The sequence below is a fragment of the Oryctolagus cuniculus genome, chromosome 1, assembly GCF_051225735.1.
Source record: "Oryctolagus cuniculus isolate XC-2025 breed Fujian yellow rabbit chromosome 1, ASM5122573v1, whole genome shotgun sequence".
Lineage (NCBI taxonomy): Eukaryota > Metazoa > Chordata > Mammalia > Lagomorpha > Leporidae > Oryctolagus > Oryctolagus cuniculus.
The window spans coordinates 112231890-112371613 of NC_142867.1; the positions used below are offsets into that span (position 1 = coordinate 112231890).

The 139724-nt window shown below is 59.2% G+C and overlaps 1 protein-coding gene across 1 annotated transcript; it reads right to left on the reverse strand.

Annotated features, from left to right (window-relative positions):
• Positions 1 to 40187: 40187 nt before the first annotated feature.
• On the reverse strand, positions 40188 to 101588 carry NECTIN1 (nectin cell adhesion molecule 1). The gene is made up of 6 exons (XM_051848688.3): positions 100627 to 101588; positions 54447 to 54797; positions 53730 to 54032; positions 53364 to 53481; positions 51846 to 51997; positions 40188 to 44058 (listed from the first exon to the last, which is right to left on the reverse strand). The coding sequence occupies exons 1-6, from the start codon at positions 100703 to 100705 to the stop codon at positions 43514 to 43516; spliced, it is 1548 nt and encodes a 515-aa protein (XP_051704648.1). The 5' UTR covers positions 100706 to 101588; the 3' UTR covers positions 40188 to 43513.
• Positions 101589 to 139724: the final 38136 nt, after the last annotated feature.

Consider the following 139724-nt stretch of genomic DNA (forward strand, 5'->3'; position numbering starts at 1 on the left):
CCACCCTCTGCTTCTAGCCTCAGTGATGCGGGGTGGGGGTGGGGTGGGGGTGGGGTGGGGGCAACATGGACGCTGCTCCCAGAAGCCCACCCTCCTGATGTCTGACCCGAGCCCTCCTTGGCGCCTTGGACCTGGCTGGCGTCTCTCAACTCCCTCCCAGGGCCGGCAGCTCCGCTGCGGGGGCCCGGGCTCCTCTCCCTCTGCACGTTCCCCCCGCGTGAGCTCATCCCGCCCATGGCTGTAATTCCGGCGGATGGGCCGCGGCTGCCTCTCCAGTGCGGGCTTGTCTCCGAGCTGCTCCACTCGTGGACACCTCTGCCTGGATTCCCGCCCCCCTCCCCCCGCGCTCCACCTCCACATGTGTGAACTTGAATGCAGTCTGAACCTGGCCTCCTCCCTTCTTATCTCAGCGAGCAGCTCCTCAGGTGCCTGTCAGGAACCTGGGCGGGATTCCTGCCTCCTTCTTGCTCACCCCCCACCCTCGGGTCAGCCCCTGCTGCCCTTTCCTGCACCCCCACACTAGCGCGGGAGGCGGCGGCTGTCACAGTGGTCGGTGGTCGGTGGGCTCCCCTTCCTCCAAGCTGCCCTCCACCCCGCCTCTGAGGATGAGGGTGAGTGAAACGGGTGCTCTGCCGCCCCCAGACCTAGTCAGATGCAGAGGTCACGGCTCCCCGGCTTGGGGACTGTGGCGCACTTCTTTCGAGCACCCGTGTTCTCCCGTGTAAGGGGTGGGCCGGTGCCTGAGCTTGCTGGGAGCCAGGTGTGTGTGGCTGGCTGCTTACGCACCCCCAGAGAAAGGCTCTCAGCCTACCAGCGAGACAGGTTCCTTTGCCTTGGACTTGGCCCACGGAGGGTGACAGATGAAGCTCCCCCCCCCCGGAGTGGGGGATGTGGGAAGAAAGGGGCTGAGCTGCCCTAATCTGGGAGCCGGGAGGGGCGAGGCCTGGGGCGGGGTCGGGGGGGAGGCTGAAGACAGAAGCAGGAGAGGTGACTGGCACAGCAGGGGCTTGCAACACAGCTCGGACTTTTGAAACTTTGAGCCCCATGCTGGACTTAAAAAAGTCCCACCTCAGTTACTCCTGAGTTTGGCTAAAATTCTCGTACCAGTTCTGCCTCCGGGCAGTCATGTTTGGGGGAAATTACGGAAAAGGAAGAGGCACGCCACGCCACCCGCCACTTCCTACAGGGAGCTCTCCTGGGCCTCCCTGTCCTGAGTGTGGTTCAGGTGACCCCTGCTGTAGGTCACTGAGGAGACAAAAAGGCACAAACTGAGTCAGAACAGGACTTGGGGAGAAGAAATCAAAATGAGAGAGAATCGTGCAGAGGCCGGGTCCTCTCCATACTCAGGAACCTTGGAGAACACTGGGGATGGGGGTGGGGCGATTGTAGAGGTGGGGTGGGGAGGTAAGGAGGTGGGACAGGGATGGGACCATTGTTTCTCTTTTTTCTCTTTTTTAATATTTATTATTTATTTGAAAGGAAGAGTTACAGAGAGGCAGAGGCAGAGGCAGAGAGAGAGCAAACGAGCGAGCGAGAGGTCTTCCATCTGCTGGTTCACTCCCCAGAAGGCCGCAATGGCCAGAGCTGGACCAGGTGGAAGCCAGGAGCCAGGAGCTTCTTCTGGGACTTCCACGTGGGTGCAGGGGCCCAAGGACTTGGGCCATCTTCTACTTCTTTCCCAGGCCATAGCAGAGAGCTGGATTGGAAGTGGAGTAGCCGGGACTCGAACCGGCGTCCATATGGGATGCCGATACAGCAGGTGGCATCTTTGCCCACTATGGCACAGTGCTGGTCCTGGGACCATTGTTTCTGAACACTAGACATTAAGAGAGCACTTGGATTGTTGTTGAATTAGGTGCAGTACCTAAAGCTCCTGGCCCCAGGCCCAACATACAGGAGACCCTCAGAGATTCAGGCGTCACTACCTTAAACACGCATTACCCACTCCACAGCTAGCAAGGCTGCAGGTTTCTCATCAGGCACGAAGTGCCACATCAGTTCGTCCATCCGTCCGTCCGTCTCCTCGTCGGCTCGCTGGACACCCGGTCTCCCTGATGGGACACGCCGTCCCAGCAAGCACCACTGATCGGATCCTGGACACTAACTTTTTCCGGCTGTGGCTGTCACCTGCCCTGATTTTTAATAACCTCGGTCTTCCTGTGTGTCCCCAGGGCACCTTCTGTCCATCTCCGCTCACCTGTCACTGCCGGCTGTCGAGGGCCACTGTTCTCCGTGTGAACGGATAGAGCTGGCTGATTTCACACGTGAGTTTCGGAAACAGAATCTACCACTTTTCAGTCCCGCCCTGTGTTCTGTCTTCCTTCCTCCCATCACCACAAGCTTTCTGAGTCGGGAATCAAATGGGCGGTCCTCCTTGGGTTCCCCTGTCTCACATCACTGGCCCCACCCTGCCAGCCGCTGCCGTGGGGGCTGGGAGAACAGCACCCCGAGTGCGGCTCTGTCACACGCGCTGAGTACTTGGAACAGCACCCTGAGTGTGGCTCTGTCACACACGCTGAGTACTTGGAACTGATAAAAAGCAGCCTTGTAGCTGAGGTCTCTCTGGCCTCTCCCCCACCCCAGCACAGGTAGGGGCTCCCTCTGCAGTGTCCCAGAGGATGGACCCCCCGAAGCTGAACGCGTGGGAAGGAAGACTTTGTCCAAGGCTGCTGGCTGTTCTTTGGGCCCATCCTACTCCCCTAAAATCGTGTACCCTTGCTCCACACTGCCCACACCCCTGTTTCCCTGGGTGCACGCGCCTCTGCGTCTCACTGGGCTACTGCGACACCGCCACGCACGTGGTGAGCTCACTGCCTGTCTCCCGCTATCTGTGTGTTGCGGTTGATGCCAGCGGACGCAGGGATACTCCTTCCGGGGCAGGGGGAGAGGAAGCTCCTTTGCTTACAACTGTGCTCCTGGATGGGGCCGGGCAGAAGGAGGCTGAGGCCAGCTCCACAGCCCCTGGTCTGGTTCCCCCTGTGTCTTCCCTCCAGCGTGCTGGGGCCGTGTGAGCTGCCCCGACACCATAGGGGTGGAGAGGGGACCAGGAAGGGGTCTTTGAGAGAGAGGCGGGTGAGCAGTGTGACGCTGAGGGATACCCCTGGGCTGTGGGGAGCGGTCAGTCAGTCACAAAGCCTCCTCCCGGAGGTCTCATCAGCAGATGGGGTCTCCATCAAGGAAAGGTGCAGATGTGTGAGCCACAGAGAATTGGTGATACACAGATCAATACCTTCTGGACTACAAAGGACCTCAAGCTCATCTCCTTCAACCCTGACCCACGGCAAGAATCTCCTCTTCCATCTCTGGTGGGTTTTATTTTGTCTTCACTTGTATGCCTCCAGTGACGGGGAGCTCACCACCACCACAGCAGGAACTTTTAGGCACCTGATCATACCTGTTCTCCCCACCAGCCTCTTCTCTCCTTCCTAATCCAGAATCTGATTTGAATCAAGTAGCCACCTCTCCACATGCCAAGGAGAGAATCATAACCGACCTAAGGGGTCGTGGGGAGCCCATCTGCTGCACCCCCAAGTGAATGATTTAGGCAAAGCCTTGGACATGGGACACAATTCTAGCTAATGAGGTGCAAGGAAAGCCTGCTCGGAGCTTCTGCAAAAGGTGTCAGAAAGACACACGAGAAGAGCTGGGCCCGTATGTGATGCCTGGAACTGGGGCAGCTCTCTTGTGACCATGGAGATAGCCAACTGAAGACAAAGTGGACAGGCCGAGGGGAACAGAGAAGACATGCACAAAACCAAAACAGACACGAGAACAAACACAAATGGGGGTGCTGACGTAGTCGCTGAACGGCTGAGTTAGCCAGTCCTGGAGCTGCAGCTACATTTTAAGCAAACCCAAAAAGATATGAACTCATTAAGCAGGCATCCAACGAAACGGTTTACGCAAACTGCAACTAACCCAGGAATCTCTAATCCTAACCGTGTGCGATTGAGTTTTGAACCTTAACACCCCTCTGTTTTATTTTGCTTTTTCAGTTTTGCCCCACCGTCCGTCTCCCCTGGATCTGTGGATTAGCATATTAGAATATTCTCCCCACTGGGAGGAACAGGGCTGAGGAGGGAGCGCCCCAACACCAGCGCAAGCCGGGGTCCCCTCGTCGTGGGCTCTGTCTTCCTGTGGACCAACGCCTGGCTGATGGGTTCACGGCGCCTCTGATGCACGGGCTGTCCTTGCTCATAAGGATGGACCGACGTCAGCTGACCTGCATGTTCCTTGCTCAGGTCTAGGGGGTGCGGGGTGGGGGCGGTCATGGTGTGGCCTTCCCCAGCCCCTTTGCTGCTGGGCAGGCAGGGCCAGAGGTGGAGATGATTACCTGGGGCCCACCAGAGGGCGCTCCTTTCCCAGTGGCCGCCCCACACTCACTCCTGAGGCCCTGGCCTTCCCCAGGCCTCTCTCCCACTCACCCTCCTGACCCTCAGTCAGAGTAGGGCTCCACCTCCTACAGATCCCAAAACAGATCTTAGGGGATCAGCACTGTGGTGTAGCCGGTAAACCCGCTACCTGCAGGGCCGGCAACCCATAGGAGCATTGGTTCAAGTCCCGGCTGCTCCTCTTCTGATCCAGCTCCCTGCTAATGCACCTGGGAGAGCAGTAGAAGATGGCCCCAGTCCTTGGGCCCCTGCACCCATGTGAAGAGACCTGGAAGAAGCTCCTGGCTCCTGGCTTCAGATTGGCCCTGTCGCTCCCCCTCTTCGTGGAGGAACGACACAGGACCCTGCGCTGTTCTTTCTGTCTGCTCGGCCCTCCCCGGGTTTGCTGCTGGTTCTTCCCGGGTTGGCTACTGTCCCTTCCACCTCCGTGGAAGGGCAGTTCCCCCTGGCCACATTCCCCACTTCCGCAGGGGAGCGGCACACCGCCGGCCGGTTCTCTCGGGGGCTGCACGGGTTCCCTTAGATGTTCCCCATAGATGTTCCTGGTGCATGCCGTCTCTCTCCTCCTTTATAGTCCTCCTCCGCCAATCCTAACTCGGCTGCCCACACGCCGAGTACGCTGCTCTCCTCCAATCAGGAGCAAGTCCTACAGTTTATTAGTTGAACTGGAGGCAGCTGTGCGGAAGCTGTTTACTTCTCTCCCAGCGCCATATTGTGGGAGAGCAGATGCATAGAATAAGTCTTAATTCCAGTAACTTAGTCCAGTCCGGATTGCTCCCCACAGATCCCCCTTTCTTTTTATTTTTGGCGTTGATACGCGCCTGTCTTCGGTGTCCCGCGGCACACACTCTGCTCTACTTGCTAGAGTTGCCACAGGCTCTTACAAGTCCTATCAATCAGGCAAACCGAATCCGGGTCCTCTCTTCGCCATGTTGTGAGGAGGTTTTTAGGCGCTGATGCGTGCCTGTGTTCGGTGCCCTGCAGCGCATGCTCTGCTCTGCCCGCAGGGGCTTACAAAACCTATCAGGCAAACCGAATCCAAGCCTTCTCATTGCCTTATTGTGGGGGAGACTTATTAGTGTTGGTTTGTGCCTATCTTCAGTGACCTGCAGCTCATGCTTTGGTCGAGCTGCTTGCTGGTGCTTACCGCCTTAATTAGGCAGACCGAATCCAAGCTTTCTCATTGTTGTATTGTGGGGAAGCCTTACTGATGTTAATTCGTGCCTGTCTTCGGTGACCTGCGGCGCATAAGCTGCTAGCTGCCCGCAGGTGCTCATTGTGCTCATCGCCTCACTTAATCAGGCAGACCGAATCCAAACTTTCTCGTTGCCATGTTGAGGGGAGGCCTTTCTATTTCTCTATTTCTCTATCTCCGGGCATTCCTATTTCTCCCATTTTACTTCTATCTCCCAGCATTCTTATTTCTCTCATTTTATTTCTAAACTTCTATTTCTCTTATCCCTGCAGCTTCCCGGCTCTGCGCCGCTTCAGCCAGCGCCTCTTTCATCTGCGCAGCTTCCCGGCTTTGCGCGGCTTGGCTTCGCACGCTCCGCGGTCTCCACGCCCTTCGCGTCTGCACCACGGCCTCGCGCCAGCCCCGTTCCCTATCTATTCACGCCCCGTGCTCTCTCTGCACGCGGCGGCTTCCGCGAGTAACACAGCGTAGCTTACGTGTCTGCCACTAGCATTCAATCTAAGTTCCCCGGGCTAGCCTGGCGAATTCAACCCAGCATACGTCTCCGCCCCACGGTTTGGCTTCCCGTCCTTTGCTCCCTGGGCTAATCAGACGGATCCCAACCAGGCTCACGTTTCAGCTTCTGGTTTCAACTTTTCGCCCCCTATTCCTGGGCTAACTTGAGAACCCCAAAGTGGCTTTCGTGTCCGCCTTGGCCTGCCCCCCACGGCTTCAATTTCCCTAACATTTTTCTCTACCCGGTATGTTTCCCTAAGTTTTCTTCCAACAATATTCCTCCTTCATTTCTCCTGGCCTCTCCCCACAGTCCGCATCCGAGTCTGTTTGTTCTAGCTTTCACTTTCGCTTTCGACCTTAGAGATTTCTCCCAGCTACCCCCCGTAGTCCGTATCTGAGTCTATGCCTAGGCTTTCAATAGCTTCTTCCGGCACCCTTTTCGTCCGGCTTTTCCCTAGGCTGTTTGCTAGTCTCTCTCTCCGATATTTTCCTGCTTCTTCCCGTTTCTTCCCTCCTAAGTTTCCTATCCGTCCTAGGTTTCCTATCCGAGTCACTTCTTCCCTCCTAAGTTTCATATCCGTCCTAGGTTTCCTATCCGAGTCACGGCACCATTATGTCGCTCCCCCTCTTCGTGGAGGAACGACACAGGACCCTGCGCTGTTCTTTCTGTCTGCTCGGCCCTCCCCGGGTTTGCTGCTGGTTCTTCCCGGGTTGGCTACTGTCCCTTCCACCTCCGTGGAAGGGCAGTTCCCCCTGGCCACATTCCCCACTTCCGCAGGGGAGCGGCACACCGCCGGCCGGTTCTCTCGGGGGCTGCACGGGTTCCCTTAGATGTTCCCCATAGATGTTCCTGGTGCATGCCGTCTCTCTCCTCCTTTATAGTCCTCCTCCGCCAATCCTAACTCGGCTGCCCACACGCCGAGTACGCTGCTCTCCTCCAATCAGGAGCAAGTCCTACAGTTTATTAGTTGAACTGGAGGCAGCTGTGCGGAAGCTGTTTACTTCTCTCCCAGCGCCATATTGTGGGAGAGCAGATGCATAGAATAAGTCTTAATTCCAGTAACTTAGTCCAGTCCGGATTGCTCCCCACAGGCCCAGCTCTGGTAGTTGCAGCCATTTGGGGGAATGAACCAGTGGATGGAAGATCTCTCTCTATCTCTGTGTCTCCTCTCTGTGTAACTCTGTCAAATAAATATTACAAAAAATAAATAAATAAAAAGGCCCCGACCTCAGAGAGCTCCTGAGAAGTGTGTGGGGTGGGTGTCTGGCCAGCAAGGACAGCTGCATCCGGTACTTGGGTGCTGAGTGAGAGTCCAGGCTCCACCCCTGCTGGCCTCAGTTGCTTGGCCCTTCCAGGGGACCTGTCCACGGCGTCGGAGGTGGTGGGGAGTAGGAAGATGGACCTGGCCTGGGTGTTTGGGTTTGGAGGTGATTTTGGGGTGCTGGGTAGCCAGGGGAGCTGCCTCACGGGGACCACTGCCTCTTCCTAATGGCCCAGCATAGGAGGAAAGGCAGGAGTCTGGGGCCAGGAGCCTGGCCTGCTGCTGGCCCGTGCGTGGGGGCGGGGGCGGTGTACACCCGCACACACTCAGGCACACCTACCTCCCCCTCCCAGGCTGCAGGTGTGCCCCCAGCTGTCAGTCCACACCACACGCCGCCTGTGGGGCTGGGGGCTGAGGGCTCTGCGGGTCTGGGCAGGAGCAGAGCACCCGGGATGGAGGAGGAGCTCCTGCCCCGGCCTGGTTGGCCGACACCGGAATGTGCAGGGAGTGGGTCCGGCTGGCAGTGTCTCCATGCACACGGCTGGAGGGAGGGGCAGAGCCCGGCAGCCCTTTAAAGAGGGAGGGGGCGACTGGGCGCGCCAGGGTGGGGGGCTTCCCGGAAGTCAGCTCTGGAGGCCCTGGGGGTGGGGGCTCCCGCGCTCAAGTTCCAGGGAAAGAGGAGAGGGGAGAAGGCAGGGCACGAGAGCCGGGAAGCACCAGTGCCCCCGCCAAGTACTGCCCACTGCGCATCCTCGCGGGGCGCCCCTCTCCTCCCGCGGACTCAGGGACCTTAAGGAGCAAGTGGCGGCGCAGGGTCTGCACAAGGCCTGTCTGACCCGTCTCGCCCCTTACCCAGCGTCCAGGGGAACAGGGTAGAAGGCAAGAAGGATGCTGTCTCCGGAGAGGAGCGTGGGGCAACGGGGAGGGGTTTGTTCCTGGGGTCACTTGACACCCCACCACCCTGAGCCCTGGTTGAGGAGGTCTCGGGGTGCCGCGGGTCGCTGCAGCGGGGCTCCCACCCCCACTGGCAGTCCCAGGTGTCTTCCCTGGGGCAGCTCACCCGGTGGAGGGCGGAGAGGCGCTTGGTGTGCAAAGGCTGCGGCGCGCTTCCGGGGCCGCCCAGCAGGGGGAGCTCCGGCCCCCCACTCACCAATTCAGAGGGTCTGAGAAATAGGAGGGCCGTGGTACGGCGCTCTATCCACGGCTGAGGCCGGAGTTCTTCCGTTTGGCGGCCTGCTGGGGGGGTTGCCTCCCAGCCCTCTGTCCCTGGCCCCCCCTGGTCTGTGTGACTCCCGTGTTGTGGGACCTAACACTCCGGAGGGGTCCCAAGGCCATGCTCAGAAAGGCAAGGAAACTCATGGAAGTTTAGGGAGGGGGCGCCCGCGGGCACAGCAGGAGCCAGGCATTCACTGGGCAGGGGGCTTCAGGAAGCACTCCCAGCCTGACTGTTCTGGCCACCTCTGGGTCCTGGGCCATTTGAGGAAATTCGGGAGGCAGCACTTTCCCTTGCCCTTCTATCCTATCCTATCCTATCCTCTATATGAAAGCTGCACTCCATGGCGCTGCTTCAGGGGTCTCCAGGATGAAGGCGCCTGTGCGGCGGGGGTGCCTCTGTACCGCCCAGGACGGAAGCTCTAGCCAGGCGTGTCTGCTTCACTTGAAATGAACATGGACATGACAATGCCATCCCTTCCCGGTGTTGAAGAGCTGCACAGGGCGCACGGCTGTGTGGGGGAGAGCACGGACTGGGGGTATCCCTTCCCGGGTCTGCCTTGGGGCGGGGCCCAGATGCGCAGCAGGGGCAGGTGTGTGGGAGGCGCTAAGGAGTCGGGCGGGAGGAGCCTGGGAGAGGCTGGATCAGCCTCCTGGCTCCGCCTGTACAAATCGCGTGGTCTTAGGCAGTTCCTTCACCGCCCTGAGCCCGTCACCTGGCCAGCAGAGCGGGACTGCAGACGCCACCTCTGGGGCTGCGGGAGCCTTGGGAGAGATGCGGGGAGCACGCACACATGCACGCCTGTCCGGGCGGGAAGTGGCGCAGACGGCAGATCAGCCCCTCAGAGATCCTTGAGTTCTGTCTCCCCAGTCCTTTAAAATTATAATGTGCACGCAGTCTGCTTCCTAAGGAGGATTTGAGGCTGCTAACCCCTTATTTTACAAATGAGCAAATGGGCTTCGGGAGGTTTACTCAAGTCACGTCGTCCCCAAAGTTCCCTGAAGTTGGGAGCCAAGAAGCCTTGCATAAATGCAACCCTGGCCTCCCATCCGCCATCATCCGCTTCAGCAATGTGTGCAGCTGGGCTCACCGTGCCACCAAGGCTGAGAGAGACGGCTGCCTGGACTGGGGTCCCATCTGGGGACCGGAGCACGGGGTTCAGGGGAGCCTCTGTGTGGCATCTGCTCACACATTCCCACGCTGGAGGACTTGCAACAGTTCACGCAGTCAGCACTGTAGGACAGCCACCGAGCAGGTCGTGTCCACCTGCCTTCTCTCCCGCGCTTCCTCCACAAGCATGTAGATTCCATAGCAGCCCTGCTTGGAACGGAACTCTGGACCCGAGAGGTGCGCCCCTTGCTCAAGGACACACAGCCAGCAAGGGGCGGCCGTATCCGTGTTCCAGCAGCCCTCTGCGTGCCAGGTGCTGCAGCCTCCCCACCAGCTCCAGGGTCCTGGCTGCCAGTGCCTTCCCGGGGTGCCGGGCTGCTTGGCGCTGGGCTGTCAGGGAGAGTTACAGGCTGATGGGAGGGCGCCAGGGCTGCTCGTGGCAGAGCCGGGGCTTTGATGGGGGGAGCCCAGCTTTGATCTCCTTTTGAAGTTCCGGCCACTTTAGCCGGGTGAGAGCAGGGAGGGGTGTGGGGGAGAGAGAAACAGATGTGTGACAGCAGAGAGCTGCCGGGGAACGGCAGTGCTGTGGGCAGAGAGGGCCAGGCCTGGGCACCAGCAAAAGGTGGGGAAAGGGCTGAGTGTGTGCTCTGGGAGCCGGCTCAGCAGGGCTGTGCGGCCCCAGCTTCCAGCCTCTTCCGTCCAGGGCTCTGGGCGGCAGGGGGGGCTGCACAGTGGTGCCGCCAGCCCCCAGCCTCACGTTCCTCCTGGCCTTCCTAGCACTCTCTTATGGCTGCCTCCCCCCTCCCCCGCCCCAGGCTGACTGTCGGTGTCCAAGAACCCAGGAGTTCTGACAAGCTCCTGGACACATGGAAGGCATGAACTGGCCCAGGGATGAGGCAGGCCGGGGCGGGGGAGGGGCGGCTGCCGGTCCAGCCAGGCACCTGCTCCTGTCTCACAGGCTCGGTCCCCCTGTGGGGCTGCCATGGGCAGGCAAGGGCAAGCACGCCGTGTGCAGAGTCTTCCTGGCTTGGCAGCCCCTGCCTCCCTCTCCCCTCCCCACTCCCACCCGGCCCCAGCACTCTCCGGGGCCCGTTCCCCAGTGGTTCCATCAGCTTTCCCCCTGTCCTGGGTACACTGATCCTGTACCTTTCCAATTCTGGACCCAAACAGGGGGCCTCTCTGGGGCTAGGACGCACCCCTTAGCTCCACGGAGCCGGTGACAGCCAGCGAGTAGGCAGCAGAACCCCACCCTTCCCTGGGTCTGTGCCAGGAGCACCCAGGATTATACCCGCCCGGCCCCGTGTACTTCAGAGAGGCCGGGAGGGCGTCCAAATTAGGATTTATGAGATTAATGGCTCTTTTCTGGGCCCCCAGTCTGTCTCCCCACTCTGAGCCTCTCCCTGGGGGCCCGGACCTCACAAGAAGCTGTGCCGTGGAGCCTGCTTCTCTGGGGCGCGAGGAGCCTGTGCCTGGCGCCCAGCCCCTTCCTCAGGCCCACGGTGCCCCTTCCTTGAGAGGAGGGACACAGCCAGCTTCCAACACCAGCCCACCGGGAGCGGCTGTGCAGATAACCCCCAGGGAGGTCCCCACACCCGCTGGCCTGTCACTCCTGCAAACCTAACAGCGGGGCTGGGGGCTTCATCTGCAGAGGACGTTGGCAATGGCGTGTGGGGTGCTGGGGGCAAAGCCCTGGCTGGTCACGGGTCCTGGGACCCTAACTAGCTCTTGGGAGGTGTGGGACACTTGCAGGGGCCACCAGAGAGGCTGTGCCAGGGCCCATCCTGCTTTGCCAGCCCTAGGACTGCTCGGGAAGGGCGGCAGGGTGGTGGGCAGGGTGTACCTGGAGTCCGGAGGCAGGGCTGGGCGGCGCGACGTTGTGTGCTAGGCCGGGCTCAGCTGGATGGTGGCATATTCCACGGCCTCTCCGGGCCCCGGCACGGCGGGCCGCGGCCCTGGCACCTGTCCTAGGGCGGAGGTGTCCAGCTCTGCGTAGTAGACGTCGGGGTCCTCTGGGTCAGAGCCCTAGGAATGAGACAGCGGGGAGAGACGGCAGGAAGCGAGAAGCGGGGAGGACCAGGAGGAAGCAGCCCGGAGGTGTGGGCGTGCGGGGGGGGGGGGACGGGGTGGGGGTGGGGAGAGAAGCCGACGCCGAGGATCAGTGCCCACAGAGAAAACCAGGGTCTGGAAGCGTGCTCACAAAGCTGTCACAAAGTGTCCCCAGGCCTTGCTGAGCTGCGTCCCCTTAGCCCCGGGAGGGGTGCCTCGCTCTCCCGGCCCAGGGTTCTCAAGGCCCTTCTCATTTTGCAGAGTGGGGAGGCCAGCCCAGAGAGCAGGGGTCACGGAGGCGGTTTCAGCAGAGCGGTGGTGGCACCAGTGGGACGCGGAGTCGGTGGCCTGGCTTTGAATTCAGCTGGGTTCCCTTACTATGGCATGTCTGGCCCCCTGCTCATCCACCAACCATCCTAGGTTTTCAGTTTTAGAAAAGATCATTTAGTTATTTATTTCAAAGGCAGAGAAGACAGAGAGAGAGTAAGAGGGAGGGAGGGAGAGAGAGAGAGAGAGGCCTCCCATCCATTGGTTGGTTCACTAGCAGATGCCCGTGGCAACTGAGGCTGGATCAAGTGGAAGCTGAGAGCCAGGAGCTCCATCTGGGTCCCCTGTGTGGGCGGCAGGGGCCCAAGCACTTGGCCATTACCTGCTGCCTCCTGGAATGCACATTAGCAGGGAGCTGGACCCCGGAGCAGAGCCAGCACTTGAACCCAGGTCCTCCAGCTGTGAATGCCGGCATCCTAGACACCCCGTTAACCATGGTGCCACGTGCTGGCCCCTGAGCCTGGGATGTGCTTGCACAATAGGGAAACCAAATGCATGTAAGCAATATCACTACCCATGGACCCCAGGGCTCCCCCTCCTACGCCAGGTCCCGACTGCCCCCCCCCAGTACCAATCTCATGCCCCGCAGTGGCCATGGTCAGGGACACAATGCGGGGCTAAGGTGAGTGTGTGAGCCCCGGAGTCCTCTCAAAGGAAAGTTCTACCCTGCCTCCTTCTCCTCCCCAGGCCCTCTGAGCTTTCTAGAGCCAGCCTGGCTTGCTCACTGCCTGCTGGCAAGGAGGCCCTCATCCTGAGTGGAAAGTGGCACCCAGAGAGGCCGTGGCCCAGTCACGTGCGACCTGGGAGAGCGTGCTGGTGGGGAAGACTTCCAGCCCCCATGACACAGGCATCTGAGAAGCAGGGCACAAGGCCTGCGGGGGGCGGAGGTGGTGTCCAGCCCTGCTTATGCCGAAGTCATGCGGACATCTGCTGAGAACAGCAGGGACGGAGGGCCTTCAGCAGTTAAAGCCACAGACCCTCTGGCAGCCTCCTGCGGAGATGTGGCAGAGCGGACGCAGCAGAGGAGCAGCCCCAGGGTGTGCAAGAAGGATCACAGCCCCAGGTGTGCTTAGCCACTGCAGGTTTGCTGGGCCAGGAAGGGCCGGGCTTGGGAAAGACCAAGGCTGGGACGGAGGGAAGAAGTCCTCCGAGGATGAGTCCCTAAGAGCAGACAGACGAGGCCCACCCTGCCCTGGTCAGAGCTCCTACTGCCCCATGCTGGGGTCAAGTGCAGAGGCAACAGGAGCTGCCCACCGCTGTTCCTGGAGGCAGGCTGAGAGCAGGGTCAAGTTCTCCCACGGCCCAGCTCATGATCAAGAAGGGAGAGACCACATGCTGTGGAGCACAGTGGCAGGAACCGGCTAGCAGGTGCCAGCCAAAGCCAGGAGGGCACTCCTGGGTTGGGTTTGGAGGGTTCTTGATCAAGGAGCCAAAGACTGGATAAGCAGGAATTCGTGCACTCGGCATTTTCCAAGGATATGGGATTCAGTTCTCCAGCCAGGACCACACGGCGATGTATGGGGCAAGCTCACTGCTGGGAGCACAGCACAAGTGTGGGACTGGGGCTGACACACTAACCCCCACCGAGTTCTTGGCCTGTGAGGTAAGAGCCGAGTGGAGATCCCCGAAACTGCCCTCATCAGCTGAGAGAGGAAATCAGAAATGGGGGTGCAGGCATGCGCTGTGGGCCACAGATGCCCACATCCCATACCGGGGCGTTGGCTCAAGTGCCAGCTGCTCCACTTCCCATCCAGCTCCCTGCAGGTGGCCTGGGAAGCAGAGGAGGATGGCCCAAGTGCTTGAGCCTCTGCCACCCAGGAGGGAGACCTGGAAGAAGCTCCTGGCTCCTGGCTTTGGCCTGGCCTGGCTCCACCTGTTGTGGATGCTTGGGGAGTGAGCCAGTGGGTTTGAAGATCTCACCTTCCTTCTTCCTCTATCTCTGTCACTTTGCACTTTAATAAATGAATACATCAATCTTTTCAGAAAAAAAAAAAAGGCAGAGGTGGTTGGTCATCTGCTGAATTCATCAGTCTTGGCCTTTAGAAGCCAGATGGTGTTTAGAGAATGGTGGTCCAGGCTCGGGCCTGAACGCAGGGCTCCACCCCCAGAGTGCTGCACTGGAATCCTGACTCCCCAGGTGGTGGTGAACGGGGTTGGTGTGCTTATAAAAGAGGCCCAGATGGCCAGCGCCGCGGCTCACTAGGCTAATCCTCCACCTTGCGGCGCCGGCACACCTGGTTCCAGTCCCGGTCGGGGCGCCGGATTCTGTCCCGGTTGCCCTTCTTCCAGGCCAGCTCTCTGCTGTGGCCCGGGAGTGCAGTGGAGGATGGCCCGAGTACCTGGGCCCTGCACCCCATGGGAGACCAGGATAAGTACCTGGCTCCTGCCATCGGATCAGCGCGGTGCACCGGCTGCAGCGCGCGCTGGCCGCGGTGGCCATTGGAGGGTGAACCAACAGCAAAGGAAGACCTTTCTCTCTGTCTCTCTCTCTCACTGTCCACTCTGCCTGTCAAAAAAAAAAAAAAAAAAAAAAGAAAAGAAAAGAAAAGAAAAGGAAAGGAAAAAAAGAAAAGAAAAGAGGCCCGGAGAGCTCACTTGCCTTCCTATCATCTGAGGACGTGGAGAGAATACACCATCTATGCACCAGGAAGTGGCACCTTAGCCAGACGCTGAACGGCCAGCACCTTGACCGTGGACTTGTCAGCCTCGGAACTGTGAGACAGACACTCCTGATGTTTACCCGCTATTTCCCTACAGCAGGCTGGACGGGCTGAGACAGTCCACCACCGCTGGAGCAGTTTCCTGACCGCCAGCTGAAGTGCCCGCTCATGGCCGCACCCGCAAGGGTCGTTAAGTGGTCGGAGTGCCCAACAGGAAGAGCACCAGGGGCTGGGAGCCAAGGAGGGGCCTTCTTTCCCCGGCTCCTGTGTCCCAGTGGGAGATTCGGAGCTTGCATCTCTGTCCCAGGGGGCTCTGCCTGGAGGGTCCCCTTGCACTGCTCCCAAGCCGCTGCCTGGGCATTGGGGTGCCACGTGTTGGCAGGGTTTAGTGACCCCCCTCCCCCGCAGGTCAGGCTGCTGCTGTCAGTGGGGGTAGGGAGGTGGCTGTATTGGCCTTCCGGGACCTGTGTACTGGGGTGCCTCTTCTGTCGTCCCACTGAACGGCCTCATGCAATCCCCGGGCCTGGGAAGGGTCTGCCCTCAGGGCGGAAGCTTGGGTGAGCCACAGAGATCCGCTGGGCGCAGCTGAGAGAGGGGTTTTCGGGCAGACATGGGAAGGGGAGCGTGAGGTCTGGGTCGCAACAGGAGCCACCGGGCGCTGAACCTGGGTGGACGAGTGGCCCTGTGTGGACTGTGGCAGCTGAGGACGTGGGCAGCTCGGCTCTCCGGCAGCAGGGCTGTGGTTGGCTACAGGCCCATCTGCCGCCCTGCCCGACCCCCCAGAGGGTTTGCACTGAGCCCACAAGTACCCAGACGGCACCCACCAGTGACTGATCTGGATGGGGCCCCGGGGGCTCTCGCTGCCGTTCTGAGACTTCTAATCAAGCCCTCCTTGCCCTCTCCTCGCAGGGACAGCAGCGCAGCCTCACGCCGGCAGGCTCCGCCTCCTCCTGGACCCCTCGCAGGTGGCCCCATGATTCTCACACATCCCACCTCACCTTAGGGTCTGCGGCTGGGGACACACGGCAGCTTCGACCCCATCCCCTGCAGGCCGTGGCGTGCAGTCTTCTGCCTCTCACCTGCGCTGCCCGGGCTCACAGGACCGAGGAGGCGGGAACCCCTGTCCCTAAGCAGAGCAGTGTCTCCCCTCCCAGACCCTGGCTTTGGGGCCTGTGGAAGTCCTCCCTGAGATCTAGCCTAGAGTCACTGAGCTGTCCAAATGCAACCAAATGCAGACACGGAGGGGAGGGCTGTGGCCTCAGTGAGCACCTGTGGATGGGTGTGCAGCGTGCGCCTGGTCCACACTGACAGGGGCCTGGGCCCACCCAGGCTGGGGCCACGGAGCTTGGAGGAGCCTCCAGTTGTGGGGCCCCAGCCTTCCCGCCGGCTCCCGGGAGCCTGGCCTCGGTGAACAGTGCCTGCTCTCCGCCTGGCTCCCTCTCACTGCTTGTTGGGAGGGAGAATTGATGACAACATCAATAATGTGCCTTGTATACATGCTGCACCGGCAACAAACCCGAGGACTGGGGATAAATCCTTCCCAGGCTGTGTAATCGCCGGGCGAGCTAACAGGAATTACGCTTCTCTTGTTGACAACAAGGGGGCCTCCCGGGATGCCAGGGCTTGCCTTCCCCTGGGCACCTCCATACGCCACCCCTGGGCCGAGGCACGGGGCATTGCCCTTGAGCCAGAGCCGCCAGCCACGGCGTGGCTCCTCCTGTGCCCCCGGGGAGGGCCATGCATGCCAGGCTGCGGGGGCAGCAGTCAGAGAGCGAGACGGAGGCGTCGTCGGAGCGGATTAGGGCCAGCTGCAGCTGTCCTCCTACATCACAGCGATTTCATGCCGTGCCCGGGCCCCAGGGGATCCCATCGGAGTTTTCCGTGGTCTCCAAATTGCTGACTTCCATCATCTCGCTTCTCCCCGCTTCTCCCTCCCTGACGAGGAAGGCTGTGGACTGGGGACTAGGGTGGGGGGCAGGCCAGTGTGCTCTGTTCTGGAATCAGCGGGGCTCCCCACTCCGTCCTACCTCTCCCGCTTTCAGGCTTGGGATAAGGTTCTTTCTGACGGCCTTGAGGCAGGCTTGGGGGTGCCGTGCTGCTTCTATGGCCCAGAGTGACAACCTGGCCCCCAGCTCTGCTCTGCACCCAAGCTCTCAGGGCTACCTGGCCTCCTCTTTGGGCTCCTGGGGCTGAGGGGCAGCCAGGCCACAGGTGGCACACAGGAGGCCGGGGTCCGCAGGAGGCTCTGTGTTTCCTGAGCCGTTCGCCTGAGGCTCTTCAAGCCCTCCTTTGTCTTCGGGCACACCTGCTGCCTGCTTAGGGCCTAGACTCGAGAGCAGAGGACCTGGGCTTTAAGTTACGCTTTCTCCAATCACCGACTGGCGGATCTTGGGCAAGTCTCTTGTCCTAGTCTGTTTCCTGTGGCTATAATTAAATTCCTGAGGCTGGGTACTGTGGGAAGAAAGGTTTATTTCGCTCACGGTTCTGGAAGTTCAAGAGCACGGTGCTGACCTCTGTTTGGCTGGCTGTGTTGCATCGTGGCTAATGGCATCGGGGCAGGAGTGTGTGAGTGAGAGCAGGTGGCAAGACAGATGGGGGCTGGGCATGGTTGTCACAGCCACCCTCTCGTGGGAACTGACGGAGTCCCGTGAGCACTGCATTAATCCCTTCTGAAGGCAGCACCCCAGTGACCTTCCCACGTCCCACCAGGCCACCTCCTAACAGCACCACACTGGGGACCAAGCCCCCACTACACGAACCCTTAGGGGATGCATGCATTCAAGGCCCAGCACCCAGTCCCTGAGCCTCAGTGTCATCATCCACACAATGGAGACAAGCACAGGCTCACCACACCGACCGCTCTGAGGCTCAGCGAGGTGCCTAGGACGCAGTGGGTGCTCCACCCTGCTGCTGGGGTGCCTCTGATGGACAGGCAGGCCGCACCCTCCGTGGGGAAGAAGCGTGGGACAGGGGTTGCCCGGCTGCCGCCTGAGGACTGCCCTTTGGTCCAGTCAGTTCCGGCTCCTTCTGAGTCTCTAGGGCTCCCGCCCCCTGTCTGACCAGGAGGTGGGGGCTGGGTTGGTCCTCTGGGCTCAGCACCCAGGGAAGGAAATGCAGGATCTGGCACCCAGATGGGCCCACGTTGGCACTGCCAGCCAAGGAGGAGGCAGGCTGTATGTGGAGACAAAGACCTGGCTCGCCCACCGTGCCAGGAGACTGTGTGTTATCTTTGGGCCCAGGTGGGCTGGCCTGGGTCTCTGGGCTGGCACCACAGGGAAAGGGCCCCCAGCCCCCATGTCTGCTGAAAGGAATGGGCTGTGGGCAGGGATGGCAGCCATTCAAGTGGACGCTGGCCCTTTCAGTGGCTGGGAGTGGGGCCAGGGGGAGGGGCTGCGGCTGGCATTCTGGTGCTCATTGGCAGGACTGGGGTGCAGGGTACGAGTGGGGGGCGGGGCCTGGGGGAGGGAAAGCTGGGAGGGACTGGGCTCAGCCTCAGTGGGAAGCCCATTCTCCCACTGGTCTGTCTTGTGTCTGGCCCTGGACACCTGCAGTGGTACAGCCAGGAAGGGCTCCTAGGCCTGCCCTTCCCCCGCCTCTCAGCCTCCAGTATCCTCGTTCCCTCTCCGGCTCTCAGCCCGGCCTGGGGCCCTGTCCTTGGGGTTCGGTGGTCCTTACCAGGGGGTGGTGGGCAGGGGAGAAGCCCAGGTCATAGTAGGGGGGCTGCAGGGACAGCTTCTGCAGAGCCTCTCCCTCGTCCTCCTCCTCCTGCTGCTGCTGCCGCCGCCTCCCGGACTCCAGGTGGAGCACCTGGAAAAGAAGGAGGCACTTTTCCCCGCCCTCGCGCCGGGCGCCCTTCGTGCGCTCCCGGTGTGACGGGGGCTCTCCTCTGGTCCCCACATCCCCCTTGCTGGCGTCCACCACACTGACCCTGGGAGGACCGATGCACCTGGGCCTTGGCTTGGCTGCCTCCAGGGATGACTTTGTTTTAATGGATGAATGAACCGGAAGGGAGAGATGTTCTTCCTGGGTGGGAGGGTCCTACCTTGTCCTCTCTCAGGATGGGGGCTGGGGCACAGCCTGGCCCCCGAGAACAGGCCCCGCAGAGGGGCAAAGGCTCTGCCTCCATGTGGGCCCCCTCCCTGGGGCCACCTGCCCGTTTTTCTTGCCATCCCTGCAGTGTAGTCTTTCTCCCTGCTGCCCCAGGCCCACCTGGCTGCCGTCCGGTGCATGGCCGCTCTGCCTGTCCGGGGAAGGCTCCAGCTTCTGGGAGGGAGGCAGATCGGTCCTGGGGGTACAGAATGAGGGGCACCTCTGTCCCAGTCTGGTCCCTGAGCCCCACTCGCAGCCACAGGCCCAGGGTTCTGCTCCAGGCGTCGGCTGTGAGGCTGGGGTTCAGGAGTTGGCTGAGGGGGCGCCACCCACCCCCCTTCCCAGCCTGGCCATACAGGATCCACCAGGGTCTCAGGCCTCCTGGGCCAAAGGTCAGGTGGGCATTCAGGGGTCTTCACCAGGCCCAGGGGCATGGAACCTCGAGTACAAATTATGGGAGGCCTGAGATGTCCGTCACCACGATGCAGAATACCCAGTGCCGTGTTTCTAAAAGGAAAATTAGTCCCAAATCCATGATGAACAAAATCTCGACATCCCAAGTGGAATTGGTAAGAGCGGCAGGCTGAGCCGTGTTGGAGCCCGAGGCAACGCCGGCTTGATGGAAGCTGTTGGGGTTTCGTCCATCGTGGATTTTTGGCAGGAGTTTAGATTTTGAAATATCGCACCACAACGTTGGCGGCGCTGGCGAGGTCTTCAGTGCCCCCTCCCCTCTCGGGCCCTGGCTCTGTCCTCACCCCTTGTCAGGTAAACCTTGTGAGCGGTGGGCCCCCCTTGCCTCAGTTCCCTGCCCGCATGGCAGCTGCTTAGGAGGTTGAGAGGGTGGGGGGCACCTTCAGGACTCATCCTGTGCCCTTGGGGGTCAGTGCCCACCCCCCCCACCCCTGCTTCCCTGGTGGGGTGGGGAAGCCCTCAGAGTCCAGGGGCAGGCGACGCGGCCATCGGCACTCACTGGTCACCGAGCGTCCCCAGCCGGCTCTTCTGCCGGCGGCACACGAAGAGGACAGCGAGAGCCACGCCAAGGATGAGCACCACGGCCACGGTGCCCCCCAGGAGCCTGCTGGCCCTTCCTGGGCCCCCCCGGGGGAGGGGCTTTGCTGGAAGCAAGAGACAAGAAAGAGAATCAGTGAAAGAGGGAGGGGGAGGGGAAGGGGGAGGGGCACTGGAGTGAGGCAGGGAGGGTCTGAGTGGTGGCAGCAATGTGCTGGGGTCAGCGGCCGTGGCTGAGCTCAGCTTCCCTGGCCCCCTGGGCCAGGACTCCATCCCCAGGTGTCCTGGGATCTGGGGCACAGGGCTGGGGATGGGGTACCCAGGGCAGCAGAGGGTACTGAGAGGGGGTCCCCGCCCTCATTCCACGGCTGGCCCTGCAGGGAAGAACCCTGTAGAGGAGTTAATTTCCTTCCCTCCCTACGCAATTAAACAAGCAAATGAACTAATTGGTGCTTTGCCCTCCCAGTTCCAAAGGGAGAGTGGGGGATCATGAAGGGAAGACAGGAGCTGTGAGACTGGATGGGGAGGGGGCGCCTGGGGGTCCTGGGGGAAACCAAGTCTCTTCTGTAAGGAAAGGCTGCAAGAGCAGAGGCTGCTGTCCCGGATGAGGGGGCTGAGCCCACCTTCTGTTCGGCTCCCCTGGTTGCTCCCCATAGAACTGGGGTCCTGGGCAGCCGGTGGGGTGCCCACTCAGCCTCTCTGGGCCTTGCAAGAGAACAGTCCCCAGAGGTTGGCTGGGGTTTTCTTGAGTGACGTCTCGGTCTGAGCTGAAGCCACTTATCCGTGGGTGGCCTGGGGACAAGCCACATTCCGGCTGTCCAGGCTTCGTGTATGAAGTCACAGAGGGTGCTAGGCCCTTTGTGCCCACCCCTCCCCCCACACTGGGCTCCAGCTTTCACCTCTGACCTTTCCAACCCCGAGGAGGAAAGGGACCGAGAGGAAAATCGTACACACACTGCTCTCTCTCCCGCCTCTCCACCGCCATAGCCCATGTAATTAATCACGGAGAGCACCTGAATGGGATGCTAAATTGCAGTTTGCAATAAACATCATGGAGCCAATTTTCCTAAAGTGGGACTGACGAGCACCTGCCTCTCTCTCCCTCTCCTCTCCTCCACCTCGGCACCCTGCAGGCAGGGGCGGCTGATGGAGACCTGCGCTCCCGCCCCTCTCTTGTCCTAGCTCCTGGTAGCCGGAGGGGGCGCCTCTGCACACTTGCTTCGCCCCTGCAACCCCCACGTCCTTCCCTGGCCAGGAGTCCTGGGCTCTTTGTGTGTCTATCCAGGGGACTCAGACTCCCCAGACCCCTCCTCCTCGGCCCCTCCGCCAGCACCAACCGTCAGAGCATTGGGGATGCTACTACCGCTTAAATGCAACCTGTCCGCTTTCCTCTAAGCCATGACACCTTAGCACCCCTGCCACTTCATCCCCAAGGCTCCCTGCTCTGCTTCCCTCCTTGGTTAACAGACAGCCCCGGGGCCTCTGAACTCCTCTGGGGTGCATGCGGCTTCTACCTCCCGGACAGCTTCCAGGTAGGCTGCTTCCTCCCGGTCCCCAGCGCCACCTGGCCGTCTGCCGGGCCTCCCTAGCCTCTGTCTCCAGTCTTGTCCTCTGCAAGTCATTCCCAGCCTTGGGGCCGCGCGATCTTTCTAAACTACAGTCTGGTGTGCACCTGCCTGCCTCCAGTCCTCCTGGGGTTCCCAGCCCTCAGCACGGTGCTCAAGGGCTCCTCACTGCCCCCGACACACAGCTACCGGTCAGGGCCCACTTGCAGCTCCCCAAGGCACGGCCCTGCCTCCTACCATCTCAGATGTTAGTAGGAGTTTCTCTGTCTCTAAGAGTCTCAGTCTCTCTCTCTCTCTCTCTCTCTCTCTCTCTCTCTGCGCTGCCCTGGCCAGGACAACCCCTCCTCCAGGTTTAACCTGCATCTGCCTCCTCCTTTCAGCCCTCCCAATGCCCTCCCCGGGCGGCTGTCCTCCTCTAGACAACCCTAACACCCGCTTTCAGTGCCTTTCCTGCAGGTTGTGATTTACTTGCCCAGCGCACAGGAAGCGCTCGGTGCCAGCGGTGGGCGCGAGCTGAAGTTTGGCTGAGCCCAGGGCAGAGCCCCCCGCCCGCGTCCATGTCTGCAATCGCACCTTCCACCAGAGGGAGCTCTCTCCCTGAGTCCCAGCTGCCTCACTGTGTCTCGCTGGACACAACCCAAGCTGGTACTGGGGTTCCAGTGGGCACAGCAGAGGCAGCCTAGTGTTCTCAGAGGGCCGGGCTGGGGGAGCTGCAGGGAAATGGACGTGAACCCCCTCTGGCTCGTGGAGTTCAGGTTTCTCTCCCGTGAGAGCCAGCCGAGCTTGGCGGGCCGGCCCTGTGTGAGATCCGGGCAGGAGGGAGCGAGGTTTCGGGGCTCGCTGCTTTGGAGGACCCCTCCTCTGGGCCTCACCCCCTCACCCCCACAGGGCCTCGGGGCTGCTTTGCAAGAGAGGTGGGGGGCACCTGTCTTTACAAAAGGCCTCCTACCATGGTGCATCGTCTCACCTCACTCTTCCAGGGAAAACAAAGCACACGGCACGTGAGTCTGTGTGCGCACTAACACGGGTATTAACAAAGCCAAGGGCCCCAAAGCGTGGGCTGCTGTGGGCTGGGCTCACGCAGGCTGGGGCCACGCTGGGTAGCTCCGACTCTCCTGCTACAAACTGCGCTCTCTCCATGTCTCACGCCCCTCAGAATCTAAGTGCAGCCTCCCTGGGGGCCCTGGCCCTGCAGGGGGAGAGGGGTCCCACCCTCGTGGAGAGAACATGAGGGCAGAAGAACCCACCAGCTTCAAGCGTGGTGTGCTAGGCCCCGTGCCGATTCGGGGTGTTTCTCCTGTTTCGCAAGATGAAGTGCAGAGGGCTTTAGTGATCTGCCCCAGGTCACCCCGCTCCTCAGGGGCAGAGTGGGCTCTGGCACCCACCCAGGAGTGTGAGGCTCCTGGTTTGGACCACAGCCTACCTGGTTGTCCTGGGTCCTCCCTCAGCACAGACCTCCCTCCCACCCTCCTCTGTCGCTGGGCACGGCCCTCTCCACCCCTGCCCCGTGGGGCCTCCCTGTGACAGCTGCCAGGAGGGGGCTGGCGCTGGCCCCAGCTGGAGCCCTGGCATCACGCCCCAGACGCTCTCTGGTTACACCGAGACGAATCCGCTGCCCCCCTAACGTTGCCGCGGGCTCCAGGGCAGGCCCAGGCACCTGCAGGCAGCCGGGCCTGATTGTGAGAAGACTGGGCTGGGGCTAGAGTGTGGGGCTTCGGGAAGCGGGGGGCAGTGTGTGAGGGAGGGGACAGAGGGCCTCCCGGGCGCCTGCTGTGCTCCAGGCTCCGTGCCGGGCCCAGTTCTTGTAACAGCACTGTGTGGCCAACCATGTGCCTTACTCTGCGGAGTTGCATGGCCGGGGTGGACAGCTGCACTGCCATAGGTGGACAGGGATGCAGGGGGCCCAGGTTGAAGTCTCTTTTTGCCCTGAAACGTCAGTAGGCTGTCGCCTCTCAGCTCCCCTCTACAGGCAGAGCCTGCACCTGCTCTTGGGGCCTTCTGGCCAAGGCCCTCATGGCTCTGTCTGTCTCTGGGGTCACCAGTGACCCCTTTGAGCCTCGGTTCTCTTGTCCATTGCATGGCAGCATCACACCCAGCCTTCTGGTCCATCAGACTGCACAAGTGAAAGCCATCATTAGGAGATTATCATAGGCCTGGATTCCAACCCGTGGGGAGGGGGGCTGCAGACCAGGGACCGCCAGGGGCTTGCTGGCTCTTCTAGGGTCCAGAGCACCAAGGCCACGGTCAGGGAGTGTGAGGAGCTTTGGGTCACAGCATGCAGCCAACCATCTTAGTCTGCTGCTCCCTGCCTCCCCCACCCTCTGAACCCCGACTGAGCTTGGTGTGAGGAGGGAAACAGGACACCTAGCTTCCTGCCTCGCTCCTTGCCTGCCTGGTGCTGGGGTCTGGCCCCATGTCTGGGCGGGGGGGAGTGGACAGACACGTACACAAACACATGCCCTATTTTGAGATTCAGGCCTGCGGAGGTCTAGCCCAGGCTCTGGATTGGTGTAGGAAGAGAGCAGTGGGCTCGGGTTCATGGCTTCCCAGGGAGCGGGGCTCCTGGGCAGGGTTTTGAAAGCCCTGTAGGAGTTCACTGGGACAACAAAGGGAGGAGAACACCGTGGGCAGGATGAGGAGGGCTGTGGATGCACAGGAGGAAAATTCCAGGTATTGGATATGGCTGGGAAGTAGGGTGCAAGGGGAGACACAGGCCAGAGGTCTGGGGTGGGGCTGAGAGGTTAGGATTTTATCACAGCAGCCAGTCACGCCCCCTCTCCGCTGCCTGCGGCTAGCGGCGCTGCTCTTCTCGGGGCGTCCTGGGGCCTTGTGCCCCTCTGTGCAGGTCCCGTGATGCAGGCCAAGCAGGCAGAGCAGGCTGGGGGCTTGAACTTGGTGCCTGGAGGGAGGGTTGGCTGGAAGAGGGGTGGTTTTACCATGCAGGGCCCGTCCAGGGATCAGAGTCCACCTGGCTGTTTCTTAAGCCCCCACGTGCCAGGCTGGCCTCCCTCGTGTGGGCCAGAGGCAAGGGCTGGAGGGAGGGTGGTCTGGGCCAACTCTTCTCTGCTGAGATGGACTGAGATGCCCCCCCCCCCCCCCCCCGCCGCTGCTGGCACCATGTGCCCAACCTCCCCAAGCACCAGGTGGAGCACTCGCTTTCATCTTGCTCCTCCACTGGACCCCACCTGTGAGAACTCAGCTCCAACCACACGGCTAGGATGATTCCCACTGCGCTAACGGAAGCCAGCGGTGTTGTAGGCCTCCGGCCTTGTGGCTAGGGACCAGCAGTGACCCTGCCTGCAGCCCATGGCCTCGGCATCCACCCCAGGGGCCTTGGCCTGTCCCCAGCCCTGCACTCCTTCCGCAGCCGGCCCTTACCCCTTCCTCTCCATCACAGGCCTTGCCGCATGTGCTGCTCAGTCCTGTTCTCCATGTCTCCCTCCCTCATGGCAGCTCTGTCCTCGCCCAGGAGTGGACACACCCGGCTCCTCCACACCTCAGCCCCTGCAGGTGCTCCCCTCGGAATCAGGGGGAGAAGCACTGAGAGCCTGGGTCTGAGCCCCTCCTTGGCCGGCACAGCCAGTGACTGCGGGCTCATACTCAGGCAGCCTCGGCCCTGTCCTCCTCCTCCTAAGCTCTGCCCTGCCCTCTGTCCAGCCTGGGACTGCTGGGAGCCTTCCTCATCCCTCGTCCCTTGTCCCTCATCCGTAGGGTGAGCTCCGGCCCGGGCTGCCCGCCCATCAGCCTGGGAGCACCCTGGCGGGCTGCTCAGCACAAAAGCCTTTGCTTTGGGCTGCAGAGTTTGCTCTGGTCCTGAACTCAGCTGGAGGCCACTTGGTGGTCACCTTCTTCAGACCTTCTGGGTGGAGGCTGAGGGCTCAGACCCCGTTTCCCCCTGCCCCTGACTACCACCGCACTTGCCTGGAGCAGACATAAATTACGGAAAGGGCTTAGCACACAGCCTGGCACGCAGTCGATGTACAATAAATGATTGCTATTTTTGTCATTAGCTCTTCAATAAATGGAAATTGATGGTGCTGGCGATGAAGTTGATGATGGTGACTGTGGTGAAGATAACGGTGATGATGATGGTGATGATGGTGATGGGGTGATGATGGTGATGGTGGTGATGATGGTGATGGTGATGATGATGGTGATGGTGACGATGATGATGATGACAGTGATGGGGTGATGATGGTGATGGTGAAGGTGGTGATGATGATGGTGATGGGGTGATGGTGATGAAGATGATGATGGCACTTCTCCCCTCCCTGGAAGCTTGGCTTCTTCACCTAAGCAGGCACTCTGGGCCACGTTATCCCACTATCGATGATCTCTTACATGTGCTTTGATGTAAGCCGTCATATTTGATGGCCCCTCCACTTTGCCTGTTGGCAGGTGGGTAACTGGAGGTTCAGAGTGGTTAGTGAGGTGCTTGGGGTCACACAGCTCACTGTGAAGGAGGCGAGGTCACAACCCAGGGGTCCTGATTCTCAGTGTGCTGAGGTGAGGACCCCACTTGTCTATTTCCAGGCCCAGGGCTGCCTCCATTTCAGTCCATGTGCAAGTCCATGTGAGCCTGTGATCTTGGGCGAGCCAGCCAAGCCCCGGAGCCGCGGTGTCCTCTCTGCAGAGGGCAGTGACAGCGGGACGGCAGTCAGGCCTGAGGGAGGTGACGCGGTGTGTGGCCCGGGCACAGCAGCACGGCGGTCAGGCCTGGGGGAGGTGACGCGGTGTGTGGCCCCGGGCACAGTGGGACGGTGGTCAGGCCTGGGGGAGGTGACACAGTGCGCGGCCCTGAGCACGTGCCTGCCTTGTCCGGGCACAGTGCGCGTTGCTTCTCATAGGCAGGCACGCGGCTGCTCCTAGGGAGAGCTGCCAGGCGGCCAGGGCTCGGGTGCCTGCACTGAGTCTGCCCGAGGCTTCTGTCACCCTCCCCTCAGCCTTGCTTGGCCCCTTCCCTGTCTTGATCCACGAGTCCTGCCTTGTTAGGGCTGTGAGGGCATCAGGACGAGGGGCATGCGTGTGTGTATGTGTGTGTATGAGGTGTATATGTGTATGTGTGTGTATGTGTGTGTATGTGTGTGTGAGGTGTATGCGTGTCTGTGTCTGTATATATGTGTGTATGTGTGTATATGTGTATATGTGTGTATGAGGTGTGTGTTTATGTGTATGAGGCATTTGTGTGTTTGTGTATATGTGTGTATGTGGGTATATGTATGTATGAAGTATATGTGTCTGTGTGTATTATATGTGTGTATATGTGTGTATGAAGTATATGTGTATCTGTGTGTGTCTGTGTGTGTGTCTGTGTACATGAGGTGTATGAGTTGTTTGTGTGTATGTGTGTGAAGTGTATGTGTGTCTGTGTGTGTGTATATGTGTATACGCGTGTTTATATGTGTCTACGTGTGTTTGTATATATGCGTCTGTGTGTGTGTGAAGTGTATGCGTTGCCAGGGCCCCCGTAGGGAAGGCTGGGACAGTCCTCCTCCCTCGGCCTGCGCTGTCCCCTCTCTGGAAGCCAGCGCCCTCGCCTGCACCCTTCGCACTTCCATTAGGAGGAAGAGGAGCCATGTCCCAAGGTGAGGCCCAGCTGGACGCAGTTACAGGGATTTCACGCACATTCCTTGGGGGAGGGGGGCTGTCTCTCACTGGGGGACCCTGCCCTGCGGGCACCTGACCCCCAGCCCCCCTGGAGGGAGGGGGACGAGCAAGGGCACCACCCAGCCGGGGGGCAGCCATTTATCTGTCACACACTCATCCCTCCCTCTCCTCCGGCCCCCCCTCACACTTTCCTCCCCATTTCCTCTCACAAAGGCCTCCTCCCAGAGTGGGGAAAGACGCCCCAAATCTGAAAAGGCGCCTGGAACTGTGGGAAGCATGGTGGTTGGGTTCTCCGCTTCCTAGCAGTGGTGTAGGGCATCAGTTTTCCCCTCTGTAAAGTGGGAAGCCACAGAAAGATATAAGGGAATGCACATGGAGGGCCTGGCATGGAGTGGCCTCTGTAGGTCACAGGAATGGGAGCGGGGGCTGGATCCTAGTATTCCTAGCATTTCAACAGGAACTCCAGTCTGCTGGGGGGCAGGGGGCAGGCTGGGGCTGCAGACTCTCCCAACAGCAGTAGGATTTTCCTTCACTACCGCCCTGCCTCCTGGGCAGAGCTGTGCCCACAGAAATCAGCCTCCCTGGCCTGGGGTTGTTGTGACCCAGGGAGCTCTGTCCACAGCCAGGCTGCAGGGCCCAGCCCAGACCCCTGCCCCACCCTGTGAAAAGCACTGGGGCGGGGCCCAGGAAGTGCCGCCAGGCTGGGAGAGTCTGGGGTCTTTGCCAGGTCTCTCCAGGCGTCTCCCCACTCGGGCAGCTCCCCTGTTCCCTCGGGTGAGGACGCCCTGATTGGGGGGGGGGAGCCTGGGCGAGCTCTTGTCTTCTAGCCTAACGCTGGGGGTAAGAAGACCTGAGTGACGACAGCCCTGGGACGGCCAAATCTGGCTCCCACTCCCAGTGGCCCTGCACGCAGAGTCAGGAAGGTGGAACTTCAGGGCCAGCTGAGACCAGCCCTGGGCACCGGCAGTTGGGCTGAAGACAACAATAGCAAGTGCATTCAAAGGAGGCTCCACCCACAGGGCTTGCACTGGAGCTGGGTGGGTGGGTGGGGGAGGAAGAGGGTGACACTGGGGAGAAGGAGCAGCCTATCGGCCTCTATGCGCAGTGCTTTGGGGCTCAGAAGCAGCCCTGAGCCCTCCCCTCTGCTGCCCGTTTTGAGGGGGGTCCGCCACTCCCTCCTGTCCTGCTGGAGACTCAGGGAGACCTTCACCCACCACACCACAGGACTGCCCTGGGTGGTGTGAGGGGTGCACTGGGCCGGGGCTGTGCCTCCAGCTCCTTCCAGCTCTTCCCTGGACCCCCTGGATCTGGCTTCAGGGGTCCTCAAACCCCACCCCTCACAGCCGAGGGTGACAGGTTGTTCTCCTCCTTTATTTTGTTGGAGCTCAGAAACGAGGTCTCGAAGCCTGGTGCTTGGAGACTCTGAGTTCTGTGAACCACAGAAGCGGCCCTAGAGCCAGGTCGCTCTGACCTTCTCCTTCCCCGAAGCACACGTGGGGTCTGTCCCGGGGTTCTCTCATGTAAGGCGAGCCCTGCTAGAGGACTGCAATTGTCCTGCGTCCACCCCTCTCCAGTGGCATTCAGCAGGGAAGAGGAGCTCCTAGCCTGAGCCCAGACCCCTGCTGTCCCGGGCAGCTGGGGGTTCTCGGGACCTATCCACCTACTCTGCCAGTTGTCCACTCCGCTCTGAAATAGCCGGCAGCCCTCCTCCCTGTCCACCTGTAGACCGTCTGGGGGCGTTCACCTCCCTCTGGCTGCTGGGTGCTCACTTGTCCCCTGTGATGCCCTACGCGCATGCCCGTCCCCTGTCCCCTGTCCACTGTTGGCTTCTTCTGGCAAACTCTGAGGGTGGAGCAGACGTCCCCATCACCCCTACAGTTGCATCCTGGACAAGATGAGGACTTTTCCAAAGGAGCAGTGCCAGGCACGCAAGGAAACAGGAAGTACACAAACTCAGAACGGCCAAGTTCATGGAGAACCTGCTTCCTCTGCTGATGAAATTTACCATCGTGGGGCTGGTGCTGCAGCCTAGCAGGTAAAGCCTCCACCTGTGGAGCTGATTCTAAATGGGCAGGTTTGTGTCCTGGCCGCTCCACTTCCGATTCAGCTCCCTGCTAACACACCTAGGAAAGCAGCAGAAGACGGCCCAAGTGCTTGGACCCCTGCATCGACGTGGGAGACCTGGAAGAAGCTCCAGGCTCCTGGCTTCAGCCTGGCCCAGTGCTGGCCATGGTGGCCATGTGGGGAGTGAACCAGAGGATGGAAAATCTGTGTGTGTGTGTGTGTGTGTGTGTCCCAACCGCCACAGGCTGACTAAGAGTCTGATGGTCAGTGCCACACACAGCCCTGGGAGGACACCTGCAGGTGTGGCTGGCAGGGCCTCGACATCCCCTTGGAGGGGTAGGAACGTTAGGGTCACCGCATGATGATGATCCTTTACATGGGCACAGAGCTTCACTCGCTACAAAAGGCTTCCACTTGCGATGTTGTGTCTTTGCTAGAATCTCAGGGAACAGGCCGCGCTTGGACTACATCCCCATTACACAGATGAGAAAACTGGGGCACAAGAGAGAAACGGCTGTCCCAAAGCCATCTGGGGGTAGCGACCAAGCTACACTGGATTCTGAGCTCCCTGGGCCAGACCTGCTCCACCTTCAGGGCGCTCAGTCTGGTGCAGGGGCCCAGCCCTACCATGCTGCTGTCTGGCGGCTCCTTGCAAGCAGGTCCACCTTGGCCAGGTACTTAGGAGGTGCACCGAGGTGACTCAGGAGCTAGTGGACCGCACAGACCTGGGCACTCGGGGGGATGAGCGGCAGAGAGGTCTCGAAAGGCCTAGAATTCCCAAGGCAAAGAGCTGGAGGCTGGGCAGCTGCCTGCCTGCCTGCCCACTAGTGACGTGTTGATGGCTTAGCTGTCGTCCATCTGAGCGAGGGGCCCTCTGTCATCTCAAGGCCCTGCTCTGGCCTCAAACCCTGGGTGGAAAATCTTTCACATCAAGAATACTTTGAGGGGCTGGTGCTGTGGCATCTCGGTTAAGGCCACCACCTCCAGTGCCGACATCCCATAGGGACACCGGTTCGAGTCCTGGCTGCTCCATTTCCAATCCAGCTCTCTGCTATGGCCTGGGGAAGCAGTAAAGATGGCCCCAGTGCTTGGGCCCCTGCACCTGCATGAGAGACCAGGTAGAAGCTCCTGGCTCCTGGCTTCAGATGGGCGCAGCTCTGGCCATGGAGGCCATCTGGGGAATGAACCAGGGGATGATGGGAGACTTCTCTCTCTGCCTCTGCCTCTCTGTAACTCTGCCTTTCAAATAAATAAATAAATAAATCTTTAAAAAAAAAAAAGAATACTTTGAGGGTAACCTCAGCATGGCCTGATTAATTGCAGTGAGAGGGGATTAGCTATGTACGTGCGCGTGTTAAGATGCAGTTTAATTCAGAGGCAGCGTTTCACAGGCCGCCCTCCTCAGGGGGAACTCTGCTTCCAAGAGTGCGTGTTTGGGGGGAGGGGAAGGGCTGGAGACCCAAGAAACCTGGGGAACTTCAGGGCCTGAACACACCTGGGGAGCCCTGGAAGGAGGCATGGCTGCCTCCACTTCGCACTCCTCGCCCTCCATCTCCCCTGTGGGACCCCCAAATTGGGCTCATGTGACAGCGGTTGTGTGCGTCGAGACCTCGAGCCGCATTTGTTCAGGGCAGTGGGAAAACCACCAGCCAGTGGGAATCTGTGAGCCAGGGGTGTTTTGTTCCCTGTTGGAGGGAGGTTCAGTACAGCGCAAAGAGCACTTGGCTCGGCCTCAGAGGGCCTGGGTCCAGGTTCTGTGTCTGTCAATCACTACCTGTGTGACCTTGGGCAAGACACTGGACATCCTTCAGCCCCGGGTTAATCAGTAGCCCCGCGGAGCTGGGCGGAGCTGCCTCTTGCTTGCTTCCACATTGGGCTATGAGAGTCACAGAGTGTCAAGGTCCCCTTCCCCAGCCCAGGAGCCTGGCCAGCCCGTGCTGGCAAACACTCACCCAGCATGCCTTGCTCCTCCCCACGTGTGTTCTGTAACTTCCCTAGCTACTTCCCTTCTACAGAGTCGTCTCTGATGCCACCTTCTCCAGGAAGTCTCTCCTCAGGAGCCCTGCCTGCCCCTGCTGACTCACTTTGATATTAGACAGGGTTCCCACAAGCACGGCTTGGGCACCGCCTGGGGCCCTTGCTGCTTTGTGGGTGTACTGCAACTTGTTCCAGGCCCAGCGTCCCTCCTGGAGCAAGGCGGGCATGGTCCCCCGCTCCTGGGCCGCCTCCCGCTCCACACCAGGCTTGCTGTGTCCTGAAGGGGCTCTATGGCAGCAGGCAGGAGGCAGGGCGGTGCAGTAGTTAGAGGCACGGCCTCTGGGGCCGGACCGCCTTGGTTTGAAGCTCAGCTCTGTCTTGCAGATCACTGTAATACTACTACTACTAACAACAACAACAATAATAATAACAACAACAGCAACCATAGCGCCGGCCTCCTGGGCCTGGACCAGGGGTTTTACTATTGTAAAGCACTTTGAACAGTGCCTGGTACTTAGTGAGTGATTGTAAGTCTTCAGTTACGACTTGAGCCACTTTGTAATTTCCAAACATTACATAAATGTAAGGAAGTGGTCGGCTCCTGGGATTTAATTTCGCCATTCGAAGATTTAGGGCGAGTGATCTTTGAGGTTCCATGTGGTTCTAACGGTCTGAACAGTCGGCCTTCTACGAATTCGGACTCAACGCACTGCAGGTCAAAAATCTTTGCAAAAAAAAAAAAAGGTGTACTGAACATGTGCAGACATTTTTTAACTGTCTTTATTCCTGAAACAATGCAGTATAACAGCTAATTACATGGCATTCACATCGTATGAGGTGCTACAAGGAACCCAGGGATGAGGGCAAGCCCACGGGATGTCTGGACAGGCGCTAGGCAAATGCTACGCTCTTCCGCGTGATGGACCGGAGCATCTGCAGATTTTGGTACCCGGGTGTGGGGGCTGGAACCCATCCCCCACAGCTCTTGCTTGCTTGGCATTTGCATGTGTTGAGCTGTCGGGGCAGAAGGATGGAGCACAGGGCAGGCCGTCCGCCCACGGGGCCATGCTGCTGCAGGGGCCCTGGCTTTTGCGAGGTGGTGATAGGAATCACCCCAGGGCGGGAGCAGGTGCTGGAGGGCCGTCGGGGGATGGATCAGCTGGGAGCTCCTGCTCCCACCAGAGCCTGGCGGATGTCTTTTGACAGAGTCTCACTTCTAGGTCCCTACACTTCTCACGGATCAAAACCCCAAATCTTTCTAGGGTGAATGGCTGCTTCTCTAGGGGAAACTCTGGAGAGAGCCAGCAGCCGTTATCTTACCGGGGGTCTGCCTTCTCCCACCTTCTCCTTAAGTGGGCAGCCAGAGGAGACATAAGAGCCCACGCCCACCGTGATTCTGCCTGGGGGAGCCCCTTACTCCTCTGCACCCCTCTCATATGGGCTCAGACCACTTGCTGTCAGCAGAGCAGATCCCCCCACTTGTCTGAAGGGAGAGGAAGAGCAGGGGCCTCTCACCAGTGATGGGGGCAATCAGCCTGGCCCCTCCCCCACGCTCCCACGGCTGCTGCCATGAGCCACACTCACCTGGAAGCTGCCGCTGGCCACCCTCACCCCAGCCCCTGGTCTCAGCGTCAGCTGCAGGAAACATGGCGGTGGAGTGGGGTGATACATCACGGTCAGGGTTGTTGAGGGCAGGCCAGGAGCACCGGCCGGCTCACATCTCCCCGGCTCCTGGTTCTATGGGCACAGTCTCCTGCGTCATGGGACAGGGGACCAAGAGCCTTGCTCTCTGGTGAAGAGTCCAGTCTCTGGACTCCCAGGCCCGGCCTCTTTCCAGCACGTTCCTGACCACTGCTTGTGGTCCAGACCTGCCTGCCTGCGCTCCTCCTTCAACCCCTCTGGTCACCAGGGGAGACCCCTTGGATGGGGCGCACTGTCTCTTGCCTACCCCCAAGAAACCCACCTTGCCTGGGAGTCAGTTGTGGGGACCAAAGGAAGGTTTCCCATCGAACCACACCTGAGGCAGTCACTGTGACATCTCAAGGCCACCTGCCAGCCACTCTGTCTCCTGACCATTGGTCTGTCCTTGCTGCTCCACGGGGGTCCCTCACACCACTCAGCATCCCTCACCTCCTCTGGCTCTCCGCATCCTATCCCAGCCTCTCCAGTGCCTCCTGGGCCCCCAGAATGGAGACTCGTCCCAGGAAGATCCCAGTGGGGCCAGAAGGGCATGCCCCATCCTCCCGACAATGTTTTGTGAAAATCCAGGACCCTATCAAAACCCCGACTCTCTGCTAGTCATCTGAAAAAGAGCTCGGCCTCGTTAGTCATCAGGGAATTGCAAATTAAAATCACAACAAGACACCAGCATGCCGCTGCCAGCTGAAACTGAAAGAACAGATGACACCGGGTGTGGGCAGGGAAGCAGCGCCCCTGGAAGTCACACACACTGCTGGGTGCTGGGCGGGGGGTAGGAGGGTGCGCATTGGCACCGCCACTTTGCTAGCCCTCCTTCCGCTCCCCGGTACAGCCTCGAGTTACACACAGGGATGTCTGCTTTGGTCACGGTTGTCCCACACTGGAGACAATTCACTCATCTACCCATGGATGACAGGATAGGGGGACACGCTGTGGCCACCCAGCAATGGGAAACCAGCCTCGCAGGAGCATCTCACAGACACCCTGCTGAGTGGCAGGAGCCAGAGCTGCACAGAAGCAGTGACCTTGCACTTGCCAGCCCCCAGGACCATCAGCAATAAACCTCTGATCTTTATAAGTGGCCCAGTCTCAGGTTTGCTAAGACTTGGATTGTCATGTGACACGACGCAAAGCAAGTCAGGGGGTGGCTGCCACACGGCCCGGGAGGCACAGAGCTGTGGGTCCGCGAGGCCTCGGCAAGTGTCCTGACTCCCGAGGTTTGCACGTCCCGTTCCATTTCCCTTCTTTTTATATATATTTTTTTTTTTTTGACAGGCAGAGTGGACAGTGAGAGATAGAGAGACAGAGAGAGAAAGGTCTTCCTTTGCCGTTGGTTCACCCTCCAATGGCCGCCGCTGCAGCCGGCGCACCGCGCTGATCCGATGGCAGGAGCCAGGATCCAGGTGCTTTTCCTGGTCTCCCATGGGGTGCAGGGCCCAAGCACCTGGGCCATCCTCCACTGCACTCCCTGGCCATAGCAGAGAGCTGGCCTGGAAGAGGGGCAACCGGGACAGAATCCGGCGCCCCAACCGGGACTAGAACCCGGTGTGCCGGCGCCGCATGGTGGAGGATTAGCCTATTGAGCCACGGCGCCGGTTCCATTTCCCTTCTTAGGCTAGACACACAGCAGTGGAAGGAGACTAAAACAGAGCACTGTGCTGACACCCCGAGCTCCCAGCCTGCTCAGTCCTGCTGGGGAGCTGCCTCCCCTGCCGCCGTGGCAGCGGCCGGCTGAGGCAGGCACTGCGGCTGCCCGCTGCACAAGGGACCCACTCTGCGTGCAAGCCCTCTCCAGTCACCCAGCAGCTTGTGCCCATAGGCTCAGGGATCAAGCACGGGCAAGGCACGTGACTCACCTGAGGGCCACACAGTGGTGCATCCAGGTCAGGTGGGCCCTAAATCCCTGTCTCCTTCCTTCTAGCAGGTTCTGAATAAACACCCACTGGGGACCGAACCCACGACCAAACAGTGCCCAGGAGGATGCTGGTCCTGATGTTCAAGGTAAACATGGCAGAGATTCCCAGGAGCATCGAAATTTGCAGAAAAAAGGGAGTTGTGAAATCCATGCATCGCTTTTTCATGATTTGTATTTTCTGTGAGTTTTCTGAAGACCCCCTATACATGAAAATCATCACATTTGAGGTGGAAATGGGCAGCCCACGGATGAGATGAGAGAGATCTGCTTGGAGCTGGCACAGGTGAACTGGCCCAGAGGAGACTTGTCCACCCAAACGTCCAGCCCTCCGTCCACCTGCCCAGGACGTCACCACCAGGACGCCCACTGTGCTCCTTGCCCACCTTGTGAGGTCAGCTGGGCTGTCTGCCACCATGCAAGAGGGGGAGTGCCAGGGCCGGGGGCACACATGGGGACAAGCAGGGACACACACTGGCCAGCCCCGTTCCAGGGAGCAGCCGTTGGTCCCCGGCCCTCAGAGTGGAGGGAGATGCTAATGTGTCTCTTTCGGAAACACCTCGAGTAACCGGGAGGTAAAGAAAACTAAGGAACGTAGACTAAGGGGCTGCACTGTAGCTCAGCAGGTTACGGTGCCACCTGCGACACTGGCACAGGTTCAAGTCGCAGCTGCTCCACTTCTAATCCAGCTCCTTGCTAATGTGCCTGGGAAAGCAGTGGAAGACGGCCCAAGTGCTTGGGCCCCTGCATTCACATGGGTGACCCAGAAGAAGCTCCTGGCTGCTGGCCTTTGGCCTGGCCCAGCCCTGGCTGTTGTGACCATCTGGGGAGTGAACCCAAAGATAGAAGACGTCTTTCTATCTCTGTCACTCTGCCTTTCAAATAGATAAATAAAATCGTTTTAAAAAATAGACTTTACTTTTAGAGCAGTTTTAGGTTCTGAGGAAGGTAGAGCAGAAGGTACGGCGATGTCTGGGGGTCCCTGACCCCACAGACATAGCTTCTCCCACTGCCAACATGCACCATCCCAGGGACGGGGGTCTGGCTCAGTAGAGAAGATGCGCATCCCACATCCGAGCACCCGGGCCTGGGTGCCAGCTCTGCTTCTGATTCCATGCACCCTGGGGGCAGCAGGTGGTGGTGCAGGTGGCTGGGTCCCTGCCACCCACGTAGGAAACCTGGATTGAATTCCAGGCCCTGACTTCAGTCTGGCTTAGCCCTGGACCTCTGCGGGCCTTTGGAGAGTGAGCCTGTAGATGGGAGCTCTCCATATCTCCCTCTCTCTCCCTCTCTCTGTCCCTCCCTCCCTCCCTCTCCCTTTCCCTCTCCCTTTTTCTCCCCCACCATGTCAAATATGTAAAAATTTTTAAAAAGTACCATACCGACATGGCACGCTTGTTGCCACTGGTGCACCTGCAGGGACCCCCGTCATCATCCGCACCCCATAGGCAACTGGATCATCTGACATCGGTTGGGTGCTTTCTGTGCTGGCCTCTGTGCTGCTGACCGAGTTCCAGTGGGAACTCAGGTGAGCCTGACTCCAAAGCGCAGGCTGCTAACCGCTGTGCAGCTGTGTGGCCTGCTGACTGCGCCGTGGTGAGTGGTACGGCGATGAGGAACCCTCCCCCAGGATCTCAATGACAGTCCTAGGAAAGCCAGGGGGTGACACTCAGGGGAGGGAAGCTTCACACAGAGCAGCAGCCCTGGGGACACCTGGGAGGCTCGGGGGAGGGTGGGTGACACCGCCTGCAAGGCCCCTTCTCTCACTTTGATAAACTCAGTTTGGTTCAACCTCCACTGAGCACCTGCTGTGTGCCAGCTCCGGGCTGGGTGAAGGGAACCAATGTGACATGGTCCCCGGGGACCCCTGCCCTAAGTGCCCGTAGTGCCGACGGCCCCTGGCTGGGCTCCGTGACTTGCTGCCCTGGTTGCTCTGGAGGTCCTGGTGGCTGTCTCAGGGCTGGGGATCCCAGGAGCACTGCAAAACGAGAAGGGGTGGGCACGAGGGGGCAGTCAGGCTGGGGACCCCTGCTAGCTGGTCGCTGATGCAGTTACCCCAAAAATGTCTTTGCTCAGTTGGGACCTCCGGGGACAGTCGTCAGGCGGGGAGTGAAGGCTTCAAGGGCACAGGTCCTCCCTCCAGGGCTCTGAGCGAGCTGTCACTCTCCCTGCAGGAACCCAGTCACTTCTCCCAGGTTGGTAAAACCGTGAGCACCCGCATGCCCAGGGGCCTGAGGGACTCCTGCCTGGGCTTTAACCTCAGAATCCCGCTTTCTCATGTGGCAGGTGCCCAGACACCAAGGACCCACAAAGGACCCCAGACTAGCAACCCTGCTTCATGAGGACCACAGGTGTGGCTCTGCCCAGGTACTCTATTTGCCTCCATATGGGGGTCTCCACTGCATTCCAGGTGATGACCTTGACAGTGAAGATAATTGACAGCTGGCACCCAAGTCCTAAGAGCATGAACCCAGCCAGTCGCCCAGCTACTCACCTCCTCAGCCCCCCATGCCTGTCTCAGGGCCTTGCCTCTTTCTCATGATTGACCCCTGAGATGGCCCCGCCTCCACACCAGGTTCTGAATCTGACTGTTCCTTAGCAAGGGCCCAGAGGCTCTGCCAGGTGGCTTGGGGTGGGGCCTGGTCATTTAACTCCTCAGGGACTCTGCTGTGTTGGACGGAGCCTGCGATGTATGTTGAGGATGGCCTGGGACCGGTTCTCAAGCCAAGCATGGCTGTCCTGGCTATCCCAGGACACAGCCTAAGGGGCCAGCTTGGCATGAGATGTGTGTCCTGGGGGACTTTGGTTGGCAGAGGGGAAGGCGGGACAAGGCCAGTGCCTCCAGCTGCTATCTGGGAGTTGATGAACTAGACGGGAGTGGGACAGCAGCCCCAGAGAAACACCTGGCCTGGTTCTGCCACTAAGCCTGTAAACCAAGAGAGAAAACAGGGGGTAGGGGCCAGAGCAGCCAGCACCAAGGACGGTCCCAGGGCTGCGTTCAGCTGTGGGGTGGTGCCCAGGGGGTCCCAGGAGTGGGGGCTGCCTGGTACTCCCCCCAAGCTCTCAGAGGACTTCCTGCCAACTTTCCCACCAACCCATTACCCTCCCACTCTTCCAAACCATCTCAGCTACTTCCTTTTCCAGGAAGTCTTCCTGGATGAGCCCTACCTGACCCCGGGGACTCCACTGAGCATCAGCGTGGCCCCTGCAAGCCCAGTTTATCCCACTGGGCATTATCACTGCTGCGGTGGACAGACCTGGGCCAGTTGGAGCACCCACTAAGGGCAGTGCCCTGGCACTGCTCCCTCCACTGCTCTCAGGATATGGCCCCACCCGGAGCAGCTCAGCTCATGCTGTCTGAGCTGTGGTTGGGCTAAGCCTGGGTTTCCCCTGAGGACTTCAGTTCTCCGTGTGCAGAGGGTGTTAGACTAGGCTGGTCTCTTGAAGAATAATTAACGGAGGATGTTCAATTCTGTTTTTTTTTTTTTTTAATTTACTGATTTATTTAAAAGTCAGAGAGAGGGGGAGAGAGAGATCTCCCAGCCACTGGGTCACTGCCCAGATGGGCGTAAAGGCCAAGGCTGAGCAAAGCTCAGCTGAGCCAGAAGCCAGGAACTTCTTCCGGGTCTCCCACATGGGTGCAGGGGCCCAAGCCCTTGGGTCATCCTCTACTGCTTTCCCAGGCCATAGCAGAGAGCTGGATCGGAGATGGAGCAGCCGGGACTTGAACTGGTGCCCTATGGGATGCGGGTGCTGCAGGCGGTGGCTTTACTTGTTGTGCCACAGCGCCGGCCCCGGGATGTTGACTTCTTAAGTCTGCCTGGGATACCCGTTGCACACCTGTGTTTGGGGAACTCTGACACAGCCTTCCAAGGGCCAGGTGAAACATCAGCTCAGAGCCTCCCAAACAACACCAGCTAGCTCAGCCCTGTGCTACACAAAGCTCCGATGGCAACAGCACTGGCGGTTTGGCATCGGGGATCCCTGGGCTCTGACTCCAGGTGTGAATATCTGAGTAGTGCTCATTTGGGCCCCCAAGGACCAAAACGTGACCTAAGTGAATGAATGCATGCATGAAAAAGTCCTTCAGTTTATCAAGTTCTTTTGTTTACCCATGCGCACCTACACACAGCAGGGTGAGGGGATGCAGAGAAAGGCCTCCAGGATCTTCTGCGAGGAGCCACCTGTCCAGGTATCTGAGTCTTGGGCCCATTAGCAATAGCGGGCTCAGGCCAGGTGGTCTCCGAGCGAGCCAGGCAGCTGCTGCCTCTCAGCCACCTGGCTTTGGGGCTTCTGCTCTGAAGAGGGCAGTGGTCAGGGACGGGGCGGTAGGAGCCCCGTGTCTAACTCGGCGGGAGAGCTGAGTGTGCCCTGGACTGCTGGAAGCTCCAGCGTCTTGCAAGGGAGCCAGGCCCCGTGGCCCCAGAGCCTGGGGAAGGGGCGGGGTCTGGCTTCTCCAGCATGGTGCTCCACCCTGGGAGACGGTGTCTGGGCCTAATTGGCTTGCCCTCCTTCCGCTGCCGGAGAAAGTCTTGGCTAATTTGCCGGAACGCTCTAGTTAAATGCCAATTAGAACGTTCTGTCCGCTGTTCTCTTGCAATATATTAATAACGTAATTAAGCATATATTGCCTGCACACATGAAAAATGAACGTAAATGGACAGCCTGGAAAACCGAGGAAGTGACCATCTAAACAACCAATTTGCATCTCATTCGATTATCACTAACTCAACACAGCCCTTCGCAGGGTGCAGGGAGCTGGCCTTCCAGCGAGAGGCCTAGCCAGCTGCCAACAGCTGCCGGCTTTCTCCACGCCCGCCCAAGCCCGAGCCTACCCACCCCCGCCTGTCCGTCCTGCCCAATCCTGGCGTGGAGTACGTGCCTGGCCCCTAACTCGGCAGGAGGGCTTTGACCACCCCTCCCCTCCTTCCAGGGGCTGGCGGTGTGGATTTCAGTGAAAAAAGATGCTACCGGGGGTGGGGGAGATGGGACAACCCCTGAAGCCGCTGCCACTCCACCCCAGGATCGATTTGTCCTGCATTCCAGCCCGGGAGATGGGAAGCAGATGGCGCTGGACTGGGGAGGAGGAGGGAGGCGACCCAGGAACCAGGAAACCTGCCTCCAACCTGTCCTCATGCCCTGAGGAGAAGGGGGCTCCCCTCTGGCCCCTGTCCCCCAGGATGTGTCCCCAACAGGACGGGTGTGACACTGCTGGCTTGCTTTCTGACTCAGATGGGGCATGGCAGGGAGGACAACAGGGAGTGGGGGAACACGGCGGGACAGGCTGCAGCCAGCATGAGCCCCCAGCCACGTCAGGCCTCCTGAAAGGGCCCTCCTGTGCCTGCAGACCCCAACCCTCCCTATTGGACCCTTGTTCCATGGTAGCCTGAGCTCAGCCTCCGTGGGAGGCGCTCCTGCAAGACAGGGGGCGCGCGATGCCCACGTGGGGCCTGCATCCCAGCTGCAGAACCCAGAATCCAGACACAAGGGTGGGGGGCTCCCCATCAGCCGCTGCCCCATGGAGAAGGACCACAGCAGGGCAACCGGAGAGACACACGGCCAATGGGCTTGTTTTAAACACTTTATTTATAAAAAAGTACATTTTTTTCCTCAGTACATTTTTCAACCCATCTTTTTTTTTATACAAGTAAAAGGGGGTGAGGCAAGCACCCCCTGGGAGGGAACCAGGAGAATCTGCTGGGCTGTCCCCAGGACCAAAGACGAAAACGGTGACAGAGGAACCGAAGCAAAGGGGGCGACTCGCACGTGAGGGGAGGGGGCAGCTTCTCCTGGATTTTGTTGCATTTATACAAAAAAGGAATTATCAACTTTTTTTAACCAAGAATCCCATTCCTCACAGCAGGGGTCAGGAGAGCAGCAGCAGCACCGGGTGGGGCAGTGGCAGCGAGGCCCCAGGCGCCATGCCTGGGCCACCCCTGGCCCAGGGAGGGCTGTGAGCCCATCTATGGCCAGAGCAGGTTTCCCTGTGGGTGTGGGGGCCGCACGCCCCTCACCAGGAGAGGGTTTCTGTTGGCAGTCAGGTTTCGGGGGCCTCTGTCTGGACCCCCGGAGGTCTGAAGGCACCCCCTCCTCCCAGGGGAGAGGCCACCAGTGTTTGCGGGGCTACCCACAACCACCTAGCTTAAGTCCTGGTTTTTCTGCTTTGAGGACGGCAGAAAAGCTACCGCACCAGCGCAGTGGGCACACGGGGTGTGGTGGCAGAGGGGGCGCACGCCCAGGCCACAGGGCCTCGGGGCCCGCTCACAGCCTGAGCGCTGGGACACAGATTCTCCTTGGGATCAGCCCACTCCCCTGCCGGGTCTCTACCTGTGCTCAGTGCCCATGCAGCCGTGCGCGCGTGTGTGCGTGTGCGTGTGCGCGCACACGCCTGTGCTCGGCTCTGTCGGGGGTGTCTGTGCGTGCTCGCATGCACGAGTGCTGGGCCCGGGGCGGCCGCCCGTGCATGCCTGTGCTCACCAACTCGGTGCTGCTACTTCCAGCTCCTCCTGATAGAGGGAACCCAGACGGTTCGATGACACCTTAGGACAAGATCAAAATCTGCAAGGGGAGGGGAGGGCAGAGAGGCAGGATGACAGGCGGGGAGGCCTTGGCACAATGAACACCGGGCTTGTTTCAGTTCCTGCAAAGCAGCAGCTCAGCTCCTGCTGGGCCATGAAGAAGCAAGCGTCCTCTGTCTGGCGGGCCGGCCAGGCTCCCTTTGCCAGCGGGCTGCCCACGGCCCCAGCAGGACCATTGGTCCAGAAAACCCAGTTGCTCTAAGCCCAAGTGCTGACCCCTGCCTGTGCCCTCCCATCCCAGGGCAGCAGCCGCCCCAGTGGGTTGGGCTGGAGCAAGGCAGGAGCCTCCCATGAGCCTTTGCTGCCCAGACCCCATCACTTGTGCTTTGCTTGGGCAGTGGGGGGAGGGGAGGGAGGTGTGGGGGGTCTTAAGGAGGCCTCAGTGCTTTGGGGGGGCCCTGGCCTCCTAAGTCCATCCAGGAGGAGGAACAGAGAGTGGCAGTGCAGGACAAGGGAGACACGGGAGGAGGAGTCATTTCGGTCTCGTGCTTTCAAGGGGACAGGGAAAACGCCTCTGTCAGGCGGGCCCCTGGGGTTACCCCTTGCCTGGGTACAAAGGGACCAAGCGGAGGAGCGAGAATGGCATGAGGAGGGGTGGGGTCGTGATGTAACATGACGAGGTCCCCTGCCCTAAGGGGACACTAACACTGCTGGGAGAAGCAGTGCCGCTCCTCCACCTCCCCCTGCCCCATGGCTAGAAAGGCCCCGAAATATTCTCCCCCAGCTCCACCCTGCGCACTGCCCACAATGCCAAGAGGAGAGAACCGCCCGGGGCTGGCATGGCTTCAGACTTCTGCTACGTGGCTACTGGGCAGCCTGGGCTGGGGCTGGGGCAGTGAGGGCCAGGCCGGGCGGCCTCGCTGGGGGCCAGGGTCACACAGGTGGAGATGGAGCTCGGGTGGCGTTCAATAGCAGCACCAGGCGGTGGGGTGTGTGTGTGTGTGTGTGTGTGTGGCTCCCATAGGAAGCCTGAGGCTGGGCGGACAGTGCCTGTGGGGCACTGGTGTCTGCCTCCTGTCCCCTAACACTTGCTGTCCCCCGGAGCTCGCGTTGGCCTGGCCTGAGCTGACAGGCCCCTAATGGGCAGGCACAAGGGGCCTTGGAGCCAGCCTGTCCCACCCCCGGGTCTTTCCCATGTGTGAGCTTGTCTATAGAGTGCCGGGGAACCTGGGTGGCAGAGGGAAGAACTGAGGCACTTTGAGCTGGGGGACGGAGAGAGAGCTGGGAGGGGCCTTCCTCCATTGCATCCAAGGGAAGACCCAGGCAGGCCTAGGGTTGCCAGGTGCCCAGAGGCCCACACCAGCAGGAGGGCTTCTCAAGGCTGTCCCTCGCCCCAGGGAACGGAGAGGGGGTGAGCAGGTGGTTCCCTGGTTGTGCCACCCCATCACACTTCTGCCAGCCCCGGGATCTCGAGTGGGCATCCCCATGTACCCTCAGACTGTGTCCGTGGCTCTTCTCTGCGCTTCTCAGCCCTGGCATCTCGCTCCTGGAGGAAATCCCCTGCTGGGACCCCAGCCCCGACTTTCCAAGAGAATCGAGCACTTATGGGTAAGGGAGAGGTCCAAGAAACATTGGTGCTTAAGGAAGAGAGGGAGCAGACAGGCCGGGCCTTGGGCAGCGTCTGTGGGCCCAGGCACAGTGAGTGGGTGTGTGCGCGTGCATGTGAGCGTGAGCTGGCAGGGGGTGTGAACAGAGTCTTTAACAGAGTCTGCCAGGAGCCCCCCGCGCTGGGGTCAGACAAGGGGAGAGTGAGACACATCAGAGTTGGTCCAGCAGGACTCCCCACAGGCCAATGAAGAAATTATGTGAAATCAACGTCACCAGGTAAACACACTGCCCCAGGTCCCAGGTAGGGACCTCAACTGGATTCCTGGAACAAACAAGATCTCTCCCCTTGGGTGCATTGGACGAGCCACCCCCACCCCTCACCCGTTGGGTGTACCTGCTGTCTAGGGGGGTGGGTTCCTTCTCCCAGGGAGAAGCAGCATCTGGGGTAGGGGTGGGGCTCTTCCTCCTGAGCCCCCTCAGCCCTCCACCCCCAGTGAAGAGAACACAAATTCCAGTGTTGGGGGGTGGGGGAAGGAGATACAGCAACACCAAAGCCACGGTCAACACAACACCATGGGGAGGGGGCAGGAACAAAAACAAAGCCGAGTCCTCTACCCTGGGCTGCCCTGCTCCCTGGGAGCTGGGGGCTGGCTCTAGGCAGTGGAGCGAGTCTCTGCGGAGCTCCAGGAGGGGTGCGGGTGGGGGGGCGTGCGGCGTGCGGGGCGGAGTTGGGGAGGGGCGGGCGCAGACAGACGCTCCAGAAGCGGGCTACACGTACCACTCCTTCTTGGAAATGAAAGACCCGTCGTTCTGAGAAACCATGTTCTCAGCCAAGTCCAGTTGTTCAGGGTCGTACTGGTAGCCCAGAGTCCGGTCCCCGTAGCCGTCCTGCCGGGCCTCGGCCTCATCCACCGTGAAGTAGGGCCGCTTGGCGTCCTCGTCGTATTTGGGGTGGGGGCCGCCCACCTTGCGCTCGCCCCCTCCGCCCTCCTCCTCCTCCTCCTCCTCGTAGCTGCTCCCGCCCAGCGGGCCGGCCTTCTTGTCATCGTCGGAGTCATCGGGGTACTGCAGGTTCTGCGCCATGGGCGGGTGGTGCTGGGGGATGCCCGCCTTGCTGTAGCCGTTGCCGTACACGTGCTTCTTGGTGCTGTAGTCGCCCTTGAAGGTGTGCCGGCGCCGGCGCAGGGCCACCACGATGCCGCCGACCACAATCAGCACCAGCAGGACGCTCCCCGCCACGCCCCCAATGATGGCCGTGGGCACCGGCCCGGCGCGCCGCCCATGCTCGGGAGGAGACGGGGTGTAGGGAAATTCTGGGAAAGGAAAAGAGAGGGAGGGGACAGAGTCAGAGTCTGCTCCTGGGGCGGCACCAGGGGTGGGAGGAAGGGGGGAAAGCGATGGGGAAAAAAAGCAGGGTGGGAAACGGGGGCGGGGGCAGGCAAGGTTTGAGCAGCTCCCGTTCCAGAGGCTCCTGGGCACCTGCCGGGAGACCCACTGTGCAGCAGCACTGGTGGCCAGAGCAGAGAGAGGCAGGAGACAGCACCCGTAGCACCAAGGCCTTCCATCCTGTCCCGGGAGTGGGTGCAGGCCCAGCTCTGCCCCTGGCCGTGGTGCAGAGGTCCTCACGCACAGCACCCACAAGCCACCATGTGCTGTCACCACCCTGGGAAGCAGGGGTGTGGTTCATTTCTTCTGCGCACGAGGAGGCCAGGCACAGGGAGGTTCGCAAGGGGCCGCAGGCCGCCGAGCCTGTGACGCAATGCTGCTTCTCTTGCATATGGAGCCTGTGCAAACGTCTCGCGAGTCCCTCAGCATGACACCATTGCCCGGCTTCAGGGGCCCAGAGTCCAGGGCTAACGCCCAGAAGACGGCCTGTACGTGCCCACCAGTGGCCAGGGTTGTGGCTCTTGGCTGCAGTCTGGCCCTGCAGGGCAAGGTGGGGGACCCAGCAGTGCTGCCAGCCTGGGCTACAAGCACAGTCACCCAGGAGGGCAGGGTGCAGGCACAGAGCAGGGCTTTGTACACACACAGCAAAGATGCTGAGGACATGGCGCCTGCCATGGCAGGTGCGTCCACACAGCTGGGGGCTCACAGGACGGAGTTGAGTGCTGAACATGGATGCACCGACACACGCACACTGTGGACAGAGTGGACACGAGGAGGCAGGAAAGGCGAGGAGAGGATGGAAGTGGGTGGGAGGGGACAGGAAGCTGACTTGAGTGACTTTCTGAGCCAAGGGGGTGGGGGTGGGGGCAGGCCTCACTATTCTGCTCTGGGCCAGGCCTGGGGCCAGAGGTCCTACAGTGAGGCTACGGGAGGCGGTTCCCAGCACTACCACAGGGTGGCACCGGAGACCATGGCTGGCCTGGTCCAGAGGCACTGGGGTAGGACCAGAGGGCTGACCTCCACTGCTCTCTCCGGGCCAAGTTCAGGCCAAGGTAACAGCACCGGGTCTGGATTTCTGTCCGGGCCCCTGGGAGCCTACTGCTGCCAGCTCAGTCCTCGATTCAGCATCACTCACAGCATCGGAATCGGGCTGCTCCCGAGAGCCTGTTCCGCCTGGGTGGGGCCGGCCCTGTGGGGTGTGTAGGGTGCTGTCTGCGGCAGGCAGCAGCAGGGTGGAGATTCTAGGAAAGAGGAAAGGCTTTCCTGGAGTTCAGGCTGGCAGGGCTCCTGAGAACACAGGGGCCTGGAGAGTGGGAGGCCGTTTGGCCCAGGTCACGTGGCTGAGCCGGGCCCGGCCCTGGGCTCCTGTGCCCGGGCCTGCGCATGCAGGAGCTGGCAGCCGGAAGCGCTCCCCACTTGTCACCACCCTCAGGTCACTGTTTACTGAATCTCTGCTTATCTGCTGAAGAGTCTCCTGGGGGCCTGAAGCTTCTGCAGGCTCCCCAGGTCCCCGTTTGTTTACTGCCTTAAAGGGGCCTGCACCTGCTCCCCAGGAGGTGGGAGGAGGAGCCCCGCCCTGCTGCACTGTTAACCTGCCTGCTCCCTCTTCAGGTCTCCCGGATGTGAACCATCTCTCCCTCTGCACCTGCCTTCTGCTCCACCCCTCCCACACCCCCCGCTGACCCCTGCACCCAAGGGATCGGCACACGCGTACTGAGCATCTGTCTGGCTAGTCACAGGATACAAGCATCTCACAGCCTAGCTGGGAACCGAATGCCACTCTGAGGCACAGAGCCGTGGGAGATGTCAAGGGAAAAAGCAGAGAAACGCTCGGGAGTGCAGCAGAACGAGAGCTCCGGGGCTTGGAGTTAGGAACTCTCCTTGGAGGAGGCTGGACTTGGCCCAGCCTTGAGGGATGCTAGGGACCTGCAGAGGCCAAGGGGATAAGGACGGCACCAGGGTGGGAGCTGCCTCTTCTCCTGACACAGGGTTCCTGGGTCCCCGGCTGCCCTCGCCCAGGGCTCTGTCTCTGGCTGCCTCGCTGGGCTCTCTCTCTGCTCCATCGGGCTCCCTGGAGGCTCCACCCGTGGATCTTCCACCCTGACTCTGCTTCCTTTCCTGGTGGCAGACTGATCTGCTTCATTTATTACCTTTATCCTGATGGCTGTCGCCCAGCTCTGGGACTTTAACTCCAAAGGCCTCTCGGATGCCATCTCCCCAACTGTGGCCCACAGAACCTCCAACCACTTGCTCAGAGGGTTAGCAAAAGCACTGGGCTCAAGCACTCGGGGAAACGGCTTGGGCAAAGCATGAGTGCCCCAGCTTCTCCTGCATGTGGGATGCAGTGTTTCTCCACTTACCAGAGCAGGAGCCCTGCCCTTCACCCCTGCCCGCCAGGGCCGTCTGGCAGGGACACACACGTTTGAAAGAGAGCCCTCTAGTACATCCTCATGTGGATTTCTCACCTCCAACCCAAAACCCGTCTCTCCCACCTGGTTCGCCATCTTCCCTCCCACACTTCTCCCTTCAGCCTAAGCCCCCGAGTTCTCCAGTGCCACCACCACTGGGGACTCCCAGCTCAGAATCTCATTCATCTTTGACGCCTCCTCCTTCCCCTCCTGGGCCAAAGTCTGCGGTCACGGTCACATCTCACTGACTCTCCCCCATTCTGCATCTACCTCGTGATGCCGGGGTTGACTGCAGGTCCCTGGACCTGTCACCTTCCTGGTCACCCCACCCACAGCCCCCAGGTTAATTTTCTTTTCTCAAAGACCAGCAAGGAATGCCCGACTGCGTGCCGGGCAGGACAGCCTGGCCTGCAAAGCTTCTGCCAGGCAGCTTCGCCTTGGGTCTGGCCAGCACGCCTTCTGTGCTGTGCTCCTTGCCCAAATCCGTTTCTCGGTGCAAACCTTTGCTCACGGCACTCGCGCCAGGCCCGCGTTCTGCTGGCTTCTCGTGCAGGCGTCTCCTGCCCTTTCCTCTTGTATTTTCATGTCCTAGTGGTCTGCACCTCTCATTCTGGTTTGAACAATGGCTGATTCCACTCCATTAATCACACACTGATTTTGCCGGTCTAAATGGCAACTAAATGCAAATTAGGATTTAGCACGATGGGCTCTGGTCCTTCGGCCAGTTTTCAAACAAACAGCTTGAGTTCTTCTCTCCTGTAGGCATGAGGCCAGGGGTTGGGGGATGGCAGCCTCACGCAGATCTTGGGCTGACACGTTGCTGAGGGGGGCAGGTGTGCACCACGTAAGTCCCACTGTAGCTACTTCCGTACTGTTTCCAACAGCAGGGACCCAAAGGAAGATGCCACTCTCCTGCACCCTACTTGCCTGGGTGGCCTGCTGTGACCCCCCACAGGCATCTGGGCGGGGTTTATTGTTTCACGAGAGCGGCTGGGGTCCCAGACTAGTTTGTGAATCAGAATTAGGGAGCAGCACCCTTCCCTGCTTGGAACCCTGCAGTGCTCCTGTTCACACACAGTGAACGCCCAGAGTGCTCTGCGGGCCCTGCACTCGGTCCCCACTGCCGATGTCACCTCTCCCTGGCGGCCCTCTTCTCCGAGGTGTTCCTGTGGCTCACTCCCTTGCCTGCTTCAGGGCCTGGCTCCCACACTCGCACCGTCACAAGCTCCTGTGTCCCTGGGATGCTGTTGCCTCTGTCGCTTTCTCCACCTCCCCTTCGCCGTGACTACGCAAGCCCTGCAAGGACGGGTACGAGGGCTGCTCCGCGCACCGACGCATCCCAAGCACCCAGCTTGCCCCGCGTGTGGCCGTGGAAGAATAAACTCTCCAGTAGCCAGCTGTGCTTCAGGGGTGAGCCTTGCCCCAGGCAGGGCCGTCGTGCAGCAGACACGCAACCGGGGACCTCACTGCACTGCTGTGCGGGACAGGAGCACAACAGCGGCTTGGGGCGGGGCTTATACTGGGTTTCTTTCACCTCAGGCCCTCTGGTGATTCCCCACCCCCCAAGTCCCAAGGAGGGTTACTCTTCTCTGGGCATCTTTTGGCTACTCGGGCAGCAGAAGACTTTGGCATGGAGATGCTGAGCAGGAGGCCGAAGAAGCAGGTGCAGGAACCCAGCTCACTCGCAGGCACAGGGGCTGTGGTGTGGAGTGGAGCATCCTCCCCTCTGTCTCCAGCTGTCAGGGTCAGCCAGTAGCCCCTGTCTGTGCCAGCAGCGCAGCCGCAGCTGGGGGCCCTAAGGGCTCCCTCACGCCCTCGGAGAGGGGGCGGCCACACCCCTTTCCTGAAGGCTCCCTTCTGGGGTCTCAGCCTGGCTGGCGTGGTAGAGCTGCAGGGACTCCGCATTCCTTTGGGGCCCTGAATGACCTGGGTGGCTGGTGGGGATGAGGAGGCTGGATGGCTCTCAGGTGGCGTGAGGGGTGAGGGTTTACAGCCTGGATCTAGGCTCTGGGAGGTCTGGGGTCAGAGACAATAGGGACCGGGCTGGCTTCCAAAGCCCTTGCCTGGCGCTTCCTCGGGCCGGAAGATCAGGGCGGGAAGCCGTGTGAGAACTACACCTCCCAGCACGCAGTGCGGCCGGCCGCAGGGCGGGTGGCGCTCCTGTCCCCTGCAGCTGCAGCAGCTGTGCCTCTTGTCAGGCCAGCAGGCAGGGCCTGGGTGAGCTGGAGGAGGACGGGTCCTCCCGGAGGCCGGGCCACAGCTGCGCTCTCGCGCTCTTAGCCGCGCGGCCATTTGTCAGCCTGCGGGAGGGCACGTCTGGCTCCGGCTCAGCCCTGAGGACTCCTGTGTGCACGCTCGGCAAGCAGGCAGACAGCAGCTCCTGGGAACGCACACGGAGGTGCATACCCACACTCAGGCCTGGGCATGCACGCTCGCAGGCTCACACCCCCTGCCCTTCTGCGTGGACACCCACCTGGAAAGCCCACCACCTGTGGTCTGAACACCTTCCCGCCCCACAGGCAAACTGCTGCCATCACCCCCCTGGGATAGGCCTGGATCTCAGTGGAAACGCTAGTGTCTCCTTCCCTGCCCTGCCCGTGGGAGTGGCAACAGGCTAGGTCCCTGCCAGAGGCTTGGCCACTCTCTTTCTGACACCCCAGGGGTAGATGCTGCCTCATTTGGTCTCCTATAGTCTGTAAGCACCACAGCCTGGGTCCCTTCCCCACCCTCGGGGTTCCCTCCCGAGGGAGAAGGGAGAGGTGCTTGGCTGGACCCCCCATGGCCGACAGAGAGATGGCCCAGCCCCTTCCATACCTGCCCACTGTGCTACCCCTGGAACGAGCCCCCTGCCTGGCTGCCCTGACCCCCACCACTGCTATCCATGAGTCTTTGCAGGAACCCGGCACACACACACACACACATACACACACACACTTGTCCCTATGGCGCGCCCCCAAGGGCTGGCTGCTCCTGCCCCACCCCAGCTGCTCTTCATTTCCCTGTCCAGATGTGCCCAGGGCAAAGCTATTACCCAAGTGGATGGCCAGAATGAAAAATTAAATTTCCACTTATCCCTCTCGCTCATGCATTCCCTGCAGAGCGGCAGGGCTGGGAGCCCAGGGCAGGGTGGGCACGGGCTGACGTGGGATGAAGGGTAGAGAGGTCAGCGGCTGCAAGGAAATGACTTGGAAGCACAGACAGCCTTGAAAAGGCTCAGGCCCCTGCTGAGTCCTCCGGAGCGGGGGCGGCCCCCAGAGACCCTCCCCCGGGGAGGGCCAGCCACACAGCCCCTGTGCCCGTCAAGGACTCAGTGTGTGTCATGCTTTCCTGGCTCCTGCTTAACTGCGCTGTCACCAATGCAGTCATGTTGCGTCCCTCTTCCAGCTGGAGCCCTGGGTGGCCCCAGCCCATCTGTCCTCCAGGCCACACTGCTAGTGTGATGATGGCTGTGGGCAGGGTGGCACATGCTGCCACCTGGGCCTGACCACAGATCCCACGGAAGGTGCCACAACAGCCGTGTCTCCTCCCTGCTCCCTGCACTTGAAGTCACCTGCCACCCCCTCCTCCGCCACTGCTGGGGGGGCTTTGGGAGAAGAAAGACCACTCCCCTCCTGCCCTGGCCCTGCCTCTGGCTGGGCATGGCACACCGCCTGGCCTGGAAGGGCCTCTGGTCGGCCCTCTCATGCTGGGGAGCAGGGCAGGTTGCTCCTGGTTTTCTTTCTGCAGACAGCCTGAGTGGTGGAGGGGAGGCCGTGGGGGCGGTCAGTGGTCCTCCATGGGGGCGGGGGAGGGGGACGCTGGCCTGCAAGACTGCGAGAAGCCTTCAAGGAGAGGCACTTGTGGGCTGCAGACTCGGAGGCTGTGGCTCAGAGGAGTAAAGACACTTCCCAGGGGCCCGGAGCCAGGAGGAGCCAGCAGGTGGTGGACGCCCCCAGCCTGCGTCTGTGCTACCCCTGGAACGAGGCTGCCTCCCTGCGGGCGCTCAGGCACCTGTGAGGCTCCCACTGCACTTTGCTCAAACTCCAGGTGACGGAAGTGTGGTTCTGGCCCCTGTCTTCTACTTGCCAATCTGTGGGAACCCTGAAGCCTGAGCCCGAGAGGGAGGGGCTGCCTTGATTTCCCCAGGCTCCAACCCTGATACTTGTACACCCCTCCCCCCACATGCCCAACCACTCCTAGCGCCAAGGGCAAGAAGCTGAAGGAGGCAGCAAGGGACTCAGCTCTGCCTAGACAAGAGGGGTGACAGAAGGCCCAGGACAGCTCGGGGCTGCTTTTTCTGCAGCTGGGCCTTAAATGTACCCAAACATGATGAGGTCCCTCAGTCCTGGGACATAGGCTCCAAGCTAAGGGCTTGCCCAGTAATAGCCAGCAGTTCCTGGTGTCCCTGAGGTCACGTCCTGGGCATGTTACTTCCTGTTCATCACTGCAGTAGATGGAGGGCACTTCCTGTTCTAGGAGGTTCTTCCTGTTACAGGCTCAGGTGCAGTGTCAGAGGCACGCCTCCCAGGGACACTGTGGGTAGTTTCACCCTCCACCGGCCTGTTCCAACATCTCTGCTCACAATAATGCTGATGACGCAGGTCACAGTGGCAATCGTGGCGCACTGGCCGTCTGCTGGCCGACTGCTGGCCAACCGACCTGTGCTAGGGTGCTTCGCCTGTATTACATATGTACCCTTCTGACAATGGCCCTCTAAGGGTTGTCCCGGTTTTCCAGGGACAAGGCGGGCAGCCATCAAGCCCATACTCCTTCCATGTCCCATGCAAACTTCCTCCCAGAACACCCCGGCCCCTGCTCTCCTTTTGTCCTGAGGGGTCAGGCGGTTCAGCACCCCCATCTGCACTGAGAGGGACACAGCTGCGGGGCACGGAAGCACTGTGGCCCCAGGCTGCATCCTTACCTTCTCTCTGGTCTCCCTGCTTGGGGTGAGCCTCATCCTGCAGCCCACGCAGGATGCAGGGCTTGAAGGAGGCGAGCTGCACCTGCACACCTGCCCCCACCCTGCCAGCCTCCCAGCAGTACCACCAGCAGGCTCTGGCCGCCGCCCCTCCCCAAACCAACAAGGCTGTCCGTAGCACATCTGCCCCTCTCTGTCTGGGTACCACCCTGACCATCTTACATACAACATTAAGTGTAGCAAAGAGAAAAGAAAGCAAGACCAACAGCCAAAGCGCAAGAGCAAACCAGAGAGGAAGAGAGAGGGTAGAGAAGCTGGCTTCCCACCATAACGTCACCCAAAGGTGGGGGATATGGGTAGTGGAGGAGTCGTGGGTGGGGAGAGGCAGGAGGGGGAGGTAGCGTCCTACCTGTGATATTGACCTCCACCTGGCCAGAGCGAGTGCCGATGGGGTTGGTGGCCTCACAGACATAGGTCCCGGCCAGGCTGTAGCTGATGGGACCCCTGAAGAAGAGGGTTCTGTTCTGGGCCTCCACGCCCTTGGGGAGGGAGCCGTTCAGCCTGCGGGGATTGGGAGACATGGCCGAGGGTTACGAGTGTCGGTCCCAGGAAGCTGCCCCGGGGTCACCCCCCAGGCTCCAAGCCTATCAGTCCTACGCTGAGTTCACGCTGAGTTCACATGGCAGGCTGTGTCTCAGAAGGAGAGAGACCAGCAGCAGGAATCTACTGCACTAGGCACCTCTATAGCATTCAGGGTTTCACATGTGATCATCCTGACACTGAAGTGTAGGCAGCGCAGGTGGGGACAGGTCCCACGTCACAGAAGCAGCATGAGGTTCAAGGCCAGGGAAGCAAGGCTGGCTCTCTGGACTCCGAGGGAGTGCTCTTGCTACTACTTGTGGTCCCTGGTTGCAGGTCCTTGGTCTCTTGGGTAACTGGGTACTGGTCCAGATGCCTTGGTCCTAGCCCCCCATCTCCTGAAACAGAACCACTGGCAGGAAGGCCTGGGAAGCCACTCAGGTCTGAGATGGGAACTGTTGTGTTCCGTTTCCCCGTTGTCTTTTTGCACGGCACGTCACCAGACTTTCCCACGTGGGTTTGCCACGGATAGGGGACGACCTGCCTTCCTCCTGGCTACAAAGCCATCATTTTGATGAGCCTGGCAGATCCTGGGTTGCAAAGCTGAAACCAGCACGCAGGCTCGGGCCACTCCCACCCTCAGAAGCATTTTGTGTTTCAGGAAGCGGAGGCTAACAGGTGAAACCCGCCAGTGCCCTCCCCTTCCTGGAGGGAGGGTTCAGACTCCCTCGGGGTGCCGTCTCCTGCCACCCAGCTCCACTTGGCTTCCCCCATGCCCTGTCTTTCTGTGTGCTGCATGCAGCCTCCCTGGGAGGAAGCTCAGCCCAGCCATCAGAGCTGGCTGGAGGAGGGACAGGCCCCTCTCAGGACCAAAGACAGCCCCAAAAGGGGATGATGGGACCCCACTTCTAGAAGGCTGATGTCTGCTCCTCCCCGAGCAGCCCGGGGCTGGGGGACGCTGGGAACAAAGAAAGATCTGGGCTGCTCCAGAACACCAGCCTCCCCAGGGATACCTCGATAAAAATAAATACTGGGGGTTGGGGTGGGAGTGACTCAGGCTGAATCACCAAAGGAAAATGGCAAAATCCTTTATCAGGGAGCAGGAGGGAGGCGGGTCACGAGGGAAGCCCCCCCTGGCACAAGGGTTTGTCCCGCTGACCCTGACACTCAAACATGCAAGTGTCCATGTGACTGTATGAGTGGGGGGTCCTCTCACAGCCGCGCCCCTTCTCCCTGAGAAGCCTGAGCTCAGACCCCAATGTCTTTCCTGCTTGCGGCTCCTGCAGGTAGGCCCCTGTGACCCAGTAAGGTATCTTCCCGAGCGGCCAGCTGGCCCTGCCGCACTCACGTGGTCCAGTGGTACTCGGTGGCGGGGGGGTTGGCGTCGGCTTTGCACGTGAGCTTCACGTCCATCCGCTGCAGGTACCAGTTGCCGTCAAACCCCTCGATGGTCACCTCGGGCTCATCTGTGGGGCGAGGGATGATGTTGGAAGAGGGTTGGGGAAGGGAGCAGAGTTTAAGGCGAGGGAGTCCTAGATGGGAAGGGATGGAAGTGATGTGGGAACAGCTGGAGGAGAGGGCGGGGCGAGTGGGAGCAGACCCAGCAGGGGAGGAGAGGGGGGAGGAGGAGGAGGGGGGAGGAGTGAAGGCAAGGAGGGTGGCTTCGAGGACAGCCCCGGGCCCCGCCCCAGCTCCCGGCCCCCGCCCTGCTCACACTGCACATTGAGGGTGAGGCTCTCCTTGAAGCGGTCCATGTGGTAGTTGACGATGCAGGCCAGGGTCTGCCGGTGGGCCTCCCTGCTGGGCACCAGGCGGTACCGGCTGATGACGGTCACTGTGCCGTTGGGGTTCCGGATCTCCTGGTACTCTGCCTCACCCTTTAGCCGCGTCTCCCAGGACACCACGCTGGGGGGCTTCCCGTTGGCCGAGGTGCAGGTGGCCACCAGGACCTTGTCGTCCTGCCCCTTCCTGGCTCGGAGCACTGCGTGGGTGCCCTCGATCCAGTTGGTGGGCTTGGCTGCGGGAACCAGAGAGTGCCATGGGACCAGGTGCACGGCCTGGAGCCCTGCCTCTCAGCCTGCTTCACTGGAGCCCCTTCACTGGAGGTCTCGCCTTTCTCCTCCCTGCTCGCTTTTGTTAGGCTTGCACCTTCCTGGAGCCTTAGCAGGTGCAACCAGACTGCATGGACAGCTGGTTCCCCCATCGTGGTGCCCAGTGCTGTTGCTGTGTCCTGACAAAGGACTCCAGAGTGGGGATCCAGCCCGAGCCCTGACCTCACCTCCATGCAGAGCTAGGGTTCCCACCCCTGATCCCCAGGGAACTGGAGGCACCAGGCCCACCCTAGGAGCCTGTCTGGGGCCACGGAGGCAGGCAGTGAGGATGGCCCAGCTCCCAGGACTCTGGCTGAGGGTGGGGGGAGGGGGCGGCTTACCCATCACAGTGAGATTGAGCTGGCTCTCGCGATTGCCCGTGGGGAAGGTGGCAAACTCGCAGATGTAGACACCCTCGTCCTCCAGCTCCAGGCGGGACAGGCGGATGGTGCCATCCGTGAAGGAGGGCCGCAGGAACTCCACGCGCTCGCGGTAGGGTGCCAGCACCGACACCCCCATGGCCGGGTTGTAGATGGCCACGTTCTGCTTGGAGCCATTGGTCGCCTTCTGCCACGTGACCTGGGTGATCTTCACGCTGGGCAGCGGGTTGGCAAAGCTACAGTGCAGCACCACGTCTGTGCCGATGAAGCCATACATGGAGTCGTTCACCTGCACCACCTGCGTATGGGCGCCTGGCCCAAGGAGACGGCAGAAGTGGTCAGTCCAGGCCCGCACTCTCCCACCCCTCTCATTCCCAGTGCGCTTGTCTTTTCATTTATAGCAGTCATTATTCTCTTTATACTAGTTATAAAAACATTAATTACTTGTTATAATACTCTGGGCCATACTGAAAATAAAGAGAGGAGGAAAAGGCAACACCCTGTGATCCAGGTGCTTAGAAAGATCACTGATCATCCTGTTGTACCTGTCTTCTCACTCCCTCTCTCTTCATCCATCCATCCTCCACCCATCCAGCATGCATCCATCCATCCGTCATGCATCCAGCTATCTAGCCATCTCTGTTTTTTGAACAAATCAGACTCATATTGGACAGACTGCTCTGTAAGCTGATTTTCCACCCAGGGATGTATTGTCAATAGGACTCTATGCTAGTGAATACATATGTCCACTCCCCCATTTATGATGAAGGCTCAAAGCACTGCTTTCCAAGTAGAGCCCCAGTTTAGAAGCCACGAGCTGCCTGAGCTCCCTGGGTCACATTTCCCTCACTGATAGGTGGGGCAGAAAATCTAGTTCTGTCTGTACCTCAGAGCGTTGCTGGGGAACCCATTGGAATGATTGACGGAGAAGTGCGTGGGGGCAGGAAGCTGTGGGTGACCATGAGGGTACGCAGCGGCTGACACTGTGGCCGCCCTTGCTGTCTGTCCTCCATGGCCGACTCCCCCACTCCCTGGGATGCACTGGCTGGGCCCCCTTCCCCGGCCAGGCAGAGGAAAGCAGGTGTTGCCCAAGGCCGGGCCTCCACTGGCTCCCTGTCACCTTCAGTTAAGTCTTAATGTCTGCGCTTTTAACATCTGCGTCCGCCGGCTTCGGTCCACGTCCATCTCTAAGCTGTGCTTTCCAATGCTATCAGACTGGGCCTGGCCTCAGAACACAGCACGTTTCCGCGTTTCCTTCCCGCCCTCCTCCCACGTATTCAACCACTACTTGCTGAGGGACTCTACTCCAGGATCGATTCTCAGCACTTCGGTCCTATCAACGAGCAATTCAGTCCTGGCTGCCACGGAGCACCGAGCACCCACACAGCATCTGCAATGCTCACGCAGGTCCCTCAGCCCAGAGGCCTTTCCCTGCTCTGCCATGGACCGCTGCTGAGGCCACCTCCTTGGGCAGCTTCCCTGACCCTCACGGCCAGAGCCAATCTAGCCCCGCCAAGTGTGGTCGTTTTCTCCCTTGCAATATGGATGTGAGCCCCTCCAGGCAGGGCCTGTGTCTTTCCCATCTATGCATCCCCAGTGCCCAGCCAAGCATCTGGCCTATAGTAGGTGCCAGTAACAATTTGCTGCTAGACAAATTGCAATGGAAGCCGAGAGTAGAGATTTGCAGGAGGGAGTGATTGGTGGCACCAAATGAATGAATGGATAGATTCCCTCCGGTCTCCCCACTGGCTGGTTTATCCCATCCCCAACGCCCTGTTTGAGCTTCCTCACCCCTGACCACGATGCAGCTCCCTTCACTTGGGGCAGCCATTCCAGCAGAAGGCTCCGCCTCCAGCTGTCCCCCAGCCCCTGCTCATACCCGAGCCCTGGCGAGCCTCAGAGCAGGGTCACTGCCACACACTGGCTCACTTCCCCTCCTTTTACCCTGACTTCACTCAGTCTACTAAGCACCATCAGGAACACTGGCGACACCAAGCCCTGCACTGACCCAGGTGCAGAAGGATGGCCTGCATGGCCCCTAGGGACTCTGGGACCCAAGACCCGGGGGCAGGGAGGGAACTAGGGCTTCCATTTGCCTCATCTACATGATAGAGACCTGGGTGTAACTGCAGGTTCCTCTGTGGGCACCACAGCCTGTGGTCAGTACTGGAAGCTGCCCTCCACTCTTCCCCTTGACTGGGAGCAGGTGGCCCTGAGTCCCCAGTGCCCAGCACACACTCAAGAAATGCCTGCTAAAGAAATCTATCCTCAGCCCCTGCCTTGCTCTGAGTTCCCCTGATGTTCCCCCTTCTCTGTGCCTGTTCACATCCCCCTCCCCAAGCCCACTGGGTACCCCACCTGCATCCCTCTAGCTGTCCCCTTGGCCAGCGTGTGGGTGCTCCAGATCTGATACTACACCCAGCGCCTCCCCTGGCACAGGCAGTGTGCGCTGGGAGTAGCAAGAGAGGAGCACCTGCCTTTTGCTTGCTGTTGGAACTTGGCCAATCTCTTTCCCTTCTCCGAGCCCCATTCCCCTCCTCTGTAAGGGAGCAGGCTGGACTCCTTAGTCTCAGTGGTTCCTTCTGGCCCTAACTGTCTGGTGGCAGCCCAGCCCACGGCCCCACCCTAGGAGCAGTCTCAGAGTGAGGTCAGTGGGCCAGACGGCCCAGCACTCTTGCTGACTGGCCGGCTGGCAAGCAGCTAAGCCCGTGGCCCTCCCTGGCAGGATAACTGGTGCTCCCTGCCCCCTCCCCGGGCCTCCACTCCCCAAGCTTGCTGGAGGCTGCCCAGCACTGAGATAATGTGCTCATAATTGGGGAACTTGCGCCATACAGAGCTAGGAACAGGAAAAGCCAGTTGGGAGGACTTGGGCTACAGGTGAGGGTGCGGGGAGGGGTGTGGGAAGTGTGAGGCACCTTGGGATTGGTGCCAGGCATGGTGGGCCTGCAAGGGGGCACAGCCCACTGAGCTCGCAGGATCCTGTCCCCTCGTGTCCTGAAGACGTGGGGGTCAGCGGGTGCGTCCCTGGTGCATAGGCCAGCATTTGTTTGCTTTGCCTTCAGAGCAGCGTCAGTGCCAGGAGGGGAGCTCGCTGACAGTGCCTGGCTGGGGGCTGGGGAGGATGCTACAAGGAGGTCAGGCGCCCCAGGGACCTCCCTGCATCCATCCATCTCACAGGCAGGGCGGCCCTTCCCTACCCCTGTGTCTTTTTTTTTTTTTTTTTTAAAGGGGTAGTGGTGGTGGTAGGGTTCTCTCCTCTCCAAAAGCAATCACAGGGCAGGCCAGGGGGCAGTTCCCAGTGTGCCCAGCACTGTGTGCATGAGGCAGATGCCCCTGCTCCCGCCCTCTGTCCCAGTGATGGGCAGGGTGGGGAGGTCCCCTAAGGAGCTGGCAGACTCACCTGTGCCCTTTGCCTCTGGTCCCAGCCGACTGCTAGCAGGGCCAGGGGAGTGCCCCTGGGGGTGGACATCCTGGACTTCTGGAGGTGGGAGGGGCTGAGGACTTCGCCTGCCCACCCTTCCTCCTGCTCACCCTACTCCTGATGACTTCTCTCCAGGCTCAGGGATTTGGAAGCCAAGCTTGTGGCTTGGTCCCAGGACGCAGGGTAGGGGGTGAATATTCCTAGTCCCTGCACTGGACAGACCCTGGGTGGCTGTGACGGGCCGGGCCACAGTGTGGAGTCCATGAGGAGTGCAGTTCACTCCTGAAAAAGGAGAGAAGGAGCTGAGGGCAGGCCTCCCAGAACAGGTGGGCCCTGGGCCTCACCTGCAAGGCCTGAGGCACAGGCTCGGGTTGAGGGAAGCCTGCTCCACGGTGGGCAGGAGCGGAGCGCCCCGGGGACTGCACAGCCCATCTCCTTGCTGGGCCAAGCTTCTCCAAACCCTCCAGCCCCAGTGACCTGAAAACTGATGCCGGCAGCTCCCAGCCTCAGACGGGCTGTTCTGCGGCCCCCGCTGCAGGTGCAGGAGCCGGGCAGTGCGCGTTTGCATCCCACCTCTGCCATCCACCAGCTGTCTAACCTCGGGCAGACGACAACCTCTGTGGCTCGGGTTGCACGGAGGCTGTGCTGCTCATGTGCAAAATGGGGGTTTTCTGCTAGTGAATACCTGCTCTACAAAGCCGCAGCAGGATCAGATGAAAGCTGCCCTTAGCACACATCACATGCTCAGGAGCCGTCAGTGACTGTCACCACCGCCACAGTCGTCCCTGGCGCCATCATCTACGAAGCAGCAACCCCCACCAGCACCCATCCCAGGGTGAGTGCTGACCTGGGTGCTACCAGGCACCCCTCTTCCAGGACGCTCTGCAGGTGCTCACCCCTTCTCCCCTCATCCGCTGCTTACACACACACCCCAAGAGCACACAGCATGCAGCTGCACTCCTTTATTTTCTGCCTCTTGACATGTATGTCATCTATCTCCTGTCTCCCAACAGATCGTGAGCCGCTGGTGGAGGGAAAAGGAACAGGCTTAGCCACGGGCCGTGCTGACCAAGTCACGCCTGGTGCTGGCAGGGCCAGGGCTTGGAGAATCAACCCCCTGCTGACTCTCCTGAGTGCCCTGGGCTGGCAGCGCTGACCACAGCTCTCTCTCTCTCTCCTTCCTGCAGGTGCCCCCACCCAGAGCTGAGAACACTAACATGGGACAGGCCGGAGCTCGCCAGCCTATGTCATCCACCACTCTCAAAGTCTGCAGGGGCAAGGCCACTTGCTCAGGGACACAGGACAGCAGCCCCAGCCCAGGGCACTTCCCACCTGGCCACTAACATGGACTCGGGTTCAACCTCCATGGAACTGGGGTCTGGCTCTGGGTCTCTCCCAGCCTCCATCAGCACGGGGGTGAAATGAGGAGGACACCAGTCACAGCAGTGCAGCCACAGCACCAGCAGGGGACACCCAAGTGGAGGGTGCCTGCAGGGGACTGCTCCATGCACAGCAGGAAGAGACAGAGAGGTAGGAGAAGAGGGGTGGAGACACCCACGGGAACCTATGCCCTCCGCAGAGGGGCTCTTTCATCCCAGGGATATCAAAAGAGTAAGTCTATGTTCTCCACGGCCCCACCACGGGCCCCAGGGCTTATGCCCAGGTGCCTCAGTTTCCCCACTCGAGCTCAAGTCGGGCCATTCTGGTGGCCTGGCTTCCCAGAAGTGCCGAGCCAGCAAGGCCGGTGGCAGGCCGGCCCCCTGCGACGTCACAGACCTGCAGAAGCCTGAGCTCAGCAACAACACACAAAGCCTCCTCAGTTGTGGCAGACAAACCTGCTCCCCAAGGCCCGGCCGACCCGGCCGCCCTGCCCGCCACCAAGCTAATCCACAGGCGGGGCCCGGGTTCCCACGCGCCGGGCGCGGCGGCGTGCTCTGCCCCTCGTGCCCACCCCGAGCGGCTCCTCTCCCCGCCCCTTCAAACCACAGACCCCGTCTTCCACGCCAAGCAGGCTGGCACTGGGCCCGGGGTGGGGGTGGGTGGAAGGAGGAGCCTAGGTGAGGCGAAGGGGATTCGGGGCTTTCTGGCCTAGGTGGGCAGTGCTCCCCGGCCTGGGTGGGCACTTTAGAGGCAGTCTGTGTATGCACTGGGGGGAGGGGGCACTGGGCTCCTCCTCAAAGGCTTCCATGAAACCAGCACCCTATGGGACCAGCTCCAGAGCCTTCCAGGGGAGCTCCCTCCTGGCCCTCCAGGAACTGGCAGAGAGGAGCAGGACTCTGGGTGAGAAAACAGCAAAGTCCAAGAGGGGATGAGTCACCCGCCGGAACCCTGCTGAGTCAGCACCGACCTAAAGGTGACAGCCCCCCCTTCCCGGCACGGTCACTTCCCCAAAAGTTAGTTCCCACGTTGGCCAATTCCTTGCTTTCTCAAGCCCAGGGAGACTCAGCTGGGAGACAGCTAGGGAGGAAGAGGGTGGGATCAAGTGGGAACCCCCTTCCTGGGTCCTCTCCTCCCCCAGAGCAAGCCCAGCAGTGTCACCTGGACCTGACCATTCTGCCAGCCAGAACCCATGGGGGCTGGGTGGTCACTGCAGGCCTCTGAACTTGTCCCGTCCTGTAGCTGTGCCCTGGGCACACTTCCCCATCAGCTCGGAGCTCCCCGAGTGCCTGGGCTGCATCTCCTGCCTCCAGACTCCCTTCTCCACCCAAACTGGGGTCTGGAGGGAGCTCACAGGGCTCAGTGAGCAAACAAGCGCAGTGGCCGGCACAGTCCTTGCCCCAGCACCCAGCCTCCCTGCCTGGGGGCTGGGACTGGATCTGGGCCAGAGTTAGCCCAGCGTCTATCCGCTCCCCGATTCCTGCAGGGCAGACGTGGGCTGGGTGAGGCTGGGCTCTGGGGGACAATGGGGGACTCTCTCCAGGGAAGTACTGCACCAGCCTTTGCAGTGTCTCCACACCCACCTGGCCCGCAGCAGCGATAACAGTCCCTGATGGTATGGGAGAGGCTAATTGCTACTGTCCCAGCCCGGGCGCCTCTCCCCCCTGCTTTGAGGTCACACAAATGGCCCATGTTTTCCTTTGGGCCGGGCTCCCCCAATCCCCAACTCCCCACACAGAGCTGGTTAATGATGGGCTGTGGGGCTGGCGCCTGGCGCAGTGGGCGGGGAGCACAGTGCGTGGGGGAAGTGGGGGCGCGGCAGCCTGGGAAAAGACCCGAGAAGGAGTCAGAGTCATGGATCTTCCAGAAGGGCCTGGCTGGCCCTGTGCCCTGGCCGTGTGGAGGCCCCAGGGGGTGACGCGGGGATGGGGGTGCTCCGGCAGGTCCTCTCCCTCTCTGAACCTGGCAGGACAGGTTGGGGGACAGGGATGATTCAGGGAGCTGGGGTTTTGCCTTCTCCCATTAACAGCGAGTGGCCGAGAACCGGGGCTGCTCTTCTGCAGGCCTGCCTCCTTCCTGGAGCCACGGCCGCGCAGTTCTGAGCCAGCTTCGGACTCCGCTGCAGGCCCGTGGAGCTTCTCCCAGCTCCACCCTCTCCGTCTCCAGCCTTCAGGGCAGCACCTCTTAGTCCACTCTGCATTTCTCAGGCCTTACCACACGCCGCCTTTCCTCTGGGCAGCTGGTGGAGGGGATGGGATGGACTGGGGATTGGGAGAGGCGGGCTCTGGTCCCTGCCACCTGGGGGCCACTGTCCTTTGGACCTGGCCGGTCCAGCTCTCTCTCTGGCCTGGTTCTGTAGCTTCACTGCACCAACCTCTGGGAATCTGCCTGCTAAGTGGCTGCTCTGCCTTCCTAGGCCACCCAGTTCCTCAGGGAAGGCCTCCCCGACCCAGTGGAACTCCAGGCAAATCCAGGCGGCACTGTGGCCACACTGAGGTCCTTCCACAGCCCAGCTATCTCCAAGTCCGCCTGATGCCAGCTCCTGATTCCCCTTTGTCCTCCACCCCCACTAGCCCCAACTCAAACTCCTCCTAAAACTCCTCCCCCCGCAGTCTCACTTTCTTATTTTCTCAGCATTCCTGGGCTGGGACTCTGCACTCAACCCCTTTCCTCTCAACCTTAGCACCCACCTTCTTGTGCCTTCCTCCTTCTCCCTGGGCCTTGGCCCTTGTGCAGGCCTAAACTGTTCCCTACCCAGTCCACTGGAGGACAATGCTAAGTCTACACTCCCCCTGCTCTCGCTCCCTCCCACGCAGTCTCCACTCAGCAGCCAGAGTAAGCTCTCTCCACTGAAAACCGCGACTTTATCCAATCTTCCTGAGGCTTCCTAGAGTCCTCAAGATCAAGTCCAAAGACTTTCTGGACTCTGGTTCTCCTCTTCCTACTCTCTCTCTCTCCTGCCTGTCACGCCATGCCCTCTGCTACAAACGCACACCTTAGTACCTGTCCAAGTCCTCTTCATCTCTGAAGGGGGCGGGTGGTTTCCTGGAGCCATTCCCCACCGCCAGCATCACGGCTGGGTGTGCCTGCACCCTGAGCACCCCAGGACCTGGCAGTGCCTCTGTCAGCCCTCCTCCAGCCAAAGGCACGGGGTAACCACAAGGGGCCCCAAGTGGCTGGGGCCAGGGCGGGGGCTACTCATGTCTTGGGTCTGACCTCAGCTGCCTGACAATCACACATGAGCCAAGGGGCAGAGACGGAAGTGACACAGGTCAGGCCTGAGTCTCCTCCTCCCTTGGTTGCAAGCTGGCCCGGCCTCTCCCCACCCTCCAACCCCATACCCTCTGCTTGCTTCCCAGCCGCCACTTCTTCATTTCTTTCCTCTCTCCTCTGCCCGAGTTCCTAGCACCCAGCCCCTCTTCCTTCCTCACGCCACAGCACGAGGTGAGAAATCTTTTTCTCACCCAAGTAGGCCATGCCCCTGAGGCCCTGCTCCCACGTCTCAGCCCTGGTTAGTCTGCATGGTCCCTGGCTCCACATCCTCCCACCACTGCCAGCATTTCTCCAGTCCTGCCCTTTCACGGCCTCAGAGGCCAGGGAGCCCCTGGCTCCACACCCCAGACTCGGGCAGGCCCCACTGCCAGCCACCAATGCCCGCCCTCTCGCTGCCAGCTGCAGCTAACGACAGCAGCCTGGATTTCCTTCTGCAAGTGTGCATCTATAATGGCATATTTTGGGAAGTGTAGGCAGCAGCCTCTTTGGGAGGCTAGTGTGGGGGTGGGAGAGGCTGGGGGCTGCTGAGAGCTCAGAGGGAGAATTCCCTAGGCTTTCCCGGAGAACGTGTTAAAAGCTTAGTATTGACACAGGCATCGTCTCAGCCCTGTGCTTCCCTGCCGATGTTCAACACCTGCTTCGAAGTGGAGGGCTCTTGATCTGCCTCTCACTGCGAGGGGCCTCTGGGACCAGCCCAGTACCCGGCTCTGCTGAGCCCCTGTCCAGCCACAGGCAGCTGCCTGCCCACGGCTGGGAGGGGCAGTCTCAGCTGGGCATGCAGTACCTGCCTGCAGGGAATCTCATTCTAAGAGCTAGAGGGGAGAGGTGGGCTCTGGGGGCTGGGTCAAAGGCGTGCTGTGACCTGACCTGACCGGGAAGGGGTTACAAGGAATACAGTAAGGGGGTGATTAGTTCCTTTAACCCATGAGCATGGATTTGGAATTCAAACACAGACCTGGGCTTGTATCTGCCGCTGCTGAGCTGGGTGACTCTGAGCAGGTTCTGTCAATTTAGTGTATAAAATGGTGACAATCCTAGTACCGTCTCCTAGGGCCGATCCAAGGGTTAAATGAGGTAATTCACACGTGCTCTTAGCAAAGTGCTTGGTGTTCAGTGCAGGGCAGCTTTGGCATCAGGTGGCTTTAGTCCCAGCCCTACCAACCCACCATGTGGCCCTGAGCAAGGCCCTGCTACTACTGACCCTGGTGCCACTAACACCCTTTGTGGTGGGGGCTGTCCTGTGCACTGCAGAATGTCCACTCCCTGCTGGACCTTGTCACCACCTCTGCCTGGGACCACCCAGACACTGCCACGTATTCCCTGGGCAACAAAATCACCCTTGATCACGACCTGGCCTAGAGGGAGGCGTGCGAAGCCCAGAGAGGGCTGGTGCAGCTTGAGACGCGTGCAGGGCTGAGTGTGGAAAGGAGTGGGGATCGTGGTGGGGGCGATCAGAGGTGGCGAGAGTAGGGGTGCAGGCCTTCCTGTCTGGACAGCCTGCTCCTGGGCCTGCAGAAGGAAGGTGGGTGTGTCAGGGGTGGACCTGGGGAGCTGGCCATCAGAATGCAGGCTCCGGAGTGCCCAGCTATGTCTCAGAGGATGTGAGGGCACAGGCCACACAGGGAGACACAGGGACTGTGGCAGGAGCGCTATGGGAACCCGCAAAGAGAGGAGAGAGGACGAGCAGGCAGGCTGCAGAGGCAGGGGCCGGGCTGCGTGTCCCAGGCAGAGCTGGGGTCAGGCAGCATCTTCCCTCGCCCGGTAAACTGCTATCATTTCTGAAGGATTTTCACCTCACTCGGTCCCTGCTTAAGTGAAATCCACAACATGTGTTCTCTGCATTAGTGGAGGGTTTGTGCTTAATTAGTGGCAAATTCTTTCATATTAAAGTCATTAAGTTTTGCTGTTTGCTCTCCTCACCCCGGGCCTGGCTCCTTTGAAAGCAGGAGGAGGGCTTGATGCAGATGCGCAGAATGCCAGGCCCTGCGGTCTCAGGAGGTGCGCGGCCACACGCCCACGCATGCACACCACCCTCCCCATGGCATTCAGACCCTACAGCGCCAGCCCTTGCGCCCGTCCCACCCAGGGCTGGCATCTGTGGCTCCTGGCACCTCCACCTATGCCCCAGACACTTCCACGTGGTTGGTAGCTCTACCTCCTGCCTCCTGCCTGTGGGGGCTTCCTCTTGGGCAAAGCTTTTTGGTCAGATTTCTGCCTGCCCAGAGGGACCCCAGGGCTGCAGCCAAAGGGACAGGGAGACGCCCACCCGACGGCTCGGTGGGTGTGGGCACCAGAGCTCTATGTGCGTGGCTGTAGCAGGGTTGCCAGCCAGTGCGGAGATGGGGGCAGGCAGTGGACTTTGCCTTGACCTGCCCCTCAGGAAGGCCCTGCCCTTACCAGTCACTGAAATGCAGTGACCAGGCTTGGCAGTCACAGCACGTGGTGACCCCCAGACTCTTGGAGAGGGACGGAGGCCCAATATACCGGCACTAAAGCAAGCTCTTTCCTTCCACCTGCTTCCGAAACGGCTCAGGAAGGAGGCACCAACCTGCTATTTCATTCTGGGCAGGACTCTCTGGTTCAGACCCGGTGAGCGATAGTGGAGTCAAATTGCAGCTCTGGGTTTAGGACAGACACAGTGTCCCCAGGCAGGGCGGGCAGGGCTCGGGGTCCTGCCGCACACTTTCCCTGTAACGGCTGATTCGGGAGCTGCAGCAGGCAGGCCTTGGGGACACGCTCCTGGGTCACAGGCCTCTCTGTGCAGGCAGCAACAGCACAGGGTGCTGGGGGGCTGCAGCTACCTCCTCTGTTCCCAGATACATGCAGTGCTGGCAAAGGGAGCAGTGATGTTGCACAGTCCCTCCGTGGCAAAGCCCTGCCACATCTCCGCCGGCCCAGGCCAGAGCCAGGCCCCAGCAGGTCAGCCTCCCTTCCTCACCACCCTGGCCCAGGCTGGAGGGCGGCGTCTTCACCTGATGCACTTTAATGACCGGGTCTGAGGGGCACACAAGAGGAGGCTGGAAAAGGGATTGGCGAAGGCCTGGGGTGGGGTTTTCTCTCTGACTCTTCAGCTAGGAGGCCCCAGGAGGCTCCTGGAAGGTCTGTGGAGGGAGGCAGGGGTGGTGGAGGAGGGCAGGTCAGAGCAAGGTTGCAGGACTGTGGGCCGGACGGGAGGAGAGCGAGACCCCTACTCCTTGTGCTCCCTTAGCTGGTAAGAGAACCCAAACCCCGCTGAAGGGAGACGCCCCATGCCCCAGAAAGGCTGGATAGCATGAGGGCAGGACTCAGCAGGGGCCGCCTCACCTGATGCAACAGAGCAGCTGAGAACTCGGGGGAGGGGCAGGAGAGCTACCCACGGCCCTCCCATCCCTGCAGAGCACACCTGGTGCTCATCGCGCTCCCCCTCCTCCCCGGCTCGCTCTCAGGCTCAGCTGCCACTCTCTACCCTGACTCAAATGAACACTTCTCCTCCAAGCACAGCAACGGCCTTTTGTTCCACTGGTCCTGGGCCACCTTCAGCTGCCATACCCCAACCCCAGTGCACCCCTCCCAGTGTTAGCCCCTGAGACATCCTCCCCCACCACCCACGCGAATCTCAATGGTAGCCCCTGCCCAGGTCTCCTGGTGAATGCCAGCCTGCACCACCACAGAAACCCTGGGTCCTGCTTTAACCATAGGAGCATGTAAACCCTGCATCTGGTTCTTGCTTCATTCAGTCCCCAACTCTGTTCCTGGAGAGATCCAGCTGTGAAGCCAGCCCCAGCCTGGTGCCACCCGGAGGGCAGGCAAACAGGCAGGCAAGCAGGCAGGCCTGACTCAAGGTGGGCAGACAAAGTGGGGTTCTTCAAGGGCCCTGGCACTGTGTCTTGGGCAGAGGCAGGCTAAGCTCAGAGGCCTCTCACTCCGGGGAGAGGGGTCTGCCTGGTTGGAGGCACCCATCTTCCAGGCTCCCTCTTGCTCTGTCCGCAACTGCAGCAGGGCCTTGGGGCACACCCAGTTCCCCAGGTCCAGGCCGCTGAAAGGAGTGGTGGGAGGGCACAGGCTGTCCCGTTCGTCCTGGTCAGCCCCAGTGCGTCCTATCATGGGGCCCACCTACGACCAAGTCCCACAACCTTCCTGCAGCCCGGTCTCTCCACCTGGAAGATGGGCCCTGGCAAGTCCACTTTGTTCAGCGGAATGAGGTCACTTGTATAAAATGGCCTCCAGTCTTCGGAGAGGCTGGTCTGGCCTCCTCTGCTCCCTGCGCGGGGCGGCCATCGTCCCTCCCCCGCTTCCCAGCAGCACTGGAGTCATCACCCTCCCCTGGGCAAGCTCCAGAGGGGAGCACATCCCTGCGACTCTCACCAGGCAGGGACAGGTGGGGTGAGGGGACTTGAGGGGCAGGAACTGAGCGCCACAGCCCTGCCCATGCTCCCTGGTCCCCGGGCACCGGCGTGTCAGTTTCGAGTGTGGTCTTTCCCACCCCGTCTCCCACCCGCCAACCATCCCTCTGCCCAAGGTGAATCTACCAGGAGCCTCGCCCAGGCCCGATTCCAGCTCAGACTTGCTGGGTTTTAGGAGTCACTGGGTAGGGGCTGGCATGCCAGGGCCTGCTCTTCATCCTGCCGTGCGGAAGGAGCCAGCACGTAGGCACGGGGCCCACTGCCCGGCTGCAGATACAGCCCAACCTCTGCGGCCACCTCCTCTCCATCCCTCCCCTCCCTCCCGTTCCCATGCCCATGCTCTCCTGGCCCTGCCCACCAGCTGCCCAGAATGGCCCCTGACAGACTGGGAGTGCCTCGGGGCAGCTTTGCATATAAGCTTGCCTGTATGTAGAGACCCCACGTTCCACAAGCCTGGGAAAACATCGCCTGCTGCCTTCGACTGCCCCACGATCGGGCCCACCCCCTTAGCAGCAGAAGCCAGGGATCTCTTGGGGAATGTACACAAGGGTCCTGTTCCCTGCCAGCACCCCCCTCCTCCAGCCCAAGAGATGGCAGGAGCAGTGAAAACGTGTGCATCACAGATCCGCACAGGCGCAGGTCCGCACGCTCCAGGCATCACCTCCCTTAACTCCCACAGCACCAGGAGTCAGGCACCAGGACCCCCCTTGCTTCAGAGAGGCCAACAGACAGCAAGGCCCTCTCTGACCTGGGCAGTCTGGCTTCAGAGGTGGCGCCCTTCACTGCCACACCTGCTACCATCCCTCTCCCTTTCCCAGGGGGGACAATGGCCACACACCCTTTGAGCCCCAGCAGCACAGATGATGGTGTGTTCATTTCCCATGGAGCCCTTGGCCATGGGCATCCTGGCCTGAGTGGACCACGCTGCTGGAGAGGGCTCCCGCAACAGGCAGGTGCCGCCCCCTCTGCCTCTTTCCCTTGACTCCGGGAGACCGAGCCTACGGCATCCTCCCCCTTCTCCCCCCCACTTTAGGACCATGGGGTCCACAGAGGGAATTCCTGGGGATATTCTCCTCTTCTCCCCAAACTCTGCCTCCCTCCTCTGCGTCCTTCTGCTTCCCAGCCTGGGAGCGGCTGCTGCTGGTGTCTCCCCTACTGCCTCTGGGGGCTGTGGCTTGTGAGAGAACTGGATGGAAGGGAAGGTGTGCTGAGCACTCTGCAAGTTGTGCAGGGCTGGCCGGCCACTGGGTTGTAGGCACTCAGGAGGTCATGCATCTACAGGTATCATCTCAGTTAATCGGCTCTGCCATCCCAGGAGTGCGGCGGATCCTGAGCCCGGCCCTTTCCTGTGGCCCAGCAACGGAAGAGGCGCTCCTATCCTTCTCCACCTCCTGTTTCATCTCAGCTCCTCCTACCTTGCATCCCCCCAACTCCCTACTGGGGCTGTCAGTCGTCTGGAGCCCCAGAAGTGCTCAGCAAGTGCTCAAGAAAACTCTGCAGAGGCTCCCCACAACAGCTCCCAGAGCTGGGTGTGGGGGTGCTGAGCAGGGTCCAGTGGGCGGGGCCCTGTTGTCCAGCCCATCTCCTGCCACCCTCAGGGCTGGTCAGCTCCACCCTCAGGCTTTCCCCAGAGGCTGCCGGATTAGCTTACCAAATTAGCCTAATGAGCGAGGCCCCAGCTTTAATTGAGGCCCCCTGGTTTGCAGCCCCTGTCTCCTGCTTTCATTTCTAATGCTGGGAAAGGCTGGGTTTTCTTTTTCTCTCTCTCCCATGCATTTGCACCCTGGCTAATGGCTCCTCACTCAGAAAGGCCCCTACCACCACTAATTGCGTTTAATTACTGGGGTAATTAATGATTCGATTGGAAAACTGAAATGTTGTGGGTGGATTTTGTGTATAAATAGATCGGAGAGTCAAAGGGACAGAGAAGTCAGACTTCTGTGACCTGAGGAGAGTGTGGGGTGGGAGGAAGGACCCGGCGGGGAGGCAGCCCTCAGAGGGGAAACCGGCGGTCCGAGCTCCCATTGTGGGTGAGGAAAGAGGTGCAACTGTCCAAGGTTGCAAAGAAGCCGGGGATCAGGGAAGCAGGAGCAGGCAGACCTGGGCCAAGGTCGGGGATGGGAACTTGCGACTCAGCCAGCAATGGCTCGGTGACCTGGTGTGGCCACGAGAGCTAGCAGGTGGGGGAAGAACCGTGAGGCAGACACGAGCCCATAGCAATGTACTGTGGTTGTGCTCTTGTTGTGGTTACAAGGGTAAGGGCCCTGCCTCTGGGTCGGAGATAAGGCAGCCAGGTGTAGCAAGACGCACAGTGGGCGGCCTGCTGGAAAGCCATTCTCCTCTCTGGGCCTCTCTTTCCTGGACCAGGCTGTCTTCAGGTTCCTGACCTCCTGTGTCTTTCCTGCCTGGCTCATACCCACCTGCCTCACCTGAAGTGATGGAGGCAGGGAGGGTAGCTGGGAGTCTGCGTTTCACCCTTTCCCATCTGGAATCATGGAAATGCTAACACTGAAAATACTGAGCCTTCCCTGGGCGACTACTGTCTGTCGGGGGGGTTGTGTTAGGCCATCGGTCCCATAAGATACGTCCTCCTGTTAAGCCGGGAAACTGAATCTCAGGCCCGTGAAGGGATGTGCCCAAGCCACGCGTGGATAAGTGGGCTGAGCACAGTCAATATGACCATACAAGTCCCCAGCCTGGGCAAATCTAAGCTACTTACCAGGCCCTCACAAGCCATCCCTGCCTGCCTGCCTGCCTGCCCGGCTTCCTTGGCCACCCCTCCCATGCCCTTACCCTCCACCCCAGCCCATGTGGGAAGCTCACTGTCGCCAGCTCTGCCCTGCTCCACAGCCCAGCTCCAGCCGCTGGACAGGCTCACTGCTGCAGCCGGCCCTGGGTCTGGGTTTGCTCAATGAACTGAGCCAGACTCAGCTCCCAGAGAACAGACGCGGGGACGTGGGTCCCTGCTGACTTCTCAGGTCACTGAGATCTTTTAATCAAGACTGCTTAGGAAGCTGACTGATCAAAGGAGGACCAGACTCCTGGTGAAAGCCAGGCTTATTTACAGAAAGGGAAGATTCTCTCCAGGAGAAAGGCTGGCGGTCACACTTGAGCCCCCAGTGGGGAGTGGGCCGCCCCCGCCACCCTGTGCCCTGCGGGTGACTTTGCCAGGCCTCATCTCCACACTCCTGCTCCAGTCTACACCATGACCCTGGTTTCTGGAATAATCAAGAGGAAGGTGCCGCCCAGGCTGTCGGTGAAGCGACTTACAGGAGGTCCCACGATGAATGAACTTAAAAGCCAAGGAGAATCCAAGTCTCTACCTTTCTTCTACATCCCTGGTCCCAAAGGGGGCGGGGAGAGGGACGGGCAGGGGCAACCCTGGTGAGTGAAGGCTTCTGAGTAAGCTGAGACCCAGGCTGGCCCAGACCAAGGGAACCGGGCAGCTTCTCGTCCCCTGTCCCTCCCACGCCCCACCCCTGGGCCTCAGCAGCCCCAGGCGGGGCCCCTTATGGGTGCAATGAGGAGTGCTCTGGAGTTCAAACCCGCCCGCCTCCTTGGGGTGGGGGCGGAGGAGGAAGGGAGGCCTGCAGGAGCAGGTCGGAGCCCAGCCTCCCCACCTGCCCCACCTGCCCTGCGCACAGCAGAGCGCAGCCTGGAGGACCAGAACCTGGGCACCCTGTCCTGACTTGTCTCTGAGACAGAGTTGGAGTGGGAAGTGAGGGACTGAATCAGGACTGGGGGGAGGGGGTGCCAGAGGGGCCTGGCAGTGGGGTGTGGGCGGCCTGGCCCTCCTCAGAGGCCACAGTGACCAGGGCTGGCAGGAGCCAGGGCAAGGGTGGGCTCCATGGTGGGAAGGCAGTGGTGCGGGCTCGGCAGGTCTTTGGCCCGGGCTCCCTCCCGCCTCCCCGGTTGCAGGTGCGGACAGGTTGGGAGGCAGGGCTGCTGGCAGCAGATGCAGGCAAGGTGGGAAGCAGCATTTGCCTCCATTGTCTAGGGCAGAACCGGCTCCAAGGCCTGATGACAGTGAGATAGCTGCGCCACCTCACCCTGACAATGCGCCACCAGCAACAGGAGGCGGGCGGGCAGGCCACGGCTGGGACAGCATCCGTTTTCTCCCAGACCCCTGCCTCCCCCGCCCCCCCCCACCTGACAATCCCAGGTGCTGCCCGCTGTGGTGCTCAGAGCAGGCCCTGGGAGTGGCAGGGCCCCCACAGCTCAAGGGCCGGCCTCTCACCCACAGTGGAGGTGGGGGCGGGGAGGCCGGGGTGAGGATTAGGGCGGGGAGTCGCTTTGAACCCCAGAAAACTGGTGGGAACTGGTTCTTGACTCACAGCAGAGAAGGGGGATGGGGAAGGGCCAGGGCTGGTGCTTTATTATTTTTTTCTTTTATGAGATGTGAACTCCAGCAATTAAAACTGTGCACTTGATTTTATGCAATCTGCCCTGCTGTGTCTCGTCATCTTTGCTCGGGCCCTGGTCCCATCAGAGCGGTCGGCACCTCACAGCAACTCTTCATCTTCAAAGTGATCGAGACAGATGGAGTATGCGCCGGAGTTTTTATAAGGCTCAGCACCCCCACCCCTCCTTCGGAGGCTCCCTCAACCCTACAAATGAGCACCGGTGGGCGGTATTTGTGCTTCCCGTCTGCCAGAATTCCAGCAACAGGTTATTTCCCCTCCACCAGCACTGGCCACACGCTCCTGTGTGCCAGGCACCGGGAAGCACCTCCTTCCCAGGATCTCCTAATTTCATGCCCATCTTCTGCTGCGAGCACTGGAATTCCCATTTTACAAGGGAGGAAACGGAAGCCCTGTGGTGGAGAGATTCGCCAGGTTCCGTAGCTGGAGAGCAGGGGAGCAGAACTTGAACTTGCGGCTTCCGTGCACCGTGCTCCCTTTCAGAATGACACTGCCTCGGCTTCTCTGTTTCCTGAGTTAGAACCCTTCCCTGCAGCGGGCTTCCAGCCACCCAGGCAGGCAGTGCCTAGCTCACTGGCTCACACTGTGCACATGCTCTCTACCAGGACTGGTTTCCTCAGAGGCACTGGAGGCTGGAGCCCGTGGGCACCTGCCCAGCCTGAGTCCTTCCAGGGACAGGGAAGGGAAAGAGAGCAAAGACTGGGGTCCCGGGGGTAGCAGAGCTCTCTGGGGGAGGGGAGGAGCCAGATAGGTAACTGGGACCACACTCGCCCAGGCCCGGGGCCTACCTGCATGCTGCCCCAGGCACCAGTCAGCAAAGGCTCCTGAGCGGACTTGGGCAAGACGTCCTCTCTTGGAAAAGCAGCACCTGTGCTGACCCTGCTAGCCAGGTGGCAGTAGGCGGAGGCCACGTCCAGCCAGCGGTGGGGCCTGAGCCTCCGGAACCTTCTTTCCAGCAAGAGGTTACCCAGAGGGCCAAAATATCCTGCCCTCTGACCCCAGGCGACTCCACCCAGGTGCTGAAATCAGTCTCTTCCTTCTGTCAAGGGCTTCACAGTGTGCATCTATACCGCCTCCTCCCCCACCCCGGGAAACTGCGGAACCACCCTAGCCCCTCCACTGGGGAGTTCTTCCCGGTTTTGGTCCCCAGGCCCTCCTGCTGCAGTGGACACGCTGTGCCCCTGTACCTGAGACTGCTGGGTCAGGAAGGGAGCTGGGGTGACAGACAGACCCGGGTCAGGCTCTTCCACTCACTGGCAAGTTGCCTTACCTCTGAGAGTCTCAATATTCTCTCCTGTAAAACAGGCTACCAGGACTCAATGAAATAATGTGGTCAGCCAAGTGCCTGACACAGAGTAACCAGTTGGTCTGTAGGTGCTCTGTGGCCATGGACAGAGCCCACAAGCTGGGCTCATCCCTTGGGCTGGACCAGGACACTTCCTGGCACCCCAGCGTGGCGCCCTCCCCTCCCCATGGGCTACGGCTACTCCCAGTGGACTCTGCAAGCTGCCCTTGGAGAAGCTGGCCAATGGATCTCAGCCAGCTCAAGTACATCCGCCCCTCAACCCAGGCTCAAACCCAGCCCCCTCACTCAGGCCCCTAGGGTCTGGCCCGGTCCTGCAGATACAGGAGAGCTCTGTAAAGTACTGGGCTGTCCTGCAAGGGCTCTGTGTCACTGCTGCCAGCCTCCCGGGTGGGCACCAGCACAGCCCAGTGTTCACAATGAAGCCTGCAACTGGCCCCAGCACATGGGGAACAGAAAGTCCCAAGGAGCCTGGAGGTGTGCTATGGGCAAACGGGGCTTCTCCCAACCGCCTTCCCAAGCTTGCAGTGGAAGACAGTTCCAAGTGTCCTCAAGGGAACTCAGGACAGCAGACGCCACTACTCCAGCTCCTCCCTCTTCCTACATCTGTCTCCCCACCACCCCTGGCTGGCCACACCCAGCTCTGCCAGTGCCCAGCCCAAAGTTTCGGAGAGCAGAGGCCCCCATCCCAACCACCCGCCCCACCCCTGGGCTCTGGCACCCCTGGCAGGCAGGCGGCACAGGATGGCAGGGAGGGCCCGGTTCCAACAACTCTGCCTGCTCCCTTGTCACCCACAGGCGTGTGAGGGAGAGCAGCAGCCTGGGGTAGGGCCTTCAGACAGATACCTCATGGATTCACTGGCACTGTGGCCTGCAGGTGCCACACACACCTGGCTTGGAAAGTCCTCAGCATGACCTTCCACGGCAGGCAGCCGAAGAGGCTGAACTGAACAGCACACAGGGACTGGCAAGGTCACGGTTAGCGACAGAGCCAGGACACAATCCTGGGTCTGTGCCTCCGAATGCAGTGTGCTCCCCATGGCTCACCTTCCTTCCCAGACCTCCTGGCTCTGTCCCCTCCAGCCACGTGGCGACAGGAAAATACAAGCTCTCTGGGTCTGTCCCCACCTGGGGAGTGGGCATGCCAACCAGCACCAGCTTTGCAGGGCCACGAAATCAAATGAGCTCTGGGAAGAGAACTGTGCGACTGGAGAGGAGGTGCCGAAGCCATAAGGTTTTCCAAATTCAGGCACCTGGAATACAGCATTTGTCCCCAGCTCGGGGCTGGGGGGAATTCCACTCCTGCAGCCTCTGGAGGCAGAGAGGGGGTCGGGGTAGTGACCTGACACTGACCTCGTGGTCTGACCAGCTGGGCGTACACTCCACCTCCCTGGGAAGTCTCCTGTTATTGGTTTTGACAGTCCCTGATGTGACAAATCCATTTAGTGACAGTGTCATTTACCAGGCAACGACACCTCACCTCTGATGGGGACTCAGGAAACCTGGGTTTCAATCCCGGGGCTGCCAGGAGCCAGTGGACACGTGGCTTTCTCTTCTCAGGCCTCGGTGTCCTCATTTAAAACACACGTGGGCCAGTCAGGAGGTCCTCCCTTCATGTCCCCTCTGGCTCCGTCATTCTGGGGGGTCTCTGCTCCCAAGCACCGTCCTGGACAAAGCCGGCTCCCCAGCTTGTGCTCTGGGCATGGTAGGCAAGAGTCTCAGGTCTGACAATGAGTGTGCGGATGCTACTGGGGTGGGGGCGTTCACTTCCACCTGCTCCTAGGTCCTGGGGGCTGCAGTAGGCGGAGTGGAGGCTCCAGGGTGCAGTGACAGCAGGGTGGGATGTGGAAGAAACCAGATGTTGACCCCACCTCCCCCAACCAGGCGTTGCATGCAAAGTGTGGCTGATCCCCAGGCTCCCCGCGAGCCTCTGACTGACAGGCATTTCTGTGCACTGGGCCTTCCCTGAAATAGCAGGGCCATGACGTCTTCTGTGACAGGGGTGCCGGAGGCCAGCACACCGCCACAAAACCAACTAAGCTCCTTGCGCAAGGTAGGGGTCAGTCTGTGGAACCCCGAGCTTCTGCAGCCTAGGGGAGTTCCCTGGGCTGGGAGACCTTGAGCCCACACCCAGGAAGTGAGACATGTGCCAGCAGGTGGGACTCTCAGCAGTGAGTCAGGTCCCCATAGTGGGGAAGAGATGGGGGTAGCGAGGTGTTCAGGAGGCTGGGCAGGCAGCAAAGAACTTGCTCAGCTGGGCTCCCCTCCTGCCTCCGCCAGCCCTGTACCCTGTGGTCTCTCATTAAGGTCCTTACCCACTCCTTGCTTCCGTTGTGTCGCCTGTGAAATGCTCCTTATAATTCTTGAGATTATTGCCCGGGTCAAACCAGAGCAAGCTTGTGATTAAGAAGGGACTTTGAGAACTTAGGTGACATCTCCCAAAGCAACACGGGGAGCCGGCTTTGTCCTGGACGGTGCTTGGGAGCGGTCATCCTCCCCACGACACCCAGGGAGGTGGCCTGCATTGAACTCTGACCTTCCATAGAAGCACTGCACACGCAGGGAGGTGATGGCACTCAGACGTGGGGCTAGCAGCTTCCTGGGGCTCAGACAAGATGGACTGTTGGGGTCCCTCTCTGCTTGCAGTCCCTGGAACAGGATGCTAGGGGCCTCCCGCCTTGAGTGACAGGTCTCTTGTGCTTCCCTACTCTGGGGACAGGTAAGGCGAGGAGAGGCCCAGCCTGGGATCCTGAAGTCCACGCCCGGCCTCTCCCAGACTCTTCCCTTCCTCCTGGCCCTGGGGGGCATCTGGAGAGGAGATGGATCTAGGGGAGATGATAATTAGTTCTGACAAATTAATAAAGAAAGCCTAATTTATTCTCCAGATCTAATTTCCTTCCCTGGGCTTTATTTTCCTGCCCAACAAGCTGCTGCCAGGGAAAAGGAGGGGAAAGGTGGTGGTGGGGGTCATGGTGCAGACAGCCCGAATCCACCTGCCACCTCCTTGCCGGCGCCCTGCCCCCCACCCCCGGCTCTGCTCTAGGAAGCCAGCCCCAGACATTAAGCTGTCAAACCACTCCCAATTATCTCCCTCCATGCCCGCCGGCTCCAGGGGCGACAGTTGTAGCAAGCTGGCGTTGACTCATTCTGTCACCAGCCTGCCCTGCTCTGGGAAAATGCAATTTATGAAGTCCAATGGCAGGGCTGGGGCAGACAGGGTCCCTGGAAGATGGTGACTGCAGCCTGGGGATGGCCGAGAGCATCCTCTTCCTGTGGGACGGGGGCTTCAGTCCACGTGACAGGATCACACCCCTGGACCCTGTGCCTCCTCCCCAACCCCGCCTCCACTCACGTCTTCAGCAGCTCTGACCAACAAAGGCATTAACCTTTCCCACCAGGGCCTCCGCCTCCCTGCACTGCCTGTTTTAATAGCGTGTGGTCACGGTAGTGGGGAAACTCTTCCTGCTGTTTAATCTCCGGCCCTTTTGCTGAGAAGGAAGCCCATGCCCCGTGCTTTTTGATACAGAGCCCAGGAGTGGGTCAGCCACGGCCGGACGCCATCCAGGCCAGTCCAGGGCTGGGGACAAGTCACTCCACTCCCCACCAAGCCAGTGCTAGTGCTGGGACAAAGCTTCCCTTTGGCTTTTGGCTATGCCTGGACCCAGGCCTGCCTCTCGACCCAACATAGCTCACAGGTCTTGATTCTTTCTCGTTTCGGGTGGCAGAGAGGCCTGTGGCTCTAGGCTCTGGGGTTCAAATCTCTGCTCTGCCACTTGCTAGCTGCTTCCTCATTTATAAGAACGGAGAGAGAGCAGAGAGGCACGGAGAGCCGCACCCGGCAGAGTGGTTCAGCGGCGGCTCCGTGAGGACGCGATGGCACCTGCCTTGCCAAGGCTGGATGCCCGGCCTGCTGGGGCCTGCACAGAGGAAGTCACCGACGCATGGCACGACCCAGAGACCAAGCGCTGCAATGCTTGCCCAGCCCTAGATGGGGAGGGCCTGGAGCCCAGGGCAGTTTGAGAGCTGCTTCTGGCAGAGGATCTGACCACAGACGTCTCCTGCCAGGCCCCTTGTGTGTCCCCCATGCTGGAGGTACAGCAGTCAGGAAGGAAGCCGCAGGGACAGCCCAGTGCCCTACAGCAAGGGGCAGTGGACCACCTCCTGAGCTTGCAGATCAGCCCGACCCTCACAAGTCACAGCACCACACTCACCGTCTCTGTGTGCCCTGGGCAGGACAAGGGGTGGGACAGAGTCACCAGTCCCATTCAGGGTCTGGTGAGTGACCACAAGAGGGCCAGAAGAGACTCCAAGGGCCCCTGGGGGCAACCAACCCAGCCCTTCTGCTGTACAGAGGGAGAAACTGAGGCCAGAAAGTACCCAGGATGACTGCTGGCAGGTGTCCAAGGTGGGACTCCCAGCTTTGAGGCTGACCCACTCTCCACAAAGCACACCTGGCCCACCCTGGCACCTGCTCCCCATTCCCATCATCCCAGATTCTTTTTATTTTTTAATTAATTTATTTAAAAGGCAGAATTACAGAGAGGTGGGGTGGGGAGGGAGTCTTCCATCCATTGGTTCACTCCCCAAATGACTGCAATGGTCACTGTAGGAGCTTCTTCTGGGTCTCTCCACGCGGGTGCAGGAGCCCAAGGAATTGGGCCATCTTCTACTATTTTCCCAGGCCATAGCAAGGAGTTGGATCAGAAGTGGAGCAGTCAGGACTCGAACCAGTGCCCATATGGATGCTGGCACTACAGGTGGAAGCTTTACCCGCTATGCCACAACACTGGCCCCACACCCCACATTCTTGTTGAAGGACCTCCACCCCAACGCCTGCCACCCTCCAAAGATCGGTCATGTAAAATGCAAGGTAGCTTATTAACAAAACGAGCAGCTTAGCTCAGCCTGCTTGGCCTGCAGGTACCACAGTGTCCACAGTGCCCGGCTGGGGCCTGGCCCGCAGGACACGTCTTCCAAAGGCGCGAATGGCAGGATCACGCTGCCCTTTCCCGATGGCCTGGAGCACACACGCAGTGTGCCTTCCTGCTGCCCCTCCCCCAAGACAGTCGCTTCTCCTCACCAATCACCCGGCTCAGAGCCCCTGCCCACGTGCTTGGGGCTGGAAAGAGCCGCCTCTGCCTCTTGGGCTCAGCCAAGGTCATACAGCTGGTGTTGCAATGCCATCATTTTCCTGTGTGCCCCTGAGGGCAGGGGCTGCCTCCCCCTGACCCCTGATCTTTCCCAGACCTATCCTAGAGTTCCTGGAGATGGGACCCAAAGCTGCATGGACAGGCTCCCAGAGCCAGGGGCCCGAGGGTAGGAAGAAGGCCCTCGGGCCTCCCCTCCACCATCTATCACTTGGTTTATAGTCTCCCTCCCTTGCTTGGGGTGAGGAGCAGGCTGGGAGGGGCTAAGAATGCCTTGCTGCATCCCAAGCAGGCAGGCAGGCAGTGGCAGGAGCCAGGCCAAGGCCCGGGCCACCCTTGGCTGTGGGCAGACAGCAGTTCCCAGACAGACCTCCTCCATCCTGTCCACTTCCCTGCTTAGACTCCCTGAAGCCCAGGCCAAAGTGTGTGGCCTATGACTGGGGGAAGCTTTGCAGCTCCGGCGCACCCCTGAGTCCTGGCCTGGCACTTGCACGTGGCACTGTTTTTTTTCCTCTCTCTCTCTCTCTCTCTCTCTCTTTCTTTCTTTCCAAGCAGAGTTAGACAGTGAGAGAGAGAGACAGAGAGAAAGGTCTTCCTTTTTCTGTTGGCTCACCCCCAAAGTGGCTGCTACGGCTGGCGCACTGCACCAATCCAAAGCCAGGAGCCAGGTGCTTCCTCCTGGTCTCCCATGCGGGTGCAGGGCCCAAGCACTTGGGCCATCCTCCACTGCCTTCCTGGGTCACAGCAGAGAGCTGGACTGGAAGAGGAGCAACCGGGACAGAACCGGCACCCCGACCGGGACTAGAACCCGGAGTGCCAGCGCCGCATGTGGAGAATTAGCCTAGTGAGTCGCGGCGCCAACCCTGTGGCACTGTTTTCAAGCAAGCTATCAACCACTTGGAGTGTTCTTTTCTAAGGCAGGGTTGGGGGGGTGTGCTGTAGTGTGGTAGGCTAAGCTGCTGCCAGCAGCGCCTGCAGTGCAGCATCCTATCTGGTCACTGGTTTGAGTCCCAGCTGCTCCACTTCCAATCCGGCTCCCTGCTAATGCTCCTGGGAAAGCAGCAGAAGATGGCCCAAGTGCTGCATCCACGTGGGAGCCCTGGAAGAAGCTCCCGGCTCCTCACTTGAGATCAGCCCAGCCCTAGCCATTGTGGCCATTTGGGGAGTGAACCAGCGGATGGAAGCGCTCTCTCTCTCTCTCTCTCTCTCTCTTTTCCTGCCTTTCAAATAAATAAATCTTTTTTAAAAATGTAAGGATGCCAGTGTTGGCCTCAGAAGGGGTCAGGAGGAGGGCAGGGAGCTCTGGAGCCACCACAAAGCCGTGGGGAGGGTTCTGCGGGGGACAGCTCACATCACAGCCTGGAACATGCGATGGACAGCAATGGCTTCCTGGAGCCAGCATCATGGGCAGGATTTTCTCGTGTGTATGTGTGTGTGTGTGTGTGTGCTTGCAGGAATCAGGCCCAGGTACACGGGGACAGGAGGCAGTGGCTCTCCATCAGGGTAAGTACTCATGAAAATATAAATGACATCAGTAGCACCTGTTAGATATCGGGGACACACACCGAAACAGGAAAACCTTCTCTGTCTTCATGGAGCTGACCTCCTAGCCACGCAACATAATAAGGCCAAGCATGTGTGGGATGACTTAATTAAGCCAAAGGTGATGAGCCTGCCAGCCACGGGCTCCCTGGGAGGAGCATGCTCCATGCAGAGCAAGCAGAAGGTGCAAAGGCCCTGAGCCCGGCAGGAGTGCAGCTGGAGAAGAGGGGGGCAGGGGCCACGTGATGTAGGACCCAGGTGAGGGCCGAGAGAGGGTGAGCAGAGGAGGGCCAGGGCCAGGGCGCTGTTTTCACAGGGTCACTGGCAGCCGCAGGGAGACGCTGCAGAGAGTAGGGGCAGGGAGACTGGTCAGGAGGCTCTCGCCATCACCTGGGGCATGTGCAGGGCTGGGGAGGGAGGGCCGGGGGGGGGGGGGCTGCACGCAGGTGTGCAGAGCCCACCTCCCCACAGGTGAGACAGCTGGCAGCCTGCTGCCCGGCCCTGCACACGTGCTCTCTCACCTTCCCAGAGAGAGAGAGAGAGGCAGGAGCCCTGCACAGAACAAGGGCCTCGAGCCAAGACAAGAGCGACGCTTGTTGCCCTTTATTTATGGTTGTTACTGGGAGAAATAAAGGCCTCCTCACAGCCTTCACGTGGGCCAGGAGCCAGGCCCTCGCTCCTCTCTTTGCTTCCACCTTTCCCGAGTCCGTTCCCGCCTCTTCCCTGGGCACAGGCTTTCCCCCGACGCCCAGAGATCAAGTAACTTTTCCCTCAAAGGGAGAGATGCTATCGGCCCTGACTGCTCAGCACCCACCCGGCACAGTGCCATCTCCAGATTAAAAGGCAATTAGACGGCTTGGTTTCTGTAGGGCTGGAGGTCTGTTTGGCACCCTCCTTGGGAACCGGATCCCACTGTGGACAGGGCCGGCGGCTCCTGTCACTCCCGGTGGAGAGGGTTATGGCCTGGCCTGTGGGCCTTCCCCACCTCCCCACCCTCACCCCCACCCCCACCCCCACAGCAGGAAGATGGAGGGCCCCTCCCCGGCATCTCCAGCTTCTCTTTGTACACCCCCCACACCCTCAGAGCAAAGGCGGAGGTTAAAGTTATCCCCCCCCCCCAAAAAAACACAGTAGTGACTGCTTTCAAGTCTAATTCAAATCAATAGCATGGTGTTGCCCCCACCAGGAAATGGCAGAGAAGACAATGGCATGATAGAGAATGGGGGTCGTGGCCACTCCTTCCCACCAGGGACCCCGGCCCCTGCACAAGTCTAAACACTGGCCCAGCCCTTCCGGAGCACTGTGCACGCCGTCCCATCCAGTCCTGAAGAAAACCCCACGTCGGCCTCGCTAGCCCCCCTTTATCTCAGCCAATCATTGCAGAGACAGCAGACGGGGGTGAGAGGGCTGGTGTGGGCTGACCCCTAATCCATCGCCCCTGCCCCTCACTGCTTCCCCCTGGGGCTGGGTGAGGAGGGGGAGGGATTAGAAGCCATCGCTCAGCGGCCAGCAGTTTGCATCTGGCAAGAGCAGAAGCAGCCCTGCCACCCCTGCTGGCTGGCTGGTCAGGAAAAGTGCCTGCGTCCTTTAGCTGTCCTTGGGGAATGGGGATGCCTAACCAGATGCGGTGTAGAGCCCCCCTTCCCCCTCCGTGGACCCCTGGGCACAAAGCTCCCGAGCGTCGGGGCTCCTCTCACTCCACCACCCCAGCTTGACCCCTGCCCTCTCCCTCTTCCCGCTGTACTGCACTCCAGGATACTCTAGACTGTGGCCCTCACCTGCCTCTGGGCCTTTGCACAAGCTCTGAGTCCACTAGGAGCACCTTCCCCTGTCCCCACCACTTCTCTCCTTGTTGGCTCCTCATTCTGCTCCTACCCCTGCCCAAGCTTCCACCCCATCTCTCTTGCCAGTGACCACCTCACCGGTCAGCAAAGGCCATGTCATCGAGGACACAGCCAGCACCACATTCCGGCCCTCTGCCCCTCTGCACAGGCAGCTCCCAGGCCTGGGCCTTCCTTCCCCTGGCTCTGCCGTGCCAGGTGGCTGACCCCTCTCTTCCCTCCCGATCTCTCTCCAGGGCTGCCTCTCCCAGATTCAACCCACTGGCTCTGGTCCTTCGGTCCCCCTTGGTCCCTTTCATGAAGTGTTACGGGGCACACGCTGCGTGCCACGCACTGTGCTAGCTTCTTCTGGGGGGAGGTGATGGGAGGAGGTGATGGTGGCAGGTGGCAACCGGCGGGAAGGCTGAGGAATAAAAAAGACCAAGACATTTTCTTTCCCTTTAGCAGCTCAGTCTAGCAGGGGCCCCAGACGTGAAAGCAAATAGTGACTGAGTGTTAAGTGGTGTTTTTTATTTGTTTGTTTTTAAAGCATGAACCCAAAGCCACAGGCGGTCAGGAGGAGGAGAGATCCTGTCGGTGGGTGATGCAGGCATCGCACAAGAGATGGGGTTTTTAGCTGGGCCTTGCAGGCTAAGCGGGAGTCCCTTGGAAAGACAAGAGAGAACTGGAAGACGAAAGCGGTTTTGAGAGCTGGATGTGGCCAAAGCAGGGGAGAGTTGGGGGCACGGCGAGCAAGCCTCGAGGGAGGGCGGAGGCTTTGTGTTAGAGAGGGTACAGACCTCACCTTGCAGGCAACCTGGAGCAGGGCTGAGCCTGAGAAAGACGCACAGGGAATGCTGGGTGCGAGAGGCCGGCCGCACGGGGCATGGACAACAGGAGTCCCTTTGTAGGAAATGTCCAGGATGGCCACATCCATAGATTCACAGGAATCAGATTAATGGCTGTGTAAAGGTGGGGAGAGGAAACGGGAGTGGCTGCTAATCGGGACAGGGTTTCTTCCCACGGGTCAGGTGGCGGTGACAGCTGTGCGACCTCATGAACACCCTAAGGGGCCTGCGCTGCGCATTCCAGAGAGTGAATTTTATGGCAGGTGAATTATACCTCAATAAAAAAGAAGAAATAGGTACAGGAAGGAGGAGGGAGGGTGGGAGCTGCACCACTAGGAGCCCTCTGTGAGGCCACATCACCCCCAAGTGAGGGGGTCCTGCGCTCTGCAATGCTGCCGTGGTAGCCGGAGACTTTCCAAGGCCTGACTCTCAACTTCCTCTCCTGACCCCAGGACTGGGGGCAGTGGGGGGCGGGGGAGTCGTGGCAGGAGACTGGAGAGATCCTGAGACCCCTCCTCTCACAGGTGCCTCCTCCCCTCCCTCTCAGCTAACTCAGCACGCGATGCCTGGGACTGGAGTGACAGACAGGTCACCTGACAGACACACCACTTATTTTTGAAGACAGGCGGGTCCCCTGGTAATACAGCAGGCACGATGGGGCTTTGCCATAGACGGGAAAATTAGGGCAGAAAATAACACCATGAAAACAGAACTGTCTGTCCAGAAATGAGAGAGAGAAAGCCTCCCGCGCACTCTGGTGTGCTGGGGCCTGTCTGAGCCTCTGTGGCTCAGGGGCCATGGGACCGAGGGGCCACAGGGCTGGCACACCTGCTCAGCTGCACCCGCTCTGCTGACCGGGGCGGGGGACGCCCTGAGGGAGCAGCCCCTGGGGCATTCACCTCCCAGGGGAGGGGGACAGAATCCCTGCGGTCCAGGCCTCCTCCTTGTGGGCTGAGGGGCACCTGGGACACCTAGGGCATGGCATGTGGCAGGGAGGGGAATCACGCATGGTCACAAGAGAACTTACTTCCGAGGCATGGGAAGTAGGGACAGAGGGGGCAGCTGGCTTGAGGTCCCAGAGGAAGGATGGGGTTTTGAGGTCCTTGGAGAGGGAGGGAAGTGTAGGTTCTGAACTATAGGCCAAACTACAGGCTTTCATTCCACCGCAGGGCACCTGGGCTCGCCCAGTCCCAGGAGAGGCGAGAAGGGCAGGGCCAGCTCCCAGGTCTTTATGAATGGAAGCGGGTGTGGAAGTCCACAGGTGCAGTCGGGGGGCCTGGCTGGGAGATGGATGCCAAGGACTCCTGACTCTGGGCAGGCCCAGCTTTCCTCCTCTCCAGCCTGTGGAGGGCAGGGCAGAGAGGAGGGGGAAGGACCTGGCTGTTTTTTCCCAGCATCCCCCAGGCCACTTCTCTCACCACAAACCTCAGTCTCAAGCCACTTGGTTGTCATGGAAACAGGCCGGAATAGAACAGATGGTCTCCACTAGCCAAATTCCAATTAAACAGGGCGGCGTGGCTAGGGAAGGGGGTGTGATCTGACCGGAGCATAGAGGGCTGTGCCCCTGACCCCACCAGCACACCTTGAGCCGCGCCAGGACGGGCAGACGACCCCGAGGGCTGGGGTCAGCAGGAAACTCTGGGGCCTCGGGTGCGGGCGTGGAGGCTGAGGGAATGTCAGTTTGGGGAGGGGCAGCATCAGGTTCACGCCTTCAATGTAAATATGCAGGAACCCAGATAGAAAACCTCGCGTGCACACACGCACGCCCAGCACAGAAGCATGGGAGCCGGCGGGTGCAGTGCAGATGGGTTAGGTAGTCATTACACAGACACACTTTTAACACAACACAAAGTGCTTTGGAAAACAAAATGAGCAATTTATTCCCACTTTTTTAATAAACACGTATTAAGAATCTACCAAGCGCCTGGAGGTAGAGACATTAAGACACACTCACACACACGCTGCACGTAGGCAGGCGCATGAAGCGTGGGGTCTCTGGCTTCCGGGACACAGGATAAACTAACGGGTGCGGGACGATTGTTCTCAAGGAGGAAATGATGCATTTCGGGGGTGGGGGTTACAGGGGGAAGGCTCAGGGTCTACGGGGTCAGAGGAGGCAAGACTGCATGGGACTCTGAAGAACGGGGAGGAGTCTCTCGGGCAGAGAAGGAGGCCCTCCAAGCAGAGGCGACGGCAAAGATATGGCAGGAGACAGGTCCCTGCCCACGGAGGGGATAAGCTGGGTGTCATTGGAGGTTGGGGTGCAGAGTGGTTAGTGGAAAAGAAGACCTCAAAACAAACTGTGGCATGGACAGTGTGATTTCTGCCTCAAACATGAACACCTACACGGGGAAACGTGCCGGTTCACACCACTCCCACCTGCAGAACCACACATCCACGCACAATTTCACACACACAACCCAGGGCCTCCTGTTCCTTCGTAAATGTCAAACAAACGAAGAAAAGATGGATTTGTGTGCTGCAACAAACTACGGTGGCTAGGGGGAGGTGTCGGGAAAAAGAGAAGCCCCACGGGGTGCCAAGAACTCAGGGCAGGAAGCCCCACCCCAGTGCTAGAGGAGCCAGCCCCAACAAGACACGGGGCTAGGGCCTGTGGAGGAGACTGCAGGGCTGTGTCTTCTCCTTCAAAGAACCCAGGCTCTAGGGTGAGAAGGCAGCCAGCAGCAGGGTGCCAGGAGGTGGGGGCATGGGGTAGGGGGCAGGGCCCAGGGGAGGGGGCTGTCTGGGAACAGGATGTGTTGGTGCTCCGGCTCAGCCTGCAGCAGGAGCCAAGGCCCAGGGGCAGGAGGATGCAAGAGGAGCTGCAAGCATTTGGCTGGAACCTAGAATACATCCACACAGATTCGTGAGAGGTATCTTTGGAAAAGCATCTGTGGTTTAGACCAGTGGTTCCAAGTTCCGGGGTGGGGGGGGGTACCCTTGGCTCCCAGAGGGCATTCAGCAATATCTGAATTCACAGTTTAATTATCACAGTGTACCAAGGGGTTGATGCTACCGGAATCTACTGCATAGAGACCAAGAATGCTGCTCAACGTCTTACGATGCACAGGACAGCCACAAATCAAAGAATTATCTGGCCCCGACTCAGTAGTGCTGAGGTTGAAAAGCCCTGGCCCAGATCACGGAGCTTGCACCTAAGTCAGCAGCACTGGGGAGCCCACGAGGGCTTTGCAGCAGGAGTGTGGCACACTCCAACTTCTCTCTGCTCTGCCAGAGGGCTGTGGGCTACCCAGTAATCCGGTACACCTGGAAAAGCTAACAGTACTGGATCCCAGAGGGTGACAGTGGTGGGACGGAGGTGGGAGGGGTGTCCGCGGAAATGGGATGATGGAGAGAACTGAGGACAAATCAGGTGCAAGGAGGAGGAGGAGCCACAGCCACGCCAGACGGCAGAACTGGAGACCTGGTCACGGGCATGGAAGGCAGGGCCACGTCTTGGGAAGAGGAGGCTGAGGGGGGCTGTGGGTGTGGTGGGCCTGGGCTGCACACAGCTCAGGCTGAAGTCAGACAGAGCAGGTTGGGGAGTTGCTCCCTCAAGTCCCAAATCCTCCCGTGGCCTTCCCAGGCCCTCCCAGGGCCACACATGCCAGCCCCCATCCACAGGTGCTGGGGGCCACTGATCTTACTCCACACGTGCCCATGGCCGGGTCTCCCTCCCTATGGCTGTCCCAGCCACTGTCCAGCCCACTCATCTTCACCTCCAGGTCTCAGCATCGAGGTCACTGTCTCAGGGTCTCCATCACTGCTCCATCCATACTTTAACTTTCAAGTAATTCTTTTTTTTTTTTTAAGACTTATTTATTTGTTTGAAAGGCAGAGTTATAAAGAGAGAGACACACAGAGAAATCTTCTTTAGTTCACTCCCCAAATGGCCACAATGGCTGCGGCTGGGCCAGGCTGAAGCCAGGAGCCAGGAGTTTCACTGGGATCTCCCCACATGGGTGGCAGGGGCCCAAATACTTGGGCCATCTTCTGCTGTTTTCTTAGGTACATTAGCAGGGAGCTGGATGAGAAGTGGAGTAGCCAGGACTCGAACCAGTGCCCACATAGGATGCTGGCGTTGCAGACAGGGGCTTAACCCACTGTGTCACAACATGGACTTCTATGGTTTAAGTAATTCTCTGGACACCTGTGCATCTCCCCAGGGGGCCGGGGCCCCACAGGAAGGACGCTCATCACTGCTTAGTCTCAGCACATGCGAAGGATTAGAGCAGATGGGAGAGCCCCTGCCCCCACACCAGTTCCCTGGCCCTACCCACTTTTTACCCCCATCCCTCTGCCCTGACCACAAAAACAGCTCTAAAAAAAACTGCTGAGCTATCGGCCAGGATGTGCCGGCACCGGGGGATCCCAAGCAAGAGGTTTAGAAAGCTGGCCGACCTCCAAGCCCAAGTACCCCAGCAGGTAGAGACGAAAAGTGCCTTCTTCCAGGACAGGGTCCCCCTGTTCTCCCCCGGCCAGTGCTGCAGGTACCTTTAACTTAAATTCCTGCAGCCTTAAGTATTATTATTATTTTTTTTTTTTTCGACACACAGTCCCTGGCACATCGTAGGTGCCCAAATAACATCTCTTGCTAACTGACCTTACCCTCAGGACTAGGGAGGCGTCACCCCCAGGTTGCCCCCAGGACACCATCCGGCCCCAACTCAATGCAGGTGGGGGGCCCAGCCAAGGAGGGGAACTGGAGACACTGGAGCGGCCAGGGAGCTGCCCTTCCAGCAGGGTACCCGCACAGCCTGTGGGGGAGGGAGGAGCAGGCCAGCCGCTAATCTCTCCAGGAGATTAAACACCATGCTGGCCAGGGGACCAGAAAGCAGCTGGGAGGGGGCGGGGAGCTTGGGGGTGGGGTGCAGCGCAGGGCAGGGCAGGGAGGGGCAGGGGCTTATTTTCAAGGCCTGGGCAGTGTCTAAAAAGACCTCCAGGGTTGGTGGGTGGAGGAAGGGGAACTGAGATTGGGGGAAAACCAGCATGATTGATTAACCAGTTGCTAATTATTAACCAGCCAGACTCCTGGACTTGAGGGCCCAATTTCTGGCTTCCACCAACAGAAGCTGAGCCCCCCCTCTGCCCTGCCTGCCCGTCTCCGCAGACCATCTCCTCCTGCTCCCCTTTGTCTCTCCCAGACGGCTGCTGCCATTCAGTGACACCCCCCCCTCCAAGGACTCAAGGGGTAACAGCAACGACAGGAGAAAGAGATAGTGCCTGAAATGGATATGGGAAAGGGCCCGAGCTTGGCCTGGGTGGCCTGGGGGCCTGGGGACCCATCCCCTCTTCATTTCCAACTTCCCACGCCAGCTCTCCATGGAGGGTGGCTGAGCTCTTGCTCCTGGTCTCTCCCAAGGGAGGCGGGAGGCACTGTTGGGAGGCAGCACCACAGTCCCGGGCCGTGGGTCCCTCTAGCCAGGTGTCTGAGCTGATGAGTGGCTCAGAGCAGTCAGCCCAGGGGCCTGGGGGAGGGGCTTTGGGCCAAGCTGGGGCTGGGTGGGCTCAGGCTTGAGGAGGGGGGCAGACCCTGATGAGCCCCTGTTGGCAGTCAGGAAGGGGGCTTCTGACCTACTCTCAGGACAAAGGGAAGCTCAGACTCCCCAGCCCACTGGCCATGGGAAGCCAGGCCCTGGCTAAGTCAGTCTCACCAAAGAGGCGGCTACAGCCTGCGGTGAGGGGCCCTGCAGAAGGGCCGCCAGGGCCTGTGGAGGGTGGTTTTAGTGCCCAGACAGTCCTCTTGAGCTGCCCGTGGGGCGGTAGCCCCTATGCTTTTGACCGCAGACTGCCCTGTACCCGAAGGCTGAGCAATGACCTGCCCTGGCCTTGCCACATGCCGTGGCTCGCCCTCCCTGCACCGTGACATGCCACAGAGCCATGGGACCATGTCATGAAACACTGATGGATGGACAGACACCCTCCCTGTAACACACCCATCCCAAGGCAGGCAGGGAGGTGCAGCCCGCCCTCCCTGGTGGGGGTGGGGGTGGGGGCAATCTCTGCAATGTGCTCCCTTCTACTCATCACCAACTTAATTCCTTAATTCCCACTGGAGATAAGCGGCTATTTCACTGCAATTTATCGTTAATCCAAAGGAAAACAGAGGTGGTGGGAAGGGGTGAGGGCTGGGAAGGGGTGAGAAGGAGGCGGGGAAGCCAGCCCACTCTGTCTGCTCCCAGATCATCTGCTGGGGAATCCTTAGCACAAAGGCCTGAGCTGCACACGGGGTTCGGTTTGGGGTAATGCACCTGTTACTGGCGACCCAGGCCACCCGGTTCCCACAGGAGCACCTACGCTGAGCCTGAGTGTGTCAGCCCCAACCAAACAAGCTCCCAGGACAGAGACGGGAGCTGTGGCTGTGTGTGCAAGCTCTGGTGTGCCCCATACAATCCCAAGACCCATGAGTGGCAGCTTCTGGGTATAGATCTCAGCTCAGTGCAAGGGGAGTCAGGAGCAGGTAGAGCTGTATGGGCTCCATGGAAGGTAGTGAGTTCCCCGTCACTGGAGGTATTCAGGCTGAAGCTGGCAGGGATGTGGTCAAGGGGTTTTGAGCTGTGAAGGGAATGCTTTGTTATTTGACTTCTCTGACTTATCCTGCCTCCCCCCCCGCCCCGCCCCATCCCTGCAGAGCAAGAAGGCACCTGCAGGCCTGGCCAAGAGGCTCTTTCTAGACCCTGGCCTGGGAGGGGCGCAGCAGGCTCAACATCAAACACAGCTAGGTGAAGCAGGACGCTGTGTCCAGCCAGGCCACAACTGACAGGGGGCTCAGGAGAGAGGGGGCTTCCTGCCAGCAGGACCGACGAGGCCCCACCCCTCCTCTGGACCATGTTGCGGCTGTGTGAGGGCACAGGTCAGAGGATGGATGTGTTCAGTGCTGGACTAGACATTAGTTTGCTGCTGTGTCCCCAGCTCTGAGCCTGGCACTCAGGGCACAGAAAGCTGAGTGAAGCAGGAGTGAGCCTGTCCATCTCCCCCATACACCCGGGGTTGTGGGATCCCCACCGGGGCTGGCACAGGGCACCTGGGCCAGTGGGACCCCTGCACCTCGTGTTTAACTCATGCTTCCAATGCCCCATTAAGAAGGGAGTGCTGGATGGCTCCCAGGAGCCCCAGGCACCTTCCTAGGTGACCATCTGGGGTTAGGGCAATCTCCAAGAGCCCAAGGGGCCTGAGTGCCTGCTGACTCTGCCCATGCTGACCACCCTGGAGAAGGGACCACCATACCCCCACCCCTCACCCTGCATTCTGGGTCACACTGCTGGGGAGAGGCCCCAGCTCTGGGGAGCAGACCCTCCTTCTCTAGGCTTGGGGTTCCTGCTGAACTAGTGAAATCCCGGGGGAGCGGGGTCTTGCTGGTCCTGTCATATGTGATCCTTGCCTCTTGTTCGTATCTCACCCCTATGTTACAGCTAAGGGACTCAAGCCAGAGAAGATAAGACACAGACTGGCATCCTGACATGGGTAAATCAGAAAAGGCTGAGCCGCTGAAGAAATGGCGGGCGGTGCAGAGAAATAGCCAAACCAGTTGTTTGTGACCCCACAGACAAAACAATGATCTCAGCGGCGGGGAGGTGGGCAGTGTAGACCCTGCCTGGGACAGTCAGCATCTTTGATTGCTCTGCCCCACACATGCTTCCCAGCCCCGCCCTTCAGCCTCCCCTCGGCCCCCCTGCTCTGCCCCCCACCCAGAGAGCTGGGTGAGAGCACCCTACCTCCGTGAAGATGGCGATCAGAGCCCAATCGGGTGCAGGCGCCCGCACACGCACACACACACACACACATGCACGTGACCTCATGCACACACACATACGCACACAAGCCATAAACCTCTCTCATGCACACAGAGGACATGAAAACACTTGTAAAGAAAACACATAAACCAGTGCAGATAATCATTACAGCGCCACTGTGCACACGGCACAGAGAAGATGGGGCACGGAGTGGTGGGAGGTGGGCCAGGGGAGCTGGGGGACGTTCGCTCAGAGGGCATTTCTGAGCAGAGCTGGGGGGCGGGGAGGCCACACAGACCCCTCACCCCTGAGAGGTGGGCGCCTAGGACTGCCGCCGCCTCCCCTCCTCCCTTCCTATCAGTCCCCTCCACTACTGACCCCAGGCCCATTACCCAACCCCTGGGAGGGTGCTGTGGCCAGGGCAGAGGCAGGCGCGGGGGTGCAGGGGAGCCAGGGGCAGGGGGCTGCCACCCAAGGCCCCCCGAGGCCCATCCATCAAGCCAGCAGAGATAATTAGAGCGCTCCGGCAGCCCAGGACACTGATTGCTCTCTGGGCACCGTAAACACAGGGAATAAATCTGGGAAGGGGCCGGGCAGAAGAGTGCTCGGCAGCAGGGCCGGCCACCCTGCCTGGGAAGGGAGAGGAGGCCCATCCATCATTCTGAGAGATGCAGCAATCTAGGCCAATGAGATCGGGACAGTCGGGGGGAGGGGGAGGGGGCCGCGTAATAAAATAATCCCGTGCAGTGTGGCTGCTCCGCTCCAGTCTTATTTACACTCGGGGAGATGCCAGTCCCTGCCTCCGCTCCAGTTGATACCTAGGAGCTGCTACAGAATGCTTCTGCCACTGCTTCAAAGAGGCCTGGCTGCAGGGGGCAGGCGAGAGGGCCTTGCAAGTGGCATCTGCAGGCTGGGAGCAGGTGGGCTGTGGGCAACACTGGTTCCTTTGTGCGGGCCGGGCAGGCCCTGGGTTTGGATGGGAGGCGGGCGGGTCCCGAGCCCTCCTGCCTTCTATTAGTTCCCAGCACTTCCTGGGTGCAGGGCAGGTTCCAGCCCCGGGCGCTGATCTCACAGCTCTGGCTGGTGCCTGGGCCACAGGGGCCGCGCGGTAATTCAAGCTAACGGAGCATGGATAATCTAGAACAGCAGAGGGTCTAGGAGGAATTTCTCCTTGGCGTGGAAACCGATCAGATGACTGCTGTGCAGCCGAGTTACCTTCCTAATTAAGCAAGCGAGTCTGTGGGGCCTGAGCCCACAGGGTGACCTGCAGGGTCAGGGCGCGGCGACAGGAGCGGGCAGTCTGCACGTGGACCATCAGGGGAGTCGGCGCTCCCCCTCAGCCACACACTGGGGGAGGGTTTTGATTCTCCTGCTCCTGGGCTCTTCTCTCCACCCCTGCTGTGCTTTGAGGCTGAGGATGCCTGGCCCCCACTTCAGGGCCTCTGTGCCCCCACCCCTCCAGCTCCCTGTCCTGATCCTGCCTGGGGCAGAGGAAGCACCAGCTCTTTCATCCCAGGAGATCAAAGCAGCCATCCCTGGGGAACACCCTAAATCCCCACACCCTCCTCTCAGAGGGGCCCCTCCCTTGCCATCTTTTGGGATCTCTGGGTAAGGGCGCGAGAGACTAAAACCTTGCAGGAGCACAGGCGCTGGCTCCGGGAAGATCAGCTTGCTGAGCCCTAGACCCATCCAGGATCTGGGGGCAGCCTCAGGTGGATTCTCTCCAAGAGGCTACCACACCTGCCTCTAGTCTTCCTGTGAGACATGGAGGGGAGGCCCCCCAAATGGCATCAGTGAAGCCCACAGACTCGGGGCTGGCACTGTGGTGCAGCACAGTGAGATAAGCCGCCGTCTGCAGCACCGGCATCCCTTATGGGTGCTGTGTCCTAGTTCATGCCCTGGCTGCTCTACTTCTGATCCAGCTCCCTGCTAACATGTGGAAGGTGGAAGGTGGCCCAAGTACCCAGACCCCTGCACCCATGTGGGGGACCCAGAAGAAGCTCCTGGCTTCAACCTGACCCAGCTCTGGCCACTGTGGCCATTTGGAGTGTGAACCAGTGGATGGAAGATCTTTCTCCTCTCTCTCTCTGCAACTCTGACTTTCAATAAAAGAAAAGATAAAAGAAAGAAAAAGAAAGATAGCATTAAGACAGTCTACTCCAGCACAGCCACATGAACACTCCTGGGGCACAACATAACATAACAATTGTCCTTCTCAAACTTCAAAGGTGTCCAAGGAACAGAACAGTTATACCACCGGGCCTCTGAAGACACAGTGCAGTAACTCCCCCAGTATCCTAGGGATGTCCAAGTGCAGCCCCAGGCCATCCCTGCCTGTGGGAGGGAAATAAGGTGTTGTGCAAAGTGGGAAGGCAATTCTAGAAGCCAGGCCTTTCAGTCCTGCAGGCTTTGTAAGCTCCTCCGTCCCTCCCCAGCCCCCGGGGACAGGCTGCTTGGGCCAAGTGGTGCAATCATGGATGCTGGGCCTACCTCCCGCATCTGAAGCCTGCCTCTGCCTCCTTCCTACTCGTTATCCGCTCTCTAGCTAGGCCTCAGTTTTCCAGTAAATAAAGACGGGGAGAACGGAAGTACCTTGCACATGAGATACTCTGAGGGCTGAAGGTGAAGTCAGTTATTACATGCTAAGATGTTTACCTGGCACCCAGCAGCTCCCAACAAAAGTCTGCCATTATTGTCCTCCTCGTCAAAGGCATACAAACCATCCATCCACCCAGCCAGCACTCCTAGCCTCCTTGGGACACCAAGCCCCACCATCAGAGGAGTTCTCAGTCCCGGAGAAGACAAATCCCAGGCCCAAATGACCACACAGCAGGATGCAGAGAAACCGGGGTCATGGGGTGGACAGAGGCGGTGCTGGGCTTTGGATGAGAGGGGTTACCCTCCCCTGGGGGATGCAGAAAGACTTCAGGATAGAAGTGCTCTTGACCTAGAAAGGGGGGGACAGAATATGCAAAGGCACTGTGGTGGGAAAGCAGTGGGCACGAGCAGAGGCCCGCGCAGAGGAGGGCCGTGGGCTGTGAGCGGGGAAAGGCTCCTATCACTGGATGGGCCTCCATCGAGTGCTCCCGGGCCTGCAAGTGCCTTTCTCAGGTGTGCTTTACGTCTGCTCACGCACGAAGCAGTGTGGACAGACTGCGGTCAGGAGTCACGGCAAGAAGTAAGGCAGGGATGCAGCACGAACCCCACCAACGGGGATGGTGCCACCAGCCTCCCCCACAGTGGGCCCCGCCTGACATGGCGGCAGGGCTGGCTTGGGCTCTGGGACATCCTCGCTGCAACTCCTCTCCTAGTGGCATTTGCCCACAAGACACCAGCAATAAGGGAAGAGGGGCCACCATTCACAGGCACAGAGATCCGGGCTCCTAGCGGCCGCCTTCTCAATCCTACCTGGGGCTTGTGCTTGCTGTAAGTGAGCTACAGGCAGGTGCCATGGGCTGATACGGCCCCGTGGGTCCTCTTTCCTCCAGGGCAGGGCTGACCGCGTCTGCCCAGACAGATTGGTGCTCCCCCCCTCCCCGCTGACTCATTTGGCGGGAACACCAGCTCACCTGCCAAAGCGTGGGCTGACCCGCGTGACCGCCCTCCCCCCACCCAGGAGCAGAGTGAGACAGAGAGCACTCAGAACCAGTTGTTTGGGTCTGGCCCTCATTGTTCTACCAAGCCCAAGTTATATAGGTATGGCTCTCATGGTCCTATACAAGCCCAAGGCCCTGAGACCAGGTGTGCTTGCCTTTGCCCCTGTCTTGTTCTGCACGGCACCTTCAAGGAGCTGGGCCAGTGTTCTGGTGACCAGCGGGCTGGCAGGACTGCAGGCGAAGAAAGACAAGGCAGAGTGGGCAGAGCAGGCACAGTGGAGGCTGGCTCTTAACAGGCACAAGAATCTGCTAAGAATCCTGTCTCCGATGGGAAGAACCCCAAGGTGAAACCCAAAGCCCTCCATGACAACTGTGGACAAGGCGCCAACTGCGGGGGTGGGCAGGATGAGGAAGGCCCTGCTCTTGGAGGCTACACGCTCTTTCAACTTTGGCTGTGAGTCCATCCACAGGGGAGGGACAATGCTTCCACCACAGGTTCCCCAAGTCCCCATGGACTACAACTCAGGCCAAGGCCACGGTGAGGACTCCAGACTCCATGCCTGCTCCCGGAGGCTCACAAGGGCCCTCCTCCATGGAACAAGGATGCACTGAGCTCTGTGGCCAGCTCTTCCCTGAGAACCCAGACTCCTTGGGACAGCCCTGGAGGGGGCTGTATCCTTGTCCCCTTCAAGCAGGGGGCAGGGCTGAGTCTACAAGGACGGGCGGGACCGTGAGTTTCCAGCTTTGGGGAGCATGCATTCAGGACTTAAGAGGGGCACACTCCACTTCAGCCCATGGATGGAGCTCAGACCCCACAACGGGACACTCATGCCCACGACCATTGGCCTGTTTTGCTGCCTGGGCCATGCCTGCAGCTGTGTCCCAGTGGAGCCACCAGCCAGCGGAACTAATGTCCTCTAATGAGATCCGGGCCAGAGTGGCCAGGCGGGTTTTATTGTCTGTGGCTTGGTAATGAGACTCCTCATAAACGGGGGATGGAATTGGGGTCTGTGCAGACAGAGTGGGGGTGGGAGTGGCCCCGGGAGAAGGCGTTGGCTCTTTCTGCCCAATCTTGTGTCCTTTCTGCTCTCAGCTGCTCTGTCTGGTCCCCAAGGCCTTCTGAGCACCTGTTCTCGGCCTCTGGGCCTGGCCCACACCCTGCCCTGTGCCTGCCTGTGCCCTGGGGCTCAGCTCACACCCCAGAGGCCCTGCCCAAGTCTCAGCCTGATGGCCAGGGGTGGCAGAGATGCCCTCCCGCCCAGCAGGACACAGCTTCCCGGGTCCCCAGCTGTTCGCTCACTAGACATCCCTTACCCTTTGTTAAGCTGGGCTCTGTGCTCACTCTGGCTGGGCCACCCTCCAACCTTGATCCTTAACTCATTCCTCTCTTCCATGGGGAGCAGCCTGACTGTGGCACACACCCCGGTGGTAGCAAGCAAAGTGACTGGCTACTGCCTGGACATGGGCTTTCGCAACCTGACTCACCCTCTTCCCTGCCTGCCCACCCGGCTCACTTCTGCCTCCTGATGAACTCACTGGGGTTGATGTCAAAAGACCCGGTACTGAATTTGGCCATGCTAGTATGCAATGGTCAGTGAGTTACTGACCCTGAGTCTCACTTTCCTCCTCTGGAAAATGGGAGCTACATGGGTCTTAGGGAGCTACATGGGGTCTTAGGGAGCTACATGGGTCTTAGGGAGCTACATGGGGTCTTAGGGAGAGTCGGCCAAAATTCTGCACTGCCTGGAGCACCACAAATGTGGCCCCATCGTGGGGCACAAAGGGCTTCCCCCAGCGAGAAGCTGGTGACCCCTGCAGGAATCCTGTAGCTGCCTGGCCACAACCCTCTCACCAGGCAGGTGGACTCCTGGACGGGAGGGTTCTGGCGCCACCCTCCCTTCCAACGCGGACGTCTGAAGGAAGGCAGGGGCTGCCACCCTCCTAGCCAGCCCCAGGCTGCTGCCACAGCCAGAGCTCCAGATGGGCTGTGGTGCCCCAGCTGGGCCGCAGCCAGGGAGCGAGGCGGGAGCTGGGAGAGCCCTCAGCGACATGCTGCAGAACAAAGGCCACACAGCACCTGCAGCCCACACAGCACTCGGCCACCACAGGAGCTGGGCTTGTGCAGGTGGCTGCAGCCAGCCACGCCACCTGGGCACTCCCGGCTGCTGTGGCCTGAGCCTTCCAAGGCAGCCCAGCCTGGACACAGGGAAGAGGAGCCCAGCTGAGGGAAGGCAGCTGAGTGGCTAAAGAGGAAGTGTGCAGCTGGCACTGCCCAGTGAGCCAGTGAGCAGACTCACAGGGGCCAGGGCCGTTCAGAGGAGAGGCTTGGGGACCAGCAGTTACCCCCTGACTGCATGATGACGATGCACCTTGCAATGGGCTAAATACTGTTCATGCATTAGCCCCAATCTCTTCTTCACAAACCTCCTTGGAAATCTGCATGAACAGAAACCCATTTCACAGGTGGGAAAGCATAATCAAGGTCACTCAGCTAACCACTGGTCATGCTGGGATTCCAGTCAGTGCACTTGGCCCCATTCTGTGGTCTCACTACGCTGGGCAGCCAGGACAGGGAAACCACCAGTGTGGGGAGAGACACTGAGCTGTCTGTTGCCCCGCTTTCCTCCCCTGAGAGGCTGCAAAACATAGGCCCCTGTAAGCCCCCAAGACGCACAATCCAACCCCCACCCAGGATAAACCTGGGATTACCCACTGCCCTAAACATCCCACCACTGCTGTCACCAAGTCTTCCTTGGTGTCCTTCGTGTGTCTCTGTGTTGTCCGGAGTTCATCTCTCTTTGAGGAGTGGGTCAGGGTTCAGGCACTATGGTTTGATGGCTTCTGTCATCTCTCTTCCCATTCCTCGGATCTCCCAGTCCCAAACAGCACGAGAAAGCCCAGTGCTTAAAGGGTTAACTGGACTAAGGGGGTGTTATCTCCAGCTCAGGGCAGTCCCTAGGCAAGGTGATCCCTGCTCAGATCTTAAGTTACCTCCTGCCCCAGCCCTACATCTGCTGGCTGCTCTGCACACATGGTTTCTGTGGACCGGCAGGCAGCATGGGCCAAACGTCTTCCGGCTGGGCTGGGGCACAGGGTGCTGGGCCCCCAGGACTGCCCTCTTCCCCACTCCTTGCGCTGACTCCCACTTCCTTTCCCTACAAGGGGGCTCCGACTTTCTGCTGTGCAAACCTGGGATGCTCCCAGGTGCATGTACGTTACCCCCTGGGCCCCCACATGGCTCTGCAAGGCTGCCCAGAGCAGCAGCCCCCCTGCCCCTCTTCAGTACCCACCTATGCTGCCTTGCCACCCCATGATCCTCTGATGCCCCTCCCCGTCAGGGGGGACCTATGCAGGAAGCCAAGATGCCAGATTAGGAGCTGAAAACCTCTCTCAGCCCTTTGCAGCCATTCATGGGTCATGAGAACCCATGGGGCAGCCAGGCCCGAGTCGGCACCAGATCCAGAGCTGTTCGGTTTGCCAAGCAGACAACAGAAGGTTGACAACAGAGGGACGGCTCTCCAGGTGTTGTGAAGGTCCCAGGCATCTCCCTGAGAGGAGGCAGAGGCAGGATTAAAGTCAAGGGCAGATGAGAAAAAAGTGTGTATGTGGCACCCCACTCCCCATAGGCGCCGGATCCAGCAGCTTGTCTCGGGAGGAGCTGGCCAAGGGCAAACCCTGGGTCCCCTCCCAAAGTCACCCTCCCTGAGCAGCGCCAAGGCTCAGAGGCACTCACAAAGTCCTTGTCAGAACATCACAAGAAATCATTGCGTGTAACCTACATTTGGTATCATATATTTATGACTCCAGTCCCACGGTGACCCAAAGATAGCAGTGCACACACGCACACACGGCTGAATAATCCAGTCTCCGCAGATCTGCACACGCCTCGCACAGTGCCTTGCAGACGGCCACCACAAACACACAAAGCCTCACACGCATGTGCCCACGCGCCCGCGCTAGACGAAAGGGGAGCCGACCGCCAGTGTCCACGGTGGCCTGGCACGCTGGCTAACGGTCAAAGTTTAAAGAACAGAAAAACGCAGCCAAATGGGGAAAGAAGCAGACACCCTTCCATCTGCCCCTCCCCCAGGCAGGAGGCATTCCATTTACCAGGTTAACCAGGAGAGATACAATCAGAAAAATCGAAGACACATGCACACCTCCCTTGGGTGTTTTCTGTTTGTGCTGAACAATGAACATTAGTCAGCTGCTAAACAATGGCGCATCACACACACAGCACCTGGGGCCGACCCCCTGCCCTGCCAGCAGGGCCCACCTGCTCAGCCATCAGCACTTGGGCTTTGGCTGCCATGAGCTTGCCGAGGCTCACAACCGGGGCCAGGGGTCAGGAGTGGCCAAGGCGGGTTCATGGAGCAAAGCTAAGTGGTCAGCGAGGGAAATGCAGCCACTCTTAGTCTCAGCCCACATCAGCCAACCAGGGGGACCGGTCAGGAGCGCTCCAAAGCCCAGGTTCAAGAGACACCACCCTGACCCCTCTGCCAGGGCAGCTGGGCCCAGGCTGGCAGTCTCTCCTCCCCTCCCTTCCCCGCCGCAAGCCGATGACGCCTTGAATCTGCTCTGGAGGCCCTCTCCACCGCACAGATTCCCATTTACACCTCCTGCAACACCCAGGCCAGCACAATCGGTTTTGCCAGAATGCCCTGCCCGGCAAGCCTGAGCATACCGCGGTCTGTGAGCGAGGGAAAGAACCCAGCCGGCTGGACGCTGTGAGTTCCAGAGGGAACCATCTCGGCCGCAAGGTCTGCACAGGCTGCAGCCCCACAGGTCTCACGAGGGTGTGCACGACAACTCACAACTCAACAACTCGGGGTGTGTGTTCTCCTAACAGACAAAAGGTGTGGGGAAGCCAATTAGGGAGGGTGCGGTGTGGGTGGGACCCCTGCTCCTCAGTCTCCTCCCAGGCTCCCCGTGTCCCTGTGCAGGGTGCACTCCCCATGCCCACGGACCCTCTCCTGGAAGTTAACGGGAAGGAACCACAGCTTGTCATGCCAGGAAACCGGCTCCAGGGTGAAGTCTGTGTTGTCCGCACACTTCTCTGTGTGTGCTTCAGCAGGCGGATTGGGAGTGCTTCCAAGTCAGAGGCCATCACACACACTGGCCCCGGCCCCCGACCTGCATCCCGACCACAGCCCAGGAGAATCCGAAAAAGGGCGCCAGACCCCTGTGTCCCCAGGAAGAAGCAGGAGTGGGCAGCTGGGAGGAAGGCAGGTGATGACAACTTCTGGGACCTGGCCCAGGTGTGGCACTGGGCACATCTGTATCTCCCCATCTCCCGTCACAGCATCCCCAAGAGTCGGCACCAGGAGAACAGGGACTGGATGGGGAGCTTGGCGAGTCGGGGAACTTTGCCTGCCGTGGATGCGACCCATCCATCAGTTGCGATCAATGGAAGAGTGCTTATTAAGTGCCTGGCTTGGCTATGGTTCTCTTCTCCGACTGCCACCCCCTCGTGTGGCTCTCTGGTGATGGTGGGGTGCGCATCCACCTTGAGCCGGGTGTCACCTCCTGTCTCTGCTTCCCAGGGGTGTGCGAGGGCTGAACCCTGCAGCAGCCGGCACCGGCCCCCCCCACCAGGGAGCTAACCACTGAGTCACACAAAGCTGGAGGAAGAGCCCAAAAGGAAGGGGGGGAGGGTGAGCTCGTCCCCCTCCCCCAAACCTTCCCGCCCTTTGTCCACCGGGGATTAGGTTAACCCCTAACGCGCCAGACCAATCAGAGCTGCTGAAAAGCTCTCTCTGTGGATGCAGGAGACAGAGTCCCAGGAGCCCCCACCCTGGTGGTCAGGCAGACCCTACAGCCCCAGCATCGGCCTCTCCGGCCGGCTGTCCAGGCAGTCCACGGCCAGACAGAAACCTCCCTCTCGCCCAGTCTCCTTCTGGGGGCAGTGCTGCCCTGCAGCTGTGAGGTGGCAGTGACACCTGTGAGGCCGGAATCTCGCCCTCCCCCGCAGGCAGTACCTGCTGCCCATCACACGCAGAGATCTGCGGGGTCCCCGCAGGGAGCTGAGGGGCAGAAGGGACACAGAAGTGTCCCCAAGCCCTCAGAAGGGCAGCCAGGCCGGCCCCTCTCCACTAACTACACAAGAGTCTGCGGCACCCCGGGCGGGCGCTGGTGGCTCAACTCCCACCCCGATTTTGTCACCCCAAGGCGAGTACCACGTGCTGCAGTCAAGCCCCCACCCCCAAAACACGACACTCATCTTGCTAGGGCAGGATGTCCTCTCTGGTTTCTTCCCTGAGGATTAGGGAAGAACACACACACACCCCCTTCAGTGCCCCCAGCCACTGCCGGGAGCTCGCGGCTTCCCCAGGGACACAAAGGGTTAAACCCAGGCGAGAGGACTCGGTCGGATTTGCCTCCTAAACGCATTTTCCAGTTCATTCCCCAGCACAATGTGCCTGGGCCGGTCCTAGCCTCCGCCCCCACCCCACCCGTCAGAAAGGGCCACCGGGGCCACCCCAGGGTCCGGCGCCGGGTTAACTCCTCGGCTGCCGGCGGCCCGCACCTCGAGGAAGGACGCGCGGGGCACCCTCGGGGCCCCTGGGGAAAGTGGGTCATGCGGCCACCTGGCCCGCACGCAGCCGAGGCGCCTCCTCCGGGGAAGAGCCCCGGAACCGTGCGCGGAGTTCCGCGGAAAAGCCCAGTCCCGCGCGGTGCCCGCGGCCCCGGCCTGCGCCGCCGGGAGAGGGAACCGCAGGTGAGCGCGAAGCCGCTTCTGCCGCAGGAGCCCGCGCTGGGGCGACGCGCGGCGGGAGGGGCCCGAGCGACCCAGGGGCCCGCGAGAGAAACGAAGCCCCCCAAGCCCCTCCAACCGCGCAGCCCCGCGGCTCGGAGCCGAGCGCCTCCCCGCCGGGGCTGGGTCTCCGACCGGGGACGGCGACTACGGCGCTTATTTTGCATTTGTGTAACATGCGGTGTTTCCAAACTGCCTCCCGGGCTGAGAACTGGTTATTAAATAAATAGAACGCGATTACATATGATTATTTTTGTGAAGAACTGCGCGGGGAAAGTGCTTTCTCGCTGCACAGAGACGTGCATCCGACTGCTCCCCTGCAGGGCAGGCTCCGGGGGCTCCCCGGCCCCTCTCCCTGCCGGGCCGCCTCCCAGCCCCTCACCCGAGCCGCGACCCAACTTTCCCGGCTCCTTTCGCTCCCTACATCCCCCCACCGCCCCCCGCCCCGGCCGTGCCCGCCATCCGCTCCCGGCGCCGCGGAGGCGCTGGATGGGGTGGGGGGCGACGGCGGCGACCGCGCTTACCTGGGAGGAAGAACGCGGTCAAGCCGAGAGCGAGTCCCCACCAGCGTCCAGCGGCGCCCGCAAGCCCCATCCGAGCCATCGGGGGCCGGGGGTCCGGCGGGGAGAGCGGCCCTCGCGCTCCAGAAAACAGCCCGGAAGACGAGGGCGGATCGCTGGCGGCCGGCGGGCGCTGCGAGGATCCAGGTCAGCAGCGGCTGTCGGCCGGGGCGGGGTGCGCTGGGTGCGATCGGCGCGGCCGCGATCCGGGCCCCGGGCCGCCGCCGGCTCAGAGGCTCGGCAGATGCCCGCCGCAAGTTGCACGAGTCATGCCCCCTTCGCCTCCTCCGCTCTCCGCCCCGCGCCGGTCCCCGCCCTCTTCTTCCACGCAGAGCCGGGCTGGGGAGAGGGACCCACCCCCGGCGCGCCCGGCTGCCCGGCTGCGCGGCGCGGGCTCCCGGCCCCCCGCGCGCTCACAGCCTCCCGCGCGGCTCCCGCCTGCAGGCGTCCATGGCCGGCCGTCCTCCGAGGGTGGCGGGACGAGCCCGGGCGGCGAGCGGGGCTGGGGCCCAGGCGGCGGCCAGCGGCCGCGGCGGCTCGGGCGGCCGGTCCGGGCGCGAGGAGGGCGAGCCGGGGTGCGGGTCCTCGCTGCCTGCGCTGTGCCGGGCGCCGGCGACCCGCGACGCTGTGGAGCTGCTCGGGCGCCGAGTGGAGCCGCGCTCGCCGCTCTCGCTCTCTTTCTCTCCTCACTCGCCGAGCCCCAGCCTCTCAGCCGCTCGCCCGTGATGTCAGCCCGAGGGGGAGGGGTTAGCGTTAACCCCCTCGCGGCTCCGAGGCGCGCCCGGGCGCGCGCGCGCGTCTCCCGGCCCGGGGCACCGGCGCTGCGGAGCGAGGGCCGCGGGGTCCCGCTCAGGCCCCCTCGCGCCCTAGATGCCCCCTCGGCCGCCTCTGACAGGGGCAGCGGGCCTCAGGGCGGGCGGCGCTCCTCGCTCGCTGACAAAGGGAGGCAGTGACCCCTAGCGGCCGGCGTCGGGGCCGAAGGCGCCGGTGGGGGTGGAGTTAAGATGGGGCGGGCGCGGAGCAGCCGCGGGGAGAACCCCGGAGCTGGCGCGGTCCGAGCTGAAAGGGCTCCCGCAGGCCCTCACTCCAGCCCTGGCCCCAGCTGACAGATGAGGAGACGAAGGCCCAAGACCGGGCCCTGGCGGGGCTGAGACTAGAACCCGGGAGCCAGGGCTCATTCCTCGCTGGAGAGGCAGCCGGAAGAAGGCGGTGGGCATCAGCGGGCGAGGTGGCGCCACCGAGGTTTCCAGTGGGGTTGCTTTTCCAAAGCCTGAAGCGCCCCCTCCCTTCTCCTAACAGAGCAGGAGACGGGGCTGTGCCCTGCGCCCGAACCTCTGCTTTGGACGAGTGGCGGGGTACCCCCCCCCCAGGGGAGGGACCCTCCGCCCCGTCGCCGTCACTGCCCAACACCACTGACAGGGTTTGTCCCTAAAGAGCGCCGAGCACCGCCCCCACCCCAGGACCCCAGGACCTGGTCAGACAAGGTGCCCTTTGCCCGCGCCCAGCCCTCCCCCGCGCAGGAGCAGGGGACAGTGGCCTGTTTCCGATAAAATGTGATTTCTAGATCCTGAGAGTAGAGAGCGGGAGGAGGAGGGGCAGGGACAGCCCGGCATCCCCGCTGCTTGGTGCCTGGCCCCCAAGTGTCTTGGTTTCTCCCTGAAGTAGTCAGATTCTGCCCTCAGGTGAACGGTGCCGTAAAGGTTGACATGCCATAAAGGTAGCCTGTGTTTTCTTTGCACCAAAGCGCCCTGCCAGGCTTGGGGAGACTGAGCCATGGTCATTGCCGGAGAGACACTCGGTGTAGACGGGGAGAGCAGTGAATGCAGACATAGAAGCGGCAGAACAAACGCCAAACCTGCTCTGGCATGGGTTTGGTGGGTCCCAGGGGGAGTGCCCTGTTGAGGCAGGGCTGGGGCTGAGCCAGGAGTCGGAGACATGGGGAGGCGGTCAGGAGACTGGCCCACTCACTCAGCTCCCCAGGGCCAGCATAAAGACAGGCAGGAAGCTGGTGAGTGGGGCCATGGCTGCTCGGTGATGACCTTGGCATGAGCCTTGAATAAAGGCAGGCCTGCGGCTCTGAGTGGTGCTGGGTAGCCACCAGGAGGGCTTTAGAATGCCCTAGGAACTCAGTGGAGGGGAACCTCCCCCGCGCTTCATGGGCTGGGCTGAGCTGAGCTGGATTAATGGCTGTGGCCTCCGACTCCACTTGGCATGCCATAGGAGCTAGGTCAGGTGGGTCAGGGGTGATCCCAGGGGCACCAGGTCTACCCGTTCCCAACCAGTCCATCCTTGGTAAGGCTTCTTTGATGGGCTGCTCTTCAATGGGGGGGCAAGACAAGGCTGCCTGCAGCTGGGGAGGGTAGAGAAGGTGCAGCCAAGTCCCACCTGCCTCTGTATCCCTGCATTCTGCAACCTTGCATTGACAGTGGCGAAAAAAAAAAAAAAAAAAAAAGTGCCTGTACCGAACACCTACAGACTTGTTCTTGTGATTTCCTAAGCAATGCAGTGTAACAACTATTTGCTGAACATTTACTTTGTATTAGGTGTTATAAGTCATCTAGAGATCATTTAAAGTACAGGTGCTCCTGGACTTGCAATGGGACTATGTCCCAATAAACCTATGGTAAAGTCAAAAGTATCCTACCTCAAGCCATTGTGATTCAGGGACCTCTTCTGATATGGGAAGGTGTGGGAATGGGCTATATGCAAACACTAGGCCTTTTTATGGGAGGAACTTGAGCACCCTTGGATGTTGGTGTCTGCAGGGGGTCTGGAGGCAATCCCCTCAGATACTGAGAGAGGAGGTAGAGTGGCTTTTTTTATTTAAGATTTTATTTATTTATTTGAGAAGCAGTGTTACAGACAGAGAGAGGTAGACACAGAGAGTCTTCTTCCACTGGTTCACTCTCAAACGGCCATAACAGCCACAATGGGCCAATGCGAAGCCAGGATCCGGGTGCTTCTTGCAGGTCTCTCACATGGGTGCAGGAGCCCAAGCACTTGGGCCATCTTCTACTGCTTTCCCAGGCCAAAGCAGAGAGATAGATCGAAAGTGGAGCAGCCGGGACTTGAACCAGTGCTCATGTGGGATGCAGGTGTCGCAGGCCGAGGCTTAGCCCACTACGCCACAGTGCTGCCCCTCATTCCTCCTCTTTAAACAAGCATGGAGGGCTGCTGGAAGAGGTGACATTTGACTGAAGCCCTGAAAGGTGGAAGGGAGAATCTCGGGTGGAAGAGACAGCTGGTTCCTAGACTGGGAGTGCATGGAGCGGTGGAGGTTTTCCTGTGTTGGAACAGCAGCCAATCCTGCTTGTTTTGCATTTGGGGAATATGTAAGAGAAGGGGACAGCTGATGGCAAAAGGTCCTGAAGGTTTGAGCATCCAGAGAGCAGGCTCTGCTTCCTCGAGCAGAAGCCCAGGAGTCATGTCTCCTTCAGCTACCTTAGTCCAATTCACACAGCAAAAGCTGTTGATTCTGCTGCCACTAAGCATCTAAGTCTAATGACTCAGCTTCATTCCTGCTGTCACCACTCTACCCCTGCATCTGTGCTTACAGTCCCCTTGGGAGTGTAACCAGTACGCACTGAGGGGAGGGAATAAAACCTGACGGTCAAGCACACGGGACGTCTGGAGCTAGGCTCTCACAGCCCCGCTCTCCACTCAGTAGCCGTGCGTCCTCAGTTAAGCGACTTACCTTCTCTGTGCTCAGGTTCCTGATCTTTAAAGTGGGGAGCAGTAGCACCCATTCATGAGCTGTGAAGATTACTTTAAGAAGACGTGTTAAGTATTTGGAACAATGCCTGGTGTATAGGAAAAACTGTTTAAGTGTTAGTCATCTTTAATACTACAGTCTCTTTCCACATCCAGTTTTCTTCTCTCTGAGAGAGGGGTATACATGTTTTAAAATTTTTATTTTGAAATGATTTGGTGTTTACAAAAGTATTACAAAGATGATACAGAGCTTTCTGGATACCCTCATCCTGCTGCCTTGAGTGTGAATGTTTTGTATAACCATGATACACTTATTAAAACTAAGAAATAAATATAGTATAATGATAGTACCCCAAAACACAGACTTCTTCAAATTTCTCAGTTTTTCCCACTGATGTCTATATTTTTTAATTTTAATGTTTTAGATTTATTTATTTATTTGAAATCAGAGTTACACAGAGAGAGAAGGAGAGGCAGAGAGAGAGAGAGAGAGAGAGAGAGAGAGAGATCTTCTATCTGCTGGTTCACTCCCTAACTGGCTACAATGGCTGCAGCTGTGCTGATCCAAAACAGGAGCCAGGAGCTTACTCTGGGTCTCCCACATGGATGTAGGGACCCAAGGACATGGGCCATCTTCCACTATTTTCCCAGGCCATAGAAGAGAGCTGGATGGGAAGTGGAGCAGCTGGGACTTGAACCAGTGCCCATACGGGATGCTGGCGCTGCACATGGTGGCTTTACCCACTATACCACAGCATCGGCCCCTGATATCTAGGTTTTATTCCAGGATCCAGGCCACATTATCACATTGCATGTATCAGTGAATTATCTTCTAATGCAAATGATTGAGTCCCAGTGCCTGAGAGTCCTTTTTTGGCCTGCAGACTCTGAGACTCAGTGTCAAGTCCTCAACAAGGTGCATGGACCTGTCCCTGATTCTGCAGCCCCATCTCATCCTGCTCCAGGGCTTTGAGTAGGATCCACTGTACTCTACTGAGAGTCCAAGCACTGAACTCACCTCTTCTGCCTTCACCCAAGCTGTTGCATCTGCTCCAACACTCTGGCCCTTCTTGGTGGTCAGTTATTTATTCTGTAGGGCATAGCTCATGGTGTCACTTCTTCATGGTGGTCTACTGACTCTCAGCCCAGGTTGGTGCCCTCCTATACAGTTCTTTTGTAACAACTTGATTCACTCTCACTGGGTGGACAGCCCCTCCTCCTAGTACCTAGAACATACTTGGTACCCTGCAGGCACTCCATGAAAATGTGTTGATTGACTAACTCACATCTCATGTCTCTTTTTGTGAATCACTTCCCCTCTCTGGGTCTGAATGTTCTCAACTGCAGACTGAGGAATTGCAGGTGGCGTTCAAATTGTGCTTGGAAATACCTAAAATTTGTTGGGCCCCCACTCTCTGCTTCAGCAAGAGCCATGTTGAAAGACCATGCATGTGAAAGAGTTATCTGTACCCCCATGCTTATTACAGCTCAATTCATGATAGCTAAAATATGGAATCAACCCATATGCCCGTCAACTGACGACCAGATAAAGAAATTAGGGATATGTGCACCATGGAATTCTACACAGCAGTAAAAGAAAATGAAATCCTGTTGTTTGCAACAAAATGGATGAAACTGGAAAACATCATACTAGTGAAATGAGGCAGTCCCAAAAGGACAAATACCATATGTTCTCCCTGATCTGTGATAACCTAAAATGTAATCTATAGAAGTGAAAGTGACACTCTGAAATGCAATGACTTTGTACAGCCCTTGTTTCAACTGTTGAGGAACAGTTTTTTTCATACTATTTGTTGAACTTCTTACTTAGTATAGAGTTAATCATATGTGTTATAAAGTTAATTGAAAATAGATCTTAGTAAAAAGATAAGAATGGGAATAGGAGTGGGAGGAGGAAGAGGGATGGGAGTGTGGCTGGGAGGGCAGGTGCAGTGGGAAGAATTACTGTGTTCCTAAAGTTATATTTATGAAATGCATGAAGTTTGTATTCCTTAAATAAAAGGTATCTGGGGAATAAAAAAAAAAAAGAAAGATCATGCTGTTTTTTTTTTTTATTATTATTATTTGACAGAGTTAGACAGTGAGAGAAACAGAGAGAAAGGTCTTCCTTCCATTGGTTCACCCCCCAAATGGCCACCACAGCCGGAGCTGCGCCGATCCGAAGCCAGGAGCCAGGTGCTTCCTCCTGGTCTCCCATGCGGGTGCAGGGCCCAATCACTTGGGCCATCCTCCACTGCCCTCCCGGGCCACAGCAGAGAGCTGGACTGGAAGAGGAGCAACCGGGACTAGAACCTGGCGCCCATATGGGATGTCGGCGCCACAGGCGGAGGATCAACGAAGTGAGCCATGGCACCGGCCCCAGATCATGCTGTTTTCACATATCCTAAACATTGGCTTCTGAGAAAGAGTCTTCTCAGTGGATTCTGAAGATTCTTCTGCTTGCAAAATTCTGCAAATTCCTGACAGATGCTTGCATTATATATTACGAACTGCACAAGCAAGGGTGCTTCAAGATCATAGAATTAGAAGATAAGTTTCTTAGAGGCAGGCATTTGGTGCAATGGTTAAATTGCCACTTGGGACACCCACACCCCATGTCAGAGTGCCCGGTTTGATTCCCAACTCCATTTCCAATCCAGCTTCCTGCTAATGTGTACCCTGGGAGGCAGCAGGCGATGGTTCAAGTATCTGGGTCTCTGTTACTCATGTGGGTGACACAGATGGAGTTCTGAGCTCCTGGATTTGGCTGTTGCAAGCATTTGAGGAGTGAACCAGTGGATTGGAACATCTCTCTCTCTCTCTCTCTCTCTCTCTCTCTCTGCCTTTCAAATAAAATGAAGATAGATAAACAGATAAAATATAAAAGATAAAAGTTTCTTCTGGTGCATGGGATTTTTGAAATCCATGAATACTCACGTTGCATGATTTTACAACTCTGTGATTTTTTTTTTTTTTCTCGCAGGCAGTTGTGAGCTATTGAAGGTTTCAGGACAGAAAAGCCCTGATTGGGAGCCTCGGGAGCTGTGCTTTCAGAAGATGGTTCTAGCAACAATGTGGGTAGGACGGACAGATGAGGCTTGGTCAGCGAGGGAGGCGGGAGCGAGGAGACAGGGTTGTCATGGAAGCTGAGCAAGCAGAGAGTGTAATGGCAGGGGTGGTAGAAGCGGGGGTTGCTGACAGTGTCTGATGCTGCAGAGTGCAGGTGGGAATCAGAGGGGGCTTTAGAAACAGTGGCAGAAGCACCAATGGTCTGTGAGAGGGCCATGCTGGTGGCTGAGAGGGGGCAGCAGCAGACCCAGGGTGGAAGAGGAGCCCACGGAGGGTGACCCACAGAGCCTGCCGGTGCCCTCGCTGCTTCTGAAAAGTTTGGTGGCCAAAGGAGTGAGCATGATGAGCAGAAGCTGGGCTGGCGAGACAGGCCAAGTGCAAGTGGTAGGAAACTCAACGCTGCTGAACATCTTGCAGACAGCAGGAGAAGGAAGCGGAGGAAGTACAAGAGGGTGTGGTTCATGGAGCAAGCCCTGGAGATAGGTAAGGGTGGGCCTGAGGGTGGAGGAGGGCCCGGCCAAGGGAAGGCCGGGGTATATCTTTCTCAGAGCCTGGGGGAAAGGTGAAGAGAGCAGTACAGTGGGGGGTTGGGCATGGAGATCCGGGAAATTAATAAAAGGTCACCACCACAAAGCAGGAGCTGATGTTACCTGCGGGGAGAAGTTGGAAGGTGGCGTCCTAGGCCACAGGGAGTGGAAGGAAGGTGTGATTAGCCATCTTCCAAACCCTGCAGGGGACAGGAGCATGCATTCCCGGGAAGCCTCAAGGCCAAGGGAGGCAGGGTCAAGGAGCCTGCGTCTCCAGATCCCTGGTGAGTGACAGTGACAGTGCAATGAACTCCCAGTCACTTTTCAGAATGAAGCTGCAGGTCCATTTTTCAGGGATGCTGTGGGTGGGATTCTTGCCCTGGCATGGAGAGCACAAGAAATGGGTTCCACGGTCCCTCCTGGCTCTGGGATGAGGACAAAGGACAAGGACAAGCAGTTGGGCTCACCTTTCTCACCTGCCCAGGGGCCAGAGGCAGGGGAGGGGCAGTCAGGCAGACCAGCCCCCAGGAAGGAGGCATCCCCAGGCATGGCTTCCAGAACCCTCCCTCAGCTCCCCCAGGCTCTTTCAGAGAGGCAGCTGTTGGGCTTGGAAAGGACCCAAAGTCAATACAGTAATGACTTCCCCTCCCGGCAGTATCCCAGGCCCCTCTGGGTCATCCAGTAATTGGCTAATAAAGCTCACTTTGATGTGAGGGGAGCCCTAGTGAGAGTCCCCAAGATTCCCTAATTCCCTGCCATCTGCAGATAGGAGAGACGTGCCTTTGGAGTGGAATGCTGAACGGGGACCACCCCTCCTGTGTCCCCAGTCTTCAATGTGGGGTCAGCTGAGGCTGGGGGCAAGGGGAGAGGAGGGAGGGGAAGCCCACGGAGGAAGCACAGCCAGGGCCCTGGCCAGCCCGGGAGGACCCACCTGGCACGGGACCCCTTCCCTAGCTTGGCAGGCAACCTCAGCCAGGCAGTGCTCCTGGGGGGTGGCTGAAAAGCCACAGCACCTAATTACTGTCATCACCGCCGTGGTGGCTGTGGTGATTATGATGGGAGCAGCATTTAATTATTGTTATTCCTACAGAGCTCACTGCAGAGCTTCCCGATCGCCATGGCTGCCAGGGCTCTTGGGGCTGGGGAAGCTGAACACAGCTGCACCCCCCTCCCCCAGGTCCACTGATGGATTATACCCCAGTGGTACCGAGGTGGCCGACAGGCAGCCAGCAGCTGGCCCAGGGCTCTCCATGGTCTGGGGGCTGGAGCTCTCAGCAGTGATAGAAAGGCCTGGTCCCACCCAGTTCTCCAGGAAGAAGAGGATCCAGCAGGTGAATTAGTGCGTGTCCTGCCTCTGGTTAGAAGGCACTCAAAACACACCTGTGAGTCAGCCTGCTGCAAACCCAAAGCCTTCTGCCTGGGAGTCGAGGCAGCCTGGCTGCTTTGGGGTAGGAGTACTCAAAACTCAACAGTGATTCTGAGGACAGGGATGCTTCTGGGATCTGCTCAGGTCAGGAGGATGGGAAGGGGCCGGGGGAGCTTCAGCCGGGAGCTCGCTCGGTGGAGACGGAGTGAGAGAGGAAAGCACTTTGCAAGCGGAAGAAGACACTCCACCTCCCACCCACACTCTCTGCCCTTAAATCCAGGGGTGGCTGTTGTGGTCAGGATAATGGTCAGGGTGGACTAGTTGCCTAGAGGAATCAGATTTTTTTGAGAGAGAGAGCCATAAGGGAGCCAGGAAAAGGAATCTGTTGTAAGCAAAGGGCAAAGAGTTACTGGGTCAATCTGAGCCCGGCATAGCGAGTGCGTGGTGGACGCTTGCTGGGGAGCGTGGAGCTGGGCTGGGCTGTGGTGCTGTGGCTCTTACCCTCTCGGGGTCACAGACCTTTTCAGGATCTGATGAAAGCGGTGTCACTCTGCCCTGAAATGACAGAGAGGCACAAGCCCAGTGTTTGCATGGCACCCACAGATGCCCAGCTGTGGCCCCGAGGTGGGTCTGCTGCAGAAGGAGTCCCCTGGGAGAGAACAGCGCTGATCCTGACTAGCTGGGCTGGGGGGCTAATGAGGGGCGCTGGTGACATGGAGAATCTCGAACGAGGAAAGTCCAGGCCAGATTGCTATAATGTGGAGAAAATAGGTATCACCCACACACGGCCTTACACATCTGTTAAAAAAAAAAAGGCACCTGTGAAGAGAAAAGTAGGACAGCGACATGGAGAAATGGAAATAATTTGTGGGTTCAGGTTTTTTTATTTTTAAATTTTCTTTAATATCATTATGAAGTTACTTTAATAGTAGATCTATTTTTTCCCTATATTATGTAAAGCACTTTTCCTGCAGCAGTGAACTCCTGGATGGCGTTTGATTTAGGTTTATATTGAAGCCACATGCTCCTCAAGTTCCTGCTCCCAGGGAGAGGTGCTCCAGGAGGGCCAGAAGGCCTGGACTCCGGGAACTGACCGGGCTGCCCAGGGGGCTGCTGAGCAGGGAGAGGACGTTGTGATCCGGAGCCAGGAGTGTGAGGTCAGAATCCTGGATCTGCAGCTCACTCTCCATGGGACCCCGGCCGAGAAGAGTGAGCCGTTTGCCTGTGACTGAGGAGGGTCCCGGGACATGGGACGTTCAGTGCAAAAACTGGCAATGTCCTGGGCCAGGCTGGCCGCCCCACGGATGAGCTATTTCATCATTCCGAGCTTCAGTCTCCTCGAGGGCGGGCAAGAAGGTGTTGATGACTCCAAGAACCTTCGTGAACTCCCCGGTCCTCACACCTGTTGGAGATGCTTATTACAGGTGTGGGGCGGGGGGGGGGGGCGTGGTTCCCCCCAGCCTCGAGATCTGAGAGCCCAGAGCCATGATTAAATATGAGGAGCTTAAGGCACCCAGTCTCTGGCACCAGGCTTCTAACAGTAATTCACTCAAGAAATCTTTGTGGACTACCTGCACCCAGGGACTGTGTTAGGCGCTGGGGTGACAGACACTCTCCCTTCCGTCCCGGGACCACAGTCTAATGGGGGAGGCAATGGTTGATAAGGAAGTGGGAAGACAGGCAGGTCTAGGGGCCTACGGGCACGGCAGGTGCATGGGGACCAGGAAGGATTGGGAGGGGCTCCTGCAGAGGTGAGCTGAGCCCTGAGGGGTGAGGACTGGCAGCAAGGAGGCCTGGAGGCTGGGAGCATTGAAGACCACAGAGTAGTTCAGTAGGGCTAGAGAGCAGGAGAAAGGGGACTGGGGAGGGGTCTTCCTGCATCATGCTGGGCATCTCTAAGCTGCATTATGGACTTTGAACTTGGTAGAGCTGGGGCCCAGCAGGAATGTTGTGCACCTGGCCACTTAGCAACCCCATCTCCTGGTATGCTAAGATGGTGTTCCTGGGCCAGACACCTGTTTCTCCTAATAAGCATGTGTCCCCTGGACTTGAAGGTGCTCTTGAGCCCAGCCTGTCTGCCGAACGTGCCTGCAGCTCCAAACCCAGAATAGGCGATCAGTACATCGCCCTGGCAGGGCTTTGCTGCCTGGCACAGACTGCGGCTCCAGAAAGCAGAGTGGCAGCCCTCGCAAGCACACTGTTGTCACCCTGGTGTGTCCATGTGGGCTTGATGGCTGTGTGGCAATGGTGCTTGGGGCATGCCGAGGGCTTGCAAAGCCCAGGCAGCCATAAGTACCATACAGTTCTACTACTCGGCCCGAGGACAAGGCCCTGGATGTGCGCCCACAACACAGGTGCATGCACACACATTCACATCCACCCATGCTTTCACTGACATGCAGGCAAGCACATGGAGAGAGGTCTTGTTTGTTTGTTTGTTTGTTTGTTTGTTTTTGACAGGCAGAGCGGACAGTGAGAGAGAGAGAGACAGAGAGCAAGGTCTTCCTTTTGCCATTGGTTCACCTTCCAATGGCCGCCGCGGCCGGCGCACTGCGGCCGGCGCACCGCGCTGATCCGAAGGCAGGAGCCAGGTACTTATCCTGGTCTCCCATGGGGTGCAGGGCCCAAGCACTTGGGCCATCCTCCACTGCACTCCCGGGCCACAGCAGAGAGCTGGCCTGGAAGAGGGGCAACCGGGACAGAATCCGGCGCCCCGAGAGGTCTTGTTACCCGGTCACCACAGCACATCAGACAACATTCATCCAGGACACGCCCCTTCCAGCACACGTATGTTGCCATGCTGTACACATGGCCTCACACAGAAGCCCTGCAACCTACACTGGCCTGCTCTCACTCTGGTGTCCTTACACAGACGTCATGGGGATTAAAAAGGTACATTCAACATCAAGTGTTTAGCACAGGGTCTGGCACGTGCTGGGACTATAGTATTGCATCTCACTATGACACGATTATGTTAAGATGCTTTAATGTGTGCAGAAATGCCTAGATGCACAGACACTGTCCCCTGCACTCTTTTAAGAGCAGATGCAAACACAAGAACTCCCCTCTTCCACCAGGCTGGTACCTGCACGCCCGTGCACAGAGACTAGGTTGCTCTCCCGGTTGCACCTGCACACAATCTCAACAGCACCACTAATAATAATAGCAAAGGCAGGTTGGGTGATTGCCTTCTACTTTTCAAAGGGGTTTCAGGCCTGTAATCTCATTTGACACCCACAGCAGCCCTGTGGAATAGGTGGGTGGAACAGGCATTATTGCTCCGGGTTTATGGCTGAAGAAGCAGGAGCCAGAGAGGGCAAGTCCGCCCTCTGGGAGCCAACCTGACGTTGGAAGCCAGTCTGACTTTGGGTCATGAATTTTCCATGGCGCTCAGACGCCTCTGTGCCAGCCTCCAGCCCTCACCATGGAAAGCAGGGGCAGGGGTCTGCAAGCTTTCTTGATTCCCAGTCAAAACATTTGCCGGAGTCAACCCCAGTTACGAAGTGGGAATTGGAGGCCGATAAAGGGAAACCATCCTCATTAGAAATCCCATAAAGTCTCATTTACAGCTCCCGTCAGATGAAAGGAGCAGTGGACTGCGTTGGAGGGAAAAGCAAATACTGATTTCCTTTAGGACTGGCCCAGCCTCAGACAGCTGACCCTGGGAGGACCCGGGAGGTCAGAGGGGTGGGGGTGGGGCGTCCTGTCCCATCTGGACTCTTTCCAAATCTGTGCACTTCTCTGCTCTGTCTAGGGCCCGTTGGCTCTTCAGCTGTGGCTTCAGGAGAGGGGAAGACAAAAGGACAAAGAAGGGGAGTCCCTAGAGTCCCCCTCTCCTGCACCTGCAGTCGGAGCCTCCCTCTTGGACTGGGTCCTGGGCCTTCAGGACAGAGTGGGTACCCTATCTCCTACCCGGCTGGAGCAGAAGCCAGGACAGGCTGCAAACCTCCTTAGACCTGGCTGCTTAGGGCACTCAGTGCCAGGCTCTGGCCGCCTAGGGCACAGAGTGCTGGGCCCTTCTGTGTACCAACTGTAGATGGTGATGACCTCCTGCCCAGGAGGGAGGTGACCTGGTCGTCAAAGGACGGGGAGAGAGATCATCGCTTCTGATGGTTCTACTGTTTCACTCTGGTTTCATCATCACTGTGGACCTTAGTTTGCACATCTCTAAAATGGGGATAGTACAACCAAACTCCCAGCGTTGCTGTATATTAGGGTCTGATGAGATGAGGTGTGGAAAGGCCACAGCCCAGTGCCTGGCACCCTGCTGGCCCTCTGCCCTGCCCCAGGAATGCCCCCATTGCGAAAAGCACTTCCCCAGCCTCCTGGGTGTGCCGGCTCTGGCAGGGAGGGAGGCAGGCAGGGAGGGGACATCTGTTTGACACTCTTGTCAGCATCCGTTACCTGGCGTGTATTTTCCCAGGAGCTGATTACATTACAGCATGTGTTGATAAACATTCGGAGTCGAAGCACAGAGGAAACTGAGCAGAATGTTAAGCGGGTGAGGGTTTGGTCAGGAGATGCTGAGAGCGCGCTGGCTGTGATGAGCTGGAAGTGGCGACAGGTCCCAAGCTGGGGGCTTCTTAGCTCACCCAGCCCCCTTCCCTTTCCGATCTCCCTGATCTGCCGCCCTGCTCCCCAGGCCATCCGGATGCGGCCCGGAGGCCACGTTGTGGCCCGGAGGCCACGTGCACCTCCCCATTCTAGCTCTGCCGCAGAGGCTTTCCTGGTCACTGGGGGCCACTCCCTTGATCTCCCTTGAACCTCACTCTCCTCCTCTGCAGAGTGGGTCTCATAGCACCCCCCCCCACCCAGAGAGGAGAGCAGAGTGCATGAGAAGTCGCCCACCAAGCCTGGCACATGGAGCCAAGCCAGCAGTCAAGGGGAGCTCTTTCCCTGGAGTCACCAGAACCCTGGAGGAAGCAGGTGCCTCTGGCCCCAAATGTGCTTTGGATGTTACGGCATGGGTTTTCCTTCCCACTTGGAGCGGACAGGAGGGAAGCCGGCGCTCTGCCTCAGGCAGACTCCCCGTGTGCCGCAGTGCCGAGGCCTGGCACCGGCAGCCTGCCTCCCTCCTGAGTCTGCCTGTGCCCATGCTTGGATGATAGCTGCGGGGGGACCCACACCCACCTGCCCGACGGGCTTCTCCCCCACCAGTCCACAAAGCCCCTGAGCGCAGGGGCTGTGCCTGCCTGGTCGCAGTGGCGTGCTATGGCCTTTGCAGGGTCTGGCATTGGCAGGAATACACACCTCGATTTGGTTCGGGGAGAATGGTTGAGATACCTCATTTCAGAGCCGGGTGCTGTGCTGCTATTCAAGATGGTCACTTCAGAGAGGGAGGGGCAGAGAGAGAGAGAATCTTCCATGTGCTGGTTCACTTCCCAAATGCCCACAATAGTTGGGGCAGGGCGGGGCAAAGCAGGATCAAACTAGATCTCCCCCTTGGGTGGCAGAAACCCAATTATTTGAGCGATCACCGCTGCCCCCAGGGTGTGCATTACCGGAAGTGGGCATTGGAGGCCTAGCCAGACTCGAACCCAGGCACTCCCATGCGGACGTTTTACCCCTGAGCCAAACGCCTGCCCGCCCCGTGGCTTCCTTCTCTCTTGGCTTTTGGCCCAGGTTATCTGGGCGGAGCAGTCCTGGGCCCTAGCCCTGCTCTCTCTGAGGCCGCGGCCTTTGAGGACGCGGGCATTTAGAACTGGAAATGAACAAATGTGTGAGCGAACAGCGGGTGCTATCTCCCTCTCTTCTCTCGTGGGTCCTAGAGCAGACACCTGGCATCACCACCCCTGTCCAGGTGCGCTGGTCGGCTAGGATGCAGCCCGGGGCTGCCAGTGTAAGCCGAGCCCAGCGCGCCCGGCGCCACCTAGCGGGCCAGGGCCCCCGCGACAGCGCGTCCCCCTCTTTTCCGGTCTGCGGGACCGGCCCCTGCCCCACTGCGCCGGGAGGCTGGGCGGCCGGGAGGCTGGGCGGCCACCATCGCCAGGCACATTCTCTGCTTCCAGAGGGTGTGGCCACCCTCGGCCGGGGGAGCATACGGCCCCCAGGTTCCGGGGAGCCCTGCCCCGACGGCGGTGAGCCCGGCGCCCCGGAGGCGGCCTCCCTCCCCTTCCCCCACACTCCAGTCGTGTCGCTCCCCCTTCGCCACAAAGAGGCCATTGATTGCAAAGATTAGCCGGGCTGATGGGGAGAAGGGAGGGGAAACACAGACACTTGCACACTCGCACACACGCACGCACGCATACAAACTCAGAGAGCCCGTTCCTCTGCCTGGGCTGGGTAGGTGGTGGAGGGAGGAGGGAGGGCCAGAGGGCGGGGCTGCTCCTGGGCAGCCAGCTCCTTGCCCCCCTCCCCACTCCTTGCCCCCATCCCCCCATGCCTGAGTTTTGGAGGCGGATCCCCTGCCTGTCCTTCTGGGATGCATGCTGGCCGGCCTGCCCAGCTCCTCTAGAGGTGTGGTCTCCTCTCCCCAGACAAGACGTTTGTTGGTGGCACCTAGGGGCCCTTTTCATGGCAGGTGAAGCGCTGTGGCAGTGACTGCAAAGCAGTCCTATGTAGTAACACATCCTGGGCCACAAGCAAGGCTTGGGGATCTGGGCGGCCTCTCGGTAGACGGGCGAATGAATGGCCCACAGTTCCCAGGGCATGCGTGCTGGGTGCCTTGTACTAGGGCACTGGGGAGGGGTGAAAAGGCAGCAGTAGCTTTGGTAGCAAGGCTTCTGGAATCTTTCTTCTCCTACACAGGAAAGGATGGGCCTGGACCTTCGGGTGGGGGCTGGGAGGGGGCTGCATTGGCCACTTGCTTGGAGGTAGCCCTCTGAGCCTGGGGCGAACTCCTGCTTGCTCCTGGGGACACCCGTGCTCTCACAGCGTCTGAATTCCGGGCACCCTGAACTTCAGAGGCCGGGACTGTCCCAGGCTCCCTCTGAGTCCGCCCACATGGGTGTGTCTGGCAGGTAGTATTTGCAAAGAGAGCCAGGAGCCGTGGGAACCAACCGACCGTTCAGAATCCCACCTGGAACTTCCTGGAAGCTCCCGCTGGCCACCTGGCTGCCCGTGTGTGCCCAGGCTAGGGGCGGGGAGAGACTGGGTGGGGATGCCACTGCTTGCCTGGTTTATGACTCTTCTTGCTCCCCAAAGCCAGGGCAGAGAGCGTGGCCCTGCATGGGTATCCCTGATGGTGGGCAAGGTCGTGCCCGTGTGGCTGCCTGGAGCCGTGGATTCCTGCCCACATCCACAGGCTCTCATCGTGGGAAGAGACCTTGGAAGAGCCTTTCCTCTTTTCCTCCCCCACCTGCCGCTTCCATGCCAAATACTCACTTCCTCAGGCAGTGTAGCCCACCTGAAGGCTGGGACGCTGAGTTGGAAACTGTGCCAGGCAACCTGGACCCTACCCCTGCCCCCACCTGCAGGGCACAGGGCCAGGCAAGGTGTCAGGGACCAGCAGCCCAAGGCGGCGACAGCTGGCCTTTGCTGTCAGCTGGACACTGAGCTAAGTGCTCATTCCTGGTCATCGTAAAACTCCAGGGCATCACGTTTGTTGCTATCCCCATTGTATTGAAGAGGCACCTGAGGCCCAGAGAAGTCAAGGCATTGGCCTGAAGCCACGTGGCAGGGCAGTGGCAAAGCTTGGATTCGAAACCAGGGAGTCTGGGCCTGGCCGAGAGCAGTCACCACGTCATCTTGTGGGTGCTCCTGAGAGTGAGAGCAGACAGAGAGCGAGCTGGAGAATGAGGATGAATGAGAGCGAGTGCACGCGTGTGCGTCTTCACAGCCATTCAGGAGCGGCAGAGCTCGGTGGTGGCTCGGGACGACTGGAAGGCCTGGATCAGACGTAAAAGCATCGGGAATCGCCTTTCTTCTCCTTCCTCTTCTTCCCGTCCCCTCTGGCCTCCATCCGCACTGCCTTTGCCTCCCTGAGTCCAGGGTTGTTTGCTCTGTGCTTGTGCGTTCAGGAATTCCCCGGAGGCAGAAAAACCCCGCCTGGGTGGCTCCAGGCCGCGAGGGAGACCCCAGCCTGCCTGGCAGACACAAGGGCCGTCCCCACAGCCAAGCCAGGAATAGATGTGGCTGGTAGATGGGAAATGAACAGGGAAGATTGTACCAGCCAAGGGTTAGGTGGTGCACGGTTCAGAGAGCTTTATGTTCAGTTTTATGTCTAGGCAGAGCTGGAGACGAGGTTATCACTTCTCTTCTAATTAGTGCAAGCAGGCTTCCCCTGGCACTGCTGCCGGGAGCCAGCTCTCCTGCTGTCTTGGCTTTGCCATCTGTCCCCAAGGGTGAGACTTGGGCGGAGTGGAGCCGAAGAATGAGCCCTGGGTTGGGAGTTAGGATTCCTGGATCTTCAACCGTGGTTCTGCCACAAGCTTGCCCTGTGACCTTGGACAAATGACCCTGCCCTCTGAACCTCCACTTCCTTACTTGGAAAATGAGGGGACTACACCTGGACCACTCACCAGGACCCTTGAGTGGGTGCGCTCCCTGGAGTCTGTCCAACAGGGCTGCTGGGTGGAGGTGGGCAGGCCAGGCCCTGTGCGAGGACACCAGGCCCAGAGGGAGGTGGGGGCAGAAACCCAGCCAATGCTCTTTCCACTCGCGTGCCCTTCTCTCTTGGAGAAAAAGGTACTTTTTGGGATCCGTGTGAAGGCAGCTCACGGATAGCAGTGGCCATGCGAGGTCGCTGGGCAGTTTGGCTCCGAGCAGCTGGAGTCTTTTCCAGAAGTTGAGGCTGGGAGTTGGTGGTGGGAGGAGGGAGAGGCGGGGCAGAGGGGAGGGAGGGTGGAGGACAGAGGCTACAGAAGGAGGAACAGGAGTGGCTCTTTGGTCCACGCCCATGGAGGAAGTATAGGAAGCTGTGGGAACCCAGCTAAATGAAGAAAAGGGAAGTTAGTGGTGGGTGCCCGGGGGTGTGGGCCCTATGGCAGAGATGAGGGCACCCCTGGGAGCTGTAGTGCCCCGTCCCCTGTTCTGGAGCTGCTGTAGGGTAGTCTGGGATTATCGCCGGCTCAGTCGGGTCTGAGGCAAAGGCTCTCACCCTGGAACTGAGGGCTTAGGCCCCTGAATGAGGGGACTGTGGGAGGGGACGTGGAGGGGGCCCGCTGGTTAGGCAGGCTGGCCTCTGAAGGCCACTGGCTCCCGCCCCAGTCTCTACCTCCTACAGACAGCTCCACACAAGGAGAAGTAGTTCCTTTCTTTTAGACCTTCCCAGTAAACCCTGGATTGTCTGATCTCAGCAGAAAGTCCCTCCTTTAGTCTAGCTCTAAGTCCTGCCTACTGCAGGTCCTGCTCATTCCCACACAGCACAGCTGTGCCATTCAAACAGCCGAGTCTTCCCCAGCCACTCTGTCTCTTTAGGGATGGGGTAGGCTGCAGTGAAGCCCGGGCTGTCCCTTCTGCAGTGACAGCCAGGTCCGCCCCATCTCCCAGGTGCCCTGTCCTGTACTTCCAGGGTGGCTGTGACGAGGGACGTTTTGTCTTGAGGAGGTCCATACTGCTGGCTGCCCAGGGTTCAGCCTGCTCCCCGATGCATCCAGATGTGGGTTTTGAGTGGCTCGTGCTGGAGACGAGGTCTCGGTGCATGGAAGCAGCCCTGTGTCTCTTTTACGCTGTCTAGTAACAATGATAATGATCCTAACAGAGAACAGCAATGTCTGGCACACAGCAAGAGCACAACATTGCTCTAAGCCTCAGGCATTCGCATGAGGCTCTTTTCGCTGCTGTAACAAATGTAGCAAGAGTGGCTCCTGGCAACTCAGGCTTATGGTCGCACATCCCGCAGTAAAGGGTTGGAAGTCTGACCCAGGACTGGAGGGGCTGGGCTAGCAAAGGGTAGGAGGGCGCCTCCCTTTGCGGAGGCTTGGGGAGTGATCCTGTTTCCTTGCCTTTTCTGGCTCCTGGAGGCCACTTGTCTCCTGGGCTCAGGGCCCCCATCTTCTGCCTCAAAGCCAGCAGATGCTGCGCCTCTGTCATCACTCCCCGATCCCCACACCCCCAGCCAGGACTCATGTAGCAAGGTTGGGCCCATCTGGATAATCCAGGGTAATCACTCCATATTAAGGACCATTTTTTTTTTTTTTTGACAGGCAGAGTGGACAGAGAGAGAGAGAGAAAGAGAAAGGTCTTCCTTTGCCGTTGGTTCACCCTCCAATGGCCGCCACGGCCGGCGCACCGCGGCTGGCGCATTGCACCTATCCAAAGGCAGGAGCCAGGTACTTATCCTGGTCTCCTATGGGGTGCGGGGCCCAAGCACCTGGGCCATCCTCCACTGCCTTCCCGGGCCACAGCAGAGAGCTGGCCTGGAAGAGGGGCAACTGGGACAGAATCCGGCGCCCCGACCGGGACTAGAACCTGGTGTGTGGCGCCGCAAGGCGGAGGATTAGCCTAGTGAGCTGAGGCGCCAGCCAGGACCATTGTGTTTTAAAGATTTATTCATTTATTTGTAAGTCAGAGTTACACGGAGAGAGAAGGAGAGGCAGCGCGCGCGCGAGAGAGAGAGAGAGGGGGGTCTTCCATCTGCTGGTACACTCCCCAATTGACCTCAATGGCTGGAGCTGTGCTGATCCAAAGCCAGGAGCTTCCTTCAGGTCTCCCATGTGGGTGCAGGGGTCCAAGCACTTGGGCCATCTTGCACTGTCCTCCTAGGCCATAGCAGAGGGCTGCATTGGAAGTGGAATAGCCAGGACTTGAACTGGCACCCATATGGGATGCTGGCACTGCAGGCATCGACTTTACCCGCTACACTACAGCGTCAGCCCCTGAACTGCCATTTTTAAACACATTTCCTATCACTAAATAAGGCAAGCTCTTCATAGGTCTCAGAGGCTGAGCCCCTAATTTGAAGCCCATCAGTTTGCTGACTGCAGTGTACTTGAACTTTTCCATACAAAGGCAGCCTGAAAAGTAGATAGAGTCATTGTTCCCACTTTAAAGATAAGGAAGCTGAGGCACAGAGAAGCTAAATAACTTGTGCAAGCTTTCTTGCAAGGTGCAACATTCGAGATTCAAATGGAGGCAGACCGATTGCACAGCTGTGCCTCAGTCACTGTGACACAGCCCGACCAGACGTGTGGGGCAGGAGATGCCTGGATTCCACGCGGTCCAAGGCCAAGGCCCCCTGGGTCACTGAGCAGTGGAGCGGCATGTCTTTGATGAGCACCTACTGTATGCCAGGCCCTGGGAGGGGCTCCCCGGGTGGTGACGCAGCGCCACTTTGAACCCGTGGTCCAAGCTTGTTCTCTTTCCACATCCTGTTATAGATGGGTGGGGACACTCCCGCAGAGACAAATAGGAGAAAGGGTTGCCCTCAGGTGGGAGCGCACGGCCCTGGGGGTCTTTGCTGAGCCTAGTGACCAGGAGAGGGCTGGGCTGCTCTGTTCCCCGCAGGCCCCTGCTGGATCCTCTCAGAGCCCAAGGGGGCTGTCTCCCCAGACTTCCTACCTGTCCATCACAATGGGCGTGGGCCCTGGGTGAACTTGGGACTTGCAAATCATGGAAATTAAGGCCAATTAGAGGGGGAAGCAGCAGCCCCTGGCAGGGCGGCGGGCCGCACAGGCAGCTCGGGAACTTTATGGCGCTCCCTCCCAGTTTGTGGTCCAGCTGGGAGGTGGAAACTGCCAGCTCAGCACCAGGCAGCTGCTGTGAGATGCTGACACACACCTTGGGGGAGGATCACCTCCACCTCCCCACCCCCCACCCCCCACCTGGGTAGAAGCCACTGCTGCCCTGCTCTCCATCCATCCACGGGGACCACTGACATCACCCGCCGGGCTCTGTCTTGGCCTCGCACTGTGGGGGCCTCCTCTGGAGGATTGAGTCCAGGGAAAGGAGGAGGGAAGGAAGCAGACTCGGGTCACCTTGGCGCTGTGCGCCTGCGCAGCTATGCTGGCTCCCGCTTCCTCCCCACGTGGTGCTCCCACGCCAGCCGGCTGGATGGGTCTTCCCCCTTCCCCGGCATGGGCAACTCTCAGACAGACCCTTCCTCTGCCATTTTCTCCATGGAAAAGTGGCCAAGCCCCCCCTCCCCCCGCTGATGGGAACAGAGCAGAGCAGAGCCGGGGAGGCCCCCTGGCTGTCTGGGAGTGGTGGCTTGATGGTGCCCAGGCCGAGAGCCAAGTGAGGTCTCCGGTTTCCACATCCTTCTCTGCCTTTCAGCCATGCCCCCAGGCCTTCCCCTGCCCTGTGGCGAGGAGCACAGACAGGCCTGTGTGCTGGGGAGAGCGGCTGGCCCTGAGCGAGGCCGGAGGAGGGCAGGGGCTCATCTGGAAAGGGGCGGGGGTATCTGGGGACAAAGGTGAGCTGGCTGCTCCGTCAGGGTGGGAGCTGTGGCATTGCAAGGGGAGCCCCTGACCCATTTTGCTCTGAGATCTGGTTTTTTTGGGACAGGCCCTCTGAGCAGGGTTGAGGTCCACCTCCTGAGAGACCCAAGGGGAGCAGGACTGCTGACTGCTCTGCCTCCGCCCTGCTTGAGGTCTCTGAGCTGCCCTCGGCTGCCCTGGATTTCTTGGTCATGTCTGACCCATGTGGTCCCGTGACGGGGGGACCTGGGCCAGGGCAGGGAGGCGGAACTGGATAGGGCAATGCCCGTGCCCTTGCTAGCATGGGCCAAGTGGGGGGCAAGTCCCAAGGAAAGCCCAGCAGCCGCCTTAATACCTGATCATGGGGTCATCAGAGGGGTAGCACGAGGGGTGCCAGGCTCTACCCAGGGCACCGGCTACGCTACCACAGCCTGGGGCCTGTCCCTGCCTCCCTCTGAACCTCCAACCAGCCCTGCCATTCCTGGCTCTCCTTATGGGACTCTACCCCATGACTCATGTAAGTGGCCTTGGGCAGGTGGCTTAACCTCGCGGTGCCTCCAAATGCGAATGACAGCACCTGCCTGGCAGGGTTATTATGGAGATGAAGTGAGTTTAATACATCAAGTGTGCAGAGTGGCAGCAGTGACACAGAAAGTGCTGTGGTCGTGCTGCCTGTTCCAATCGTGGTGACGCCTACATTGTTCCAAAGGCCACAGGCTGCCGGGTCCCCACTGCAGAGTCCCGGGTCACGTAGGCTGGGGCGGAGTCCTGGGTGTTCCACCAGAAAGCTCTGGCACCTTGGGGAAGTGCCCAGCCTCCCTGGGTCTGTTTCTTCATCTGGAACAAGAGCAACAGCCCTGACGTCATCCAGCCGTGACGATGCGATGTGGACACAGCACACGAGCCGTGGCCTCACCTTCCTGGTGGGGGAGTAGGTTTAGGGAGGCCTGTCTTCAGGCTGTGCAGATCCGAAGCCAGGAGCCAGGTGCTTCCTCCTGGTCTCCCATGTGGGTGCAGGGCCCAAGCACTTGGGCCTTCCTCCACTGCACTCCCGGGCCACAGCAGAGAGCTGGACTGGAAGAGGAACAACCGAGACAGAACCGGCGCCCCGACCGGGTCTAGAACCCGGTGTGCCGGCGCCACAGGCGGAGGATTAGCCTAGTGAGCTGCAGCGCCGGCCCCGAGGAGGGCTCTTGAAGAACAGCCGTGACCTTCAGGAGGACCAGAGTGGGCCAGGACGTTCCACAGGAAGGGCGATGTCGCCCGCTCTTGCTGGGACGCGTGAGGACCCAGAACAGGGCTCCCAGCTCTTCCTGGGCCACTTGGGGCCCCAGAAGCGGAGCTGTGACAGGTGGAGGCGAGGTGACGTCAGGGCCTGGGCCTTGCCTGTGCTGCTGTCACTGAGCAGGACCAGACAGGAGAAGGGCAAAAGCTGAGCCCCTGCAGAGGGCAAGGGCACACCCAGGGCGGTCAACCACGATGGGATGGGAAGGGTGAGCTCTGTGTGCAGAGCCCGCCCCATCCCTCCCGGCCCCGCCTCACCCGCCGGTCTCCGTTAGGTACCCGCTCGGGGCTCTCCGTTCTGTGCGTTTATGGATCTCGTCACAATTGGTTCCATATGTAAGTTCCTACCAGAATGTAGATTTGTCTCGCCCGCTAAAATAAGCGTAAGCTCCAAGAGCGTGGAGCCCGTGTCTGGAGCTGGGGCCTGGCGCGTGTGCTCAGTAATTGTTTGATGACCGGGTACGTAGCAGTAGCAGCTAGTACTTATTTCACTTTTATTATTTCCATCCTTACTCTGGGCGCTGAACCTTTTAAACTCCCCAGGACTTCTGTGCCTATTGTCCCCACTTTCCAGCAGAGGAAACTGAGATGGGAGAGGATGAGTGACATGCCCAAGGTCACGGTCGTCAGTGGGTGGAGCTGGGATTCCAGCCGGGCAGTTTGGCTCCAGTGTCTGTGCCTCCAGCAGCTGTCCTGTGCTGCGTCCTTGAAGGAACCGGGAAGAGAGTGAATGCGCCAGGCAAGTGGGAAGAACCCACCACGTCAGACAGATGTGGTGTGCGCAGCATCTGTCAGGGCGTGTCTGGGAAGAGAGTGAATGCCATTGCTCCTCTAGATGAGGCCCCACGATCCAGATGACACAAGTCACCCCTGCTTGCCTGGAGAGGGACAGGGACCCTTGGGAGGAAGTCAGCTGCCCTTTGTCCACAGTGCAGTGCAGGCACCCAGCACCATGCTGTGGCTTGAACGTGCTCCCCCAAGCTCACGTGTTGGAGACGTGGCCCTGATAAACCCGTGCTGATGTTGAGAGGCGGGGCCTCTTGAGGGCTTCTGTGAGAGCAGGCTGGGGCGTGGGCAAGAGGTGACCGTGGGGGGCAGTGGTCTGGCCACCAGGACACGCTGGGGAGCCAGCAGTTAGGAAGAGAAGTGCTGGAGGTTGCAGAGACAGCATCGGGAAGTGGGCACAGCGGCCGCTGCCATCCAGAAGGCCCTCGCCGGGAAGCAGCACCTTGAGCTTGGACTTCCCAGCCTCCAGAACCCAGAGAGAGAACTTTTCATCCCTTACAAATGAGCCCGTCTTGGGGCTGGTGCTATGGCGTAGTGGGCTAAGCCTCTGGCTGCAGTGCCTGCATCCCATATAGGCTCTGGTTTGAGACCTGGCTGCTCCACTTCCTATCCAGCTCTCTGCTAATGTGCCTGGAGAAGCAGCAGAGGATGGCCCAAGTGCTTGGGCCCCTGCACCTGTGTGGGAGACCTGGAAGAAGCTCCTGATTTTGGCCTCGCCCAGCCCTGGCCATTGCGGCCAAAGACCTCTCTCTCTCTCTCTCTCTCTCTCTCTCTCTCTGCCTCTTTATAACTCTGCCTTTCAAATAAATAAATACTTTTAAAAAATGAGCCCATCTCAGGTGTTTTGTTATAGGAGAACCACCAGGGGACAAGCGTGGGCCCAAGAAGCCCGGGATTCCACGTCCAGGTCTCTGCCTCGCCCCAGGCCTCCTGAGTTCCTAGAAACACCTGCTAACGGGGCGGGGTCTTCCTCATCGCCATCAGAGAAGGTCGAGGAAGGTCCACCTGGAAACACGTTTGCTCCTCTTGCCCCCGGCCCCCCTCCACGTCTCTGCTGCATCTGGGCTGTGCTCTCTTCCTGCTTCTGTCCCTGAACCCCATCGCTGCCGTCGCTGTCCCTCTTCCTCACTGCTCACTCTGGGCCTGTCCTGCTTTCTCTTTTGGCCAGACCTCCCCTGCCACAGTTGCCTCTTACCCATGCCCCAGCCATCTCTCCCAAAAGCCTTGCTAAGGCAGCACGGAACCTGGCCTCTGCGGTCCTCCTGGCAGCTGTCCTTGGCTGTGCCTGGGATCCCTGCTCGAGGGGGAGATACACCTCCGTGCAGTCCTGCCGTCCTTGGCACTGGGGAGCCTGCCCTCATGACAGGTGAGATGAGGACAGAGTGGGCGTCCTTCTGAGTTGGTGGGGTGGGAGGGAGGCGGAGCTGGCTCTTGGTGGTGCTCTGGCTTTGCTGGGCACCCGTGCAAGTCTGGGGCCGGGGTGAAATTGCTCAGGACCCCTGAGGGGCTCATGCTGTCTCCTGCAGTGTTCTTCTCTGATCTCCACGTGGCCACACCTCTGGAGCTCAGCTTGACCTCAGAACCAATAGGCTATCACCAGTCTCAGCCCCACTGTCAGCTCAAGGCTTAGTTCATTTGCAAAATGGCTGGGAGATAGGGCTTGACTTCTGTGGTCACCCTGGCTTCCAGGTTTTGAGAAGATCCTGCTACTTGGGAAGCCCCTGGGACTTTTTCAGCAAAAAACTACCCTCACCCCCAAGAGAATGAATGAAAGACTCCAGACAGGGAGGTGCCTGCTGTGGTTGGCCCCAGGCCAGGGGCTTCACCTAGGTTATCTTATCATAAGAACTCTCCTACTCTCCCCTCCCCTGACTTCCGCTCTGCTCCCCTCCTACTTCCACTCCCTCTTCTTCCAGAAGACATGAGGGCTCAGAAAGGCGCAGGTAACTTGCTTAGGTATGCGGTGTAAGAGGCAGAGACAGAGTCGGGTGTCAGGGTCGTGTTGCTCAAAGTCCGTGCTGGATCTGCGATGTGGAGCGGGAGCAGGTGTGAAGGGTGGGCTGAGGCTGGAGCAGGTGACAGGTGGACTGGGACTGGAGCAGGCACTTGATGGCCGCTGTTCTCACTGGGATGCCACACATTGTCACCAGAACAGAGAGGTCCGTCCCAGGACTGGCGACTGTCCTATTCCGGGACATTAACCCCTGGGGAGGATGGGAGAGGTGCTTGGTAGCAAAGGAAGGAGGGGCCCCGAGCAGCAGTTAGGGAGGCTGTGGGCGGGGGTCACAGGGAAGGGGGCTCTGGGACTCTGGCCCCCAGAGGTGTGAAAGCAATCCCGGAGGAGGGCGGTGTGCAGAGCTGCGGCTGCTGATGGCGGGGCAGTCACCCACACTGCACTCAGGCACAGGCAGGCCCGTCTCTCTGTCACAGACACAAACAGGCCTGCGCGTGCTCTCTCTGACGACACTGCACCTCCTGGCACTCGGTTGCTCTGCCTGTGCCCAGTCCCACCCACACCCAGCCTGGCTCTGTGTGCGCACGTGTGTTCCTCCCGCGTGCTGCTCCTGCTGTCTGTTGGCTGCCCCCAGGTTTGCACAAACACACACACAGTCTGAGAAGCTGCCATGAGTCAGTCTGTCCCTCTGTGTCTTGACTGCTTCTCTGGGAGTCTCTATGTCTCCCCAGTCTGTGCTCAGCACTGGTTCCCAGAAAGCCCCGTGGGTCCTTAAGCAGCCTGGGCTGTTTCTTGTCTCCTTTCTCTCCCACTGCCTGCAGTCCCCCGAGGCCTGCCCCCAGGCCCTCAGTCCATGTAACCCCTCAGGTGCCCTGCACAGCCTCCACGCACATACTCCCAGCCTGGTGGCAGAGCTGGGCAGGCCGTCTCTGGAAAGCTGCGTTCCCAGGCACAGCTGGCCAGGGAACGGCTCCGTGGGTGGGGAAGGCAGGGCTGGAAGGGATCTGTCTGCCTTGGACACTTCTCTGTGGACATTTTTGTGCGTTTGCCATGATGCTCCATTCATTGCAGCTGATGTCATGGTAGTGTGTGGGAGCGGCTTTGACATCCGTGTGCAGCAGTGCATGGAGTCCTGATCCAGGAGGCCTGGTTCTAGCTCCAGCGGAGCCCTGGCTTTCTCCTTGGACAGGTGAGGGGTTTGGAACCGAGGCTGTTCATTACTGCAACCGTCTTCAGGGTCTAGGAGACTTCTACGGATCTCTCCGACAAAGGCATCTTTCTCTGCACAGACACCCTGCACACACACACACACACACACGTCCAAAGGCAGCTTAGCTACTCTGTTTTCCAAGAACTGTCCCAACTCAGCTGGGCCCCAGGCCCCTTCTCACGGTGGGGGCTTTGAGTAGAGGGAAGGAAGAGTGTGTGTGCATCTGTGCCTGACACACGCGGGCACACACGCCACACCACTCAGCTGTGAAATGTGCCTCTCAGTGACGATGACCTGTGACCTCAGCAGCCTCTCCCCTGTCCCCGCACTCCTCCCTAAAGCAGAGATCTGAATCCCCAGCCCCGCTTGGCTGTGGGGTAGCAAAGGCAGGCAGGAGAAGCCAGGGAGGGGCGTGGAGTGGTCCCAGGACCCAGGAGTGCAGAGTGAGGACGACCCTCCCGGCCGTGTGTACGGCCAACAGTTTTCCAAGCATTTCACCTAAACATGGAAGGCTGTTCCGCAAGCAATGGAAACGGCTGAGGGCCGCGCTGTTTGTGTGAAGGTGGGTGGGAGCTCCACTCAGCCCCTCCCCCCAGCGCCTCTCACCCCTGAGCCAGTGAGCTTCCTAAAGCCCTTGGGAGCTTTGAGCAACATGACCTGAAGCCCATCCTTCTGCAGGGTGAGTTCTGGACCAATAGCACCAGCATCACCTGGAGACTCACCTGAAATGCAGGTTCTCAGGCTCCGCCCCAGCCCTGCCCAGACACGGCGGGGGGTGGGGGTGGGGGGTGGCCCCAGGGATCCATGCTCACCAAGCTGTCCCGGTGGTTCTGATGCACACTCCAGCTGGGGAGCCACCGGCCCCACGCAGCCGCCCTGCTGGACAGCTGAGGAGCTGACACCTGGAGAGGTGAGCACCGCAGGCGGCAGCGGCAGCAGCTCGCTGGCCATGTCTGCCTGGGGAAGTCTGTGTGCCTGAAGCCATGGACTGGTTCCCTCTTCTTCTCCAGGGCTGGCAGAAATGCAAAGGGAGGCTCCACTGAAGGGCGGCCAGTGAGGGGCACCCTCCAGGCCTGGACACGTGAAGGGGACGTGATTGAGGGTGAAGAATCAGAGTGTGGGTGTCTACCACTCTTGTAGTCAATCTGGGGAGACTTTCTGGAAGAGGCAGACTGAGAAGACCAGGCTTTTTCAGCAACGGAGGGTAGGTCAGCATGAGGGAGTGCAGGGGGCAAGCTGGACATGGAGTTGGAAGGGAGCAGGCTGGGAGCCCGGCTGGCAGGGCAGGGTGTGGCCCCGGGTGGGGCCCAGGGCAGGACCCAGGGCGTGGAAGCACTCAGCTTGCCAGCCCTGCTAAAGTGCTCCTGAGCCTGGGGACTTCGCTCCTGGAATTAGGGAGCCTTTAACATCTCCCACTAATTAGCACTGCCTGCTAGCGACGAGGGAGGAGAGGGGAGCTTGGAGCCAGGCAGCTTTGAAAGGCGACGCTGCTCCTTGACAGCGCCGGCCTGGGGAGGGTTCAAAGGCAACTTCTGAGCCAGCCGCACGTTTCATGTTCCTGAGAGCCTCGCTTCCCAGGCTCCAAAGACAAACAGTGGGGTTTCAGGGTTTTCCTCCCTTTTTGGAGATATTTCGTTCCAAGTGAGCTTTCACCCAGGGACGAGGCAGAGCTGGCCGGCTCCCTGCCTCTCCAACTCTACAGCTGCAGTAGAACCTGCTTGGGACCCCACCACCACCACCAGGGGCCCCCTGAGCCCAGCCCACAGGAGCAGGTGCCCCGGCCTGCCGGAGTCAAAGCTGGGTGAGGACCCAGACTTCCTCTTTGTCTCCAGCTCCCCAGGGCTGAGGCTCTCAATAACGGCCGACGGAGCCGCTGGGTGAGGGAATGGTGATCCTTCACCTGCTGCTCCCACATCACTTCCTGCAGCTCTCTGCCCTGTTTTGCGGCACAGGGAACTACATTTCCCAGGTTCCCTCACCTTCTGGATGGTTCCAGCCAATCAGAGGCACTGGAAGGCAGATGTGGGAAGAGGGGCGAGGCTAGGCTGTGCCTTAGCTCTCTGCTTGGGGCCAGCTCTCTGTGGTTACCACACCTGCTGGACAGCTGCCCCTCTCTATCTGGTCCAGCTCCATCTGGGTCTGGAGGGGAGTCTCCACCTTGTTTTCAGCTCCTGCCTGGTGATCTCTGCCTCTGGGGTTCTGGAACCATGCCTCGTCCCTCCAGGCCCAGGAAGGGGACAACTTCCTGCTGTTACCCATCCCTGGGTCCTGCTCTTACCCATCCCTGGGTTGCACTACCTCCTATGTCCCCTGCTGAGCCAAATCCCTCAATGAAACCCCTCTGCCTGAAGGGCCTGGGGTGGTTTCCCTGTTTTCACTGGGCTCAGTGGATGAATGGGCGAGTGCATTGCATGTTCCCTTCTAGAAAAGACTGGATGAGCAGCCAGGGCCGAGAGGGTTTGACCTGCCTGGGACCTGGAACCCTGCACATGTGATAGCTTTGCTCTGGGCAGGATGCTCCGTCCCACCGCCAGGGTGTGTGCCCAGGGGATGGTGCGCTCCTCTCCAAGCACCGCTCATCCCTGTCTTTGGCTCTCCTGCATAATGTAACAGTGTGAGATTGACAGCAGATTAAATTGTTCTTGCTCCACCCGCATCCCATATGGGCTCCAGTTTGAGTCCCAGCTGCTCCACTTCCAATCCAGCTCCCTGTGAATGCATCTGGGAAAGCAGAAGAGGATGACCTAAGCGCTTGGGCCCCTGCACCCAAATGGGACGCCTGATCGGAGTTCTGGGTTTCTGGCTTCAGTTTGGCCCAGTCCTGGCCATTGCAGCCATCTGGGGAGGGAGTGAATCAGCAGGTGGAAGATCTCTGTCTGTCTCTCCTCTCTCTTTGCCACTTTATGTTTCAAATAAATAAGATAAACTCTTAAAAAAAAAGATGTGGGGCCAGCGCCGCGACTCAATAGGCTAATCCTCCACCTTGCGGCGCCGGCACACCGGTTCTAGTCCAGTCGGGGCACCGGATTCTCTCCCGGTTGCCCCTCTTCCAGGCCAGCTCTCTGCTATGGCCCAGGAGTGCAGTGGAGGATGGCCCAAGTGCTTGGGCCCTGCACCCCATGGGAGACCAGGAGAAGCAGCTGGCTCCTGGCTTCAGATCAGTGCGATGCGCCAGCCGCAGCGTGCTGGCTGTGGTGGTCATTGGAGGGTGAACCAACGGCAAAAGGAAGACCTTTCTCTCTGTCTCTCTCTCTCTCACTGTCCACTCTGCCTGTCCAAAAAAAAAAAAAAAAAAGATGTGGTCCACCTCACACCCATCAGAGTGGCTACTGACAAAAGCTGGACAATAGGTGTTGGTGAGGGTGGGGAGGACCAGGAACCCTGAGCGCTGATGGTGGGGATGTAAAACGACAGTTGCAGTGAAGCACAGCATGGTGCTTCCTCCAGAAAGCAAGCAGAATTGCCACGTGATCCGGCAATTGCACTTCTGGGTGTGTGAGTATACCTAGAAGAATGGAGAGCGGAGTCTAGGAGATGTTTATACATTGTGTTTGCAGCGGAGTTTGTCACAATGGCTAACAGGTGAAAGCAACCCAAGTGTCCAGTGGGAGATGAATGGGCAAACACAACGAGGCACGGATATACAATAGAATGCTCACTCGGCCTTACAAAGGGAGGGCGCTCTGACACACGCCACGGCAGGGACAAACCTGGAGACGCCCTGCTAGGTGACACGGGCCAGCCACAAAAAGACCAATACCGCAGTGACTCTGCGAACATGGGAGGGACTTAGAGTGGTGGCTCTGGGGGCTGGAGGGAGGCAGAGGGAGTGGAGAATTATTATTTAATGGGTACCGAGGTTCAGTTTCACAAGGTGGAAAGGATGACGCGGATGGGTGGCGGCCATGGTTGCACAACACCATGGATTCGGTGCTGCTGAACTGTGCACTTCCTAATGCTGAAGGGAGTAGACTTAGTGTTGTGTGCATTTTTGCGTTATATTATGGATACCACCATTAAAAAGAATAGCTGGACATGGCGCGAAGGCACAGCGAGGTGCAGAGAGGAGCGAGCCGGCCCCTGCCCGGCAGGTTCCTGCGGCCCTGTTTCTGCAGCCACTGACCGTGCACTGTTGGGTGGATCATCTTATCCTTGTTTCACAGAGCGCGGCACTCGGACTCCGAGAGCTGGCGGCGCCTCTCTGCTCTTCCACAGCCAAGTGGTCCCGACGCTCTGCCTGTTCCGTCTCACTCGGTGCCTCACGTCGCCGGCCGCCTGTCCCTGCCGTTTCAGCTCCCTTGAAACCCTCCTCGTCCTTGGCCGCTATCCCAGGTGGTCTGTCTGCCTCCAGGCTCGCTCTCTTCCAACCCGTTGGAAGCCTTGCCAGCGCCGTTCCTGGGACTCAAACTGAACCACATGACCCATTGCTTAGAACCCTGCAATCACTCCTCTTGCTAAAGCAGCAAGGCCCAGTCTCCTCAGAGTCTGGCTGAGCCTCTTTGCCTTCCTCCCTCTCAGTCCCCACCCCCACCCCCCCTCCAGCCTCCTGAAGGGTTTTCTGGGACAGGGCTGGCGGGGCCACACCTCTTTGCCTTTGCCTGTGCTGTGCTCTTCACCACTCCCCCCGCCCCCCAGGAAGCTCCTGTCCTTTCTTCAAGGCTGGCTCCACATCCCACCTGACACCTGGATACCCTGCCCCAGTCCCCTGCTCCCTCTGTGCGGCTGCTCCTGTTGCAGTGGGCTCCCCTGGCATCCACCTGTGCATAGCTCACTTCCCTGCCTTGTGTCGCACTTAGCGCTTTATTTGAAAATATTGATTGATCACTGACCCTGCCAAGCACTAGGCCAGACCCTGGGTGCTTGGCTCATGGTCTAGAGTGTAACAATCATGCTAGCAGTAATGACACCAATTGGTATATGACTATGGATTCGGAAGGAGAGGGAATGGGTGTGATGGCCTCAGTTTCAGGGACTGGCGCGTGCTATGTTTGCCCCCCCCCATCCCTGGGCACCAGTGTCCTACCTGCCCAGTGTATTTATAGCGTCCCTGGCTCAGTCTGTGAGCTCCCTGTGCTGGTGGTTGGGGGACGCTCTGTCTCTTCGACCTGTGTCTCCAGGGCCTGGTCCCTAGCAGGTGCAGTGATAAATATGGGTTAAGATAAACATGGAACTACACCTCTGGGTGCATTGGGATGAACCTTGCTCTCTGGAAGGACCCAGGCCACTGGGTAGAGGGTCACAGCTCAGACCAGGGCTGGCCAGTCCCTCTCTCTGAGTACTCCTCTCTGTGGCCATGGGAAATGTGGAAACGGAGTCCTTTCACCTCTGTTGCCCACTAGCTGTGTGGCCTTGGGCAGGCCACAGAGCCTCTCTGAGCCTCTTCTGAGCCCAATGTTGGTAATAATAGTGCTCACGACCTAAGCTTGCTGTGAGGAGATCTGACTTAATACACAAAGTATCTGCACAATGCCTGGGATAGGCTGTGTGCCCTTTAAATCTGAGTTATTACTATTATTTTTTACTGTAGAGTCCCAAGAGTGCCGTTCTGTCACACGCATGGTCTCCCCACCAGATCCCGCATCGCCCCAGCCCCCTCTGGCCTGGCACGCGACTGGAGTCCCTCTTCTCCTCTCGCTAAGAAGCTGTGGGTAGCTGGGGCTTAATTAAGCACGCTTCACTGGGGTGTGATTAGCGGCTGCTGTGTGAGTCAGCAGAGGGGGTCAGGGTTGGGGAGAGGCCGGGGGGCTGGGAAGAGCAGAGCAGAGGCTGCTGTCGCCCGGGCTGGACTTCCGCTTTGGTCAGCAAGAAGGTGACATACGGGGCGGGGCGGGGGGCAATGCCCCAGTCTCTTCCTCTAACAGCTCTCTCCAGATGTCCGTGTTAGCCCTGAGAGTTCTAGCTGTGCCATTTATTCATTCATGACAACTGCCAGGCGTTGTCATAGGTGCTGGATGCAGGTCATGGTCCTCACGTATAGGCTGGGGGGCGTGGACTAGGATGCAGAGACTTAAATATCCCATGACATCTGCCACCACATGGGGGGCACACGGGAGACCCCAGGAAGGGCTCACTCCTTCTTCCTGTGGGTGTCCTATCCTGCCTGCCTCCCACCATGTACGGGACTCCCCCACCTGTCTCTGTCCCCCACCAAATGGTAGGCAGTCTGAGGCCGTGGACCACGTGGTACTCAGCGCCAGGTCTTGGAGCAGTGCTGGGAGCCCGGCAGGTGCTCAGAAAGCTGATTGCTTGGTTGTTGACTGAAACCAGACTTTGGAAGCCACCGGCTGTGTGAATCCCCAGAGCAGAGGTGGCCACAGTCCGCCCGCAGCCAGCCTATCTCGCATGGCTGTCAGGTTGAGCATGATTTCTATGTTAAAAATTTTAATTGACCCATAACATTGTACATATGTTTGGGCTACAGTGTGATATTTTGATATGCATGTTCATTGTGAGTTTCTGCATTTTCATAGCATCGGATCATTAAAATAATCAATGAGCAGCAATTTGTAGAGATACATGGGGGTGCCTCAAGAAGTTTTTGGAAAATGGAATTAAAAGAAATGTATTTTGGTGCAAAACGTTTTTGAAACCCACACACAAAGGAGTCTTGAAAAAGTTCATAGCAAGTGCATATTATGAAAAAGCTATGCGAGGATTTCAAAATGCTATTCACCAAAATAAACTTATCTTTTAATTGTACTTTTCCACAACTTTTCTGAAGTGGCCTTTTATGTGTTCTGCAAAGCCTGAAATATTTGCTTTGTGGCCTTTTACAGAAAGAAGCGGCTGAGCCCTACCCTAAGAGCTCCTCTGCAACCCACTTTCCTTATCCGCGAAGTGTGAGTGCTGAGTTAGACGCCACAAAGGTGTAAAGTGGTAAAATCCTGCATTCCGTACTCTTGTCCTCCAGGGTCCATTTGTACTCAGCCTCATATCACGAGCATCTCCCACAATACCCTGCGTGTAGCAGGTGCTCAGGAGATGGAGGCTGGCGGGATGAGCACATGCTCACCCTCCCCAGCCCGGATCTCCCAGGTGGGACAGAACCGCAGAGTTCATGCACGGTCTCTCGAGGCTCCACCCCCTCTCCAGGCTAGATCCTCTCTGCTGGGGAATGCAGTTACCACTCGTGTTCTCCTTGGCTGTGGGGTCTGGGAGGGACTTCACAGGGCTCAGGGATGCATTCCGGGTTCTAGTGGGATGAGAGAGCTCTCAGGGCTTGGCTGTGTCTCTGCACAGCTGTGTGAGCCTGGGTAACTAATTTAACTCTCTGAAGCTCCATTTCCTCACCCAGAAAATGGAGATAAAAATTCAGCTGCTACTTCTCACCGTTACAGTGAGAACTAAAGGAGGAAATGAAAATGCACTGGCGCTTTGTGGCTTCTACTTGTTACTGTGTCCTTACTGCCATCTCTGGACTTATGGGCACTCCGATTTGTTACTTACTTGCACTTGGTACAATTTGGCACATAGGGTAGTTCTGGTAAGAGACATGGCTTTGTTTTGTTTTTGTTTTGATTTTATTTATTTATTTATTTGAGAGGCAGAGTTATAGACAGAGAGGTCTTCCATCTTCTGGTTCATTCCTCAAATGGCTGCAAAGACCGAAGCCAGGAGCCAGGACCTTCTGGGTCTCCCACATGAGTGCAGGGGCCCAAGCACTTGTGCCATCTTCCACTGCTTTCCCAGGCTATTAGCAGGGAGCTGATTGGAAAGTGGAGTAGCTGGGACTTGAACTGGCACCCATATGGGATGTTGGCACCACAGGTGGAGGCTTAATCTACTACACCACAGTGCTGGCCCCATGGCTTTGCTCCTGAAGGTCAAGTAGAGTCTAAGGCTGCCCATCAGAAAGGCCCAGGAAGAGTGGGCTGAGGGATAAGTGTTTGTGGGCTTGTGGCTACCTCCGTGCCTAATCTCTGCCTGCCCCCTTGGTTGCGAGAGTTGAGGAAGACTGTGAGAAGGGACAGCTTATTAAGGCTTGGGGAAGGGTGTGCCCTTAGAATCCTGATCCCTGGGCCAGGGATGGAGCCAGACCCACATGGCCATCTCAGCAAGCCCCCGCCACCTCCGTGGCTTCTGTCTGTTGCAAAGATGAGTTTGGTTTTGCTGCCTAGCACCCTGCTCCTGCTTCCTGGTGGCCCCTGCGTCCTCTCCCATCACCATGTCTGATCTTTGGTTAGCCTTTTGTTTTCAACGAGCTCCCCCAGATGAGGGGTTTTCCACAAGTTCATGGACAATGTGCATTAGCTTTGAATTCCACTTCCCATGAGCTTTTGGAAATGCTTTCCCCTGTCACCATGATTGTTTCCACCGGGACCCTCTGGTAGGCATATTGTTCCCCTCACTTTACAGGTGGAGATAGCAAGGTTTAGGGGGGCTAAGTGACTTACCCAAGGGATGCGTTCCCAGTGGGACAAACTCGGGGCTCCTTCCTTCCAGGAATTTTTCTATGACCCCAAACCGTCTCCCTCACCTGCTTCAGTTCTTCCCACAACTCTGCCTTCTTTTTGCTCGCCTTTCTCCTCGTGGCTCATGGGGAGTATCCCCGTGCCCCACCCACCTGTGCTGGTGCAGGTGCAGGTGCAGGCTCCTGCAATGCAAACCCACAGCATGACAGCAGGGCTTTCCCCTACCCGACCCCAGGGAGCAGGGGTGGAGCTGGCTGGGGAAGGCACGTGCTGGCAGCACCGGGGCAGATGTGTCAGACTCGGTTACGGTGATGTGGACTTTTCATGCTGCCAGGGGGCCTGGGTGTCATGCTGCATTAAATGGGCACTGAGGGCCCGGGAGATCCAGCTGCCTGGCCCTCTCCTCTGCCCTGCTTGACGGCACTGAGTGTCATTCCTGGCCCCCCGGGAATGCATTCGGGACCAAGTGTTGGGCTGGGGGCAGGAAGCCTTGATCCCTCAACAGCTGACCACTGCCTCCTGGGGGCCAGGCTCCTGTTGGCGGCGGGAGAGGAGAGCGCTGGGGTGGCAGGGCAGCAGCTGCCACCTCTCACCTGCACCGCCTCCACCAGGCTGACGTCCAGGCCCTCCCCTCACACCCAGCTGCTAAGGGAACAACACCTACACTTCAGAGAGGCCTCAGGTCTGCTTTCCTCTGCCTCCATCTCCTCCTCCTCCACCCGGGCTGTGCTCCTGCCACGAACCTGTGCAGCCCCAGACACACGACCCCAGCGTGTGCTGATCCGGCTGCTGGGTTGCCTGTGACTCCCCCTTTAAGACACACCTCCTCCGGGAAGCCTCCCCGCCTTCTCTCCCACCGGGCAGGCCACACAGTTGGGCACAGGCCCTTACCTTGGCAGTTATCTGCTTCTGTTGTGGTTGTTTGCTGAAATTTCTCCCTGACTCTCAACAGAGTGACTATGAATTGAGACGGCGTCATAATTGCCTCTGTGGCTTCTCAACTCTAGCTTGGCCTGTGTTGCTGATGGTTAACAATGCTCAGAAAATGCTGGAATTAGCAAGCTAGTTAATGTCTGGGGCCATCGGAGAGGTTCCTTCCTCAGTGTCCCTGACCCATCCCCAAGGGACAGGGGAGGGAGGTCTCAGAGCCCGCAATCCAGGATGCCCATGAAAAGGCCTGGGAAGCAGGCCCTGGGCGCCCAGGAAAGGAGTGGTGTCTCCAAAGAGTTGCTAGCCCACTCCCAGTCCAGGCGTGCCAGTCCCTGTGTCCCCCTGCACAGGGCTCCATCCCTGTTCCTCTGGTACCGAGAGCTGAGCCGGCCTCTGAGCCCCCACCACACAGCCCTGGGTGAGGAGCTGCATTTGCTGTGACATCATCAGCCCTGCCAGCTCCAAACTAGGTCAGAGCCTGCTGGCAGGAGTCGGCCAGCACTGGCTGCCCAGCGGCCAGGCCATGTGCTTGTAGCCTCTGGGGAGTGAGAGCAGGGGCGCTGCTGATGCGGGGGAGGGGAGTGGCTGGGGTGCAAGAGATGGTCTCCTACCAGGGCCAGGGCAGGCTGGCATCCCACACCTCTTGAGTGAATGAGCACCTCAGCCTGTCATCCGTTCACTCCACTGTTGCACAAACATTTATTGGAGGCTTGCGTGGTGTCGGGCACTGTCCCAGGTGCTGAGGCAGGAGGCAGAAACCCCTATCCAGAGAGGGAGGCAACCACATAACCAACCACAGTACGCTGTGCGGGGAGAGTCAAGGCTACACAACAGATGCTCCTGACCCTGGGGGAGGGCACGAGGTGGTCTCTGGAGGACAGAGAGCCACCGTGGCTTGAGGGACAGCTGTGGCACTTGTGCAAGAGCTAGTTCCAGAGCCCCCCTTTCTCACCCTCAGCCTCCCCACCAGCGTGTTCTCCGAGTCCTGTCTCCAGATCAGGCCACATAGGCACCCCCCCTCCATTGCTGCTGCTCGGGTCTCAGCATCCTCTAAGCTGGGGACACAGCAGCCTCTTACCGGGGCACCCCGCCCCATTCTTCTCCAAGTACGATCTCTTTCTTTGCATAATTTTATCTTTAATAGGGAATGCCTGCCCTTAGTACAACATGAAATGATTAAAAAAAACCCAAGCAGAATCAGATCATGCCACTCTTGTCTTCAGGATGCACCGAATGACCTCTCACCTCTGTAGAACCACAGGCAAACCCCCGCCTGCCTACGGAGCCCTCCCTGCTCAGGGCCCCCACTGCTTCTCTGATTCACCTCCACTGCTTCCCCTGCCTGCCATGTAGCAGTCCGTTCCTCAAATAAGTGAGTCTGCCTTTTTTTAAAAAAAGATGTATTTATTATTCATTTGAAAGGCAGAGTGAGAGAGAGAGAGAAGGAGAAGGAGAGGGAAGGAGGGAGAGACAGAGAGACAGAGATCTTCTGTTCACTCCCCAATGGCCACAGTGCTGAGGCTGGGCCAAGCCCAAGTCAGGGGGCAGCAGCTCCATCCGGCTATCCCACGTGGGTACAGGGTTCCAAGGATTTGGGCCACCTTTAGCTGCTTTCCCAGGCACATTAGCAGGGAGCAGGAACAGAAGCGGTGCACCAGCAATTCAACCTGGTGCTCGGATATGCAATGCTGGTGTTGCGAGTGGTGGCTTCAGCTGCTGCACCACAGTGCAGGCTCCATGAGTCTCCCTCTTGCCTCCGAAGGCCTGGCATGTTCAGTTCCCTCTGCCTGCAGTGCTGGTCCACAGACTTCTGCTTGGCTCATTCTTTTTGTCAATGGGAGCTCAGCTAACGTCCCCTCTTCAGAGAGGCCTTCCTTGATTACTGGCAATGAAACACTACTCTATCACTGGATTTTTAAACGTAGCTTTATTGAGATATAACCAGCAATAATAAACTCTATGTAGTTAAAATGCTCAAGTGGGTAAATGTTGACCTACACACACACACACCTGTGAAACCACCACACTCAAGCTAGTCAATGTCCCCCAGATTTGTCCCCCAGATTTCCTATGTACCTGTGTCATCTCTCCCTCCAGCCCCCTCCCCATCCCTGCAACCATGGGTCTTCTGTCTCTCACTGTAGATTCCTTTGCGTTTTGTAGAATTTCATAAAAATGGAACCACACAAAACACTTTTTTTGAGGGTCTGCCTTTTCTCCTCAGCACAGGTATATAGAGAGGTAGCCCTGTCAATCGTTTGTTCTTTCACGTTGCTGAGTGGTGTCCCACTGTAGGGACCACGGAACACTTCTGTTCGCTTGTTGGTGGATAATGGGGCTGTCTCCAGCTGTTGGCGATTAGAAGGACAGCTGTGTGTGCGCATTTGTGCACAAGTCATTTCCTGTTGGTAAATACCCAGGGGAGTGGAAGGGCTGGATCACAGAGTATTTAACTTTTTAAGAAGCTGCCCAAACTGTGTTCCAAACTGGTTGTACTATTTTACATTCTCTCTGGATCCTTGGATCTTTGTATGAGAATTCTGGTTCCTTCTCATCCTTGACAAAAATTGCTATGGTCAGGCTTTTTATTTTTAGCTATTCTAATAACTTTGCAGAGGTTTTTCATTGTGGTTTCAATTTGCATTTCCCTAGTGACTAATAAGGTTAAGGATCTTTTCACACACCCTCTTCCCATTTGTATATCTCCTTTGGCAAACTCTCTGTTCAAATACTACCCCCGCCCTTTTAATAATCGATTTTCTTACAATTGAGTGGTGGGATGTACTTTTTTTTTCAAGATTTATTTTATTTATTTGAAAGACAGAGTTATAGAGAGAGGGAGAGACAGAGAGAGACAGAGAGAGACAGAGAGAGAGACAGAGAGAGAGAGAGAGAGAGGGAGAGAGGTCTTCCATCTGGTTCACTCCCCAGATGAGTACAACAGCCGGAGCTGAGCCGATCTGAAACCAGGAGCCAAGAGCTTCTTCTGGGTCTCCCATGAGGTTACAGGGGCCCAGGAACTTGGGCCATCCTCTACTGCTTTCCCAGGTGCATTAGTGGGGAGCTGGATTGGAAGTGGAGCAGCTGGGACTCGAAAAGCACCCATAGAGGATTCTGGCACTGCAGGCTGGAGCTTTAACCCACTGTACCATAGTGCTGGCTCTGGGATGTACTCTTAAATTTGCACCCATGTGAGAGGCCTGGAAGAAGCTCCTGGCTCCTAGCTCTGGCCTGGTCCAGCCCTAGCCATTCTGACTATTTGGGGGGTAAACCAGAGGATGGAAGACCTTCTCTCTCTCTCTCTCTCTCTCTCTCTCTCTCTAATTCTCTCTTTCAAAAAAAATCCTGGATATGAGTCCTTTATCAGACATGTGGTTTGCAAATATTTGCTCCAGCAGTGTCTTTTAAATAGCAGAGTTCTTAATTTTGTTGAAGTCGAATGTGTCAATTTTTTCTTTAACAGTTTGTGCTTTTCCTAATTCATGGTCATGAAGATTTTCTCCTATGTTTTATTTTTC

What these genes read in the sequence shown, in the direction of transcription:
- NECTIN1 (XM_051848688.3), bottom strand. Translation starts at nt 100,705, where the DNA reads ATGGCTCGGATGGGGCTTGCGGGCGCCGCTGGACGCTGGTGGGGACTC. An exon ending in ACCGAGTACCACTGGACCAC is followed by an intron (nt 51,998 to 53,363) that starts GTGAGTGCGGCA and finishes CAATCCCCGCAG; the next exon opens with GCTGAACGGCTCCCTCCCCA. An exon ending in GGTGGAGGTCAATATCACAG is followed by an intron (nt 44,059 to 51,845) that starts GTAGGACGCTAC and finishes TTCCTTTCCCAG; the next exon opens with AATTTCCCTACACCCCGTCT.